Source organism: Rhea pennata, chromosome 1, assembly GCF_028389875.1.
Source record: "Rhea pennata isolate bPtePen1 chromosome 1, bPtePen1.pri, whole genome shotgun sequence".
NCBI lineage: Eukaryota > Metazoa > Chordata > Aves > Rheiformes > Rheidae > Rhea > Rhea pennata.
The window spans coordinates 77,524,635-77,668,813 of record NC_084663.1 but is presented as its reverse complement, the minus strand read 5'-3'; the positions used below and the strand labels follow the sequence as shown (position 1 = coordinate 77,668,813).

At 39.5% G+C, this 144,179-nt stretch overlaps 2 protein-coding genes across 3 annotated transcripts; one reads left to right on the top strand and one right to left on the bottom strand.

Annotated features, from left to right (window-relative positions):
* The first annotated feature begins 33,088 nt into the window (after nt 1-33,088).
* Nucleotides 33,089-119,204, top strand: KIAA0930 (KIAA0930 ortholog). Of its 2 annotated transcripts, none has more exons than XM_062592474.1 (10): nt 33,089-33,437; nt 82,814-82,962; nt 99,227-99,331; nt 100,710-100,787; nt 103,102-103,203; nt 103,673-103,813; nt 105,675-105,869; nt 108,056-108,218; nt 110,703-110,858; nt 113,885-119,204. In XM_062592474.1, the coding sequence occupies exons 1-10, from the start codon at nt 33,293-33,295 to the stop codon at nt 113,923-113,925; spliced, it is 1,275 nt and encodes a 424-aa protein (XP_062448458.1). In that variant the 5' UTR covers nt 33,089-33,292; the 3' UTR covers nt 113,926-119,204. The 2 variants fall into 2 exon arrangements, with proteins under 2 accessions (XP_062448458.1, XP_062448449.1); XM_062592465.1 differs by having other exon boundaries at nt 99,224-99,331.
* Nucleotides 119,205-124,912: 5,708 nt separating this feature from the next.
* On the bottom strand, nt 124,913-142,739 carry NUP50 (nucleoporin 50). Its single transcript, XM_062592453.1, has 8 exons — nt 142,429-142,739; nt 139,326-139,404; nt 138,041-138,124; nt 135,785-135,980; nt 133,770-134,432; nt 132,612-132,690; nt 131,470-131,588; nt 124,913-129,051 (listed from the first exon to the last, which is right to left on the bottom strand). The coding sequence occupies exons 2-8, from the start codon at nt 139,392-139,394 to the stop codon at nt 128,849-128,851; spliced, it is 1,413 nt and encodes a 470-aa protein (XP_062448437.1). The 5' UTR covers nt 139,395-139,404; nt 142,429-142,739; the 3' UTR covers nt 124,913-128,848.
* Nucleotides 142,740-144,179: the final 1,440 nt, after the last annotated feature.

The following is a 144,179-nucleotide window of genomic DNA, read 5'->3' as shown; positions in this document are numbered from 1 at the left end:
CTAACCCTTAATTGTGACATTCATATACGCCTTCTCTCATTTGGTTCCCAAATTTTTTTTTTTTTTTTTGGGGGGGGGGGGGGGGAAATCTTCAGCTTCTTTGATGGCTCCACACGTCAAAAGGCACACAATCTAGGTCTGGACATCAATGGTCCTCGGTTATCGTCTTTCCCACCAAGCTAATTAATGAGACGGTTAGAGTATATCTGGTATCATTCAGGCTCTGACGCACATTGCTATCCAATATATACCTAGCTGGTATACCAGTGTCAAGTGTAACGGCTAAGTTCAGTCTGTAAGAAGGTTACACTCAATCCTGCTACCACTACACATCTTTTCCTAACTTGTGTTTTCCAGGACAGACTCATATTTCAGATTTTGTCCATAGCTATTTGCCAAAAAATTCTGAAAAGGCCTGAGGGAGGACAGCCATGAGCAGGTTGCTCTTTGGGGATATGCTCACATCAAGCAGTTAAGAAGCTGAGAAGTGGCTTAGTGCTTCTTGCAGCACATAAAGGTTCACTCTGGAAATCAAAGTTTCTGTTTCAATAGCTTTCATAAACTGCCCTCTCTTGAAGTTTTTCAGTGAAACTGCAGACTATCTGCTTCTACTACGTTTCTGCATTTTGTGTGTGAAATCAGCTTCTTTTATCGCAGGAAAAGGAGGGATGGGAGGGGATAGACATCCTTCTAACCTAAGCCTCATTGCCTCCTTTCTGCTTTCTTGAACAACGTGATTGTCAAGCTGAAGTAAGAACTCTTCCGAGGAGCAAGATTGCTGTGTTTTTCCTCTTAGCTGCCTTGTCCTTGTGTTCTGTGCTCTGAACAATGTAGGAGCAGACTCACATGAGAGCAGGAAGCAGATGAGCCAGCGGGTAGGAGGTAGAAGTCCTAACAAGAGTCAGTTGCCTACACAAAGGCTGCTGAAAATTTCCAGTCAAATTTGTTTTTGATGGAAAATTATTTGTTTGGTGTATTTTATTTTTAAGATAAATTGCACTTTCGTTGACAAGTGTCTGTTGTCAGCTGAAAGCTTTTTGGATTCTCTCTTTGCAGGGCTGATGGAAAGTCAGTTTTTTCCAAAAGACATCCTAAGTTATTTTTTGGAGCAGCTCTAGTTTTCATATTTGATATAGAGTTTGAGCTTGCTGTATCGATTAAATATATAAATTTTCTAGGAAGAAAATGTGGACATCACTGACTCTGAGAAAGGAGAGTGGAGCAAGGCTGGCGGTTAGCTAACCTACACAAATATGTCTAATACCACCAGTATATCTCAGCTGATCTGGGTCTGACTTGTCAAGCCTAACAAGTTTTTTCAAGTTTCCTAAAATTCTCTCTGTTAATTAAAAAAAAAAAAAAAAAAAAGAAAAAAAAGAATTTAGACTTTGCCCCATACATACAGTGCTAGAAAAGGTCTATAACCTTCTAATTTCGTTCTAGGAGGAGTCCTGCTGCTCAAGCCATAATATCCCTTCTTTGGAGAATGCACTGTCATGCTGAAAATGCTTATTGGCTTTTATGCTCGCAGGACTTTCACCTCGGAGAGTCATACAAACTGGATAATTTAAGATTAGGGACCAGAAAGGCACTGGCTGTCAAGGTCATAAGCTTAATCATAAACTAACAGACTATCCTAGTAGAAATAAATTAAGATGCAGGAAGACAGTAAGATACCCATTCCAGCAAATGGCCTGCTAAAATAATGGATTTTGTCTTGGCAGGCTTGGTAAGTCTGCAAAAGCTACTAGGTAGCTACAGTATTGAGATTTCTTTATTTTAAAGACAAAGGAAAGTGGGTGTGAGGCATATTAGAAAACTAAGTACAACAGCAAAAGGTATGAAGTGGTGAAAAATGTATAAATGTAGTTTCAAGACTGCTGGAGTAACGTAATGTCAGTGTTCAGGAGATGATGAAAGTTATTGGCAAGTGACAATAAAGTCGTAACTTTTAAGGGAAGCAAAATTCAGTAGGGCTAGCATTAGTTACACCTTCCAGAACAGAGAAGTATTTCTGATCTGGAAGGCAGTTAACAGCCTGTTAGACTCACATGAAGTATCAGCTGTGACATAGGCAAAGAGATTTGTAGGGTATCCAGCGTTCATGGGCAGCACAGCTGAGGTAGATGATCTGTTATACAGTTGCCTTCTGATTCTGACTGATGACACTGCTAAACAGATCGTCTCCTTAAGCTGCAGCTCCATAAACTAATCAGTGCTGGAACTTAAAGAGCTGTTCCCACCCTTACATGCTGTTTACTCCTGTTGCTGCATGACTGTCACCTCCTGTGACAGCGCAAACAATTGCACAGGTGAATAGTGAATTGGTTAAAATCAACCCAATGACAACAAAAAGCTCATTTTAACCCAGAACACTTCCCTGAAAAGGCTCGTTGCGTGAACTCTCCAAGAGTGTCTGAGCATATACAGGTGCTGACCTCATGGAAAGGAAAAAAAAGTTTATTGTGATAAGACTGAAGATAAAATTAAAAAAAAAAATCCTCAAAGCTCTCACATTCTACAGAAGGTATGAGGTTGGCATACAAGCATAACAACAGGAATATTGAATGGAACCAAAGAATGAGATACCAAGATGCTTAGACCAGTACAAGAAATCAGAATGGTACTTTGGCTGTGGCAATACTGAGGAAACCTTAATAACCACAGCTGTTTTCTAGTCAAACAGACTTGGAATTTGATAAGTGAAGATACATAAAGCCATGTGAAAGAACAGCTGCAAGTGGAAGCCAACATCCATGCCTCAGATAAGCCTATAGAAAAAGAAACCTTGTATAAACAAACAGAGTAATAAAAAGCAGCGCTAGGAGAAACAGGAGAAAATACGTGAATTAATATCATTGCAGATGTTAAAACAGCTTCTGAAAAACTGTAAAAGCACTTAGCTGATGAAAGCAGAGTTCTGTCTGGTAAGTTTATATCAACTGGAAGATGTGTCGCAAATAAACAGAGAAAAACTTGGAAAAAGAAAAAAATGCAAACCTACGGACAAATCACACTTAAGAGATGGAACACTGGCAAACACCACAAAAGCCACTGATTTTGACAAGAGGTTAAACAGCCAGAGCCAAATAGTGAATCCTATCACATCATAAACAAAGCTGTGAAAGAAGCTATATAAAATGGATAGCATTTCATTCAATATGCCAAAAATGACCTAAGTGTCTGCAACAGCTATGCAGGCTTCAGGGTTCTATCAGTCTTCTGCAGGCAAAGAAACAACTGCCATAGAGAGAAATAAAGAACAGAGGCAAAACTAAAGAAGGAGCAAGACAGATTTCTCTCCAGAACACCATGTGCCCAGGCTTTTACCCTAAGTATAGTCATTGAAAAGAGAATTGAATAGCAAAAGCCTCTCACAGACTTCATATATTTTAAGAAAGCTTTTGACAGCCTTCAGTATCAGTATAATTCTGGAAAATCCAAAAACATTATGGTATCCAATGAAAATAATAGTCATCAAAATTTTATATCAAGGCTTATGTATCTTCAGGGAATAGTTTAACATAGACTTCCGTGTCAAATGAAGATGTCTTCTCTTATTTCCTCTTTATGCAATTGTTTCCTTCACTATGAGAATGGGTAGCTTTGAGAAAGATTTTAACATTTGTTTAATATAGCGACAGATAGCTGAACAGCAGTAAACTTGAAGATTTAGAATTTGCCAATGATACTATAACAGCCCAAAAAACATGGTTATGAGAGCTTATCTAACATCCCCAAAAGATAGCCTTAATAATTAGCAATGAAAAAAAAATCTTGTGAGAACTCACCAACTCCCAGTGCAAATTTTGTGAAAGATGTCACCAATGGTGATAAAGATGATATCCAAAAGAGATTTAAGTGTAATTAGGCAAGAGAACAACAGCTCTCCTCAGCTTAAATACTTATAAATTGTTTGGACCTACAGGCTTATCAGAAATAGTGCTTATTTAGAGCTCTATCTGCTCAACAAGATCTATTAATCACTTAGTAGCACCTATGATGTCTACACGCCCAGTGGATAATGAATGATTTGCAGAGATTCTAAGCAGCACATGTGTGCATTTCTTATTCCTTGCAATGAGATAATATGTTTACAGGCTTGAGAAGCAGTCCTCTTGAAGAGCGCATTGACTTCCTAAGTAACTTAAGCTAAATGAAGCTGAAAAAGAGCAAGAGACCCGGGAGGCAAGACACTCTTTCATTTGAGTATTTTAGAAATGTCCCTTCATTTGACAAGCAAATAGTTAATTTCTTTGTTTCATAATTTATTATATACACATTGCTATAGCTAGGTCTACAATATACTTTAAAAACAACATGTCAACAAATGTTCTTTATTTAAGCAGCTATTTCCTTAGTATCTACATGAGCATATGAACAGAGCTCTGCAAAATGCAGAGCTAATGAGCTTCAGAGCATTTGTCGGTATACTGCTAGCAGGTGCTGATCCTGCCAATATTTAGGCATGTATTTAACTTAGCGTTAACACCATAGAACACTTGTGTATTTCAGATAACAGTCTGAATAATTGATCTGCAATAAGCAAAAAAGAAAAGAAAAGAAAAGAAAAAAGAAAAGAAAAGAAAAGAAAAGAAAAAAAAAGATTTATCTTAAGGTTTTTTTGGAAGCCTTTTCTAGAGGAAAACTGTGACCAACTATGGAAATGAAAACAGTGCAGCATAAATATTGTAAAAGTGCAGGACTGCTTGCAGCCTGATGTTGTCTTGTCCTAAGTACTAAATACAGGGAGTTAAATGTGGATTTATGACCCACGCTCTTTTCAAACTTGTTATTGATTGTTAGCCCAGCTTATGTTAAACACCCACACTGTGCTTTACCTAGGAGGAGCTGACCTGAGGAGCCTGGTCCGACCAGATGACATGAACGAGGGGTTAGACCTCTGATAGATGCCAAACATGCTTGGATGCCTCTGCTGCAGCAAGCTCTGGTACTCAGCCCGGGTGGGCACTTAGGAGAGTAGGAGAGAGAGTGGAGCTGCAGAGGTTTGTTAAAGAATGTGCCGCCTTAGTAGGGGACTGGCCATGATGGTGCAGGAAACTGCTTCCCGCCTTGTGCTCCTGTCCTTATTGCCTATGACAGGAGAGAAATGACAACATTGCAGCATTATGCCCATCACCTTCGCTGGACTTTGCAGGGGGTTAATGTCAGAGCTGGCATTTAACATATTGCAAGGGAAAGGCATGGGACTACAGCAGAGACTTGATAACCTGTTTTTTACGTGTTACTTCTCTGTGAAGCAAAGATGGCTATTCTTGCCCACTGAACTTAAAGCTGATTAGGATGTGTTGGCTTCATAATTTACTCAGGGCAGAGTAATGCTAAGAAGAGCAATACAGTATGGTTGTACTACATAAGGGACATGTCCAGGAGGGAGAAAAGAGGCACTAGGGAAAGCACTTGTGCAAGTAGAGCAGTCCAGGGCAAACTCCAAGGCAGACATTTCAAAGTTCCCTATCAAACAGGTATTTTCCAGGCATTGCACAGGCTGACTACAGCTCTTTAAAATCTGACTCACATTTATGTACATAATAAAGTACAAGTTTGTATAAGAGGAATATATTATGGGAATTCTTTTGTATTTCAGAACACTGTTTTCAGGATTGCGTTTGTGTACAGGAAGTACAGCTTCACTGGAAATCAAATCTCTCTGGTTCTTTGATGCTTAACTGCAAGCCTAGGGTACTCATTGCACTTCTCACTGCCTCTGAATTTAACAAGAGAGTAAGTTAGCCTTAAATGGGAAGTGATAATAAACTAATGTTTCTTCTAGGTCAATGTCACTATCAGTATAGATTTCCCTTGCTTTGCAGTGGTACTAATAAGCAAAAGACTGACTTCATCTTTCAAGGAATGGTTGCCCCCTAGTTTCTCAAAAGTAAACTCAGAATAGCATCCTATAATTCTGCTGGCTACCCAGGGTGAGCTCAACCAGCCTGTGAACAAGAAGTCAGTGCTGGGGGATTCACAGGATTAATTGCTGCTGGAGAGTAGGCTTGAAATGTGAAAGTGGTGTATTAAAACTTTCCCCAGTGTTAACACAGGGATGTTAGACTTATTGCTATACTAAATGTACTCTTATCAATCAAATCTCTCAGGACAGTCCTCTTTTTGGAACTCAAAATGAAGCTAGGCAAATATTATTTTTAAAAAGAATTATTTTTGATCACCTTTTATCAGAACTAGTTGGTTAAGAGCTAATTCTCAGAAATGTGGGGTATAGGGATTTCCAATTTATGTAAGTGAGAGCTCACGACTACTTATAATGAGGCTTCTCATGGATCTGAGCAATTCTTCCTCTTTAAAACTCACATGTATTTTATGCTGTGTTTCATGTTGTCTGTTCAACTGGCAATAGATCAGACTCATTCTATACTCATATTATTACAGTATGACACACAATTAGTAAAAATCATTATTCAGGTAATGTGACATAATGTATTCTAGCGATTCTGCAATTAGAGAAATCTGCTACCACTAAAACGTCACTTGAATAGCTCTGTGTTAGTCTCTCTCACTTTAGTTCATTGATTCTTGGGCTGTGTACTTCCAGCAGTCCCATCTGGGAATTCTAACTCACATGGTAAGAATGAGTTTCAAAAATCTATCAGTAATGTCATTCTTCTTGGTGATAAAGGAGAAAGAGCTGAAAAAAAAGAGGAAGGGGGAAAAAAGCTTTTTTTCCTTTTGTTCATGGTAAATAGATACTACTGATAATGAGACAGCTAAAGGTGACTCAGATCTGCGTAACATAACACCAACACAATACTGAGATGAACTCTAACTGCGGACTGCATTAAATAATCTGTGATTTTATGAAGCTTTTGGCTGTCTTTCTCCTAGTTGCAAGGGATAACTTCTTCCTTTCTAGCCCTTGACACTATCTGCCTCACATTGGCATTTCAGCTTTGGGGAAGATACACCCCAGTTCCTAGAATGCCCAAATGATTTGTCTGCAGCACTGTTCCATTTGGGTATGGTACCTCCAGAGAAACAGCAAGTACCCCCAATTTGTCAGAATCACTGGAGCTCATCCTCAGTGGCAAAGAATCTCAAAATGAAAACAGCAAGGTTTATTCAAACTAGACAAAGAGTTAAATTTGCATTTAAAATTTGAAAAGAAAAGCATAAAAACAATAAATGCAGACTTCTGATTGCTCTTGGCTGTCAATGATACTTCAAAGTCCTTCACAGAAATCGCCTGTTTTTGGAGGACCTCTCCGAGGAGCAGCTGTAGGTTAGCTGTTCAGCACTTAGGAGATTGTAAATAGAATGCCCTTAAGCTTATCTGAGGGCGGCTGCCTTTGAAAGGTAAAGGGTAAACTGATTTTTCTCCTCATGTTTACTTTTTCTTTTAGGAAGCCTTTTGAGTAATAGCTATAGACATTCTCTTAGTAAGTTTTTCAAATCACATCATACAAGTATTTTTTCATCACATAGCAATCATCTCTGGTTTACTAATATTTTAGGGGAACTACTTCTGCACAGTAAAACACAGTACCAGTTTTAAGGGGCATCATGTCTCAAGGTGTCTGCATCCAGACTTTTAGCAGTCCATAAATGGAAAGTGCTCTGGAGAGAGATTTTGGCTTTAGCACATAATAAAAAGAGAAGATCTGTTTGCAAATGAAGTCCCAGTTCTTTACAGATCCAAACATCTCTTGAGACAGCACTATTCAGAAAGTGGTATTTAAATAATATATTCTAATTTGGACAGTTTTCTGCAAATTCAACTTCTGAATTGTTATTCCTTTCGGGTTTTTTTTTTAACTTATTTTTATGTCCTTTTTCAGACTTGAACCAATTTTCTGCTTGGATGTATATTACTTAGTGAAGTTTGCCCTAGCTACTCCCAAAGCAAACTTCCTAGAATGTGTGTGGGTGAAGAATCAATGCACTTTCAATTTGGATTTTGCTGTTTGTAGCAAAAGTCACATAAAAATCCAAATTTCCAGACTTCAAACCCCAAAGGATGGGTTTATTCTCCATGAACATACTTCTTTGTGATAAATGAAAAAATCTGTTGCATTTTAATAAAGCATCTGTTCTCTTCTGATGATAGCAGTGTTGGCAGAAAGGGCTCTGTAGCATCCCTTTACTCAGAATCTGAAAGGATTTATTTTTTTAGTGTTAGCAATGTCCCAGTTAGGATGTAACGCAGAATAAGAATCCTACTTACTATCAGCAGTCATTAAAAACTTTTCATAGAACTGTAACTGCTGGAGTTCTGGCCAACTTTCAGCTGAGATCTTTCCATATTTTACTTGTATTAATTCACCCCTTCTTTTCAGGTGCATAAATCTTATGCCTCCTTTTAATTGTATTTTTATGGTAAGTTACTACATCATAGCTATTTGGTTGCACCCTGAGAGCAGCTGCACTTTACCGGTAAAACAAGTACTGACAATATAGCTTTCATCTTCCTCTAAGAGGTGTTTGAGACTTCATTAATGTTAGAAAAGGTTTTTTGAAATGTCTTGATGAAAAACAGTATACAAATGCAAAGTATTTTTATTTGTAATCGTTATTATTTGCGTCCCTTTTAGTTGCTCTGTGTTTTTCACTAATATGTTGAATTCAGTCATTTACAGAGTGCTTGGCAAGCTTCTGTACTGTGTTTGTGACAGCACTGAGGAATCTGTAATGAGAAAATTAAGGGAAAATGGGCTTTGTGTAAGAACAACCCACAGCTTCTCTCCTTCTTTCCCCTCCAAACACAGTCTATGGGCATCATAAAATCAGCTCCGCTACTACTCACAATATTAAATGATTTCTTTTAAAATCACTTTTCCCTATAGTGCTTCTGTGTGAGCTGTCTCTTCTGTCGCAGCAGATGATTAACAATGATATTCCTGCTAAGTGCTGCACATGGCAATGAGATCTGAGCCTGGGCTTGAAGGCAATAGAAAATGAATTCTAATACAGAGCAACCTCTCCGTGCATGATGCTGGCTGAGGGAAATTGAAATGACTAAACTGTATTGATTAGAAATAGTCTGGATGCTTCATATTTCTCAGGAAAAAAAAGGAGAGGGAAAATAGAAAAACATTTTGAGATGTTAGAATCCTTCGTTCCTGTTAATACACTTATTGTATTCAGGTACATTTTTGGCCCATTTTAAAAGTACTAAATGAAGTTATTATGGAGTTTCTTGAAGAACCAGTGCAATAGAAGAAGTTGAAGTGTAAATGCTGGGCTGAACTGCATTTGGAGGTGTGTGCTGTCAGCTGCAGCCTGGAACAAAGTAGTGATAAAGTAGAGAGATGCGAACAATTAGCTGGGAAATGCAGTGAGTACAGTACCATCGACAATTTCTGCATTAACGTCCATCTGCTCTTGTGGTGCATCTTCATGGGAAGCTATTGTAGAATATGCAAGGGTCTGCACATAGGATGCAGTACGTACTTTGCACAAATTTTTCATCGTGATATGGTTATATGGAAATCTAGAGTATCTTTCTTCCGTGAACCTACTGGTACTCGTAGAGTCCATCTGGGGGATATACGTGGTGTCCTGTCCCAGTCCTTCTTTCCAGAGTTCCTCACACCACAGACTCTCTGCACCTAGGCATTGCCACAGGACATGGCCACTGGAGCTCCAAGCGGGAAGCTGTCCACAATGGAGTAATACAGAGTCCCTGCAGCCCCCTGCACAGGCCTTGCACCAACCTCGATTCGCAGCTGCTTTACGTGACTGTCCCTCCCACCAGAATAGAGGCACATACAGGCTGCAAGTGGGGAAGGGGTTAAAGCTAATAGCTTTCTGTTGTTCAGGTCAGTCCTCTTACAGTTATGCCAGACTTCCGGCTTCATAAATTCAAATTCCCCTTCAAACTGGGCAAGAGGAAAAGATAGGGTGATACATCTTTAAGTCCTGAGGATGAGATCATCTTCTTTTTATGGAAACTGAAATCATCCAAAAGCTGCACAGCAGCAGACTGAGTGTGTTTCTTAAACTGCATGGAAGGAGCACTATCGGGAATTTCTTTCTGAATGAAAAGGGAGCACATACATACCTATTCAGATCTTATTGTGAAATGTGACTCCTAGCCACTGCTTTTATTTCTTAGATGCAACTGAGGGTTTGGTCATTTTTATGTTATTACTTCTACAGTCATTTAATTCCATTTGTACAGACAAGAAAATGACAATCAAGCCTTTCTTTCTCCACTGGGTATGATGGAGAAATCATTATAACACTTTGAACCTCAATCTCAGAAAGGAAAAAAAAATCTATTGCCGTTATGGAGCTATTACTAGTCACCAAGATAAAGCAGTAAAGCTCGCATAGGAAAGTGCCCTGCCCTAATACCGTTCCTTATCAGAGGGGCATGTAAAGTCAAAGCAAGCTCTCTTTAATTTTTTATGAAATGTTGGGGGGAGGGAAGAGCGAGTGCTGTTCATAAAAGTTATCTTCCCCCATGCAAGCACATGCATAAACTCACATGCAGCCACAAACACAGCCATACTCATATAGTCTGAGTCATTAGCATGACTAGTGTCATCGGGAGGAGGCCAGAGCTGGGGTTCTTGCAATAGCGATGGTTACAAAACAGGCCAGGTTTTCAGGCATGGCTTGTTCCATATAAAAACTCTAAGACTGTTTTCTTAGAGTAGCACAGGTGTATCCGTAAATCAACATAATACCTATATTTAGCCACCCATATTTTGAAAGCTGAGCAATGACACTTCTTTCAGGCTGTTCTGTACCTTGCATTGCCTAGCATAGATGACACTAGCATCAGCTTTTTTTTGTGCATCCTAATTTTAGCAAAGGTCTAGCACTGTGTTTCACACAAGAATTGAACATGCTGTGTATCTTTCACTGTTGTATGCATTGTGGATTTGCCTAGCAGAGGAGGAACAGTCCCCAAAGCTTAGTGAAAACTCATGAGGTGAAGTTATTTGACCACCAACAAACATTGCATCAGCATCAGTCAGGGGCCAGGCCAAGCTCCCCAGATTATTGAGTCTGGTGTCTCATTCCTCAGGCCCTGTTACTTTTCGTGGCCCGTTCACAGGGCAGGCAGGGTTCAAGCAGGCTTTTAGCACTTGATGTAAATGGGACCGTAGGGGAGAGAAATGTGTTGAAGGTCTGTGAAGTGTGTTCCTTTCAACGAGGGGGCAATGAGGTGAAATGCTGCTCTGGTGCTTAGTGACTTTGGTCTGGATCCCACCTTTCTCACATCAGAGGTTACCTGAAGCACCAAGGAAATAAGGTGGCCACGTAGGGCAACAACTGTAAAGGAGTATTTGTCTCGATCATTAGTGAGCTTGGGCTGGGACAATAGAAAAACACAATACCAGTATATAGGCTAAACTGGATCCTGACACAGGGTGGAAGATAAGGCAGCTGCTTAGCCCCATGCATTTCAAGGGATCTCAGACTGCTTTACACAATAAAAGCCCAGTTCTGCCATGACCTATGGGAACTGGTAACCAGTGGGCAAATTGTGCCAGGAAACATGACTGTCATTAGCTCTCCAGCAGTGCTGCAGTGCAGCCAGTTGTCAGCCAGCAAGGAGGGGGGGTGCTTCCTGCACTGACTGCAACAGTGTGTGGGAAGGAGGAGATACTCAAATGATGTTGTTAATTAGAAAGCATATTGAAAACCGAGTCCTGCATCATCTTTCCTGGGAAGTGTAAAGCAAGGGCAAGGCTGAGAGAAATGAGCTCACCTGCTCTTCAAAACCTGTGTGTTTGCAGGTGTGTGTGTGTTGGGGTGTGTGTGTGCAAACACACTCCTGGATAGAGGCTACTTTGATTTAAGAGTATGTTCACTGGTGTTTTACTGTGGTACAGGCAGACCAATGCAGTATAGTATTACTGTGTAGCTAGTCCTATTAGAAATGACATAGATCAGAAAACCACAGAAATAAAAAGGCAATTACAGTGGAATGTGAGCTTCATTTCTGAAATGTGAGCTTTCATTTATAGCTATCCTTTCAGTCCTGACTTTCATATGCCTCTTGGAAAATCAGCTGTGAAATTTCACTCCACTTTGATTAACAACCAAAACCCAAGTACACTGTATGCTATAAAAAGCAGATAGTCTATCCAAGATAGTTATATTAAAGATTTATGATATTTACTAACACATGGCCATATCCTTAGTGCCTGTAGACTGGCACAGCTCCATTGGTACTTAGCCAATGCATCCCAGCTGAGATGCTGACCTTCAAAATCTTGTCCTAAGGACAGTCATAAGACAGTCACTATCTTTTTAAATAAGGTTTTGTTTTGTCATTCTGTCAGTTTTATGTATAATTTTTATCCATCAGAAAGCCCTAATTTTAAGTGTTTTTGTATGAATTGGCATTTACACTAATTTATTATAGAAACACTCTGAAAGCTTACATATAGCAGGATTGATTTGCAGAAAAATAAAGAAAATGTTCAGATTGCAAAGTCAAAGAGTTTCATTATGTATCACATGTTCATTTTACCCTGGGTCCTAAGTTCATTCATAGAACAAAATGGATCATGACCAGGAAAAGGCATGATTAATGATATCTTGTTATATCTTCAAGAATCATTGCCTGACCTTGCATCTTACTATGGTGAATTCAAACTCATTCTAACATGGACTAATCAATATTCTTGTATTATTTTTTTTTACAGTCTTCATCATAATTGTATCTGATGGTTTCAAAAACACTAATGACTGCATTTTCATACCTTATTATTTGAGAGGGTAATAAATATCCATTTTACCATTGGAAGTCTGAGGCACAGAAAGAATCAGGTTTAAAAAAAATACACTAATCTGGGAAACTCAGTGTGAGAAAGCAAGAACTAGATACTTTTTCACCTCTAGCATTAGGTGTCATTTCGTATGGTGCAGGCGCAGACAGCATGGACTTCAGTTTCAGATGAGTCCTGGAAACTTCTGCAAACTAAATATGAGGTCTACAAATTAAACATTACATCTCAAATCATGCATCTATAACCTCTGTGAAATATATAGCCCAATGGCTTCTGTAGGCTTCAGTAGAAACATAGCAAGTCCAAGGCACAGGCAACTATGAAATTAGCTCTTCAGAACAGCATACGACAGCCTCAATTGGGAGTTTCTTTCCTTGCCTTATAGCTTCCCTGCTTCATTTACTAGATGCATTCCTAGTTTCTGCAACATGTGAAGCAGAGATACTATAGATAACAAGCTAGCTCTCTACACAATTCCAGCTCAACCCAACAGCAGTTCCAGTAGGGGTTCAAATGCTAAAAATAGGTGCATAAAGTGAAGAGGGCTGCTTTCAGGTTGCACAAATCATTTTAATGCTGGCATCACATAACTTCAAAGCACTTGACTGTGCTACCTTTTTTTTAATCACACTTTTTATAATTCCAAACATTTAAAAAAGGGAACAAATGACCCAAACCCATCAACATGCCTATGCAGTATTTATACTCATGTGAGTCATCATCAGGTTTAAAACAGCTAGACATGCTGTAAAGATCTCTGCCACCTTTGCTGAAAGGAGGAACACTGTTGTAGTCAGTGGACACCCTTTATACAGAACTGCAGTTGCCAAGATAATACTGGTATTTTGCAGAAGGTTCAGCAGTATTTTGGGGCAACCAGTGGCATAAAAGGGCTGAAAGAAGGAGCAGGACCAATTTCAGGGTCTGGAGGACAGTATTTCACCGTGATCATGACCGCCCTTCCACTCTTGTTCATCCAGCAACCTGACATTTCTCATTTTGTTCCTTCAGCCTGTATTTGTCACCCAGCTCCAGCAGGGAAATACTCTTTATAATTTGCTAACTTGCTGAGCTAATGATAATTACTACATGTACGTGATTTCTATACCCTGCAGTCCATTTCCGTAGCTGCCCTAGTCAGCCTAAAAAAAAATTGGCGTAGCCTTTGAAAAATAAAAGCATCATTCTGCCTTTGGGGTAATTGCCCCAACTGAGCAGCTACAGTGTTGGAGAATCATTCATTACCGGCAAAAAGTATATATAGCTAGGGAAAACAAGCAGAAGTAGGAGAAAATCCTAAGGTCAGATAAAAGCAAAGAGAATGATGAGTAAGTATGTATGTGTGTAAGTTCTGTTTAAAAGAGATCTCTGTATCTTTTTGTAGACTTTTACTAAAAATCAGTCATTCTGTACAGTACATTGTATCTTTAAAATAATCATTTCAAAGGTATTGTAGTATTGCATAAAATAATTCATCTTTTTTTCTGTTGTATAACTAAAATATTGACTGTTCTAAAATTAAAATCAGTATCAATAAAGAGATGGTGCAGGAAAAGATATGGCATCTTGCCATTAAACAGTTTTATTGCCTCTTAAATGAAAAGTTCTGGCTTTTTTGTCAAGGTTCATTGTGTTGCACAGGCAGAAATAAAAAAAGAAAAAGAAAAAGAAAAAAAAACCAAGCATGACTAATTCTCTGCCTTAATTATGATGGGCTAGTAATAGCTGAACTGGTGTAGAACGATGTACTGTAACTCTTTTAAAGCCACATTTCGCATGAATGCAGTGTGCATGTCCTTAGGTAACTATATACTGCTTTGGGCTGTTTATCATACCAGTAACATCAGAGCAGGAAGAAAGCACTTCCTGTGCTGCCCACCAGCCAAGCTTACAATATCCTGTTAAGATGTGAGACAAATGCTAGAATATCACTGGAAGGAGGCCACAGCTTGAAGCTGGCTACAGATGGCAGTGGAAGAGTTAAAGTTCTTGCCTCACTCACATGCCAGGCAAGCACATTAACGTCTGTTTTCTTTGACTGACTCAGTGTGGAAAAAGATGGGAATTATCCCTCAAAAATGTACTTACCTAGGGAATATGTTTGGTCAAGACCTGTTCTCATTGCTCAGTGATCTTGAAAGTTCTGATTTTATAAGCAGCTAATATCATGGGAAAACATACAGAGGCATCACCCTTCACAGCAAATTAAATGCTATCTGAATTTGAACTGCTCTCAGTGGGTTGTACAGCTTTGGCTACATTATTCAGTGAAATATGTGGTGGAACAATTTCCAACCTAGTATAAATTTTAGGTAAACTTGCCCAGGCAGAGTTTCCTACTAGTTCAGTCAAGACTGAACTAGCTTATGTAAAGCTACTTCTGATATTTCTACATACCATTATACACTGTAGACTTACCATGAAATTTGTGGTGCTAGAATTATAAACCAGAGTCACTGTTGTCCTTGCATAGTAATTTAACCAATACCGAATAAATCTATAACAGCTCTTTTGATTTGTTGCTGTTTTCTGTCTATTTTGAGTAATAAAAAAATGCACACAGATATGATAAGTGATGTCTTGGTTTGTTTCAGTTGTTTGTAAACCACAAATCACCTCACATTTGCTTCTCAGCATGTAGGAAATTACCATTTCCCAAAGAGACAAAATTCAGATTTCCAGGTTTATTTCCATTTGAATCAAATATTGATGACGTAAGTAATACATCTATTTTGAGGATTTTTTTTTAATTCACAAAAATTCATCTAAAAGTCTGTGAAAAGAAAAAACAGCTAACCATTTCTTTGGTCAGAAAGAACCTTAGACGTGCTTATCCCTGTTTTCTTGTGAATTTATCTGTACACTCAGCTTCTCTGATTTCATATTCAATGAGCTCTCCTATTCTTAGCCTCTTTGTGTTCCTTGGACTTTCAGGATATAACCTCATTTAACACACTGTAGTATGTCATTAAAAACACTGCAGTATCACTGTTAAAAGATCTATGCTTAGTGTCATTCGATGTAGGCCCCATTGATTATAGCTATGTGCATTTGATAAAGTAAGGGCAGAGGACCAATTCTGCTAACTACAGGACTTCAAAAAGCGAAAACCTGCTCAGGCTCCATAAGAAATTCTTAATTGTTTTTCCAATCTGTAATTTTACCTTTAAAATGTAGTTCTATGACTGACTTAATTTCTTAAATATAGTGGACACTATGGGTTAAAGAGGCCATATCGTCACAGGCCTTTTCGGACAATCTAAGCCAGTACCACAGTGTTTCCTGAACACAGCTGTGCTAAAATTACCAATGCTCTCTTTGCTGTCAGATGGCAAGAGTTAGATAGTAGGCCAACATGGGAAATCTAAATAGCTGTGCATCATAGGGGGCCCCTGGATACCTGTCTATGACAGCTGAATTAAATTAGCATTGCAAATGCTGTGCTTATTTCTCCTGTTTCTAAACACTTCCTCATTACCTGAGCAGACACTAATGAATGGCAAATGACTCCAAGGACTTCTATAACCCCTTTTCTGTCAGCTGGTGTTTTTGGTGTTTTTCTACTGCTATTCATGGACTGAGAAGCTAGATAATTTTCCTGTCAGTAGATCTGTCCTTCCAGACCAAGTTAGAAACATACTGGTAGGACAAGTGTGTGAAAACCTGAAGTTCTCCCATATATATTGTTCAATGCTTAATTAGGGAGATTTCCACTTAAAATAGGGAGATTTCTACTTATTAGTATTACTATTGTGGCACTGCCTGAAGGATCTATCATGATAAAGGATCTGTTATGCTAGGCCCCTTACACGTATATGCTTCCTGAGGGAAAATCACTGCTTGTGGTCTGTTAGACCCAGAAGAGGTTGAACAGGGAACAGGCATAGTGGTATGGATTGACTCCTTCAGGACTGATCTGTTACAGTGGCCCAGCCAGGAATCGATTCCAGATTTTCTGCAATCCTAACTTGAGATAGCTTGTGATCTCTTGTTGTGTATGAAGAGTAGAGCCTCATTACTTTGCCATAACAACTCCTAACACCTAGTTAAACCTAGTTAAACACCTAAAACACCTAGTAGAGCAGTGAACGCTGCAAGGCTTCCAGTAATACCTTATGAGCACTAGAAAATTCTCTATTGCTGTAATAAGTGCCAGTATCGAGTATAGTTGTGTGGAAGGTGAAACTTCTGCAAATGTAATAAGGAACAGTCTGTGAATATATCAATCTGCCCAAATGTTTGTGTTTCAGCCTTTGTTAATTACCAGACTACCTGACGGCAACTCAGAAGACTGGTGTAGACAATTGTGGATGCACTGCTTGGATAAATGTTTTTGTTGTGTTCTGCTACTGTTCTGTGTTTTGTTGTGTTCTCTTTGTCTGTATTCGTTCATTTTCTCATGTTTTATGGCTAGATTGCACATTCCTCAAGGAAGAGGCTTTCTGTTCTGTTTTTCTTTCCTTCATCACCTCGCTTGTAGGAGAACTCAGGTTATTTCTCATCCAATTATTTCAAGAATTATCCCCAAGATGCGTGTTTTCAGAGTGTTCAATCTCTAGAGCATTTTAAGGATGTGTCAGATGCCATGTTACGGAGCTATCAGCATGACAGAAAATGTTGAAATTGTTCTCTGATAGAAAGTTGATTTGTTGATTCTCCCCAGTCAAGCAGGGAGGCAGGAGGGAAAGGAGAAATAAAGAAGTTTCTGTGAAAAATGTCAGCTGTCCAGAACAGTCCAGGGCAGCTGCATATTTTTAAGTAAAATTCGTGACAACAGAAAATGAATATATTTAATTTGAAAGCTAAATCTTTTGGGGAAGGGATGATAAATATTTCAATTAGCCTGCACTTATTGGTACTCCCTTGCTGTTGCACTTTGGTTATTTTGAGTCCTTGTTCTCTATTGCCTTCCTTCATATCTGTAGCCCAGCTAAGCTTTATCTCAAACGATGCAATTTCCCCATCAAACTCTCATCGTTCAAAAAGTTCTACTGACAAGAAATGAATCATGATGAAGATGAGACAGAAATGTAGCCTAATTAATCAAGGAACATAGGAGTATTTGACTAGCAGACTCAGCATTTGTTCCACAGTATTCCAAACCAAAGTATGCTACTTTGGGGCTGATTTGCGCATTGGCATTTTAGTGTCAAAAAATCAACATTTACTGTGGAAATCCTTGGTCATATTCCAACCAGCAATATTGGATTGTTACAAATCGCTACCACAATGCAATAATAGCTATTATAGTGCAAGATGATGATGATGACATCTGTTGCAACATCAGACCCTGTCGCCCCAGAGGGCCTTCAGGGAGCACTCCAGCATTGCATCAAAACTTCTTCATGCTAGTACATGATCCTGATGATTGTAAACCTCACAAGAGCCACATTCAGGCTAATGAAGGACCCCTCAAAAGTAATTATTATCAGGGCACTGTGAGGGCTGGTTGCTTTCTGGGGCTGTTAGAGCTCCTGGTGCCAGCAGGGCAGGGTCTCACCTGCCAAGGTCCATCCCACTGTCCTGTGAGGGAGCAGGGCAGCCAGGTGCAGTTAGGGCAGCCCCCAGCCTAGTTTGCCAGACAAGGTAGTGGTGATGAGGATGGCCCAGAGTCAAGCTGGGAAATGAAGACTGCAGGTCTGGGGCAGGTCAGGGTTCACAATAGCAGAGTACATGGCCCAGCACCAGCAGGGCTGTAACACAGCTGCAGTGTAGCTCTGTAACTGAAGGAAAGCTTCAACCTAAAAGCAGCTCCCAAGAGAAGCAGGGAGCCCTTAATTAGGCTTTGTACCAGAAAATTTGGAGGGGGGACCCTCTGCTAAGGCTCCTTCTATGTTTTTCCTTCTGGCCATCAGCTACATTATCTCTAAGGTGGCCTTGAGACCAGTCACCCAACCACTCAAGTCCTGAAAGCTCTCTCTGGAGGAGCTTTGCAGCATTTTTATGCCTTGTCAGCTCACTCTATTTTCAAGGCTCTGCTGAGTTGTATTTTGGTCCTTCATGTGATGTAAAGTCTGTCTACATTTTTTGATTACAGAACCCTGTTACATCTTTAATGTTTTCAGATATGTGGTGCACATTTCTTCGATTCAGCTGCAGTGAGTTCCCCAGCCTGAAGATGTGATCCTTTGATATTTTACTGATTGAGTCTGTCATTGCTCAATATCCTTCTGTGAAGTAGAGCCTTGGGAAATGTGTTTTAGTAGGTCTCATACTGCTCTCTATTTTAAACTTCCCCTACTGAAGTTGTTCCTTTTACTCATAATCCTTTCTGAACTCTTTCACAGCTTCAGAGAGGCTTGTAAATCAAATAGGCCAGAGACCATTCTCTGGCCCTCAGACAAACTGGCGTAACTGCATCCACACAAGTTACTCCCCAAAACAAAGTGTCGCCATCATTAGTTGCTGGCACATGTAATCTGCTAAAGCATGGTTGGGAATTATGGGGGAGACTAATAATTTCCTTGGGCCAAAACTGTATGGGGACTATGCTACCAGTATGGAACAGCTGAATGCCATGGTTTAGGACCAGGCCGCATGTGTGTTTAGGTTGCTAGTATGGATGTGGTGAAATTTTCCATGATTTAATAGACTGAATTGTAAATGGGTTGCAGGATTCAGCTAGATTTGATAAGAAGGTTGGAAAATGTGAGTGAAAACAAAATGAGAAATGGGAATGAAGCCTATGGCCAGCTGTATTGTGGTGGCTATTGGTGGATGAAATGTTGGGTCACATTCAAGTTATAATAAAGACCTGACTCTTTGGGATACTTTTGCTATGATAATTTATTTATCTTGATTGCTGTCAAGCCTAACAGTTATTTGAAAAACACTTTTGACATCTAATTCCTAAAGCTTTAAGCATAAGAAATATAACTAGTCAGTCTAATCTTTCAGGACAGGGACTATCTCTTCCCTTTGTGCATATATAAAAATTAGATATCGGACTCATTTAGAGCCTCTAGGTTTTGCATGTGAGACTGGAGTATTTACACCTGTATGCATGGCATTTTTGCTTTAGTTTAATTTGGGAAAAATGAACATTCACTTTTATGATTTCTTTATACTACCCACAAATACAATCTTCTGATGTGGAATTGTCTCTCCACCTATTGCAAACATTTAGAGACGAGTTTACACCTTTGAACACGTGGGTCTTACAGTGGAAGTCCTAAAATAAGCTTATCTGCAAAGGTGCAAGCAACCCACTGTAATAATAAAGTGTGACATCAAACCAGCTCATTAAGAGAAACTTAGGCAGTTATCAATTACACTGTTGAATGAAAGGACTTTTTTCAGAGCTAATATACATGAACCAGCATCCTTGGACAGACAATGAAGCACGACCTAATTACCTACCAAGTCTTTCCATCCACTTGACTGAGCTTGGCAAGAAGATGCAGCATGTGAATTCACCGTTCTGCAGGGACTTACAGCTTGCATTTAGAAACATTAGCTCTTCCTGACAGGAAATTGCTTTTCTCTTTTAATGTTTCCACAAAGAGATAGTAAGATGCAGGAAATATTTCTGTGGATGTGGCATCTGACATTCATAAAACTCTGGCAGAGTGGCTAGAACTAGACAAAAGAGTTGGCATACATAGCAAAATCTTCCGCTCAGAACAGCCATAGCAGTATCCCTTGGCACTCCTGACTTGCAACACTGCATGACTAGGTCAAAGATTTTCCAGGAGACAAGCTCACAGCCAGATTATTTGGGGGATGTATTGAAAAGACATCTGCAGGTGAGGAGGAGGAGACATTTGCAACACACTCTTGCTTCTCGCCTTAAGGGTCAATTCAACAGTCAAAAGCTTCCACCTGAATTCATGATATCAAGTAATCATGCATAAGGCTCTATGAATAATTGTGACTGTGAAATTCAAACTCATGTTCTTCAGCTTGTTTATGTTAAATGCGTTAAGAAAAGCCTTTTTTTTTCTCTGAAAAAAGGCATCTCACCTCCTGAAGCTACCTAACCGCCTGTTTTTCTGTTACACCACATTAGGAAAAGAAATCCCATAGCCCTTCTGCCCAAGACAAGCATATAATATATTCCTTAAATCTAACACGTCTCTGCCTTTTAAACTGATCTGGGGAGCACTTTTCTTTGTCTAAAATGTTTTGCTAAGGAAGGACAATACTGCATGAAGGAGTGCTGTGCTGGGAGAAAACCCAGAAACCACAAAAGGCCTTAGATATCGGATTCCTCTGAAAATCTATACCCTCTCTTGCTTTTCTGAATACCCAAGTCTGGCATCAGCCTGGCTTCTCAGTGCCAGCAGCAGGCGAAGGTAGACACAAGCTGTTGACACAACAGTCAAGAATACAGAGAAATAGGCCATCTAATTTCTGACTATTTAATCTGCAATTATTTTGCTTTTGCTGTTAATCCGGCCAAAAATCTTGACATGAAATTCATAGCATAGGATAATTCATTCAAGCCCAGCATTCCCTTGGGCAGTGTGGAAACATATGACTGGCTAGAGAACAACCTGCAACCACACACAAGGGGAGCCCTGGATACTTCATTTCTTCACTTTTTATGTCTTTACTCCTGCTGTGAGCCAGATCCCTTACAGCTGAGAGTAATCTTACCTATAAACAATAACAAAACTTTTTTTCTGTAAGCCACACAATCCCTCCAAAACGCCCTTTGGGGCATTCTTTATACATTGTAACAGTGGAATGAGGCCCAGTAAGGATTTCTTTGTGTATATAAATTGCCTTTACCAGGAGACCATTTTGAAACAGTGGAGGAAGAAACTGTGTAGACCCTTCAGAAGTGATACCATAATGTTCAGCCACAGAAAGAAGCTCTACTCTATTTAAAATAACCTTTTGGTTGTACAAGCTACTATTATGCCTACAGAAAAAAGAAAAACAAAACCAATTTCACTGCAGTTCATACTGGTGGACCCTTGGGTAAGAGGTTACACATTCAGATCTTACACTTATATCCACATGCTTTTTCTAAAATAAAGATCCTATTGAAATGGTACACTTCTTCCTCTGGTGTTATTAAGCTTAATGCAGGGTTTATTGCATGAAGCATTATGTCTTGTGATGTACAGACAATTAAATAAGATGAGCTATTGGCCTTTTTTTTGTCCTAAACCTCTGTGTATCTCTAAGTCTATGACTATAGAATTGGAAGGTGAACAAATAAAGGAAACTCTCTGCTTGATCAGCAAATGCCATTAATTATGTATCCTTCCAATTTTAGCCTTCACTGTTCCCCATCAAAGCTTCTTAGTTGTGAACCTGAAGTTTACCAATCAGCTGAGTATGCTGATTCACACCACAAGTAAATGAAATAACCCAGTATTATTCAGGATTTGTTTCTTCAGTCTGGTCATTGTTTAAATCTTCATGATCAAAATTAAGCAACTGTTTAAGTGTATGCAAAACTGAGGCCTAAGGGCAAAGGGACATGAGAAAGTTGACTTCAAGAAGAGAGAGTGAGAAGAGAACAAGTGGCAGAGAATCATAGAATCAGTAAGCTTGGAAGGGACCTCTGGAGATCATCTAGTTGAACCCCCCTGCTCAGCAGGGTCACCTAGAGCATGTTAGACAGGGTTGCATCCAGGTGGGCCTTGAATATCTCCAGAGAAGGAGACAAGAAGACTCCACAACCTCCCTGGGCAACCTGTTCCAGGGTTCTGTCACTCTCACAGTGAAGAAATTCCCCCTCACTTTCAGGTGGAACTTCCTGTGGTTCAATTTGTGCCTGTTGTCTCTTGTCCTGTCACACGGGACAACAGAAAAGAGTTTGTTCCCGTCCCCTTGACACCCTCCCTTCAGGTACTTATAGACATTGATAAGATCCCCCCTCAGTCTTCTCTTCTCCAGGCTAAACAGGCCCAGCTCTTGCAGCCGTTCCTCATAGGGCAGATGCTCCAGTCCTCTGACCATCTTCGAAGCCCTATACTGGACTCTCTCCAGTAGTTCCATGTCTCTCTCGTACTGGGGAGCCCAGAACTGGATGCAGTACTCGAGATGAGGCCTCACCAGGGATGAGTAGAGTGGCAGAATCAGCTCCCTTGACCTGCTGGCAACAGTCTTCCTGCATGGAGAGCAAAAAAATGATGCACTCTGGAGGATGTGATTTTTGAGGAGTTGGAAGCATGTGGCTTTTAGAAGAGAGAGCAATATTTCCATAGAGTAAAAGGAAATGGCAGGGCAAAAGGAGTAAAATTGAGATCATAAGAAAGATTGATTGCAATGAGGGCTTGATAGAAGAACAGGGAGTGAGAGAAGGAAGAAACAAGACCGAAGATGTTTTCTTGATATTTAAAGGCACTTTCCTATAGGTTTCCCCTTTGAATGTCAAAGACAAAGAAAGGTGACAAAGATATAAGCTAGTCATGAATTTCATCACTCCATAATTTTCATGATTTAGGATGGCATTTTTATAACAGCGTAGACATTTATTGAATGTGAAAATCCTGAAAATCACATGTTCTAATAGAGCCTGAAAGCATTAGTTCCACTCTTCTATTTACTTCACTGAGAAGTTTGACTGTGTATGTAGCATACCTAAAGAAGACCTGTTTCAGAAAATTTGAGCTTAGTAGTGTCCCAGCATTATATATTAGAATGATGGGAAATACTTAAGAACTTGGCTTAGATCCGTTCACATCAATAGGCTGTGAAAAGAGCAAAGTTAACAGATAGATGAAAACAGATCACGTATATCTAGTTCAAGTGACTTCCTGATTATGCTTCTGCCAAGTTCAGAAACATTTGTTTTAATCTCTCTCTTCTCTTGATAGCCCACTTTTGCTGGGCATTTTAAAACACCAGCAACTACTAATGAAGTATTCAATTCATTGAATACTTCTCTGGCTCGTGCATGGATGAGGATTTCAAAGTGCCCTTAAAAGAGGTAGCTAACACTGAACACCCTTTTCACTATGATGAGCAGACACATGGCAGAATCTAGGAGTCCTTATGCTTTGTTTGCTACCCAGTCTGCTCTGTTCTAGCTCTTTCACGAAACTCGTGTCCTTCATTGTCACTGATTTCATTATAAATTACAGGTATAAATAACTAAAATCTGAGCTTAAGTATGTGTGCTATTCTTCAGATTCCTAGCACTATGCAGGATTTCTTCATAAAGGTCAACTTTAGTTTAGGCTAGGTTTCTTCTCTAGTCATTACTTGAATTTCAAAATAATATAATTTTTACAACAAAATAAATTATCTTTCTGCCTCAGAGAACAAGGTAATCACAAACTGATGTGCAATTTTTGCCACTGAGAATCCAATATAAGACTGTCTGTACTTTCATCTGAAGGATTTGGTGCTGACCACTATGGCAAGGTATTAGACTAAAGTAATCTAGACTAATTTAATAGCTTAAGTGCCATATCAATTTTTATGTTCTTGTAAAAAATGGAATTGTGTCATGTTTGATTAGGTAAGAATTTAAAGACTAAAGCACGGTATCAGTAAAGAGACACATTTTCAGAAAAGTATTGGTCTGAGAGGCTAGGTTCTGGCTTTCTAGAGAAGTGGGTTCTTGGATCTGGGCTTTCTCTGGCCTTGAAAGTCACTGTCCTTTCCTGTGCCTCTGTGTCCTGTGGTCCCAATGAGACCAGTTTGGGTCCTAAAAATAGAGCAGTTTTGTCCTTTTTTAACACACACCCTTTATAGTAAGGGCTGTTTTTCTCTATGTGTGTACTCTGCTTGAGATAATTAGGCCCCAGGCCTACCTGAAGCTTCCAGGCACTACCAAGATTTAAGTCTTAATTATTTATCTGTTTTCTTATGTTTAATCTCTTCAGGCTGAATTTGCTTTAGTGTATTAAAATACACATTCAGTTTAATGGAAGTACAGATGAACAAATTAAATAATACAAAGCATAATTTTCAGCCATTACTGCACATAAAATACACTACCATATTATACACTAAAAGCACAATATGTGACTTTCATATTATAGAAAAAATATATAGTCTAAAACTTAGGAGATAATTGTTTATAATTAAACTGGATGAATAAAAATAAGGATGATTTAAAACAATCATAAATTTTATGTTATTGTGAACAGACTAGATGAATGCCCGTTTAAGAAATACAGGTATGATTTCTAATACTGGTAAGTTTCTACAGGGATAACAAATCCCATGATTTATAAAAACATTTATTAGAAGAGGTCTCAGAAGTGATAATCACTCTAGGTGCTAACAGTAAATGCTGTACAGGCCAGCATGAATAACAACATGGGAGTATCTTCACAGCCTAAGTCTATAGCTATGCTAGCTAATTTCATCGTCACAATTCACCACTGGCAGATCAGTAGCACTGGCGGGAAAGGAAGATCTCATGTAGACAACTGAATGGTCTTAATATCTTAGTATCTAAACTTAAGTGCTAATTTGAACAAAACTCACCATGTTATCTTGAATAAAATATTGAAAACACCCCAACTGCCATGACAGTTGTCCTATTTTCAAAAGAAAATTCCTAATGACTCTTTCCACAGATTTTCTCCTCCCCTCTTTCTTGCCAAAATAAAGAGCACTGGTTTTTGAGAGAAAAAGCACCATTTCATAAGCATTTCCCTGAGGCATAAATAATACCATCAGCCTTCATATTTTGCTTCATTTATAAACTTGAACACAAACTCTCCACCACAAAACTATCAGAGATTTTGAGCTCATTAAATACACAAATGACCTAATGCCTTTGTAAAAGACATGCTTACTATCCATGTTCTTCAGAGAGATACAGAAATTAAAATATTAAATGACTTTAAAATAAGAAGGTGAAGTCCTGGCTTCACTGACACCTGTTGGCATTTTCCTTCTTCAAACTTGACTCAGTAAGGCCAAATTTCACCCAACATCTTCTGGATCACATGCAGTCTCCTAGGTAATAAGTCATTCCTTCTTCTTTACGCAGGAGAGAATTTCTCTAGCTTGAAACTTGATTGCCCCAGTACATGTATTATTTATGTATCTTTGAGTATGAGAATGTTTTGCAAAGGTAAGAAAATGTCCTGATTAGATGTTAATGAAAGAAGAGAGTTTGAGCAGAATTCAGCCAAGGGATCCGGAGAGAAAAACTTTGCCCTGAAGGTAGGATGTAGAATATTACCTGAATGATCTTGAATATAATTGAATGATTCTGAATGTTCACTTAAGTATGAACCCAAGGAGGATCCACTGTACTAAACGCATTCTTTCTCTAGAGCCGCTACTTAGGACACTTATAAAAGCAGCCCAGGTTATAAAAGCAGATCTCCTTTTGTAGAGCATGATTGCTTTTTCTCTCCATTTGCAGGTTGTCTGTTATTTAAATTAAAATACTAGAAATAAATTTTCTTTAAATTAATACTGAGCTATTAACATTATATAAAATACAGTATAAGCAAAATAAAAATAGTAGAATTAAAATACTGTTTTATTACATAATACTAAGCTTTTAAAAATCCCTGCTAGGGATGTCCAAAAATAAAATTAAAGATTCAGTCATTTTACTAGTTGCATGTATTACTCATTATTCTTTGTTACTCATTCTCAACTTAATTTTGTTCCAACTTTTCCAAAAATGTACACAAATAAATTCCCAGATTTTAAAAATATTTTTTCAAAATTTTGATATCCTAACTTAGATGTTTGCTTGATCATCTTAATTTGGATGATAGATAATTTAGATAATGTACATTCTTTATAAATCTGTGCATAATTTCATCACTTTTCTAAACATGGCATTTCTTTTATATCCTCTGCTAATGACTGTTAGGATTTAACTTAACTTTCTCCTTGAGGGAGACTGAATAACAGATAGTTGGGGTTGGAAGATATCTCTGGAGGTCATCTAGTCCAACTCCCCTTCTCAAGCAGAATCACCTAGAGCACGTTGCCCAGGACCATGTCCAAGTGGCTTCTGACTGTCTCCAAGGATGCAGACTACACAGCCTCTCAGTGCAACCTGTTCCAGTGTTCAACCTCACTCACAGTAAAAATGTTTTTCCTTATATTCAGTGGAATGGCCTATGTTCCAGTTTGTGCCCATTGCCTCTCGTTCTGCCACTGGGCACCACCGAGAAAGGTCTGGCTACGTCATCTTTACACTCTCTCATCAGGTGTTTATACACATTGATAAGATCACCTCTGAGCTTTCTCCCCTCCTGGCTAATTAGTTCCAGCTCACTGGACTCAATCCAGTATGTCCATGTCATTCTTATACTGACGAGCTCAGTAGAAATGGACACAGCACTCCAGATGCGGCCTCATCAGGGCTGAGTAGAGTGGCAGGATCACTCCCTCAAGCTGCTGGCAACGCTCTTCCTAATGCACACCAGGATACCACTGGCCTTCTTGGCCACAAGAGCACATCGATGGTTTATGTTCAACTTGTCCACTGGGACCCCCAGGTCCTTCTCTGTAAAGCTGCTTTCCAGCAGGTCAGCCGCCAGCCTGTACTGGTGCATGGGTCTATTCCTTCCCAGGTGCAGGACTTTGTACTTCCTTTAGCTGAACTTCATGAGGTTCCTCTCTGCTCATTTCTCCAGCCTGTTGAGGTCTCTCTGAACAGCAGAGCAATCCTCTGGTGTATCAGTCATTCCTCAAGTTTTGTATTGTCTGTAAGCTTACTGAGAGTGCATTCCCTCACCTGTTCTCTATGGTTACAAATACAGATCTTGCATAGGCCTTCAACGTCCTTAGATGTGGATAGCTAGACTGTAAGGCCCAGCATCCATAGCTGGATAAGCATTGCTTGGTACTACACAAGATCATTTCACAGCTCTGGCTCATCTTGCTGAATTGTTACAGACCATCAATTCTCTTTAACCAGACTTAGTGTCCCCAAGAGGCAGACAGCATTGCTTCTGTCTCTATTACTGCCTATGCACTCTAAACCTGCAGAAAATAAGCATATAGGCTAAGAAAAAAGACAGCACAGATTCATAGAGACAAGACAGAAATATCAGAAGGTAATAATTTCAAGGCGCTTGGCAATACACTAACATCAAGTAACACTCAGGTAAAAAGCAATGCTGAATTTGTCACAGCTTTGGACAGACTGTTCAGTACATCCTAGGCCTATGCAAGCTCCATGTTGCCCTAGCTAGACTTCCTCTGCTGCTCAAGCCCAGCTAGGTCAGCTTTCTCAGCAAAATCCTGGAGTCTGAATGCAAAACTATCTCCAGACTGGCAGAAGCTCTCTTCCCTTATTTAGCTTTTACTGAGAGATTGCCCTATTTCCTCTTAGGCAAGAGCTCAGACATATAAACCAAAAATTAGTCTGGTGAATTAGTCCGGTGTTGAACACTCTGGAAAATTTTAGCAAATAACTTTTAATTATCTTTCAAGCTGACCAGCTTAACATATTCTATAATGGAAGGCCAAAAATTGCTGTATTTCCTAAATCAAAATGCCAAGAGGTAATCAAGAAAGGAGGCAGTCATGTTAAAACTGTAGAGTTAATCTTTGAATAAAAGCTCACCTGGCAACGACGTGCTCACCTGGCACCATGAATATGCTTTCAGTACGGAACAGCAAACTATTGAAGATTAAGATATTTTGAATTATGATTAATATATGTAAATTATACTGCTTAAACTCTCATGAAAGAAACTGCATTTAATTCCCTCTATCTGTAAAATAGATATAGCATTCATTTGCTTCATGTGGCTGTTGTAAATTTGAATTCTTTATTATTGGTAAAGAAAGACATTACAAGCATGCATAGTACCGTTAGTGTTTTTTAATGTTTTGAAAAGGACTTCCAAAACTTTAGAATTAGAAAGGAAAGTTCTATTCCTGCAAGGTATGTACATGAATAACTTGAAACACATAAGTAATTCAGGTCTCTGACAGGCTATAGATAGGTGCACAAGCCTTTATAGGTTCAGCGCTGTAAGACATGCTTACTACTGGGCTGATCCACTGGAAATACACTAATATGCATTGAGTAAGTTTATATCTGCTAGCTTGCAAATCTGTTTTAACTGTTAGGTAGTCGCATGCCATGTGACCTTATTAACACTCATTGCAGAGTTGCTCTATTGGCTGTTACCGAAATAAATGTAGTAAGAAAAATACAGCACTGCACAAAACTGGAACAAGTTATTTATAGAAATGTATCAGAACTTGACCATTACTAACTAATTCCACATACTGCACAATAACTCAGCAAGTTATTTAAAGAGAACTTGAGCTTTTTGTCACCACTTTGCTTTAGATTTCTGCTGTACAAAACATACAGCCTAAGTCGAAGTGACACATCCAGCCTATCTGTTGACCCATAGTTTTGGACCTGTCCATTTTGATGATCAATACCCATCTCTTCTCGCACCAGGACACAAAGTGCTTCCTACAGAAGAGTGCAGGGATGCGCTGTCAGGATGCCCTATGGGCCAGCTACTCCCTAAGGGCATAGAGCCAGTAGCAGCAGGGGCTCCCTGAGCTGGCAGGGCCTTGCCAGCCAGTGTCTGTCCTACTGCCTTGAAAGTGAGCAGGGCATCTGGGGGCAGCCCCGAGTCCAGATCATCAGGCAAATCTGTGGTGACAAGGCAGGTCCAAGGTAAAACTGTGAAGTCAATCTGCAGGTCAGGGTTAGACACAGCCCCACAATTGCCACGCAGGTCTGTAGTGCTGAGGCAGGGCTGGGAGGAAGCCAAGAAGCTGGCCTGCAGGTTGGAGTCTGGATAAATAGGGCCCACAGCCAGGCAGAGCTGTCACTGAACTGGAAACCAGCCCCTTTACAGCATGGCTCAGACAGAGACTGAAGGCCCTGGACTGAGCTTAAAGTCAGCTCCAGAGCCCAGGCATGGTGAAGGTGTGGGAGAGGCCTCAAGGTGGGGCTTGTCAGTGACATTAAGACCTCTTAGTGCCCTCAGGCCCTGACATCCATCCCCCTTTGCACATTGAAGAATTTACTATTTTGTGTATGACTGAGTTCAGTGAGAGTGTGCCTGCTAGGACAGGACTCCTGATGCCCATTATAATGATAACATGGTGCTAAGCAGCAGTGAAGAAGAAAGGCCTTTAGGAGCAATATGTAAAGACAGAATATAATTCCTCTCTTCCCCAGCAAGAGTTTGGCTAGACAGATGGCTTCCTTGTTTTAAAATGTACCATGGGATCTTTAATGACCAAAATCCAATTAGCATTTCAGATTTCCAGCTGATCCTAAGGATACTTAGTCAACAGCCTCTTTAAGAAAACAGACTTCATCCTTGCACGTTGTGATCAAAATACAGCATGATGATTGATGGACACAGGAAATAACAAGGTGGCTAGACTGCTGATAGTTATGAAGGAGATAATTACCTGTGATCTACTAGGAGGTACTGTTGACTAGGGAGATGAAAAATAACATAAGTGTTTGTCTGTGGGCCTGCTTTGGTAGAAGCAAGAGGAAGTTAAGGATAGGAACTGAATAGGGATAGGAATATCATTTCATTGTACAGAAGGCATGGATTGGGCAGCAGAAGGATTTGCTTAATTGCCTTCTTTTAAGTTGGATTGTTGGAACTGTAGGGCAAATTGTTAAGGGGTCACAAGAGGGGCTTAAATGCTGGAGGGTCAGGAGAAAGGACTGGAGGCTTGTCCATTGAACAGTGCCAGGTGGGGAGGCTTTCTGCTGAGGAGAGTAAGGCAGGAGAGCAAGGGATGTGTGTGTAGATGGGAAGGTGATGTGAGAAAAATGTCTGAGGAGAATTAGAAATGTCGGTGGCAGGGATATCTGTACCCATATGTTGGATTTCTAAGTCTGAAGTATAGGAGATGACAATAGATGTTAGGTATTTTCATGTACCTCCAACATAATAGCGAAATAATGATCAAGTAGTAATCTGCTGTGGAAAATGTCTGATCCTTAGCTAGTACAGCATGGCTTGAGGTAAATGAGACCACTAACTCCTCTGGCGGCAGAGATTCCTTCCTCCTGTCTGAAGCGTCCTATCTTGGCAATGCCAGGAACAACCTGAAGGCAGTATAGGACAGTCATCTGCTGTTCTTCCCTTCTGTAAACCCATGAGATTCCAAAATAAAATAACTCTAAAGCATGCATTTAGAGTGCCAGCTTGTGACTACAAGCCTTTATTTTTGCAAATCCAAGAAACAGACTTAACAATGTAAGAGGTACTTAAGTCCCTTGATTTTACATCCATACTTTCTATTGCTTTGTAAAACCTGTTATTTTGCCAGTAAAATGTTGCATTGACATCAGGTTTCCATCATACTTCAAATTCAGCATATGGGTCTTCCATATAGAGTATTCTTGTCTATACTCCATAATGGGAAATCAACATACAGCTGTAAGTAGTATTCAGCAAGTGTCTCATTGTTAACTTATTTGTGTCAGAAATTTGACCTAAAACTGCGCTTGGAAACATGGAGTACGTGTATGCTATTTTGGAGAACAATCAATCAGCATTTGGAAGCTTTTCTTTCTTATTAAGCCCTTTGCTTAGTGTGAAGTTAATCTTTTGTAAGGGACTAGCAAAAAGTCTAAGTCTCAACTAATGCCCAGCTCAGGTCTTAAGGCCTTTGTCCCCTTTTCTCTTCTCTTTCCATCCCCACCTTCAAGGCTTGCCAAGTTGCGAACAGAACTTCACTGAGAAAAAACAGGCTGCAAAAGCCTTGTGATATGTCTAAGAACTGAGAAGGTAATAAAATAAGATTATAAACAAAAAATGTTGGGCAAATTGTTTGGAAAAGGTGATTTGGTCTTCAGAAAAAGTGGGCACATAGTTATATTGTTCTTGACCTGTGGTTTAGCAAATACTTAAATTATGAGCTGTCTGAAGAAGGAATGGCTACTGTACGCATCCAGAAGCAAGGCGGCTTGGGGTCCAGTTTCTGCATCAAAAGCTGCCTTATCACCACCAACCAGATCACCAGTTCCCCATTCACCTCACTAGAAGGACCTGCTAATACTAAAAGAGAGGTGACCGTATTGGGGGTTTCATCAGGTCAGGCTGCTAGTGCTGCCCCTGCATGGTTACAGCCAGCCAAGAAGAGCCAAGGAGGAAGGCAGTGGCAGCCGAGTTAAAGGATTTGGCATGAGGGTGCAGCACCAGCCAGTGAGGCACAGGGGAGAGCTCCAACCAGGCTGGCATGAGCTCAGGGCAAGCCTGTGTGTCATGGAGCAAGCTGGGGAAGGGAAAGGAAGGGGAAGGGAAGGGGAAGGGGAAGGGGAAGGGGAAGGGGAAGGGGAAAGAAAAAAGTGGCCATCAAGCGTTGCTGGAAACAAAAGGTCATAGGGCAAAGGCTGCCAGGACTCTGTGGGCTGCTGTGAATTACAGTCAAACAATTGGCTATGTTTTCCTTGCAGAACCACTTGCAGCTGGATTTTCTGACCTTTCGGTCATGGGGTTAACATCATTAACATCATTAACAACATTAACATCATGGGGTTACAGACCAGATAGCTTTGTCTAGTTCTTATGAGGGCCTAACCTGGACGAACCCCTGCTAAGAGCCAGAGGCTGTGGGCTTTATCCACCTGCAACGCGTTTTTTGCATTTTCCGCTTTGACCTGTTTGGTTCTCTCCACAGGAAAAGAATATTTCTGGCCAATTCAAGCAGTATTTGTGGGTGGGAGTGTGGGGGAACAAGTAAGGCTTTTTATTCTGGATGAGTGCTGTGCACTCCTGCTGATGTGCTTGGCAGAGTAGCCTGTTGATGTGGCAACTCTGTTTTTCCTTTCTCCGTTTATAGCTTCTAGAGTCTGTAAGTCTGTCCCATATGTCTGACAGTTTGCTTGTGGAGCAAAGAGTGAGGCCTCAAGCATGTTCAAATCACAAAGGCCCAGTGCCAAGTATTCTTGATTTACATCCAGCTATCGCCAAGAAAACCCCATGAAGCAGTGAATGCTACAGACTGACCAGCGGCACTTTGGACTCAGTGAAGAGAAGGTGGCCTGGCAATAGGTGCTGGTGCCATCAGGTGTGCCTCCCCCAGCAGCTGCACCTGGCACAGGCTTAAGTAAGAGTCTGTAGTCTTGTGGTTTAACACATACTGTCAAACATGTGGGTGTAAATTGGCAAATAGACTAAACACTACATTGTCTGTGCTACTGGCAGATGTTCAGCTGCTGTGCAGTTTTGCTGCCCAGACCTTGCAGTGCAGGTGAAGACATTATCCCTTGCCCACACTTGCACAGCACCTAGCACCACACAATTGCGATTTGTAAACGGGGCTCCGAGGCGCTATATACTCGTTATAAACAACAACTACCAAGCCCAGCGTGGTAAGGCGTAACTAAAAAGCCAAGCCGAATCGATGAAGAGGGCCCAACGCGGGGGCGGGGAGCCAGGAGCCGGGGCCGCCCCCGCGGCTGCCGCTGCAGGAAGCGGCGGGCGCGGCGCGCTCGGGGGCGGGCGCGGGGCCGGCCCGGCCCAGCGCGGCGTCGGTGGTGGCCCTGCTCCGCAGCGCAACTTCACGGGGCGGAATTAAGCGGCGCCCCTCGGCACGGCACGGCGCGCCCTGTCTCGCCTCGCCTCGCCTCGGCAGGGCCGCACTGGCGGCGGAGCGGCAGCGCCGGGTGCCGCGGCCGCCTCCCTGGGGCGGGCTGACATGAGATCATTGTCGGCGGCGCCAGCATGGCCTCTGTCAAGAGTTGCGGCCGGGCTGGGCCGAGGGACGAGGAGGCGAACGGCGACCTGGACCGCTCGCTGCAGCAGATGCTGCGGGCGATAGCGGAGGAGCGGAGCCGCGCCGGGCTCCGCCAGGAGATCAGCGGCCTGGGTGAGGAGGCGGCGGCGGCGGCGGCGGCGGGGGGGCGGGAGGAGGCTGGAAGCGGCGCCGCAGAGCCGGGGGCGGCGGCGGCTGCGGGCAGCAGCCGCGCCGCGGGGAGCGCCCGGGGGCAGCGCTCCGGCAGCGTCGGAACCCGGGACCGCCCGACGCACCCAGGTGGGAGGAAAGGGGGCCTGAGGCTGCATCAGGGGCTCCTGGCTTGCCGCGTGCTGCTGCCGCCAGCCGTCATCGCCCTGGAAACCTGTTGTGCGCTCCGGGTCTGCGGTGTTATTGCGAGGGAAGGCCTCGCCTGGCTCGCCCCGGGTCGGGGGACGGGCGCGATCGGCTGTCCCCTCCATTGTCTGAAATGCCCTTGGAGGAAAACGGGCGGGAGGCACCGTGCGCGTCGGCTGGCTTCTAACGAAAAGGTACGCGTCGTGTGCTTTGCAGTACAAACGAAATCCTTCTTCTGTTTTTCCTTTTTTCTCTCTTTTTTTAAAAAACTTTTCCCACCCCGTGGGATCTGTACAGCTCTCAAACGATCTTTGTGTGTAGCTTCTCCCCCCCCCCCCCTCCCCCAAGTGAGTCAGACACCTCCCTTCTCTGAGTAAAATGACTTCATGCTGCTTGCCATGGTCTAGTAGGTGCATAGTGCTGTGGTTCTTGGTGGTCAGTTATTTTCTTAACCGTGGGGAGTTGCTTTGTGCTTTTCAGCTATCTTTAACTTGATTGCTCGCATCTTGATGCAAATTTTGCATGACATGTCTTTATTTACTTCTTGGCAAAGCATACACGTTGCAGAATTGAAGTTTGAAGTTGAAATTAATTGATGTTAGGCAACAGAGTGCTACAGTAACTTCCTTAACTGCCTTCCCATCAAGAAATCCTTCTACTCTATGATTCTATGATTCTAACTAGGCTAATGAATAGGGATGGCTCAATATTATAAGCAACAATAGAGATCATTTGGCAGAAGTTCTAGATATGAAAAATTGTTTTACCTTACTCAAATTGGTGTATATCCTGGACTGAATCTTGTACTATTCAACAAGCAGATGAATGCCCAGAAGCCCTTGTAGGGTAAGGGCTTTACATTATGTATGCTTAAATGAAATACTTCTATTACTTCTTCCATATGGCCTTTATTAATGGCTTTACCTTCCTCAGCTCATTTGTAAGGCCTAACTTTCTTCATTTTTGAGTTTTTCTTAGAAACTCAGAATGGGATTTTTATTGGAGTTTTAATGTCTCTTGCAAATACTGACCAGGAAAATCCCACTGGTTCTCCTTCCAACCTTTGTGTGCCTGCCTGTCTGCCAATGATTATTGTGGCCTCTACAGCAAATGAGCTCTCCCCCTTCTTTTTTTGCCTTGTGTGTAATGAAAGTTCATACAAACAGAATGTGATTGAGTCTTTCCTGCTTATTTGTGTCCTAATGGAATTGGATCTCTGGATTTTACTGTAATATAAATGTTACTGGACCAAATAAAGTGTTATGGCAAACAAACTGCAGAAAGAAAACTCAAGGAAAGGGGGAGGAGAGAAATCCAAATGCCTGTGAGACTCATTAAATGGCTGTTGTCAGCTCATGTTTTGCTATGTAGTATTTGAATGAAAGTAAAGGCTTATAGGAATAGAAATGTTGCCATTGATGATGTGCGCGCACAAACACACACGCACACGTATGTATAAAATATACAAATATACATACACATGAAATTAGAGTAGGGGAAAACTGTGCTGGCTGATGAGATCGTAGAAATACTTCTTTCCCACTTCTGTTGAGCATGTATCTGTGATAACTAAACTTGAGAAGGGTCCTACAGTGTAACTTTGGGCTAATCATGCAAGTAATGGGACAAGATTTCACCCTTATTTTACCAGATAAGAATTAGTAAGAAAAATCTCAGTGAGAATTGCTTAGTTGGTTGCACTGAGAAACTGATACCGGTTGTGCAGATTCTGCTGTGAATGTCTAAATTGGTGTGAAAGTAAAGAACATAATTATATGTCACTACACGAGTGTCTTGGGTGCTGAGTTTTATATTGAGGGAACGGGATTGAGCTTCTCACTGAAAAACTGCTATTTGACAAGGTCTAGCTGTTATGTCTTGTCCAGGAGTGTGGTGTCCTGCAAGCAGAAAAACACAAAACATCCTCCTGCCCTGACAGATAGGATGGTAGCTGATAGAATGGACCTCCTTGTGCAGTGGTGATGAGACAGTGCAGTAATCTTAATGCACACATGAGGGGAGTGTGCATTAAAATCACTGCATAGTCTGCGGTGGCTATTTTTGAGCACAACTACTGAATATCCGTTCCCAGTTGGCATTTTCCTTGCTCATCCATGAGTATTGCAGGCTCACAAAATGGGACTCCTCTCAGGATTGACGGTGGTTGACTCAGGTAGCCAGATGAATGTTTTAATTGTTGCAAAATCTGAACAGCTCTCTTATTTATACAAATTGCCACTTAAAGTTTGAGAGGAGCTTACTGGCAAGCCTTCTTCAGTTCTAGCAGACAGAGAAGCTCTCTGTACTATAAATCTCTTTGTATTGAAAAATTTTCCAGATCTCTATTTTGTGGTATGCACCATGTTACCTAAGGTATAACCTGCGAATTAGTGCTCTTTCTCCGTTCCATTATTTGTTACTGGCAAAGTAAATGCTTTTCTTGGGAGAAGTGCTAGGCTTTTGGAGTTGTGCTCCATTGAAATTGTAATTGGACATAAGGACTATCAGGTGTGATCTGTAACTTAAGTTTATGGTATGTCTGGACTGCAGTTGAAGGTGCTGTTGCAGGGCAGGCAGCATACTCAAATAGCCTTAGTCTAGCTACATGGAATAGTAGTAGCAGTGCAGGTGTAAGAGCACAGGTCTTCGCTGGAGTTCAGTGCTCACAAGAGCATTTGTGGTTCCATATGGGTTCATGTGACCTTCAGAGAAGCTTAGTCTGCTCTGCACATCTTAGTGGTGCTATTCAAAACGGTTGGAATTATCATAGTGTCTACAAGTCACACTCTTGGCTGTGGAGCAGATATACTCCTCTGCCTTGTTTTAGGTAATTTTTTTTCTCTCTCTTTCATAATGGCCAAATCCCGTTTGGCTGTGTCGGGAATCTTAGCGGGTTTAAGCTGTTGTGGATTTCTCTTGTTCTCTTGAAATCACCTGGCAAACACTTTCATCCTGTAAATACTTGAGTTTTCTTCAGGGTTTTCAACAATATATACTCAAATGGGACTCAGCGGGTCATAATTTGGGGAGCCCCCTTCCTCTTGTGTGTTTCCTTTAAATGATACTCTACTCCTCTCTTTTAAGAACGAAATTGCTATTTTTGCTGACAAGGGGTTTTGGTGGGAGGAGTTGTTTCATTTCAGGTGTGCTAAATGCGTGTTTGTGTAAGTATTGTTTTAAAATGTAAATCCCGGTGTAGGTCCCGTGGGATCTTCCTTATTTTCCTGTTTAAGTAATGTAGAAAGTACAACCAATCTTTTGGCATCACACTTCAAAATAATAACTCATGTGACTCCTCATCATGCTACTTAGAAGGAAGGATGATGTTACTTTGAGAGGTCAGCATATTAGTGGCATCTGCTTGTGCAGAGTGTTACAGTAGTATTGCTCTCTATTTGCTCTGAAATACAGTTTGCTAGAGCATTCCTCTAGCAAAATAGTTCTTGTCCTTGGGGAATGACAGACTGCTATAGCTTTTCTGTTTTCTTTTCTTTTTGGTTGGGTTTTTTTTTTGGGGGGGTGCCCTTTTTTTTAGGCCAGTTCTGTAGTTTTTTTTGTGTAGATGTTCATTGGATGGCCATGAATACTGTGCCCTTTCTTTTAGGATCTAGTTAATGTGAACCTAAGCAATGTGAACCACAGACTTTTTCAACTGCTGCTTTTTTGTTTGGATTCTCTTCCTTTGCTAAATTTACTCTCTTCAGCCAGGCTGCCTGTACCTCTCTGAAGGCCAAAGCCCTGCCCTGGGAAGGTGGAGTTTTTTGCTTATTTGGGGTCTTTTTCAGCAGTGTCTGAAACTACTATGTACTGTTTTAAGATGCTTAATTTCTCTGTGTCCTTCTGGCCTCCAGCAATGAGCTGCCCTGTCTTTAGTCTAGCAAAGTGCACTTGGATGGAGGTGTGACATGTGGGAATTTATAATTAACAAAGAAAAACAAATACGTAGATCTGAATAAATAGCTTAAAACTGCTGTCACCAAGCGCTAAATATCTTTAGTTGTAGTGATTACAAGAGCTTGGTGGAGAGGCCATATCCTAGAAAAGGCCTGCTAGTCTTATTAGTGATGAAGTTTTCTTTCTTTCTGGTTTCCTGTTGGTAGAGGAGATCATCTAGTATTTCTCTGAAGGACTTGTGGGAGTTGGACAGAAGAGGGCATGCTTGGCATCAGGGCAGGAGAAGGAGGAGCAAGTATCCTCAAAGTCTGAGGATTGCTTGGACTTGTTTGTTGCAGGCACCCGCTTCAGCACCTGTCATGTGAATAAAGACAGGGAGGTGATTCACATGCCAAAGTGTCTTGGTGAATAAAGCCTGAAAATAAATAGGTCTCTAGCCTTCTGGAGGGAAGGAAAGGTGAGGTGGCATATACTAAGTGCTCATGAATGTGGGTGTTGTGAAACATGGAAATGCAAAGGCCAGAGTGGGAAAACATGGGCATAGGTGTGAGGGGGAGAGGGAAAAATTTTTGGAAAGCTTAAGTCAAATAGGTTAAAATTGAGAATTAAGAACAAGTATGGATTATATGGATCTGAAAGTACTAAATGCAGGCCTTAATTTAATTAGAAGAGTTTATTAGATTATAATAGTCAAGAAGAATATATTAGCTTCTAGGACTTAAGCTGCTGAGTTGGTAAAAGTATCTTCTGAGAATGTGTTGAAGTGCAGAACTAGTTTGACAGGAATATATTCTTTGTTCCTATTTATTCCTGGAGCTAGTTCAGTGACTTGTTCAGTCAAAGATGAGAAACTATAAAAGCTGGAAAGTTTTGTTTTTCATTTGATCTGTGAATAAACAGGTATGAAAATTACATCTGTTCTTGCCGTAACTTGAGGGGCATATATAACCAAATTTGCTAAATACAGATAATATCTCCCTGTAATGAGTTAATTTAATATATAAATATGTTGATAAATTTACTTTCTTTTCATTGTACACATTTAAAAGGATTTTCTTTGAGTTTGTAAATACTGCTTTTATATAATATTTGTCCGAATTCTTTTGTCGTATTTATAAAACATTTTGCAGCTATTGAATGTGAAATGCTCATAAAAGAGGAATATTCAAAATGTGAAAATCAGATACTTAATTGTGAGTAATGATAAAGTAAAAATAAGTGCTTATAGAGTGACTTCCTAATGAGTCTTCCAGCCAGGAAGGATATGTGTTTCTTTTGGAAAAGTTCTAGAAAGTACAAGTGCAAAAGAAGTTTAAAATAGGTTATTTAAATTGGAGTTAAAGTAAGTACTTTAAAGTCAAAGTGACTGTAGCCAGGTCATCTGGCTATGGAACCTCACACTGCATTGTAGAAAGATGAGAAAACAGCATAGAAAATTCAGGAAGAAAATTGGAATAATGCAAACTTTAGTTTTAGCAGCAGAAAGGGAATGTAATTTTAAAGCTTCTTTTTTTTCCTCCCCAACTCTTGAACATGTATTGACGTTTGTCCTGTACCAGAGTATGTGAGTATTTGTGTATCCAGGTATGTGACCATGGTGATTTGGCTTGTGGTCGCCTGCCTGCCCTGTGCATGAGACCGAAGAGGTGACTGGTTCGCTTGCACGGCCATGCGAGTGCAGTGGCCGCACTGGCCTTCCTTGCTTTTTATCCCAGCACAGCATGAGTGCAAAGATCAGGGCTAGTGATGGTGGGGGAAAGAGGAGCCCAAAGTGCTAACTTGGGATGGACCTTGGTAAACACAACCCGCACAGTGAGTGCAAATTTGAGGGAGGGTAATTTGGACTTGTCAGGCCCAGAATGGGCAATCTTAAAACCAGGACTTGATGCCAGTTTTTAAGGTAGCATCTCTTGCTGTAATGCATCAGTGAGAGCAAAGTGGTTGAAGGCTTCTGCTGGGAGACCTCATTTCTGGCAGGGCTCTGCTAGGTGGCATGCTTTTTCTTGATGAAATTCCTTTCTGGTAGTGTCACAGAACAAAAGAGAGGCTGTGATTTTTTTTTTTTTTTTTTTTTTTTTTTTTTTTTTTTGCAGTGATGAATTTCCAGGACTGTGGCAATAGGGAGTAAGAGGGCAATAAGTGAAAGAATCTCACATTAGGAGCGTGAGACATTGATGTTTGGCTAGGATTGTGTAAGATTACAGACAGAAGAAAATAATAATCTTTAGGATTGTAGAAGAAAAGAAAATAACTGATTTTAGAAGTAATGCTGGTATCTTGTGCCCTAGGACTTGATTCTATTGCTTGTGAAGTCCAGCACAGGATATTTAGGAATATCAACAGAGAGTCTAGTCCTTGATGTTGGTTTCCTTCTTGCCTAATTTCCTAAATGAATTTGTGGGCTCTTTAGAAGCTGATCGTTTCTATTTGTGATTACTGGCTACTGCACTGTGAAGAACAACATTTTGGGGGTACAACTGCAGGGCTGTATTCCTCCAAGGTAAATAAATTTTATTGCAGTGGTTCATTTAAAATTCTCTGTTGGTTATTTATTAGAACCCTGTTCCCACTGTCATAGCTAATGGTGTGTCAGTCTTTCTATTACAAGCCAATGTTTGGGGGGGATTTGTAATTTGACTATAAAAGTTTGCTTCTGGCAGAAGCTTGATAGACTTCATTCCAGATCAATAATAAAATGTGGTCTCTCTTTAATACAGCTTTTACATATTTCTGAGCAGTTGGATTTTTAGTTTATTCTTGCTTTTAAATGGAGACATAGGCTTACAGGGTTTCCAAGTCCTGCTTAAGGATATACAAGTCCCAATTATAAGAGTCAGGTTGGAGATGCTGAAAAAAGGGGTGATTTTTTAAAAAAAAAACAACGACCATTCCCCCAGACTGTATGGTTCTGTGTGAAGATCCCCTTCTAGGTTGGTGTTGCCATTACAAAATGAGCAGTCTATCTTTTAAAGCAACAAGCTGTGCTGTTCTTCTTGGATACCAGCAGAAGCTGCTGGATGCACATTTTTTTGGAAAATGATCCCTTCACAGCTCAGTTATGAACCTGTAAGCCTGACAATGGATTATTTCTAGAATATACATCTCTTAAGAATGTAACAATGTAGTACTACTTCACACCATAATAATTTGGAATGGTTGTTCTGGCATTATGCTTAAATCTTTAATGGAGGTGCAGGTTGCAACTGAGTTGTATTTTTTAATTCAAGATGGATGGATCTTTTGTATGGATTAAAAACACAGTTTGTCATTATATGTTCTGGATGGATCTTCTAAGGATTTAATGATATACCTTGTTGGATTTTTTCCAAAGAAATAAAAAACTGAATTTCTCAAAGGATGAAGCATGAGTGTCTCCACTTTTTCATAAGCATAAGCAGGATCAGGATAGCAGCTCATTGATGTTGAAAGCAATACCATGATAAGGTGTAAGGAGAAAGTCTATACAAAATCAAGTCATGGTCTCAGGAGGCCATTGAACGGTGATGCTATAGTCAGTATTCACAAAGGCATAAAACAAGCTTCATTTGTGCTGTTTGCAGCTCCTTGGGCCAAACAGGCCAAGTATCAGAGCACGTGTGTGAGTTGCACGTGTGTGGTTTTTTTTTTCCTTCTAAAGAACAACTTGTTTTGCTCTATGCAGGAAGTTAAATACAGTCAAGATATAGAAACATCAGATACAAACTCCTCTAGAGAAGTTGTGGCAACTTGGGCACACTTGACAAAAAGTCCCGTTCTATGAAATTGATGGAATACAAGATAAAACAACAGTCCTAAGTAACCGCTGTTTTTCAGATTCTTAGCATTGAAGATGTGAATGTTCTACGTGAGGATTTGTAGGGCTTGCTGCAATCCCACTTTGGAAACAAAGCTTTAAAACTGAAATTCTTCTCAGCATGTTTTGCCTGGCCTCCCTGTGTGCTAGAGTTATGCAAAAGTTGAATCCTGAAAACTAGGATGTTAACCTCCCTTTCAAACCTGAAATGAAGATGAAATGAGGGTAATAGAATTGGAATTCCTCTAGGGGTTCCTTAAGGATGTTTCATTAGGGCTTTTGAAATTAAATCTCTTTAAGGTGAATGTGTTGCTTTGAGGACAGGTAGTATGTTCTGGCATTATGAGAAATTGTTTTGCGAGGAGGTATCCTTTCTGCTATGACAGGAGGAGGCAACAGTTACTGATGCTCTTATTTATGCTGTATCTGGTGTTTCAAGATACTCTCTGCATTCCTGTTTTCTTTTTTACAACTGGATCTGTCAATGTATAGCTCTTGGCAGGCGACAGATATTGTCCTTCATGCTAGGATCAATATAAAAGCATGACAGGATGTTTCCTGGTACAGCAGGGTGCTGTACGTTCAGAAGCGAGTTTGAGGCCACCTGATCTGTTGTACTGTGCCTGCTACCCTCAGTGCTAAGCTACGTTGTTGGACTCTCAGTCTTTCCCCCTTTTAACCAGGATGTGCTCAGTGACCCGGGCTGAGACTGCCTCAGGTTCTGGTGTTAGTGTTTGGGTGATGAAAATCTTTATGGCTCAATAGTGACCTAGCTTTCTGCAAGCTAGCCACACGGCCAAGAGGGGCCTTGTATTAGTAATTGCCAGAAGCCTCCTGCATGCCTGAATTTTCCATTTCAGGGCACTTGCATTAGGCATTGCTGAGGATTTCTCAATCCCTGTGGCTGTGGGGTGTACGGGCCTTCGTGTGACGGCAGGCATCACTTCATCTTTGACTACTTGGGTGGTGTCTCCTTTGCTTAAAAGGACGTGGAAGGTAATTATATTTGGGAGTAACATAATTTTTATCTCCAATCTCATTGTTAGCATGTCTGAATACCAAGCTTGGATAAAAAGAAGTGTATCTGGAATTTTTGGTCTTGTCTCGCAGGGCTACGTTTGATCACTGGGAACTTGTGAGAGTGGGATTAAAACGCTAGTGAAGCGTAAGCTGTCTTCACCCTGTATGATGTCCGATTTAACTGCCTGTAGGTGCTGAAACATCATCAAAGTGAGGGAAACGTTTTGAAATGGATTTACAGTATTCTGTGAAGAAACATGAACAGTTTCACCAAACCTTTATTACATTTTTGGTGTGCTTATTCAGTGAGCAAGTACAGGTGTTCTTGAATGTCTAACAATGTTGTACATTCAGAGTACCTTTACTTCTCTACCTTAAAAGACTTTGAGGGGTGGGTTTTAGTTTCAGTGAAACTCAGAGCTTCGTACTACACAAGGAAGGCTGTTCAATGTGATTTAAGTAACCTGTCATAAGGAGATATGTTTGTTGTCTTACAAGGGTCATTCCTGCTTATTACTACTTGAATTAATCTTTTCAGAGCCAAGACAGAGTCCTACCAGACAGTAAGCTCATTGCAGTATGTCTTAAAGGTGAAGCTCTGTGCAAAAGTAGGTGACTCATGAAATAATTGTGGCCCAACTTTATACATTTTGTAGGAATGTAGGAATATATATATATATATACACACACACACACACACACACACACACACACACACACATATATATGTATACACATATATTTTGCTTGGTTTTAGTGAGAAGTTTAATTCTGCCTGAACAATGACAAACTGAATGAGTGGCCCACCTTTCATATAACCAGGGTGACCAAACTTCCTGTAGCCAAAGCCTCATGTGAATATGATAAGGCTGTTTTCTGTTTGTAATAGAGAACTAGTTTAATCAGCTATGATAGTCTAAGCATAGATTATGTTGTGTTCTTAGGGTTCATACTGGACTGTGCCTTTTTCACCAGCAGTTTTTTTTTCCCTTTTAATTAAATGTATCAAAGGTGCAGAGATGTGTTTGAGGTGCTCAGATGATACAAGACTGCTCTGGATGCTTTTGAAATGTTTCATAATTGGAATGATTACTATGAAATGTCTCATTTTCTGTTCAACAACTCATTTATTGGGATGTATGTATATCTCATCATGTGTATTTAATTCAAAATATTGATTCTATGAGAAAATAAAACTAATTCATTATGAAAGAATGATGCCCTCGGTACGTATTTCATGTTTGTTTGCTCCTAGTTGGTAAAATAAACTTATTTTATTGAGGAATCCTATCATCACTGTTCTAACTGACATGATCAGTGACACTAGCCTAGAGCCAATGGAAAAAAAGAACTGGTTGGAAGCCTAACATCAAAAATGAAAAAAAAAACCAAGAGTAAAGTCCAAAGTACATTCTTTGCTACTTTATAATTGTTGTTTTGCATTTATTTTAGAAATACCATCTCTAGATATCTTCAGCATAAAGAGATTGAGAAGTTTGGAATCGTTTGCCTTGGAATCTTGAGTCCTGCTCTAATATTTCACTTCATGTGGAGTGAGATGTGTGAGGCCTTTTGTTTTAGCTTTTGTAGATGGTACTACAATATAGATGTGACACTGAGCAGAGCTACTTCGCTTTCTGGAAGCTGTGCTTTCCTCTGTGTGTGAGGCAGTCTGCCTTACTTGGCAGCACAGCTAGGAGCAGTGGCTTCATCTAGTCATATTGTACTGGCAAGAATCTTCTTTGAGTATTGCCAGAGAAGAGAAGATCCATTGGCATCTATCTGATGCTTACTTGAGACTTTGTTTGCAGTCCTTAGTGAATTTGAGGTTTTATCATTAATCTTTGTTTTTATTGGATATTTTGAGCACTACAGAAGGAAGGGAAGGGATGACTCTGTCTTTAAAGTAGAACCCAGATAAGTCTGTAATTGACATGCAGGCACAGAGGAAGAATATACCAATGGTTAACATAGGACTTCAGAGATCTCGATTTAGTGTCCACTCTTCTATGGATTTCCTCTGTGATTTTGAGCTAGTTATTGGCACTATTTGGTCTTGTGTTCCCTGACTGTAATTGGGAAATATTAATTCATTTCCTCAGAGGAAAAATGCTCTGTACTGTTGACAACTTTGCAATTATGCTACAGGCAGAGGATGGATGGGAGTTGATGGCTATCCGTAAGCAGCATCCCAGAGGCATGGAATAGCATAGCAATGGCAGAGTAAAGCAGTGGATGTGTGTGCTCATCCCAGCCTGGATTGGCCTTTTAGCTTCTGAATTGGGTTGTTTTGCAGAAGGTTTGAGGAAATGAGAATAACAAGGAAAACAGAAGACTGACAGTTCACAGGAGCAGTGCTTAGTCATTCAAGGGCTTTGTTCTCCATTTGAACAAAACCAATGGCTGTAAATAATGTTTTGCTTTATTAACAAAACCCATAAGCACAAATTTGTCCTTTTTTGTTTGTTTGTTTCTTTGGAGACTTTTTTGGATCAAAAGTTGAATTCTGAGTTCTGTTCAACTTCAGTTATCCTATGACTTCTGCACTGGTCTGAGAGGTGAAGAAAACTCTGGGTTGAAATTTTTCATCAGGGCAAAAGGAAGAATCATACATAGGCTTCTCCTTCCTCTTTATACTTTCATGGCAAAAACCATCAAAATGAATTACAAATGTTTATCTTCAGTAAAATGCTGTGAAAAATGAAAATGTTCTGTCTAGATGCATCGCAGAAGGGGCTTGCACATTGGCTTAATGCTCACCAGGTACTTGGTTGCCACTGTCTCTAAGCAGGCTGAGGGTATTTTCTGAAATTCATGGATCAAAAATTGGCTGAGGCAAGTCTGAGTTTCATTGACTATCTAAAGCCTTTATCTCTTTGAATGTAGGATCTGTATTGCAGTGCTGTGTCAGTTGATCGCTGACTGAAGTGGAAGAATGTTAAGACTTACCTTCTTTACTACAAAACTCAGGTGGTAACATCCAAAGGTAGTAAATAGGCCATCAAAATTGGGAAGGGGAGGTCATTGTGTAACCACTGGGCAGTGATGCAGGGGAAAAAAAACAAGACTGACGTTGCCTTTTTGTGCTTTTGCTGAGGAATTTTCTAAATAAGACCTTTCTTTCTCAACTCACATGTTCCTATTTGAGACCTCCTAACTGTCATGAGATGGATCATGATTTCTCAACAGCTGAGAGCTGCAACTGTTTCTGGTTTTTATCAGCCATATTTCTTAACCAGTTTGTAGCCCACAGAGTGTGTCTGGTTGGACAGCCAGAGCTGGATGTGTGGAGGGTGGGAGAGAGACCTGGGGAGGAAGAGAGGGCAGCTGAAATGTCTAACTGTGTCACATTATAGCCAGAGCCAAAGCTAGGGAGTCCTAAATGTTTAGGCCAGTATTGTATCCTCTGGACCACTTTGCTTTTGTATACCTGTGTGCAGGCCTTTGAGCTCCATTGGAATTTCTAGTTGTGTAAAAAAAATCTCTTTGAGACTGGGGCACTGTCCAGGGGGGTGTTTGCTCTCGTTATCTGTGATACCGCAAGCTACTTGCAGAGTCTACAGGCCAACCAGAGGCTATTTCCTTATCCATTTGATTGTTTCCCAGTGAGGTGATAAGCTGTTGGAGGAAACATTTTTCTTCTTTGTATGCATGAGACCTGTTCAAAGAGAGGGCCTTGCTACAGTACTTCTGCAGTAAGAGGAAATTTCTTAGGATGTATGTAGGTGAGTGGACTTTTTGCTTTTACTTAGCATAACATTATTTTTGTTATCTTAGCCTTTGTTAATAAAAGTAGAAATGCTAAGGGTAGCTTTACCTAATTAACTTAAATATTTAGGCACTGGCAAAGACATTCAATTTGTTAGACAAACAGTAAATACCTCTTTACTATTGCCTGACAACTTTAGAAAGCAACCCAAAGTGGGATTTTTACAGGGGCTTCCCCCTTACAACCCAAATTAATCTCCTCCTTCTGTAAGTTAGGTTTTATATGTATGTCAAGTTGGACACCTAATTGAGAGACCCATTGTCAAACTAGTTTTGAAAATCTTGGCCCAAAGAAGGATAAAATAGTTGGTCATCAGCTTCTGAATATGAATGGGCTTGTGGTCGAAGGAGGCAAGCGAGAACTGTGGCTTGCAGTGTGAAATTGCTAACGGCTCACTCAGAAAGCTACTGCCAATGTTTCTATTAAAACAAAAAAAACCCCTGAACTTGGATAATTCCAGCACGTGATTCTAGACGCTGAGCCAATTGATTGACCTCTGTTTACCTATGAACTGCTGTTGTAATCGTTACCTTATCCTTCTGCCTTGATAGGATGATGTAAATGAGCAGCATGCAGCAAAGAGAAGGGTGCTAGAGGAGCTATGTTCATGAAAACACAAGTAACCTTACCATGCTCTAGAAAGTTGAATTTAAGTTTGGAAAGTTTGGCTGTTGCTGAAAGTAGCAGTAAGAAGTATGCAGCTGCTTGTCCCTTTCACCTAGGATTGCTCTGTCTTGATAAATACTTTTGGATTATTTACTGTTCAGTCTGAATTCTATTTTTTCAAAGTGGATATTTGCAAATTTGGCACAGTAGTTTAAACCTTTTAAGTCAGCTTTTAAATCAAAGGGGTTTTAATGCAATATTAAGTGTTAACTAAAACTTCTACAGTGTGCGTAGTAATAGAAAAGAGAAGACTGACAGGGAAAAGGGTGAACATGAAGACTGCATTCTACAATTCTGCAGTTCTTTTCTAGAGTTTATATTTCTTTTCTCTGCCAACTGGAGAAAAATGGTAAATGGAAAGAGGAAATTGAGAAACAAATGTAGGGTAGGAGAAAGTAAGGGCTTCCCCCACCATTATCTTTGGAGTAATATATAAACTGTTTTGAGGAAAATAAAGGAGAAAAAGACAGTGCCAAGGATCTGAGCATTGAGACTACTGTCTTTTAACACTTGTGTGAGTGAACAGTTGTCTTATTCTGATATTCTGCGTATCTTCAGGAAATGAAGTAATGAGCGAGCAGAATTTTTTTGCAGGCTGGGAGGGAGCAAAAGAGGATCCAGAATATAAGGAAGCTCTAAAAGCCCAACCACACTTGGTAGCTAGTGTTTAAACTGATATGTGTTTAGTTTAAGGGATAATTTTCTGTAGCCTAGTGAGTTTCAGCAGTCTTTCAAAATACTGTGCAAAGATTGGTGTATCCATTGCATTTTTGTAGCCCACATCAAATTTATTCCAATAGATTCTTTTTTTTTTGTAATGTCAGATGTGGCTGTGTCAGGTAAAAATAGGTTCTTGCCTCCAAACGTTCATGTTATTTAACAAGTAGCCAGTATGCACGTGCTTAGAATACACTTCAGCGTGAGTTGTAGGACCAGCTGAGTTATGTAGTCTTCACAAATCTTCCACAAAACTTGACGTGAGAAGTTGGATCAAGGGTCATTCTGTGCTCCTGTAGGAAGGAGTGAATGAGGTGCAAATAAATGTGATAAGGAAGATCAAAGGCACAGGTCAAAGTCTCCAAAGTTCAGAAAGCAGAAATTGAAGTGTTTCAGAAATAGTGGGTTTTTTTGTTGTTGTTTGTTTTTTTTTTTTTTTTTCTCCCTAAGGTGAACAGGAGTACTTCATATGGAGGCAAGGATGTGAAGATGAGTATCGATATATAGAATGATGAGGTCAGAACTGGACAAAAAAATCTTAATTTGGGAAGAAAATGTGATTCTAAAAAAAAAAATACAAGAGGACCTAGTATTTGAACTATGGTGTCCTTACACCAGGTAACAGCTCTTTGTGGGAGCTATTCTACTGTTTTTTTTGTGTGTTTTTCTTGTTTTTTGTTTTTTACTGTTTGTAGGAGGTACTAGAAAAAGCAATTCAGTCTGTGGATATTATTCTTCTTCCATTGTAGCTTTAGGAACATCTGTAACACATACTCAGATAACTTCTGTGAATCACTTCTCTCTTGTGTAAAATTTAGTACAGTATAAAATAGGAAAAAATTGTCTGAATTCAAAAGGAAGTGTACAAGATCGTAAGAGTAAGGAGGCAACTGAAAAACATGTAGTGTTTGATTGCTCTTCAACACCAAGTGTGGTGTTATATAGTAGTCAAGCGGATGAAATTTTCAGTTACTGATATAGTGGGCTCTTATGAATTTAACCTTAGAAAATGAAAACATATCAATTATTGGTTTTGCTTTTTGTTAGGCCTCTTTTTTTCTGTGTAACATATTATTGATAAGACCTTTTCAAATGGAAGAGTCCTGGGCTGAATTTTATGAATACGAAACCATACAGTTTCAGTATAGTTTTGTACTCTGGCTGTATTTTACATGTACTCTGAGGGCTGTATTACACCATCTTCTGAGCCTGTTAATGTTTCTTCTTTGCAAGAGCAAAAGATCACTGTTTCTGGCTGAGTGGAATTTGCATGTAGGCAGTCTTTCTTCTAGGTGTGCTAAACCTCTGCAACAGGAAGATTTGAGGAGCAGGGAGGAGGAGATCTGGTCTCATAGTTTTGTGGAAGGGCATATGGATGTCCAAAACTAGTTCATATTGAATTTAGCTGGTTACAAGCACTGTGTTCACAGAGCAAATCAGCGTTAACCAATTTTGGAGCTATAATAGTTTCATGAAAACCTTCCTTCAATACAGACGAAAGAGCAAGCCAGATAGTAGGAATTATGAGGGAAGGAATAGAAATCAGTGTTTTGCCACAGAATGACTCCATAGCACATGCTCATCTTCAGTGCTATAGATGAAAAAGGTTCAAAGAAGGGCAGCAGGGATGGTCAAAGGTATGGGAATGGCTTCCATACAAAGGATAATTAACTGGTAGGCAGGGACTTTTCAGCTTGGAAAAGGGTTGTTTGAGATCTTGTGTAAGTTGTAAAATGAAGGCCTATAGACATATAGGCCTATAGTCATGAAGAAGGCCTGTAGACAGCAATTGCTCACTGGCTCTTCCTGTGCGAGGTGCAGGGGCCATTGCGTAAAGCTACAAGTTGGTAGGTTCAAAAAACCAGAACACAATGTATTCTGTATGAACTTCACAATGTAAATCAGTGCAGTTCCTGATGCGTGAAGCTGTAGCTTGTAAACATTTACATGAGTTCAAGGATGGCCTGAACAGATTGGTGGAACAGAAATCCAGTGGGAGCTGCCAAATAGGACTCTGTCTGGCACAGGAGGTACCTGAGCCACAAATTAATGGGGATTGTAAGTGCACTGAGAAATGTGGTACACACCAGCCTTGCTTTTCTACTCTTCCCTGTGCCATCCACATTGGCTACTGTTTGAAGCATGATATTTGGATAAGCAACCTTCAGTATTGATTTAGTGTTCCTTTGTTTTGATGTTGTATTCATTGAAACAGAAAGGAAAATGCTGTCCCGTGGGGCTCCCTCACCAGAAGTGCCCTGTAACAGCATTTTACTAACTAATGGCTCACTGCAAAAAGAATTGGAAAACTTTCATGTAATTTCTTACTCTGTAGTTCTCAGTTACCTGAACTTCACTTGTCTGTGCTATTTCTAAACTCTGCTGCTCCAGCAATAAAGACACTGTAGAGTTCTTGGGTATGTAACTTTGGATCATTAAATGCTATGTAAGAAATTGTGCTACCAAAAAAAAAGAGGTATTAGTTCCAAGCAGCTGATTGAGAGATGGAAAAAGAAGCATTTATTTGTCACCATTTTATTAACCAAGTTAGATGCAGCCAGTGGCATGACTCTGGTTTGGGAAGAGAGTAAGCTAAGATTTTATATGGTAAAGTATACCCACAGTGGTAATTCTAGACAGTTTATGACAATTGTGTTAATAAGTGATGTTTAAATGGATCTCCAGTATGTTCCCTGTGTAACCATTGATGCTTCTTAGGCTCATCTGTACTTATGTTATTATGGAGTTATAATCTCCTGCAAATTTGAGCATTTTTGACTAAGAATAGTTTTTCCTGAGCTACATATTAAACATTTGGAGGACTTTTTGTATGAACTGATCTGTCTTAGTGACAGGATGACAGTATTGCCTCATTGTGACAGCTGGAGTAGAGTGAAGCGGGACTGGTAAGTGACTCCAGACAACTCTTCTGGTAATTTTGGACTTTAGCTTTTTTCCTCACTGTTACCTTTTTCAGTAATATTCTGATTCATATCAGGGGCAGCATACTGCAGTTAATCTGTTACATGTTTGTGAGGTTTGTTTGAAGTGAATGCTAAAGCTTGTGATGCAGTCTCCTTGGATTGGTTTTTAAGAGGTTACTTGCACTTTTGCCCAGACATTAATGCGCCAGAGTTAATGGAACTGTTGGGACAGTAAAGACAGCAGCATGGGCAATGCAGAAAAATGGATGGTGTGAGGCTAAGAGATGATCTAATAGTAGCCTGCAAATATTTGAAAGACAAGACGTTTGAATATTTGAAGTTACTAACACAACAGAGCCAAGCTACTTCATAGAGATATGATGCTGGAAGGGGCGATGATAGCATGCAGCAGCACTGGGAGGGCGGTGCCACACTGGAGCAGGTTACCTGAGAGAGAGGTGGGGGAAACTCTATCCTCTGAGGCTCTCAAGACTTGGTGAGCCAAAACCATAGTGGCCTGATCTAATGTTGGAATAGGACTCCAGAGGTGGTTATGATTCGGTGAAATTAATGGTGGCTTGTGGCCAGTGAGCTGTGGTTGTTGGTGAGCCCAAGGCCTGTTCTACTACCTCTGTTGGAGCTTTGATTGAAGTTTTTGCCTGCAGGAAGTGATACAGTAATTGCCTGCAGTCTGTCCAAAATTCTGGTGCTCAGAGATGTGAACAGGCAATTCTCCTGTCCTACCAGAAAGTTGAGCTAACAGTTTGGGAGACACTAGTGCTTTCTTCCAGTTTCTGGTATCAGTTAGTTGGATTATTTTTGTCCAACTCGCTTTCTTTGCAAAAGATAGATCTTCAGAACAATTATGCAGCCAACACGATTTTATGCCTTCTATACAAAATGATATCACTTGGGGCCTCTTCTTTGAACTTGATATCTGCATATACGAAAGAGTTCCTCCAAGATAGCCAGATGCATTGGTTGTAGTTATCTTTTTCTAATCCCCATTCTTTAATCTCCTTCTTTTGTTTGAAGAGTTGAAGATTTTCCTTCATGATTCAAATGTGTAGTAGCATTGTGCCTTTTTCTTCCCTTTTGCTTTGTGGGATGTACTTAGCTAACTTTTGGGCCCTAAAATGTTGAAAGAGACCCTTCAGTCCTTAAGAGTCATTAAACCTTGCTCTCTACTGTGTCTGTACTCTCTGTTCTGTCCCCACAGAAGTTTTTGCAGCCAGCACCTCTTTCAGTTACTCTCTGTTATTCACAGCAGTCCTTCTCAGGTGAGCTTGAGCCTATATTCACTTTCTGCCCCAAATACTGTAGTTTTTGTTGTTGAAAACTTGCTGAGACTTTCCCTTTACCAAACTGACTGCTGCAAATGGGAGAATTTGTACTTGTGTCTGGGGATTTTTTCTTTTCCTTATTCCTTTCCCTTCCAGGTCTGTGAGCATAGGAATAAGAGTGGGGCTGAGTGAAGCCTTTAAATGTGTTAGGAGACTTGCAATAACTGTTTGCATCTTTGACTAAAATTGCTATCACCATGTTCTTTTGTGTGCAGTATTAATGTGTGGTTCCCAGAAAGGCTGCTCACCTGGGAAGGACTATGGAGAATAAAAGAGTAACTGAAAGAGATGCTGGCTGCGAAAACTTCTGTGGCTTAATGCCTCGATGCGCTAAAGGGAACTGATTGCTGTTAGGAGGAAGAGAAGAGGTTAAAGCAGTGAAGTGCTACTAGGAGAAGGTGGGTGAACAGATTATTATTTTTAAAAATGGTTGTAGGATAGCAAGACCAACTTCTTTAACTTCAGCAAAAACAATGCTTAAAAATAAAAAAAGCACAGTAATCTGAAAGGTGTATACTGCCTAAGGCCTGAGATTAATGTAGTCATTTATTTTCTAACAGTAAGGTTTTAAAGGGACAACTAAGACAACCTTTAGAAAGACCTGCTCTGGTAAGTTGGGCTTACGCTACTGGTAGGCATAACTGGGTGCCTTGATTTATGTTTGTGTACTTTCAGGCAAGATCAGCAGACGCTGGGCGGTGGGGAGGGAATGGAGTGGGGTGTGCTAACGTCCTCTGTTGTTTGCGCAAAGCGTATTTCTTTTGCTAAAATTTGCAATCGGGAAGAGATTAGTACGTCATGTTTGGTGGAACACTAACGATACTGTAATACATCAAAAGTAACTGACAGATCAGCAGCCTGAAGTTCTCCTTTCTGCTAGAGTCTGATAAAAGCAATTCCACAGAGGAGCCATACTCTGATCTCTAGGCATTAATTCTGTGTCCGTCACTCTTCATGTTTGCCAGTGGATAATTAAGAGGAGGAGAGGGAGATGCAAAATGCATTACAGAAAGTACTCTAATTACATGTATTGGGAATTCTGTGTATATATTGTTACATTAGCACAAGTTATCCTTGTCTTTAATTATTAGATTCTGGTAGTTCAGTTCTGCAGCAAAACTTCTTGGTAATCAAGTCAGATTTACACAAAAAAACTCACATAATGATTGAATTCTCAGAGAATAATATATTGCTGGTTCTGCTGCAGAACTTGCACAAACATTTGTTGTACTTTGGTAGCCAACTAGTTCTAATAATCACCTAGTAACTTCGGAGGGGGGGGGGTTTCCAAAGGCTTAGTGTTTTTTTTGTTTTTTTTTTTAAGTCTATAAAATTCAATAAGGTGATAAAGGATCATAGTGCAGGGACACTATAGTAATAGGTGCTCATCTAATGAGAGAGCAGAGCAGAAGTGGCTAGTATCAAGTGACAAGATCACTTGGGAGAAGTGATCTAAGTTTTTTATTTACAGATGGGTTAAGTATTTTATTCTGCTTTAAAAACAACTAATATTTGCAAATACTTAAATCACTGTGAACCGTAAATGAATTCTGAAGAGTTCAGCCAGTTTATAAGCTGAGGATTCTGAACTTTGGTTTTTATTTGCTAGGTTTATTGCCTTTAAGGACTGTTTATTTTTTCTTTCAATTGCACTTTCTACATTGGAAAATACTATCACGTTTGAGTATATTAATGAAGAGTCAAATGCCTTCCACAAGAAATGGAAGAAGTAGTAAAACATGCCTTTGTATGTGAATATGCGAATATGCCATGGTGGACTGATCTGCTGTGTTGTATTGGTATTAACTAGCACATCTCTTAAAAATATGTCGAAGCCAAAACCCTCTCTATCACCAGCATTTCCAAAATGCAGTGTTTAATATTGCAACTGCAGAACTAAAACTGCAGCAGCCAATTGCTTGAATCTTGCACTCCACAGTTTGAGCATTTTAGCTTTGTGTGTGACTTCTAAGTCACATGTTGTGGTGATCATAAAGTAATATTGCCACTGAGGTTTAGTTAGATACTGACAGTTGGATTTGCCATTCGATTACGTTTGAAGAAAGGTATTTTTGCATCAAAATCAAAAATTAAGTATTTGGGGGATCTATGAACTAGCTGCTTTTGACAAAATCAAAACTGGACAGGTTTTGGCTCAATTGGAAATCTAGAATGAATCAGGTAGTTAAATGGGTGCATGGTGGATCTGTACTATTTTCCTACTTCAGATAAAACAGCTCTTTGCATTTATGTAGAGAATTACTATTTTTTCATCTACCCATTAACATAATTTTAAATGAAAAGCCAAGTAAAGTTGGGGGAAAAAAAAGACTTTACTTATGGCCTGATCTCTTTTAGAAGAAGAAGAGGAGTGTCTGTTTAGTTTGGTCTTGGTTTTCTTTTTTTCTTTCCTTTTTTTTTTTAATACTGATATAACTTATTTCCATATGGAAGAGAATACCTGGAAATGTGTTCTGAAATGGGTTTAGTAGTATGAACACTAGAAAATTTTATGCAGCTTTGTTTCTGTTGCTCCTAACTTTTTACATGTTCACAAGCTGCAATCTGTACTTCTAAATGCCAAATACTTCCAAGGAAAGAAAAATTTTATTCTTTAAAAAGATTATACTGAGGTTTTGACTTATTTCCCAGAGATATTGTCCTTTGCAGCCTCTTCAATATATGCTGAATAAGTAAAATGTCATATTTTAGAATCACAGAATGGTTGAAGTTGGAAGGGACCTCTGGGAGATCATCTAGTCCAACCCCCCCTGCTCAGGCAGGGTCACCTATAGCATGTTAGACAGGGTCATGTCCAGACGGATTTTGACTATCTCCAGAGAAGGAGACTCCACAATCTCTCGGGGCAACCTGTTCCAGTGCTCTGTCACTCTCACAGTGAAGAAATTCCCCCTCATGTTCAGGTGTAACTTTCTGTGGCTCAGTTTTTGCCATTGCCTCTTGTCCTGTCGCATGGGACTGCAGAAAAGAGTTTGGCCCCATTCTCTTGACTCCCTGCCTCCCCTTAAAGTATTTCTAGACATTGATGAGATCCCCCCTCAGTCTTCTCCAGGCTGAACAGGCCCAGCTCTCGCAGCCGTTCCTCATAGGGCAGGTGATCCAGCTCTCTGATCATCCTCGTAGCCCTGTGCTGGACTCTCTCCAGTAGCTCCATATCTGTCTTGTACTGGACAGTCCAGAACTGGATGCAGTACTCCAGATTTTAGTATGATTGAGCTTCTGCCCAGGGAGGTTGTGGAGTCTCCTTCTCTGGAGATCTTCAAGGCCCGCCTGGATGCAACCCTGTCTAACATGCTTTAGGTGATCCTGCTGAGCAGGGGGGTTGGACTAGATGATCTGCAGAGGTCCCTTCCAACCTTACTGATTCTATGATTCTTGTGAAGAGGCCTTGAGCTCTTAATTTAAGACCTTGTCTAAGAATTTGAGCTGCTTTGCATAACTGTAGAGGCAATAGATGAGAAACAATCCATTCTGATATGGTATTTTTATGGCGAAGTAATGTTGTTTGCAGTAGGTTGTATCTATTTTTATCAGTAAAAATAACATGTCTAGCTAACAGCTATGCTACAATGTATTCTGTATCTAAATCTTACCAAAGCCTTGAAGAAAGCAAAAGCCTGGCGGAAACAGGCTTTGGGGAGACCTGTGGGTGCTGAAACAGAGCCTAAAGTACCTGACTCCTAGGCTTGTGGACTGACTGCAAATACTTATTTTTCTTTGTACGTCCAAAACTTGCATGTGTTCAGACTCTGATAAAATATTATGTGAATTTTAAAGGGGATATGAATGATTGGGCACAATAACATCAAAACTGTGTGAATCCATTGTCTCCCATTTATTTCTTGCTCTTTAAGATAAATGTCTCCATCTTAGTATGCACTGACAATTGGACAATTTGCATTAGTGATTGAAAGGATGAGTTTCATACAAAATTGTCTACAGTAATTAATGAGGTTTGACTGTGACTCTCATGAGCTACCAAGCTGAAAAAGGTGTGAAGAGGTCTTTAATTACCCTAATCTGAAAATACACAGTGAAGTATCCTAGAAAGATGCCATAAACCATACTGAGTGGGGAAAAAGACTATTGAATTTTCTGGTACAGATTCTTAGAGGAATTAAAAAAGCATCTGAGAAGTTTGGGAGAGAAATTGCTAAGCTGTCACAGAGCCATTAATGGGTTGATTAGAAGATGTGTCTGGATGAGTCTCTGAAGTGATTTGACACAAATATAAACAATCTTTTTTTTCAGTGTTCCAGGAAAGAGAGTAGGCTTGAAGATCTATCTTGTAAATGCAGAAAACCTGTAGAGTTATACATGTTTAGTAGCAGAATAGTAGAAATGAACAAAATACTGAATCCATATAATGTTTAGCATAGGTCTGATGTCTTGCACATCCAATCTGTCACTGAAAGGCAGTCCTGTAAGCCCAGATATGCGCAGATGGTTTGGACATCGTCACTTTTTTTCTGTCACTGCTGTCACTTTCCTCAGACTCTAACTCTGGCCTCTCTTTTGATGGAAGTGGGAGGGTGATCACATGCCTTGAGGCCGGAAGGCTCGTCTGTTTCTCCACGTAGCTGTCCTTGAAGGCTATAAAAGACTGCAAGATAGGCTTCTTTTTAGGACAGTAGGAAGTGGTTTGCTTCAGCAGCTATCCCTGGAAGTCTGATCGCTTGTGGCCGAGAGATGCTCAAATGCACTTTATAGGGTCTCTCTCTTGTCCCCAGCTTAGACTTGGTGCTGCTTCTGCTGGCTGCTGTGTGTGTTGGAGACCTGAACTATGTAGGTCCTTAATGTATTCTGGTTTCCTTTTTCATCATTAAAGGATACTGAAGCTCTTCAAGGATTCTTGGTGCAGGAAAATAGGATTGCTTGGATGCAGACTGAATCAGAAGCAGAAGAGAATGCTGAGCACCCCCTGAGGACACTAGAAATAAGGCCCACACAGAGAGGGTGCAGGCACCTGGAAACTTCTATAGGAATGAACTGATCGGGAAAAGTAGCTTCCTCTGGCAACCGAATCACTGGTTTGCAGCCATGGCCTCGTTGTGAAGACGCAGAGCCTTGTGAGAGTTTGATCTCTGAACCAGTCAGCTGTGTTGTGCTCAACTGAGACTGCCGCTGTATGTGACCCACCTGCTTAGTACAAGTTGCCCGCATACATGTGTTTTACAATACAGCTAAACCTTTATAACCATAAGCTATTTCTGAAAGGAAGATCTTTCTCCCATTTATGCCTCCAGCTTTGTGACTCAGCTGCTGCTTTTCTGTCAGCACTGGCGCTCATCTGACCCACAGAGAACAGATTTAGCTCACTAAGCTAGCAGAAAGCTGGTTTATTCAACAGCAGTAATTAAGCAGATAATTGCCTCCCTGTGATGGCAAAGTAAGCTGATCAGCAAAGTGATCCATCAGAAGACATTTTGTTAGTTCAGCTGGAGTAATTTTCAGCCTTGCTAGTTTGCCAGTCTAGCTTACTGAGATGGGAGGAGTGACAGGAGAGTTGGGACATAGAGTTGGGATATCTCTTTGGTGTCAGCTAACATGGTCAGGGACCACAGAACATATTTTTATCCTTGTGTACTGTGCTGATTCAATTTAATGAGGTTTCCTGCATGGCTTGGGCAGGAATCTCCAGTGGTGTAAGCCCAAGTCAGTGAGGCTGGAGCTGTATCGGTTTACGTGAAGTTTTGATTACTTGTGAATGGTATCCTGAAGTAACATATTCTGCGTTGTAAATGAGTCGGCTCGTGTTGCAATGTAGCGCTGACAGTCATGTGCTAGTTCTCTCCTTGGAAAAAACACGGTAGAGATGCAACCACTTGCACTGTTAGGCAACAAAAGGGTGAAGAAATTCAGCTTCAACACAGAAAGAACATTGTCTCTTAAGATAAGCTGAAGTGCGCGTGCTGCTGTGGTGTGTACTGGACACTGTTACGGATTCATTGAATGTTTGATCTGTGATCAGTGGTTAAGTAAGCAGGGTGCTTGAGAGAGAGGCTATGCCAGGGAATCCAACCTGCTAGCTGTATTTTGGGAAGTACATCCATAACCAAACTACTACTTCCCACCTCTCCTTTGACATAATGCCACAATTCATGCTGAGTGGAGCTGTGAGCAAAGAGATGATAGCAAAGAGGATCATGAAAAGCTTTGGTCATTGGAGATTGAGGTTTGTGTGTTAAGAAAGGAAAAAGGAGTACTGGATACCTTTAAATGGATAAGCTGAGGGAGTGGCAGGAGCAGTGCACACTGGCTGCGTTGTTCAGGTTCGCCAATCTCCCTTCGCAATGAATGTAAAACTGCTAATTTCTGCTTTCTATGTTCAGGTGTGAATTAAACTTGGCATGCAGTCCTTGGCAGTGAGGGAGAAGCAAGGTCTTGTCTGCTCTGTAATTGCTTGAGACTGTACTCATCCTCATCCATTTGATGCAAGCTGTCCGGCATATCTGCAACCTCTGCTTACGGCTTCCCTTTTAATGGGAGAAAGACAGTAAGATGTGCCTGTCTTCACGTGAGTTTATAACGGTGACTTCTGGGGTGCTGTGTGCCTTAAAAACTTGCCACCCTCCTCCCAAATTCCCTGGTGATATGTTTTATAGCATGTGCACCTTCAGCTCTGCAAATACCAAGTTTAGACTCTGCTGACAGTTTTAGCAGAGTCAGTTGTGGTCATTCAGCAAGGGAATTTATGGAAATATTGTATATGAATGGAAATGAAAGACTAAAAATGTCAGTCAGAAAGTATCTGTGAATGGAATGTAATTAAAGAGATGGTTTGGGCCAATTCTTTTTCGCCTTACGAATTTTAAAATACAGTCTTTTTTTTATGAGCTGATTTGTGAATAATGCATTAAAATAGCTGTTGATCTTTGCAAGTTTTCCTTACTGTAATGTTTGTTTATTTATTGTCTATCTTAAGTATTTAACTAGCTCCACTACTACTGTATTAAAACTTTTGACCGTCTTCAGCAGTTTATCCTTAAAGTGTAAATGACAATTTTGCTTTTCTTGGCCAGAAAATTGACACAGAGAATATGAGGTTTATCTAGGGTCTGCAGTGGAGCAAGCAATGGAGCCCAGTAGTCCCAGCTTCTAAATTAGGATCTTGACCTCTACAGCATGATGTGTTCTTAATAAAAATCTTCCCTTTATTTACGGTGGAGAGCCTTGTCCTATCAGCTCTGCATTTGCAAAGTGAATCTTCCCGCTCCCCTTTTCATTTTGTTTTAATTTTTAGTGTCTACATTGTGGATCTTAGTGGGGGTCCTTGTCAGGTCCTGTAGGCACTGGGACAATACAGTAACAGCCAAGCCTTATGCTACTGACACACTCTTCTCTCTTGGGTTAAGTGAACTTTTTATTTGCAGTTGCCTCATGTAGCAAAGGGAACCAATATCAGTAATGATAAGCAATTCCCCCATGTCTTCAGCCTTATTTCTGTCTCTCTTTTTGCTTCTCGTTTGACTTTCCTGTTGGATGAGCTGCCCATGGGAATTCCAGCGGCCTTCTTGGCGTGGACACATATTCTGCTGTTTTTTTTTTTTTCCCCTGCTATTCAACTCCTCCTTTGCAGAACACAATCTAAAGAAAATGGGAGATTGATGGGAAGAAAGTGGGAGATGGCTATTTTCCCTCCGTAATTCCTCATTGCACTCTCTACATCATTTATATTTCCGGGCCTAGCAACTCCCATGGTACCCTCGGGCATAAAAAAGTTAAATAGTCTTGCTTGCAGTGATGGGCACTACACAGTTCAGCAAGCCCAGCCAAACACAGATGGAGAGACGATGCAGTTAGGCAAGTAGGCTTTTTGGTGGGACTACTGAATGGTAGAAATAAAGATAACTTTGCTTAGGATACTGCCATGTGGGTAATTCTCTCTGAATTTTGCTGAGTGCAGAAGCTTACCATTTTGTGTGTTACCTCTGTTTGTACCTGATTGGTGCTGAAATTGTTAAATGAATATGAAAGAGGAGCTCTCTCTTCCCTTTAAAATTTCTATGTATTCCAAGCTGCTTAAAATCCTTAGTATGATTTTTGTTCTTAATTTTTTGATTTGGCTGAGGACAGTGAAGGATTTCAACGTGTTGACACCATCTTATGCCTTAATAATGTAGGACAATAAAAAGAGCTGCTCTGATCAACAGAAAAGGCCTGTAAGATTTATAAGTGCTAATCCTTTGTATGCTTTGTTTCCTATAATCCCTAAATTACTAATATGCTTTGTCTTGATGTGGTGAGTCTAGCTGCTCTGGATTTGTTTTCTAGAAAAGACAGAATAGGAACAGGTTCTCAGCCTCTCCCTTCCCAGTCAAAAATGTTGATTTAGCATTACACTTGTCACTCAGGTTCTTTTAAGCATTATGTGCTGTTCAGTGAGTATCATGTGCTGTGTAGCAGATAAGGGTCAGCTTGGGCAACAGGGAGTGAGAGAAATAAGATGAGTTTAAAGGATTGAGTATAGGGAAGGTTGTGATATTGGTAAGAGAAATGAATTTGGTCACAATATGATGGTAAAATACGAGTTGCTCTTTAACTATGTTGAATATGCCACTTAAAAATGACTTTAGTAGAACTCTGCTAATCTGAATAATTAAACTAGATGCAAAAGTGATTTCTCTTGCTTCTTTTGCCTCCTCAGTAAATGTTAATAACGCTCTGTAAAGCTGCTGCTTCTGTTGTATTGTCATAAGTCAATATACTCACTTTTTTTTAGGAAGAACTTGACATTGTGTTTGAAAGATACATATTTGCTTTAAACATCACCACATTTCAGTAGTGCAGACCTTGGCTAATCCAGATAGGCTTACGTTTACAGAGTGTTCAGATTTTTATAGAAAAATAATGAAGCCTCACAGCCTTCAGATATACTCCTCCTTTTCAAAAGTCATTTGAGATTTAAAAGTTAGTATTTCTTATGTTAGAAGCAATTGAGTTTTTCCTGGCTCCTTTGCTGAATGGTGGCTTACGTTTTTCTTGGGAATGCAAATAAGGGGCAAGGAAATTAAACAACATTTGCACCCCATGCACAGACTCACAGAATGGTTGAGGTTGGAAGGGACCTCTGGAGATCATCTAGTCCAACCCCCCCTGCTCAGGCAGGGTCACCTATAGCATGTTAGGCAGGGTTGCATCCAGGCAAGATTTGAAGATCTCCAGAGAAGGAGACTCCACGATCCCTCTGGGCAACCTGTTCCAGGGCTCCGTCACTCTCGCAGTGAAGAAATTCCCCCTCACGTTCAGGTGTAACTTCCTGCAGTTCAGTTTTTGCCCATTTCCTCTCGTCCTGTCACATGGGATGACTGAAAAGAGTTTGGGGCAATCCCCTTGACATCCATCCTTCAGATACTTGCAGACATTGATAAGATCCCCCCCTCAGTCTCCTCTTCCCCAGGCTAAAGAGGCCCAGCTCTCGCAGCCTTTCCTCATAGGGCAGATGCTCCAGCCCTCTGATCATATTCGTAGCCCTACGCTGGACTCTCTCCAGTAGCTCCATGTCTCTCTTGTACTGGGGAGCCCAGAACTGAGTGCAGTACTCGAGAAGAGGCCTCACTGGGGCTGAGTAGAGTGGCAGGATCACCTCCCTCGACATGCTGACAGCACTCTTCCTAATGCACCCCAGGATACCGTTGGCCTTCCTGGCCACAAAGGCACATTGCGGGCTTGTGATCAACTTGTCATCTGCCAACACTCCCAGCTCCTTCTCTGCAGAACTGCTCTCCAGAGGGTTGGCCCCCAGCCTGTACTGGTGCATGGAGTTATTCCTACCGAGGTGCAGGACCCTGAATTTGCCCCTGCTGAACTTCATGCGGTTCTTCTCCGCCTAGCTCTCCAGCCTGTCCAGCTCTCTCTGAATGGCAGCACAGCCCTCTGGGACATCTGCTCCCAGCTTGATATCATTGGCAAACTTGCTGAGGAGGCACTCTGTCCCCTCATCCAGGTCACTGATGAAAAAGTTGAACAAGACTGGAGCCAGTACTGAGCCCTAGGGGACTCCACTAGCCACAGGCCTCCAATTAGACTCTGTGCCTCTGACCACAACCCTCAGAGCTCTGCCATTCAGCCAGTTCTCAATCCACCTCACTGTCCACTCGTCTAATCCTCACTTCCTGAGCTTTCCTAGGAGGATGTTATGGGAGACAGTGTCAGAAGCCTTGCTGAAGTCAAGGTATACAACGTCCCCTGCTCTCTCCTCATCTACCCAGCCAGTCATTCCATCATGGAAGGCTATCAGATTAGTTCAGCATGATTTCCCCTTGGTGAATCCATGCTGGCTACTCCTGATCACCTTCTGTTCCTCCGTATGCTTGGAGATGACATCTAGAATGAGTTGTTCCATCACCTTTCCAGGGATGGAGGTGAGACTGACCAGCCCATAGTTGCCTGGTTCCTCCTTCTTGCCCTTTTTAAAGACTGGAGTGACATTGGCTTTCTTCTGGTCCTCAGGCACCTCTCCAGTTCTTCATGAAGAATGGACAGTCTAACGTCCTTGAAATGATGGATCTCAAAAAAAAAAAAAAAAAAAAAAAATCTTTACAGTGTTACTGGGTCCTGTTGCATGAGTTGAAATCTTCTGTGGATTGTAAAAGTAATTACATACTTTTTTTTTCCCCCTCCCCTTCCTTTCCCTACCTAATCTTTAAATATTGGATATTCTTCTTTAATGGTGGTATTTCATGTTAAATTAGTGCTGGAAATACTACAGGATGAGTTGGTAATCTTGATGTTTGAAGCGTAATACATTAATGACAATGTTGTTGTGTATGCAAAGATGAGACTCAACAAGAAAGACAAGGTTTGTGCATAGTAAGTGGTATTAAGCACCTGACCAATTTTAAGCGCGAGTAGTCACTCACACTAGCACAATTACTTGTGTGTTTAAATTATACCTGTGCTTGAATGCTTTCTTGAATTGTGATCTTTTACTTTCCATCTGCCTTCAAGAGCATGTAGGATATCTGCTTGTGTTGGGTTCTCTTTTATTCCTCTCTTGTAAATTAATAGGCCTATTGTGAATGCTCCTTTTCCTTTAATCTCACTATTTTACATCTTAAAGCAAATGGGAAGAAAGGATGGATGTAACTGCATCCATTCTTGGAAAGATGAGTTTTAGATTTCAAGATTTGATCTTCAGAGACTTATTCTGCAGCTTTAACATGGCAAACGAGAGCTGCTTTGCCTTCAGTAAGTGTTGGTGTAATGATGATTCTTTTTGATAATGGTATCAAGGAGGAGCTGGGAAGCTGTGCTGTAATAACAAAGTGGTGAAAATAAATGTTTTTCAAGGGATAAGTTATATAAAAGTCACACTTCAATAGAGTGTTATTTATCATAAATATGTTACTGTCATATTAAAAGCAAGAATTTTAAAACTCAATTTAAAAAAATAATTTGCAGGTTCACCTCTTGCACATTACTTCATTTTTTTTGGTAATAAAACTAGATTATTGCCGCTTTTATTCACTTCAGGTTCTTATGGATTAGTATAATAGTGCAATCTTTAGAGCATGCCTATTGGCTCACACTGTTTCTGCTATCAAAATGCAAATTATGCTTTTTAAGTGCTAGCATCTTCTATAAATATGAAGATATTTATCCTTTGTATGGGATAAAATGTGTATGGTTGGGTTTTCTTAATGCCTAGGAGAAATTGCACTAACAGCTCCCCCAAAATCTAACTGTGATGACTTGAAAATGTGGTTTGAATAGAGAAGAAAGAGGAATTCTACTTGCTTCAGAATAATAGGAGAATTTGTGTCTTTACTTTTTCAACAGTGTGCAATAAATATCTCCAGCTTAGTGTTATTAAGCTGAGTAGGGGAATGAATGGATACTAATGTACACTATACATCTATATGTGTGTGTGTATATATATGTAGTATACATATATGTATTTATAGTATACGTATAATGTGTACTGTATACAAACTTGCCTGTGTATATAACAATGATACATAGATTTGACTTAGTTAAAACTGTAAAAGCTGTGAGTCTCTAGATTAAGTCTTAAGGAGATTACATGCAAATACAGTACCATATTTCCAATGGATATAGTCCTTCAGTTCTATAGCTGCCATGTCATCTGCTATCTGCTCTGACATGGTACTGCCACCTCCCTCTGTCTCAAAAAGTTTATCTTTTGATAGTCTCTTCCTTGTTTCTCCTCTTCTGTGTTTCCCATTCTCAAAGCAGAAACTGGATTTTTTATATTGTCTGAGAATGTTCAAGGACTTTGAACCTAAGGAGTGTGACTTATGTTTGGAGTTGGTTCAGTTTCATTACAGATTTTTTTTTCTAGTACCTGGAAATAAAATTAAATAAATGACTTTCAGAGACAAGGATAAGTTATTTGACGAAAAACAACTGAGACATCCCCCCACCCCATGTTTTGGTGTTGATGGAATCATTTCAGGAGGCATTTCAAAGCAAAATAAACTTGTAAATGGATGACAGCATGGTATGACACTGGAGCTGATATTCTTGAGGTGGCTTTTGCTTCCCTACAGAAGGCTGAAGGTGTATGCTTCAAATTTGTATGAGATAGCCAGAGGTAGGAAGTGATTCTGCTTATGAAGTAACACATATAGCAAGAAGTCACTTGCAGTATTATTCTCTGCCAATTTTGTGGTTTGTAAGCTTTAAAGTTCAAAGTTGGATCAGAAGAGAACTTTTCTAGAGTTTTTGACCAGACTCAAGATTTAATGGTCTCTGTAAAGTATTTCTACCCAATATGTTTTGGCTATATACAGGACAAATTGGATTGTTTTTAAAAGTGTGTTTTAGTGTGTTTATTATTGTCTCCCAATTTTGCTGAAGTAGCACAATCAGGTTTCTGTGAATTGTGCAAGATGTGTAAAAAGATATTTAACGGTCTGTGTGCTCCAGTTTAAAGTCTATGGCAGGGCACAAGGTACAATGAAAGGCAGAGCACCGTGAAGTTCTTTAATTGTCATTGCAGTCTGTAACCAGGTGCTCACTATTGAAGAAAAAATCTAATTTCATCAGACTACTTAAAAAGATGAAGATTACTTTGACCAGTTTATACCAAAGGTAATAATAGTTTTCAGTTCTACCTTAGTGGAACTGAGAAATATTATGGGAAAAGAAACATTTTTAGGGTTGCTTAACATCAACCAAATTAGGAAGCAGTAGGATGATACATAGGGAACTTCTTCTATTGCAGTGGTCCTCTGCAAACATTCAGAAATCCTCAGAATTCGACATATTCTTGGGGATCTTTGCTTGGCAACGGCTTTATGGTATTGTGCAAGTTCATATCAGATCAAAAATTGCCTGCAGAATGCAAGATTCTCTATCACTTATCTTGGCTGAACATATTTAACTGGTGGTTACAGTAGAGATACACTGTCATTTGCTGTCTGTATTGCACCAGATGTACCAAAATTGTTTTACAGAAAGGTAGGAAATCTTCCCTGTACTTTCCAGGCTAGAGCAGTTCAGCGTTTGCTTAAAATAAAATCCTTTGCACATCTCTAACCAGATGCAGTGCTTCCCTGTGTTTCATCACTATCTTGCAGCTTCAAATTAAGTCGTGGATAGCTTTGCTGGACTTGTTTCTTGTTAATCTCTTTCTTCTGTTCACCTCTCTGTGGTATTTAAAGAATAAATCAACAGCAGAAAGTTGAAGCAGATCAACTCCTGAGCTGGAGCCTTTAGCAAAGTGTAAATATTCAGCAGCAAAGCCTTCCTGCTGTTGGGCCCCCACTGTTTCTGGACTTGCGTCTCTCTGTCTGTCTGAAGAAAGATGTGTCACAGATGCCTTGCAGTTACAGACTTTAAGGATTTTTGCAGTCCCCTGTGCCAGTTATAGGATTACTTGGCCAGAAACACAGGAAAGCTTTTGGAAGAAAACTAGGTACAAAGGCTCAGGGAGAAGTGACATCTCGAAGCAAATACGTACTAAAGGGTGAGTGAGGGTAGGGGGGTGCTTGGATGCAGATTCTTAATCTTTTCAAGCAAGCTAGGAACTTTATTTTCTACAATATGTCCTGAAATTGTTTTTCATTGCTTCTTCATGATCTAAAATTCTGATTTATTTTGTTTATTTTTGAAGTCTTAGGTCCATTTAAGGCATTTTTATTGGACTTATCCATTGTCTGATACTTGTACTCTAAGCAAAAATTGAAGCACAGACCAGTAAGAAAATCTAAAGTGGTAAATATGGATCTTCTGGGAAATATGTTGAGGAATTGGCACATTTTCTTCAGATTTTTAAGGTGCATAAAGCTTAGTTTGCATGACACTGCATTAGTAACCCTGTTTCTACTTGCTGCTCTGTTTTACTGAGCCTGGCAGACCTTGGAGTTGATGTTGTCATACAGAACCACTGTGGTGTGTTCTTGGAGGAAATGATGGTGATTCAATTATACTTCTAATAGTAATCATTTTTATTACCTTGCCCCTTTGTTGACCTTTGCACTTATTTAATACTACGTGGGTTTCTTTGCCTTCTCCAGGTTATAAAGAGTGTCTGTCTATAAAAAGTTCTGTTGAATCCTTACACATGTACCTTTACCACTACCCATCGCAAACACATTAAGGCAGCCTCAATGAGATAACATTGTTCAGCTTGAAAAGCTAAATTCGTATTCCTGGGGAAAAGGAGATTGAATTAGGAATTTTCCAGATAATGTTTTTATTTACATTAAACTTTTACCTAGAGTTTTTTTTTCTCTCTAATTTAACTGTCAGTAGCATTTTATAATTAGTAGGTAAAATTATACCATTCTGAATCTTTGGGGCACTGGTATGGTTTGGATTTCTGCCTAGTGCTAAGTCACATTTACCATCACTAAATGTATGGAATCCATTCATGTGGTAGCTAGCCAAGAAAATGTCTCCAGTAAAGTAGAACCTTAATTCACTAATACTGACTTTGTCTGCGTCTCATAAATTTTAATCCTTGTTCTTAAACTACATGGGGAAAACAAAATTCAATTAATTTTGAGCTAAGATAGTTGCTTACTTTTCCAAGTGGTTAATCCTAGTGTAATTAGTATGGAAAGGATGGAACTGGGAAGGACTTTCTAAGCGTAACTCCTTAACTTAATCCTGTCTCCATCTCTATTTCCTTACCTTAACCCCTTGTGTTTCTAACTGTGACTTGATGTTCTGTGATGTGCTTTTCATTCAGCAAGTTCTTTTCAACTATGCAGTTATGACTTACTTCTGGAGTTAATGTAATTTGTAAACTGATTTATTGGGACAAAGATTACATGTCACTGAGGAGCAATGGATGCTTTGGGAGACTAATAAGATTTTAAAGTATTGGTTCAAATACAACTCAGACTGATAGGGAATAAATTTTTGGCAGTCCCTGATGCTTTCTTTTTTTTAATTTTTTTTTTGCTCACGAGATACTGCATTGGTTTGTTTCTGTCTTAAAAACCAACTCTTGCTAGTATCTAGTGGTGTTAAGTGTTGTCCCTTTGGCTTAACTATGAACAATTTTGTTTCCTTCTCTCTGTTATCTAAGATGATTCAGTCATTGTTTTTCTCCTGCTCCCTGAGGCAACTGCTTACTATTTCTATGGGACAGGCTGATATTGTCCTTGGGAGCAGGCTTACTAGGGGATTAGTCTGAATTATTCAATCTTTTGGAAATAATCCTTCTAGATATAACTGAAGTGTTTCTGCAGCATAACAAGCTTGTGTTACTACTAATGCTTGTTCTCTGCAATTTGCTTTCTTGACTAGTGCATGGATACTTTACTTGAGGCGAAAAACATGACTAAATTATCTTCTTGGCATGAACTAATGTTTTAATGTATCCTTTCTACAAAAGTTTTTGTAAAGCAAAATTCAATTAACATTTGCAAAATTGAATTATAAACCTCACTATTATTAACTGGAACACTTTAGGCAAAGGATCAGTTTAAATGATGGCTCTGAGTTAAGACATACTGTAACAGAAGTAGAGAAATGGCTATTTCATGATTAGATAAAACAATTAAGGATTATTTGCTTATACTGTGCAAAAGAGAAAGGTCCTAGGAAATAGTGATCAGTGCAGTTTAGATATGCTGGAGTGCTTGGGCATAGTCTGTGCTGTAGTCGCAGAAAGCAGGAGGAGAGTACTCCCTTACTGAGGCCCACTGGTGACGAGAGGAGGTATTCACACTGACAGGGGTGAGCAGCTCTGGGGCGATCTTCTTACTAATCTGGACTAGGATCTCTGCATGTAACTTCTGTGCCTCAGGCACTCAGGAAGGCAGGGACCTCTTCTTTTCTCCAGTTGGCATTCAGATTCATCGGTGGGTCTGTTACAGCATCTTTGGAAGAGCTTTTCCATACCTGACCTGTCATGGTTTGTGCTTACGTTGGTGGCCTCTGGTCTAGGCATCATATGGGTCATGCAGCTGGATAAAGCCTTGTTCGTCTTGTGATGATTAGCCATCATCAGCCTTCAGCAAGCCATGCTTTGCTGATAGTTTTGACCAATTACCTTACAGGTCAACAGTTAACTTCCTTTTTTCTTGTGCCCATCATTTTAAAGCTACAGCTACATTTATGTCTGGCTGACTTCATGCATCAAAAGAAGGCCATGTGGATGCCATGAATTAAAATTGTTATTTTTATTTTTAAAAATGTCTTCGTTCTTGATGGATACATTACAATAAGTTTACAAAATGCTCTTCAGCGTAAGGAAAAATGACCCAGCAACACTGCAGCCAGAAAGAGCGAGTCTATAGAGATTACCGCCACAGGGAAAGTTCTTACTGGTGCAGAAAATGGCCTCTCAGGTTAATCTGTCAAGTAAGCAGCATCCTGAGTGGTCACACACAGCTCAGTGCATTTCATATGGTTTGTTTTATATTAAGCCCATCATGCACTTAAAAGTATCCCTAGGTATGTGAATGTTCCAGACATTGGAATAAATCTGAATAGTTGTTGAGACAGTGTCTAATGAGCCTAGAAATGAGATTTTCTTTGCTGAGATGGGGTGAAAGGCAGGGATAAACTGTGCTGCCAAGGTGATGAGGGGCGCTAGGGACCTGTCCTAGTTCCTCATGAGTCCAGACCTCAGGGTCAGACTCCTAGAGTCAGCATGTTTCAAGCTCTACCAGATTCTTTCCTGTTTTGCTTTCCTAGCTCAACTTTTATTTGAGGATGAATTTACCATTGAGAATTGGATGGCAAAGGGGAGCTGATACATTTTCTAAACCTTTGTTCAATACAGGTGGTGATGGTGAATTCACCGTAAGCTCTTTTACAGACCTCTGCTCGTTGCTGTGTCCTGTTTGCTACAGTAATTTCATTCAGTTGTTTCTGAGGCCTTTAATGCAACTTACTTCACATTTTGAATGAATCTGACTTCTACTGAGAATCTAAATGCCTGTGATGCCTCAAACACAGGAACAGAGAGGATGGGCAGCCTGATCTGGAAGAGATGTGTTTGAGATCATATGATACTGTATTATTCCTGTCTGGTGGGACAGAGCATGGGAAATCTTTGGTGACAAATGAATGAGAGGACCGTATGTCCTCAAACATGCCTGTCAGTGGAGTTTCCGGAGGTTGGAGAGAACTGGCAGGGCATTTGATGCTGTCTAAGGGATGAGTAATAAGAGAAATTGATCTTACAGAGAAGGAGACAGGAGGATGTGTTGAAAATCACATGAAGAAATGACAATTGATGTATTTTTTTCTTTGATTAGGCAAATTTTGCTCTTGCATGCATTTAGTCTTCCCACCATTGAGTGGAACAGCTGAAGAAAACTCTGTTAGTACTTTATCATCTTCATCTCTTTAATTTCTCTTCCTGTGATTTTTTTTTTTTTTGCTGTGTTTACTGCCGTGAGGTTCTTTAGATTTTGAGGTTAATGACCGGGAGGGAGAGAAGCTGATCTTCCCAGACTCAAGAGGAAAAGGGACTGGTTGCTTTTTCACTTTTAATAGGAGAGAGAGAACAACTTCTTCCCATTCTTACTCACTCCAGATTGATTGAACTGAAGCCACAAACGTGGTAAGAGATCACCGGCACTGTAGGATGGCTTTCTGAATTTGTAACTCAACAGCTTTATAGCATCCTGCTTAAGCATGAATTTCCTTGAAATCAGCCCTTGCTTGGCAGCAGTTGTGGCACACACCCTTTTATAGCAGTCTTGGCTCATCTCAAGCTGTTCTCTGGATGAGCATTAAACTAAAGATCTCAAGTTTGCTTGCTGGGTTTAAAAAAGATTGAGTGTAATTTTTTTAGTTTTGTATCTTTAATTTGCTTTCTTTGAGCTCTAGAATGCCTCTCTCTCCTGTAAGCCTTGTGTATCTGAGAGATTACTGTTTGGGGATTTGAGAGAAAAAATATGTGGAATTAATGTGAAAAGACATGCAGTAGATGATCAGCAGATCCATGCTGAGAGGCTTTGAGAGACTGCCATCCCCAACTGTGTCCATCCTACTGGCTGCTGGAGATGATGGTCTCCATAGCAAAGGTTGCAGAATGGTCACTGGGTCTGTTTCTCAGATTTTCACAGCCAGAAAATAAATCAATGGCAGTTCATACAAATACTCTGACTTACAGCTTTTGGGGTGCAAACTCACCACCTGCTCTGCTGTCTCTAACTACAAGAACAGTAATTTATGATGGAAGAAGGAACTGTCAGTCACGGTCGATAACCTTTGGGTTTTTTTTTTGTTTTATTGTTTGTTCCAACGAACTGAACTTGTTCCAACAGAAAATTTCCAGATAAATTTAGGGTCACCCTGTGCACATCCATGGTAAAAAGGTGATTTCTTTTTGCACGTTTCCTCCAATCCCCAGGCTTCCTGTGCTACTAGTCAAGGTTTGAACTTTAGTGTCATCCCAGGTTAAAATTTTTGATTCAAATACCGCATTAGACTGTTTTCAGTTAATACTATAGACAGAGGAAGTCTGTGTCCCCCCCCCCCCTGAAGTTTTCTTCACTGCCTATTTTAATCAAGAGATTAATCTAGCTGTAAAGTAGTCACATACAGAAATCTCTTCTTCGTGGCAATTTGTCATCCTAATGCATCAAGTTTAGGAATAAATTTTTATATTCTAAATTACAATTACCCATGCTAATGTTTAGAGGAGAGAGACTTTCTTATCTAGCCCTTGATTTATCTTTCTTTCTCCAGCAATGAATTTTCTCTCACAGTGATTTCTGGTATTTTCTTTTCTATCTTCTAATGTGACAAATTTCTAACAATTTTTTTCAGTGCTTAAACAGGACAATAACAGTGGCAGTGATGTGAATGCCAGTCTTGGCAGTTTGACAGCTGATACACTGTGAAGAAAGCTCAGCTTTTTCCCAAAGAAAGAAATGTATTTGTCAAAGGTATCAAAACATCAGCTTCCCTCCTCAAAACAAAGCTGGATGGAGGAGCAGATCTGAACTGAGGTCCTGAATTTGTGAAATACAAGTACTAGGTCTTGGTGGTAACTCTCCCCCCCCCCCCCCCCCCCCCGCCCCGCTTCCCCTTTAGCAAATTAGAACCTGTTTATCCCTACTTTGGTGTTTCTTCCAACTGCCCTACATGCACAAAACACCAGCCAATTAGTTTTATTTGCTTAGGTGCTTCTCTAATAGAATGAAGCAATACTGAAGTTCCAGTTTCACCAGAGCCAAGAAAGGGTAGATTCCTTATTCTGGTTAGTAAGAACAAAGTATTTAATTTCTTATGTCCTTTCAGTTCATGATTTTCAGTGGGATGTCTGGTATTTCTAAGCTACGTCAAAAGATTGTAGAATAATTTTTGGAGTGTGTGTGCATATACATTGATTTTTTTTTTAAAAAAAGAATTTTACATAAAATATATATAAAAGAGAGTGTGTGTATGTGTGTATATATATATATATACATATACACAGACACGCATACATGTGTTATATTGTGTTATATTGAGTATATTATATAATAATTATTTAATATTCTCCTGCCTTATTTTTCATACTCTAATCTTTCAAATGTTTTGAATCTTAGTGTTAACTAAGAACAGTTATCTCAAGAAATGTTTGTTCCATGTATTCAGAAGTATTTGTGTCAAAATAGTCAGTCACATCAAAACATCCAGGGAACATCAGTGGCTCCATCTGTGGTCTCAGGAGATGCATATGTCTGAAGAAGTTGGAGGTTAGTATGCATTGTGGATAAATGGGTGCAGTTTTCGCTTTTAGGTAGTGTCGATAAATCTTGTGTTTATAACATGAAAACAGCAACAAATAAGGTTAGAAAATGTAAGATAAATAATGTTCCCCTTTGTTTATATTATTTATCTGTTGGACACCTGCCTTTTTTCATGCAGTTAACACTCGCTGTAGTACAACTCATCAGCAAAATTGATTTTACTGTGAACTGCACAATCTGTAGTTCAGCTACTTGGCAAACGGGCTTGTGTTAAAGGCTCTTGCCTGTGCCTGCATGCTTTTGGTGGTGATATCTCCACAGTTTGGGTTTTATCACGCTCTGCTTTGTCTTTGCTTAGCTGCGGTGTGCCCAGGTAACGTTCAAGCAGCGTTCGGTAAAATCTCTGCGGGGCTCGGTTGTCGGAGTGGTTACACTTACTGAGGTGGTGAAGGAAATTTGGCTGCGGCTGGGTCTCACAGCTGTATGAAGGAGGGGAGCAGAAAAAGAAACCTCGAAAGTATATTGTATGCTTTGCAGCCTGAGCACAGGGACTTTTAGACATTCAGACTGTGAAAACCTAGCGTGTAGTTCTTGTATCACTGTTTTGCCGTGAGTGGGAAGCTGTCCCGGGAGTCTCCCAGCAGCCAGTGGCACAGCGCGGAGGCGTTTCTCCCCAACGATACGCGGTCCCTGCATTGGCACGTTACGCGGTTATTGACATCTCTGCAAGCTTCCCGTGGGCTGAAAGGGCTGAACAGAGCCTTAAAATAGTATCTTAGCACTCGCAGAATGGGATTTGAATTAGGAAGGCATGCATTTCGTTTCTTCTTGGGTTATTTCAGCCAGCACAGCTTTCATTGCATGTGCTATTTATACCCATGGAGACTACAGAGACTGTTAGAGAAGTGTAAAGCCTTGAAAATGAGAACAAAGTCAAAAATGGACTGGATGTATTTTTGCAATGTAAATAAGCAAGGCAGATCTCCAAGAGAAATTAATCTGTACCCTGTTTCCCTGAGAGAGAAGTGGGGCACAGAGTCACTGGGCAGCTCCCCGGGGATCGCCCAAATAGCCAGGGACAGAGCCTGAGCCAGAGGCGAAGCAGCCGTGAGCCCGTGTCAGTGGGCCCCCTTTGTGCCCCACACAACCTTCAAGTGCTCTTGTGTCCATCCTTCCGCATGGAAGGGTTTGAACGGGATTGGGCTGAGTTGAACGGGAGAATAAGATGTCAATGTTAGCGTCCGAAAGCAGGGCAGCGCGGTCTTTCGTTAGAATTGGAGAGCAAAAGTGTAACTGCTGTCTTCAGTTAACGTAACCTTTTTTTGTTCCCTTGAAGCAGGTAAAGTAAGGATGTGTAAGACGTAATCCTTTTCTGCCAAAGTGTTTATATCTGTTTTCTCACTGCTTGCTACTTCCAAGTGGCTTTTTAAAATATTTATTTAATTTAAGAAATATTCCCCTTTACTGAAAGAGCTATTTCATGCATTTCATTTGCATTATGTCTTATAAAATATTCAAGAGTGCTGAGCGCTAGTTTGACCTTGTGGAGTAGATATTTACTGTTCAGAGTCATCACTTCTAGTCTCCACCTGCACTCCAACATGACACAGTCCGTTTGAGATGCCTGTGTTGTAGCCAGGAAAAATGGTGTATTAAATGTAATATGTTGGTTTTTTGCACATGAATAGGAATTGCTCGCTGCTACTTTCTGTTCCTAAGCGTCATATATTATAAACATGTAAATACTAGAATAGAGCTTGAATTCAGAGCAATTCTGGTGATGGCATCTTGCAAAATCTGATTCTGTTTGTGATAGGATTTGTCTTGGCTCAGTAGATCTGTTAGCATTTTCAGTAACCTTTCCAGTATCTTGATTTAGTCCTCCATTTTCATCCTGGATGCTTTTGTTGTCACTTAAAAAAAAATCTGTTCATTTCTTTTTATGGAAAAACCTTAAAATAAATTGTATTTAGTGGAGAAATTTAGGGCTCTGAAAGGGGAGAAGGTATTAATGTATTCAAGAATGGAATTCTGAAAACTCATTTTTTAGAAAATTCTATACGAAGAACTCTATTCTGTCTCTGTCCGTTAGTTGACTGTTTTGATATCCTGATTTTTCCCTTGGGGGAAAGGAGCAGCACAATGGGAATTCTGAAATAAAGGGATGGAGCAGAGAGAGAAATAAGACGTGTCTAATAATGATGACTTCTGAATTCCATTTTTAATGGTTTTCAGTGAAACTTGTACTTAAAATGCTGGCAGTTGCTTGGAAATGGGATCTAGACAGAATCTAAGTTAGGTGCTTTTAAAATTTTACAATTCCCGTGATTATAATGCATTTTGTTGTCTTTGAGAAGTCGAGTGTATGCTTTGATTGGGTGTGTGTATTTTACTGTGCAAGTGGCTATCCTCAGAAAACTGGAGATTTTTTTTTTTTTTTTTTAACTCTGCTCTAAAGTTGGTTGTGTTTATCTGCAACCATACTCCTGGAAATTATAAATTTACCACCTATTACCAATATCCAGGGCCTAGTGTGCTAATCCTTTCCTGTGACAATATACTGGTTTCCTGTGAATTGTAAGGGAAATTTTATCTTCCTTTAGGAGCATATTCTTGCTCTAACTAGCTGTTTTGCAATGTGTTTTTTCCAGAACTGACAAGGTTAGAGTTTTGAAATGAACAATATTGTCTTTTCTAGTATTTCTTCACCAAAAATAGCTATGCATACTGGGAACTATAAAACTGCACAGCTCTTCTGTGTCAAAAATCTTTAACTGAGGCTATGAACCTACCAAGTACCAAATTTCAGGGGGAGGTTTTTAAGAGATTTTTCCAGGGTTATTGAGGGAAATTAAGGAATCTCCAGTGTTCTGGAAAGGACAACAGTCTTTTGGTTTTGGGATGCAGTGTAAGCTCCAGCTCCGAAGCAGTAGGATGAAGTTTTTGTGTGCAGTGGGCTGTCCCAAACCTGTGTATTGGGAGATTGATGTCTTCTCTGCTGAGTCATCTCATTCTGCTCTCTGCTGGAAACAGCACGTGGTGGTCAGTTGCATGTGGTGGTCAGCGGGCCACAGTGGTGGCTGGAAGGACCTCTTGGTCCTTAACGATGAAATAATCAGACTCTTTGACATGTAACCTCTGTATCCCAGCTTCAAAATCATCTTCACAGTGCTGCTAAGTTCAGTGCAACATTTGATAGGAAAAGCTCAGAAAATACCACTTTGAACCCAAAGTTCGGTATTCTGCTTTCTTGCCAAAAAGTGTTGAATATCTGCTGATTGCTAGTACGTATGACGTTAATTGTTGCTTACTACAGTTATTAGTACTATTAGAGCGCAAAGAGCTGATCCTACTCCATCCAGAATTTCCTCATTATCACATCAAGATATGTAATAGCCAAGGCAACAGATGACCCGGTAGTTCAAAGTGCACTCTTACGGGCATTGGGAGCTTTTGGGCTGACTTCAGTAAATTCAGGGTAAGCTTTCAATTTATAACTATTGAAAAGCAGGTTTCTCTAGGTCCGTTCTAGAAACAGTTACTGTTGGTAGAATTACTCTCATCTGTTTGTTTTTTTAATAAAAAAAAAAGAAAACAAAAGAAAACAAAGAAAAAAATAGAAAAGAAGAAAAGGGAAGGAGTAAAGGAGCGGAGAGTCACCTCACCAAATATTTGTTTTTATTATATTGGCGGGGTTGCTGTAAATTTTAGGCTGAAATCTGTGTCACTTGTGATGCAGATTTTCTTTGGAAATTGTTATCCCTGTGTTTTGTTACTGTTGGAATATAAGCAAACAGTCCTATATTCAAAACATCTTCTATATAACATACCTTTTAGTTTTTTTTGCAGACCCTTCATAAGGAAGAAACACTTTACTAAATGCTAGATGTAAATTTTGTTCTCTGACTTTTGTCTGGATCTATTTCACTAGCTATTTTGATAAGGAACTTTCTGTGACATCGAAGTGATTCATGGATGATTCTTAGCTGGGAAGAATCTATACTCCTAAAAACCTTGTGAAGTACTGGAAAAGTTTAATTTCCGTGGATTATTTCCTTTTCTAGACAGAAATGAAGAGCTTGTTCATGATACCGAAAATGATGCTGTAGTATAAATGAGCTATTTCATGTTTTCCAGGGAGACAGAAAGCTAGTTGTTGCTGACGTGTGTAATGTTGAAAAAAATTCTAAATCACTGCAATGAAGATAAACTATTTTTGAAGTTCTTGCTCTTCAGACACTTAGAAGTAATGCTATGTTGAAATCAAAGTTGTTAATCTTTGCATTTGAGATGCAACTATACCCCATGCAATGAAGCAGTAGCTGGGTAGTGGTCTCAGTGTGGTCTCATGGTGCAGGGAAGCCATACCTCCTAAAAACCCTGTTTGCAGCAGACCTTCCTTGGGCTAGTGAGGCATTACCCTGATTGCATCGTTTCTGTGGATAAAAGATAAGACACTAGTATTTAGGCTAAGTCTGGGTGTAATTATATGAATAAAAATGCGTTTTATGAGAGTTAGGGCAGAGACTAAGTGGTTCAGAGGAGCACTGGGCAGTAAAGGGCCATCTCTAGTCAATGTCAAATATACTTTAAGATTATACTTGTGTCCTTGGAATCAAAGTTTCGTGTTACTGAGTTTTTCCCCTTCTTCCTAGAGTGACTGCAGTTCTGTCACTTTGCAAGTGGTAAATAGGCATGTGAGGTGATAGGTGTTTTACAAATACAGATCATGAAACTGCATTGCTACATGGCTGGACTTCGTAGGGGTTCAAAATTAAGTTCTGTGGCAGGTAAGGTAACGTGTGATTGTTTGTTTTTTGTTTGGCTGGGTTTTTTTAGAATAAAAATTCATGTGTCTGTTAGCATTTATTTTGGCATAAGAATTAAATTTAACATATATTTAATCAGCTGAGTCACTTCCATGTTTTAAAAAAGTGAGGTTATCAACTGAAAAGCTGGATTTCTTTGAACATCAAGTGTTTTGGAACATGGATTTATTCAGAGCTTAATGGAAGACCTCATAGTCTACTCCTGAACATATTGATACGCACGTATATCTTTCCCTTGCCTCACAAAGGAGCACATTTGTGTTTGATTTGAGTGGCAACTTCTGGCTCGTATTATTTCAAGCCTTTGAGGCAATTATCTGTTGAGGGAAGGCTTTAAATTTAAGTGTGTGCTGAAACTGTATTGATTTTTGGGGATGATGGCAACAGCTACCATTTAGTTTTGCTTAGAAAAGGTGACAAATATGAGAAATACAGTATTATCTATTGGCGAATGTGTATGTATGGCGCAGCAGCTGTAATCTGTCTAATTGGCCTGATCTTTTTTTTTCTCAACTTTTTATGATTAGTGACCGTATGCTTGAAGTTTAAATTTTTTGTCAACTCTCTTGCAGATATGCTATGGAGCCAAGATTTAAAGTGTTATATGTTGCTGTAAGAAGCCTGTGATATGTGTTCACGAGTTTGGCAGGGTGATACAGAATATATTTTTAAAAGGTACTTGGAAGGAAAGGAAAGATACTTTGATTTAGACTGTTTTTCTTCATTCAGCTTTGAACTAGCTTCTATATATCCCTTGCCCCTCCTCATGAGATATTGTGACCCCTTGATAAGGAAGCATGTGATATATTTGTCATAAGATGGTTCTCTCATCTTTAATGATATTCTGTTTTTCCTCTTCATATTATCTTAGTGGATTTGTGCATGCAGCAACTGATTGGGTAGGGGAACTGTTATCTCTGTTTTAGAGTCAGGAATAGTGGAAGGTTATGTCTGTGGCTGATATTAAGCATTTGTTGTGTTTTCTTTACAGAATGCTTTGCTAAACTTGATACAAAAATTAATTGCAATTTGAAAATTTGCTTGCTTTCCATTTTGGGCTCATAAAGATCTTGGTAATCCTTTAACACCTGAATATTTAAGTAGGATGGAATGCTTATTTTACAGATGATAGTACTGTGGCAGAATTGGATGGAATGAGTTTTTACAATGTCTCGCAGCTGAGAGTAGTTCATGGCAGACTAGGGGAATAAAGCATTGAAAACTGTCTAGCTGAAATTATTGTTCCTCTGAGCTCAGAGCTGTAAATGCTGAAAAAATTATCCACCAAATGGGAAATCTTTTATTCTATTCTTTTGAAGCAAAATAATATGCTGACACTTCTTTTCATTGAGGAATTCTTTGGAAAGCATTAATAATTAAAAAAAAAATCCTTTTGTGGATCTTTCTGTGTAGAGTCAATTTCTGAAGCAAACGCTCGATTTAAAATCTAGTAAGTAAAAAGACAAATTTATTTCATAGCAGCTGGCATAAATCTTGCTTCTAATGAGGATAAAATCCATGTAAATGAATCATTGCAGTAAATCATTGTAATTAGGATTTATTCATTACAAAGCACTCATAATTATATAATTGACTTCTAGTATATTAAGATTTATAGTCTGAATTCTAAATTCCATTTTCTTCATTTAGAAGCAAAATTTGTTAGGGGAGGAGTGTTTGCAGGAAGCTGTCATGCTGCATATCTTGGACGGTAGATTAGTTTAGTTTTTCTGCAGTATGATGCCACTCTAGCCTTGCAGAAGGCTCAAGTTCTCCTCTATCAAAAATAATGTCCTCAACATTTTCGAAGTGCTCCCTCAAATACTGAAGTTGAAACCTTCAGTACTCTTAAGTGCCAGATGTTTTTATTAGATGTCTTTCAGCTTAACAGTTACATACATGTATGTGTGCATGCACATCATCTTCTGAGAGCTGTGCAGACCAGTGATGGACCAACATGGTAGAAAGTTACTACCAACTCATGATTTTCTGGACTTAAAGAGAAAAATGGTCTGTATTTTTTTTGATCTCAGCGCTTGCTAGTGGGCAGAAGGACTACCAAGAAAAACAGCAGAGCGTTAAGGCCAATAGTCCAGCTGGGATCTGGCCCTGTCCACGTCTTGGGTTGCTGTCATGTAATGCTGACTGAGCTACTCTGCGCCCTGCTGTCTCCACTGCAGCTGAGGCTCCACAACAGAGTATCATAACAGAGTCTAAAAAAATCAAGGCTACTCTGTTACTCTGTATATTGAAAAGAATAATTTTGTCCACCAGGCTGTTAGCTTGGACCCTTTCAAAACCATTACTTAAAACAATAGTTTGAAAAGCAATTTCTAAGAAATAGGTTTTGGCTTGGCAAAGCTGGAAGGCATCCAGTGATAAGTGATGAACTACCAAAATAACTGTAAAGATTTGCCTTGTTTTGAGGGGACCTAATAGTTGAAGGCAAGCTTGAATGGGTCTATTGGATCTGGCAGTTTCTGGCTTACAGTGAAATTGAAATTACTTAAAGAGAAAAATCAATCTGGATTAGAATTACAAATTTTCTTGCCTCCTTTCCAAACTAATGCCATTTAATAATAGATTTTAAAGGCTGTGTGCTGTTTCCTTTCCTTCCTCCCATCTACCAAAATTTATTAAAAGCAGCTGGATTGCTGTGATTTGACTCTTGCTTTCAAGAAAAGTCCTTTAGCCGTTGCACTTGAAACAACCTCAAGCTGTTTTTAATTACACCACTGACTGACAGTGTCTCTGAAGTTGGGAATACCATTTTACATTTGTTTTGTGTGGCAAGTAGGGTTTTGAATTGCCTGCTCTTCAGTGTTGCTGTAAGAGTTTGAGGTTGGTTTTTCCCCTGAAGTGTTCTGTAATGGTGCAGTGTTTAAATAGCTTTGTTGCAGCAGCATTTCTGCCTTGGTTTTCTGTTTGGACTAATGTCATATACTTCGAATCAGTTTGTCCTTTGCTCCGCAGCGATTGTAGGAGTATGTATAAACTCCTGGTATCTTACTCTGTTCTTCGTTTCTTTACAAGTATTAATGCTCTAACCACCCATAAATCATTCTGAGAGTATTAAGTCCTTTACATTATTATGTAAAACATCTGATGATATAAACAGCTTATATGGTAACTTCTCTGAATTTTGCAGGTATAAGATTGCTCTCCCATCTAAAAATAATTTAATCTTCATTTACAATGTTAGATTTAGATAACTTCTTGGTTTTTCTTTCATGAGGCAAAAGTAAGCTGACTGATAGAAAAAGATTTTCATATAAATTTTAGAATGACTTAGCTAGGCTTGTTTTATGCACTTATGCATGAAGCGAAGCTAAGTTTGAAGGCAGTGCTGCATTTTTTGAACGTGATTTTTTTCTGAGATGATTCTTAAAGTCTATGGATTTTTTTTCTTTTCTTTGATTTTTCTTAAAACTCTAGAGAAATTCAGGGCAAATCTATTATACCCTTTCCCTCCCTCTCTTCCCCTTCATTCCTCCACCCATTTAATTCTATATTAAGGCCATGAATTCAGATAATCAAAATACAGCAGATTTAATAAGTTTCTCTGAGACCATTAATAAATCACAATGAATGCATGCCCTGTTTTCTAGTCTTTGCTAAATATAGAGGCAGGACTGGGTCATACTGTCTGCTGTCACTGGTACCACATCAGCCTTCCTAAACAAGCTGAGCTCTATCTTAAAAGCTGTTGGGATTTTTTTGCCTTCACTATTCCGTCTTGGAAGGCTCTTCCTGAACCAACCTTGAAAGCTTTGGAAGCTGCTTTTAATTTCCAACCTAAATATATGTTGGGGGTAGCTTAGAGCTGTTTGTCCTTGTGTCAGCAGTATATCTTAAGCCTGAATAGCTCTTCTGTCATCTTAATGTTTATCTGTGAATGTACTGACAGATGATAATCCCGTCCTTTCCCAGTCTGGCCTTGAGAGTCTGAACACACTTGGATCTCTCTTTGCGTGCTAGGTTCCCCAATATATGTGTTTGCTATACAATCCTGTGTACAAGGGAGGCATTTAGATGGAGCAGATATACAGTAATCTAGATCTCATCTCTCCAGTGCGTGCTTGTTTCCCTGGTAAAACTAGTTACTTTTGAAAGTTGTTGCTGATTCTTATTTACAATTGCACATTATGTTCCATGTTGGCTCAGGTGGTCACAGTGAATTCACTACAGCTATTCGAATAAAGCAGTTGCAGCTTGCCCCCAAATTAACCTGCACTAGAAACCTTAACCATTTTTTAACCCTTTCCTGTTTTCTCTCAGCCTTTTCATTAATGCTTGCTTTCTACCCCCCTGCCCCCAAATATAATCAACTGCGGACATGTTTTCAAATACTGTCCTTAATTTTGATTAGTGTGTTCTGTGCATGGTCCTACAGTAGAATTTCATTTTGTTTTCAATATAGCTTTTGTATTTAGTTGAAAATACATAAGATTTTTATTTCAATCATCCATTTGTCCACTAAAAGATTTGAAAGTCTAATCTCCTGCACACCACAGTGATGAAAGATTGGAAGAAAGATTTGGCTTGCAAATATTGCACACATAATGAGGTAGGAAAATGTGCTAAATTATACTTGTAGATTAAAAGACCGATTGCTTTCTGAAGCCCTGAAGTTAGCCACCAGCACGCAAGGAAAATCACTGTCATTGTTGCCGGATGTATAACTTTCTTTGCAATTGGCTAGAAAATCTTCTAAAAGTTAATTCAGATATCTCTGTAAATAGTTGTTGCTCCTGTTGTATGCAAGACTCTTCTCACTCCGCAGAAATACTTCGTATGTGCAGTGTACTGCAGGGAGGGAGATGCACCAGCAACAGGGGAGTGATGTGCATGTACAAATCTGGCATCCAGTATACAACTTTTAGGGAAGTATGCTACTGGAAAAGATAACAGTTGTGGAGGCTGTGTAGTCAGCTGCATGCACTCGTGCACACATCCCTGTCTGATATGTAAAACTACCAAGATGATCTGTCATCCACTTCATTTTTTTTTCCATTTCTCAGTAATGAATTCTTCATAGTACCTCTCTCCTCTGAGGTTTCAAAGCTCACTGTAGGGCTTCAGAGTGAGAGGATGCAACTACTCCATCTCTGAGAGCATCCAGGAGGGCAGAGGGGCACTGAGGAAACTCATCACCCTTGTTACCAGTCACAGCACTGGCTTCTCTTTCTGCATAGCTAGAGGCTGATCTTTACCAGTGGGCAGGCATTATGTCACTGAAGAGATGCAGCATCTTTTTCTCTTACTGTAGCTAGTTGCACTGCAGAGTTTCAGTAGATGTGGTGTAACCTGTACCATGGCTCCTTTTCCAGATGAGAGGCTAACTGTCATGCTGTTGCTGCTGCCGTGTAAGTTGTTCTTCCTCTTTGAACAAAGCTTGATTGCCGCCACCTCTTTCTGTTTCCCTATTCTCTTCCTGTTTTTCCCTGTTTAATTTGGGATTTGTGATTTCAGAACTTCTCTTACCCTTGAGGAAGTGCTGGCCTTGACAAAGAGAGGGTGAATTACAGTAAGCCCTGCATGGGTATATTCTTGCTCCTAGATACTGATTTAAGGTGTGTCATGGCTGCACATTTCAGGAGGATTGGCTGCACTCCTGTGAGCATGTAACGAACTTGTTGACAACAGATGGATTTGTCATTGACTGGAGCATATACTGCATGCCTTTGGTATTACTTAGTATTACTCCTTAAGTGTTTTTCTGACATGGTGCAGCTCAATGTGCTGGTCATGTTCTTTTCAGTGGCACAGCCATAGCAGCACTTGCACAGGGCATAGTCTGTTTCCTAAGGTATATTCCTGATGTTTGTTTTGAAGGATGGGTTGGTTGGTAGAAGGCTGTGCTGGTTGACAGTGGCCAAGGACTGAAGGACACCTTTGTTGAGCTACTTTGAATGTCCTCCTTTGAGCTGTACAACAGCATTTCTCCTAGGATTGGACACCTGAAGATACCACATATAGGAGATGTTGTATTAAGCACAATCAAATGTAACGTGGTAGTGGTAGTTCCACAACTCTTACTTCTCCTTTCTTTTATGCCTCTTAGGGTGTTTCAAAGATGACCGCATTGTGTTCTGGACTTGGATGTTTTCAACGTATTTTATGGAGAAATGGGCCCCCCGGCAAGATGATATGCTTTTTTACGTCCGTCGAAAACTATCCTATGCCAGTGGTGATAGCACAGAGGGGAAAAAGGTGAGTGAGCAATGATGTCTTTTAACCTGGGAAGTTTAAGGTAACATGAGATTTGATGTCTGGAGTGCATGCCATGTCTGAAGAATTGCAAAGCAATTATGAGGAACCTCCAGCTCTCCCTGCTACATCTAGTTATGTGACGTTGATCTACAGGGAAATACTGTGGTTGACATTATAAACACCAACAGCAATGTAAACGAGCTTCACTCTCAAATTCGGGGAGATCGGTGAGGTTGCATGCTTTTTGGAGAGTTAGTTTGGTCAGCCTGCATTTAGGGGAAGGGAGGGGTATCCACACTGCTTTTTATTTTGCACTTATAATACTTTTTAAATTGCCAATTTAAATCTTTAGAAAAGAAGGAAAAAGGAGGATGGCTGAAGTAATTCTGAAAGGATTCATCCTAAGATGCTAGAGCATCTGGGATCTGTTGGGTACTTGGTAGCAGAATACACGCAGACTCCTGAACTTGAGAACAATGGTGACCAATAATGAAGCAACTGCTGTATTTTCAAACATACAACCTACATTTAAGACAATATACACTCCTTCAGAAGTATTTCTTAAAATAAGTTATGAGGTAGCTGAATGCTGCTGCACAGGTGTTTCTAGTTATAGTTGTCAAGGCTTCTCAGCCTTTAATGACAGATTTCCCCTTTGCTGGGTGAAACTTCCTCTGCTTACCTACAAAAGTAAATAACCTACAGTATGGTTGAATCACAGATACATACATGTATTCATTTTGTTTTTAAACCATGTACATCCAGGTTCTCCGGGCAAAAATGCAGCAGCGTTAAGAAACACAATTGCTGGGGTGTTGTTGTTGTTAGAGAGATCCTGAAATGTTTTCCTGAGTTTTTATTGGAGATGCAGGAAATAGGCTGAAGTATCTTCTTTTTTTCCCCCATTCACCCTCACCCCAGGTTCCATCATGGCAGCTACTAAGGGGAAGACAAGAAGTGAAATACTGCTTTTTCTCTGTTGGCTTAGTGGGCGAATAATCTCTGGTGAGGAATTCAGGGTAGCGTATTTAGAACTTTAGCAATTGCAGAGGAAACATTGATCCTACTCATCTTTTAAGTGACTGCAGCTTCAGTCCTGTTCATACCAAACAACTTGGCTTGGTTTAGCCTAATAAAAACCTGGCTCATTTAACCTCTTCTTCTGCCCTGGGAAGGAAGGTGAGTCTCTGAAGAAGCTTGGTCGCTTAAACAGACTTATTTACAGACCCCTGACCAATTTCTGATGCTTAAAGTGTTTGAACTTACTCATCATCCCCAAGGAGAGGAATAAATCCTGGCATTTCCTCTCACAGCTTTATTTAACCCTCATAAAAGGGTCATAAACATTTTTGATTTGTGAGAGTTTTTCAGGAGTAGAAGCTATTTAAAAAGTCAGCATTAGTGAATTTCTTCCTGTAACAAATGCGGGGGCTGTGAACTGTAGCACTTCCAGTATTTTGTAAATCCACCTTGACCATTTGCACTTTACCTAAGCTCTGAGAAATGGATCTTTCCTGTAACTGTTGAAATAACTTCAAGTGCTTTATAAAACTTTGTAATTTTGGAGTTCTTTTGGTGTATATGTGTAGCTCCCCTTCTGTCTGATACTGACTGATTTGTAGCTCCAGGTGCTTTTTGTATCTAATTTCTGAGCCTGTGCTGTGCAGTGAGACACTCAACAACCACCTCAATCTTTGAATTATGGTTCGACAAGTTTTGACTTTAGTTTGTAGTTTAGTCAGTACTTTAATGAAGAATGGGCATCAAAATAGCAAAGTCATACCATTGAAAGGGAAAAAGCTCGATATTGATTTTTAGAAGTTCAAAACAGCCTCAAGTATCCCTGCCAACCATCAAACTCTGTGCTCTTATTTAGTCTTAAAGAGGTAAACTGGGATGATGAGGGAAATGGGGAGAGGTAGCGAGCTTTGGGGAGTCGTGAAGGGTTAGAAGCAGGACTTTTGTGCTCGGGTTTCCATCTTGCATCTCTTCTCCACTACAGCAGTTTTTGAACTGATTTCTCCATAGCCTGTGCAAAGGGCTGACTCTAAAGTGTAGCAGTGGGTCTGTTTGTAGCTCAGGTGCGCAGTAATGTGAGGTCGTTGTAGTTCTGTACACTGTAAGACCCTATGTGTTTGTTAGTCTGTCTTCTGCATTTGCTGTTGTAGGTTGGGACTGCGAAACATTGGCAAGGAGATGTGTGAGGTGAATTGTTATCCTATGATAGATCTGAGTATTAGTTGATATTTGAAATAAAATCTGCGGAGCTTTGAGCGCAGTAATCTGCTGTAGGACTGATAACAGCAATGGCACAAACAGATTGGGAAGAGAGAGGCTGGCTGTCTGAATATGGACTATAGTGATGGTTGTTTTCTGGCATGAAGCCCTTGCATGGCATGTAACATTACATGCCATGGTGCAATGGTTCATGTAAACAAGAAATAAGTGGCAGTTTATCAGTGCTCAGATTTTGATGGCTATCTTATATGATTCAATGTCATTGGTACTTATGTTTTTTTTCCTGTGCCTACAAGAGCTGAAGAGACAGCAATAACTTTTTAAAATTGCATATATTTTGATTTTAAAATCAAAATATAATAGACTGAAGATGAGCAGAAAAATACCCTGCTCATCTAGGATCTTGATTAGTTAGTTTCTGTTTAAAGTTGAATGAGAGGGGGTTGGATTGAACTTTAGCAGTGACAACAGCTTGAAACAAGGGTTTCAATTTTGCATCAATATCAGTAGATATGATGATGAATTGAAATTTAAGATGGTCTGATTTTGGACCACCTAGTCTCCGGAACTTTCCATCTTTCATCTGTTCAGCTACACCAATACATGTGTATGTACACATGTAACAGCAGTTAAGCTCTTAAATATGGTCTGTGCCAGGGCAGAAGGACCAGATCTAATTCTGAGTTATGTCCATTACATAGACTCCTGGCTTCCAGAGAAGTGTATTCAGCACTGGTTCTCCTTGGCATTTCACAGTAATGCTCCTACAGGTTTCATTGCCAAGTTTTGAAGAGGCTTGTTCTCTTGGGCTCTTCGAGCAAAATCACAAAACCCATCTGTTGGGTTAAGTGAAGGCAGGGCTTTGTGGAACATACCTTTTTCCAAGTTAAGAGATTTAGTAGGGTGGGGTTTTTGTTGCTGTTTGGATTTTTAGTTTTTATTTTTAAGGTGGACTCACTCTGCCTTGTGGCTTTTTATGCATCATTATGTCAAGATTAGAAAAATCCTTTCACTGCTACCTCACACACCCGCTAATAACAACCTTCCAAAAGTAAGCCCTGATTCTCACTTCCAAAGAGTGTTATACATTGCCCAAAGCTGTAAAGAGGTTAAAGTGACTGGACATGGGATTCTGATTTGAAAATGGTAGTAGATAGAGATTTAATATTTTGCCTCTTTCCAATGCAATAGGCACTTATAAAGGATTACGCTTTGTTACAGTTGCAAGCTTTTGATCTCTTCTGTAGAAAAGAGCTTTACTTTCTCATGGGATTAAAGAAGATACTGGTATGGTGTGGAGGGAGACTGCTAAAGAGGGAAACTGAGATTAAACCTCAAAGAGTAACATACCAGCAGAGATATGCCGCATTAACCCCATCAGTCTTGCATTGTGCTTTGTCACCTGAAAGTGCCGCATTTATAGGGCAAAAGAATAACAAAGATAAACACAAGAAGTGAGAAAGGAAGTATCACTTTCAGTGTGCGTTCTGAGCTTGCAGTGTTTTGTTTCATGTCCTGCAAAAGTGGAAGAGGAGAGTTTCTGCCAAATGCATGTGAAGTAGTCATTCAGACTGTTAAATCTTCCAGAAGCTTAAGCTACCAGTGTTGTGGCTGCAGCTTCAGAAGCAGAACTGAACATGAGCCATGGTTTATACAGCTATGCACATCTGGACCTGTGGCATAACAAATATTATTTTTTTTTTTTTTTAATTTTACATTGTTGTCTCTGTTGTACCGTTCAGACCAGCACTTTTAGTTTTTATTTTATACGCTGTAAAGAAGCAGGATGTCTTCAGAAGAGCTTAGTTTGCTGTAACTTGTGGCATTACTATTGTATTCTATTTCGTTGTTGTGCATTGATAGTATATGGGAACGAACAATAATTACTCTACACACAGATCAGTATAGCAGGACAACTGTTCTGTCTCAACGCTTCTGTTTTGCAAAGTTCAAGGAGCTGTGTTGCAGTTCCACTGAGTAGGAACAGTGGCCTCAAAAGAAGAGGAGAGCAGAAACTTTTAGCACATGTTGCTCTCATTCTAGAACCTGACTGTGAAAAAAGAACAGACTATATTTAGTGTTATCAAATCTATTTTCTGGAAGGAACTCAGCATCTTAAGTTGAAAGATCTGGCTTTTACTCTGCAGTTAACCTTTTCATTAATATTTGTGTTTCTCATGCTATTCTACTTACGTTTACTTGGTTGTCTAAACAGATGAACACAGAAAAGCTGCTTTTTGATACCTTCTGCTCTTGTTCCATTTTTCTGAAGACTATCTTAATTTCCTGTGTGTGCTGACAGAATTCTTGGCAGAAAGGAAGAGAACAATACCTTGACAGGCTTATTGAGACCATATTTTCCCCATATAGAATTGGATCCAGGTAACTGTGACCTGGGAGTGTGCTTGCAATGCATCTAGCAGGCTAATGAACATTAGTTTTGGAGATGCTTTCATATTCTCTCCTATTGGCAGGGTAAATTCATATCTGAGGCAAAGCAAGTATGCAGCTGAAAAATCTTTCTGGTGCTATGGTCTGTAAACTACCATCTCTGAAAGGGAGTATGTGTTACAGGGGTATTCTTGGAGAACTCCTTTTCTTGCTTTTAATCATAGGCTTTGAGTATTTGCAGAAATTTCTTAAGAATTCAAACTCTGTGTCAATCAGAAGTGAATTTAATAGAAATTACACCAAAATCTGGCAGCCCTGAGTCCAGTGTCCAGAAAGCTCTTTCTCCTCTGTAGCAGAAGGAAATTTCAATTGGAAGAGTACAAACCCAAGCCTAATTCCCCAACTGATAAAATTGTAATGAATAATTCAATACCACAAACGCAGCATTTCTGAGTCACCATAGGCTTGAAGGTCAGAAGAGCACCACTAAGCTGAGCTTCACACACTGAAGAAGGTAGCAGTCTCTGCTTAGAGCTTCCCAAAAGCCTCATCAGGCTGCTCCTTCAGCAGTGCATTTAGTGTGTTTGGTCTGTGGGTTATCCAGGCAGTGTCAGCTTGCTTTCTGGAGATAACAAAATGTCTGTTTTCAGTGTTGAACCCTGCAATTGAATCGAAGCTCTAGACTGTTGTGATCAAGTCTCTGATGTTTCTTATTATTCTATTTACACATCCAACAGAGGGGATTTATAAAAAAGTAAAGTTTTAACATTCTAATCTTATTTCTGCCATGTAAATGCTGCTTTAGTTAATGATGTAACCTGCCTTCCCCTGTTTTATTGGTTGTGCTGTGCGGTAAGCCTGCTGCTTGCTGCTTCAGGCACTCGGGCTCCTCTGCGAAGGAATTCAGAAAACTGGGAAACTAATGCAGTAATGAAACAACAGTGAACAACGTATTGTGCCTGTTATTCTGTGGTCTGAGACCATATGTTAATAACACTTAAATAGCCACACGTGGATCTACCCTTTCAGAATATGAATATTGCTTCAGCAGATTTACAGAGGTTGAAATATCTATGTAGCATCTTGTTCAGAGAATGGAAGTTGATGCAATTCAGAATACAAGTGTCAGCAGCTAAGATTACTTTTTCAGTGTGTCAAGCACAGCAATTTTGTTGCCTCAAAGCAATAACCTTAAGGCAGTGAAGAGTCTTGAAAATTAGTGTGTATGCCCTCAAATGAGGGGAGCAAACATCTTTTTGTGTGTGTGTGTTTTTTTTTTTTTTTTGTTGTTGCTGTTTTTGCTGTAGAGTGGTGAGGTGGAGAGGTTACAGGAGAGTGTTTTCTGGCTTTGAAAAGGGAAGGAGGCTGATGTATCCAGGCTAATCTATCACATCAGTTGACAGCCAGAAACATTTTACTCTTGTCGCGTTAGAGATAAATGGGGTCTGATGTTAAAGTTTTCAGTTCAGAATTGATAATAGAACAAAGTCTGGGGTCTTGAGCAGAAATACTGGAAATCTCATTGTTTAGATTATTTAAAAAGAGGTAGAACACAGCACAGAAAAGCTTACAGGGATTAAGATAAGTGATCTACTGCATTTTCCTACTCTCCTTTTCGTTTATCAAGTGTCTAACAGCACTTTGCTACAGTCGAAGCACCTGTGTGGCATGGTTATGTGCAGAGCCCTGCATTGGTGCTGCTCATGGGTCTCTGAAGCTTTCTCCCTACAAATCTCTTGACTAGCACAAGGAAAAATTCCTAAGCCATCTATTTCATAGTGATAGTATCCTCTTAAGGATTTAAATCCTGTTTAATTGTTAGGAGGGAAAAAAAAACATTCTGCTTGTCTTGCTCTCTTTAAAATCCCAAATTAACTTTCAGGTCTTTTCCTGATGCAAGCTAAACCTAGGTGACTGAGAGCTGTGCTGAACTTTATCAGATATGTTGAAATCACTGCCTGTTTTAATCTCCTTAACTGATACCAGTCCTCAGGAATAAAAGATTACAGTGCTGTTAATCATACAAGTGATTCTCTTGTAAATGTCTTTCCCAAACATACCTGTCCAGTTTCATGATCGCTTGTGGAGCTTTTAAGTGACAACAGAATGTAAAATTAAATTTTTACAGTGCAGTTGTCTTCTGCCCTGTGGATTTTTCTATCAAATGGAAAGGTTTTATTCGATCAGATGGGGCTTTTTAGCTTTCCCAAGCACTCACCACTTTATTTGTAATTACCACTTTATAAAAAATATATATAAAGACCAGTAAACCTTTAGGGGGTCTGTGGCTTTTAGTGAAATGGGGTTATAAGCCTAGCAAATTTCTTTGGTCCAAAAGAAAAGGCCCTATGTAGAGAATCTTCATAGTTACGTGTGTAATTGTTGCCATATGTAATTGTAATATGTAATCCTTGCAATATGGTCGTAGTTATAGTGGTTTGCCATGTTTTTAAATGTTTTAATCTAAACCACTGCAGATACACCGATACGAATTTACCTTGAAGAATGTAAGTAGAAGTTGTAAATAGTTGGCAAATTTTGAGGTGAGATCGCAGATCCTCTGAAGTTCTGGAGGATTTTGCTACTGATTTCAGTGGGCAGGGATCTCACTCCTATGAAATATAAAAGCTGAAACTCACTGTTCAGTGAGTTGCGGAATAATAAAGCCAGGTCTTCTCTGTAGATATACCTCATCTCTTGTATTAAAAAAAAAAAAAAAATAAAAATCAAAAATCATTCTCCACTAATCTTGCTTCTCTTCTCTGCCCTGACACCATTCCTGCGGTATTCCAAGGTCCTTTCCAGTCTCCAAAGTACAGCTGATTTCCCTTCTCTGTCCCCAGTATCCCTGCTGCAATAGTCCATTTCTTACCTTGCAACTTCCTTTTCTGCTTGTTTTGGTTGCTGCTTGGGCAAAAGATAGCAGGTGTCATGATTGGGTAGCAGTAAATGTCTGCAGAGAAGTTAGGAAAAGACCGAGTTTCCCCGGCCTTTCTTCATCTGTAGTAATGAGTTGGACATCTCTCCTCTTATCAGCAGTTGTCACAAAAACATGATTTGCGAGACCTCTGTCAAATTTATATGAAGGTGGCCAGTATATTTGAAAGAAAGCTGGGCGGGTATAGGAGGGAACTCACAGTGGGTTGTGGAAGTCCCTTTCCCTTAAACCAAATGTTGGATTCTTTTCCCCCCATTAAACGTATCATTACATCAGTAACCCTACTCCTTTTCTAAGATCAGATCTATCCAGCAATCTCACATTCACCTGAAGTGACTGCTATTATATTGAAGTCCTAAATACATACATGAGAGGTGAGAAAGAGGACAGGAGTGGAGAAGACATTTGACAACAAATTTGACTGCTTATTTGAACAAGAACAGCATCTTCAAGACAGGAATATAGGGACTATTACTGTAACACAGCCTGAATGATTCTGACCTGAATTGTTTTCCAGATCCAGATTGATTTTTATGGATAAATGGGAAAAAGCAGAGCAAATTGTTTGCTTACTTTTCAATTTCAGAAGCATGCTTGCAGGTAGCCTTCTTAAACACAGCGCTCCTGATTGGTATGTGATGGAGGAGGAACTGTAGCCATTGCAGAAATTGTTTTCATGTGTCATCAACCATCCTGAAGCTTGCAAGATGAGAGAGGATAATCCATTGCCGTATGAAGGCTTCGATTCCACCTGCAAACACCCTTGCATGTCCTTGCCTACAAATTCATGTAGTGTTTGCAGTAAATCCACCAGGTTGAATATTCAAGCTAAATGTCAATGTGACATTTACAGAAGTAGGACATAAATGCTGCCTATTGGGATGATCTGCTCTGCAAAGTGTCTCACCTGTAGGTCATGGATGAGCAGCAGAAGTGTAATCGCCCAGCATTTCTCTTGTCAACAAGTGGAAGAGGGAGTCCAAAACTATGAACAGATTCTCCTGAGTAATAAATTATAGAAAAGATGAGCTACTTCATTTGGGCTTGCAAGTTATGCCATTTGGACCTCTGAAGGAACCTCCACAAGGTGCTGGTGACTGAAATATCTTTTTGCTGTTGCAATTTATCTGAAGACTCTGGAAAATAAAATCATTTTTTTAAGATACTTTATGGCTATTTCTGTTGATACAGCTTTTGCTTGTTCCCAGGTGATTGAGGGGGGGAATTCTAGGTAATTAATATTTAAACAAATAACAAAATAGGTGTTTTGATTGTAGCTGAACTTCACCTCTTGTGCAAACCAGTTCACAATTGCTTTATTGCAGTGGACTTTTTCAGCTTTACAGTTAAGGTGGGTGTCTAGTTACCATAGCTACTGGGAATTGTGCTGCCTTTTATGTGGGCTCCAGACTGTGTTCCAGTAGCACCAGGTGCAAATTCTAAATAATTAATAGTATCCAGGAAAAAAGAAGTTGTAATTTTATTTTGGAGGATTTTCTTGTCATTGTCCTCTAGAGCCATTGCCAATAAAAATCACAGTAACCAGTAATTCTGAGATGAAAACTCTGTAAGACGTGTGAATGACTTTTTCCTTTTAGTACATTATTAAATACACTTGTCTCCCTTTAAAATATTTATCCAAGATAATACTTAGGCAAGGCTGAGAGTGTGATCTGTTGTTAATGTCAGTGGCCTCTGTGCAGCTTCTCCATATGGCAGGGCTAGTGCTGCACCCTTCCCATGAAGCTTCTCTGCATACTGCAGAAAATGCCAATCTTCCCTGTTTTTCTTCCCATTTAATAGAGACAGGTCTGTCAATGCTGAGTGGATGAGCAAGCAGATGGATTTTTATGGGTGGCTTAGTGAGATCAGTTCATGTTGTCTCATTGAGTGTGTGTTGGACAATGATGCTTGGAAGCCTCAGTTACAGAACACAAAAACACAGCTTTATAGACATGCCTGCATGACTCCTCCCAGTTTGCCAAACGCATACGAAACCAAAGTCTTGGAGATTGGAGTTGTGACCTCCAGGCCACACTTGGGGATGTCTTGTTTTGCATTATGTATTGATTATGTATGAATCCAGTAGCAAAGCAGCTAAGTATCACAACTGCATGAGACAGCTCTTCTGATGAAGGCATGGTGGATGACGTGTCCTGGGGAGCAATTATTTCCATTTGAAGGGGGTGTGTGTGAGAGAGGGCATTGCTTGCAGACTGTGAAACAGCTCATTACTTTCCAAGTGGCTGCTGATTCATGCCACAGTCGATACTGCATGTGAAGCTGCTTAATGGAATCAGGATGCTTAAATGCTTGAGCTGCTAACCTATGCCAAGCTTGTGCTGTTGCACCTACAGAGATGCTGGTATCCACGCTATGAAATTATTTCAAGTTGTAGGTTTAGCCCCCGGGGCATGGAGACATCTCTCTTTCTCTCTCTCTCTCTCTCTCTCTCTCTCTCACACACACGCGCACACACACACACAAAGCACTTGTATGGTGAAATAGGTATCTGTCAAAGTATAAAATGTTAGATATCCAGGAGTGAAGTGGTGTGTCCAGGAAACAGGACACAGAAAATACACTGTCCTGCCGATGAGATCAACTTGCTATGTTACATCTGTGGGGAATGACAGCATCTGGCACGTACCATTTATTTAAAGGTACCTCATAGATGTAAAGAGATGGATAAAATGGGAAATAATAACAAGGAGAGCAAAACAAGTGGCTGGAAGATAACACACCAGAAAAGAGTGGAACAAACCAGAGCTGCTGGACAGGGGAGGATAACTGAAGCATGGGAGAAAAAGGCATTAGTTGCTTTATTGATTGAATTTAGAAAGACAGTTTAGTTCAGATAGGATTTAAGATGTAACATTTTGGAGTTATAGGGAAACATTTGGATAAATGTGAGAAAAATACTTCTAAAGTTGCAAGCCAGTAGGCTTCAGAATAGCTCGGAGGAGTATGTGATGGGGTCTTCTGAAAATGTGCTCTAGTGAATGCACACCTTACAGAATAATTCTGCACTAGTTTAAGATGGTTGTTGAAATAAACTTGTTCTTGCTAGTTTTCCTTGTTGTCTTTGAACCACAAACCTGGCAAAGTAAAAGGCTAAAAGTCAAATTTCAGTCTCAGTAATCCAGCTGACTCTGGAGAGAGTAGCTGTATTTCCTAGCTGAGCTTTTAAGTTACTTTGTGGAAAAAGTCTTGAATGCTCGCCCTCTCCCCCTCTCCCCCTCTCCCCCTCTCATCCCATCACCTCTTACGATTTCTTAGCAAATGTCGTCTAGGAGACTGAAAAGTAGTGCTATGGCTAGATAGACCTGTATGCTACTATACTTTTTTAAAAAAGAAAGGCAGAATCTGCTTTGTTGGATGGATTCTGAATGCCAACAAAATACCACTCCTTGTAAACAATGTCCTTCTTATCCCATTGTTTCCAATACTTCCCAGCTGACAGCCCATAACAGTTTTTGATTATAGATTTCTTTTTTGAGAGTTTTTTTTTAAAGACTTGTGAGCTAAGCTGTGCAAACAAGGTGATTTTCAATTCATACAGGTATTATCAAATAGCTCTAATGTATTGGGAACTCTATAGAATTAATGCTCTCCTGAGTAGGGTTATTGAGGAGGAGGTTGGCTTAGGAAGCTAAGTTCCCTAGAGCTCATGTTATCATTATGAATTTAAAAAAAAGAAAAAAAAATCTTATGCTGAAAGTTTTGGGGAGCAATTAGGCACACTGGAAAAAATACTGTTTCTCATAAAGATTTAAAACCTGGACGTCAGTCTCATATGCATTTTTCTAGGTTTTATGACAAAAAATTTTCATCTGTCTGTAAGTGCAAAACTAAAGGATACATTATATTGGTTTCCAGTACAGAAAATACCTGTGATTTCTTTTTCTTTTTCTTTTTTTTTTAACCATCGCTACTTTTTTGGTAAAGATAACAATCTCATAATGTGCACATCTCTGAAAAGGCATATATATTTCTGGGAATAAAATACATCAGTGTTTATCTGCAATAGGTGCTCTGTGTCTTGGCACTTAGGAGGGGTTCTGCAGAGATCGGTGACTGGCATTAAGAAATCACAGCTGCTTCAGCTTTGTGGATGACACAAATTGCTGGTCTGTAAGTTGCAATTAGGGCATGAGTGTCAGAGCAATCTGATCCTGGGGAGTTGGGGATCTGACAGAGCAATCTGATCATGGGGGAGTCTGAGTTTCTTCCCGTAGTGCAGTACATCAGTGCCAGGAACGCGTGCAGGCTCCAGGGGGGATAGAGAGCTCGCAGAGTGCATGCTATTTAGTGTAAGCTTCCGGTGCGGTGGTGTGCAGAAAAAGTGTAATCCCGAGGTGTGTGAACAGGGGAACAGCGAGAGCATGTACAGCAGTGTTGTGCCACTGCCGGAAAGTTATGTCGAGGTCTAGTGTTTCTTTTCTAAAACGACTGTGAAATACCAAGTGCAGAGAAGGCTGCTATGAGAGGCACAAACAGCTCTTAAAGAAATTTTGTTCTTGTCTCAGTTCTTATGAGAGAATATCAACATGACTAATTTATAGTATGTTAATTCCTTCATGTGAAAAAAAAAACAACAAAAAACACAACACACACTGAATATTAAAGAACTTCTTGATACAGTAGAAATAGGCATGCAAGAGGCCGAGTCTGGAAAAAGAGAAGCAGATGAATTAAATGAGGAAGGTGCATCCTTTCAGCCAAAGAGGGTGATTAGTCATTGGAACAAGTTCTGAAAACAGGATATTTTCCTGTGCAGTAAAATGTGATTAACTGGGCTTTGTACAAAAGTAACAGGGTAAGATGGCCCTGGTGCATAGGCCAACCCAGTTGATGCAACGCTCCTTTCCGACCTTAAACTCGGTAATCTGTGAAGGCTTTATAAAGGTCACGTAATCATTTTCAGCTTGCTGAAACTGTACAAAGGCAATCTGCTTGACTTGAGCAAGAAAATCCAGATTGGCTTTTGAATTTTTACTGGGAATAAATAATAAGCACTTATGCAGTTTTTTTATTAATAAGTTTTCAGCCAGGCAGGAAAGCACGTCTAATCTGAAGCCAAATAAACAAACTAGAGGTGAGATGTGGCAAAGAGAATCTGTAGTAGATCTGAAAAAAGACCCATTATGTCTCCTGTGTCCCAGACTGAAACAGATTCATTTGTTTGGGAGGGCTCAGCTATCTGAAAAAGGAGCATGTTCTGTCCATACCATGCTTAACTCTGGAAGTCTACGCATGACAATGTGCATTAGGCTCAGAAAATCACAACACTGTGTCCTGAAAGCATGTGTTCGTGTTTTTTTTTTTTTTTTTTTTTTTTAAGAAAACATTAAAAAAAAATAATTTAGGTTCCCCTTTACAACATGGTTTCTATCTAAATATCTGTAAGGTAGATGTTTCTCTGCAGTCAGGAAGGACTCTCCTCAGCTCTGGCAACACTGACTTACCTAAACTCACATGATGGTTTCTATTACATTGGGAATCTACGGAGATGTTGATAGCTTTGCTATTCGTTGATGCTCTAATGCTTGGAGGTCAGAACTGTGAATATGTTAGTCTCACATTTCCCATTCTGTGAGTCCCAAATGCCTTCTTGCAGTGCTAAGTTCACTTAAAATGATTCACTTAATTTAAATGCTGGCACTTACCCCTTCATTTTCGAATTTGATGTTAAATTAAGAAAATCCCATGATGCTAACTGAAAAGTAGCTGTGGTTTCTACAGTGTATACTTGATTTTGTTATTGCAGTTATTTTGCAGCATAAGTAACTTGAGAAAGAAATGAGGCTTTCATCTCCAGGTTTTGATTTTTCTATTTTTGGCTTATATACAATTTGTGTATAACACCAGGAAGATGAGCGTGCAGCTCTCGGGCAGGCACCCTATGGAGGGAGTTACTCTTGCATCCTTGCCCCATCCCACTTGGACTAAGCTTGTTAATCTGTTTGTCTGGTATCAAATATCCAACTTGGCCCTTCCAGCACCATGGCAGTCAAGGGAGCTGAGACTGATTTGTGAGCCGCAGCACTTGCGGGAACTTGACCCTCCTGGGAAGCTGCTTTTTGCTTAGGCCAGCTCTGATCTAGGGCTTTGCTTTATTGGGATGTGTCTTAGGGATTTTTTTTTCTTTTTTTTTCAAAAGCAGTTGTTTAGGAACAAATGAGAAATGGACTTTGCAGAACAAAGCCGTTTGAGGTAATGGGTGAGCAACTTACAATATACTCTGTGTAGCAACTTACACTATATTGTGCTTAGTGGAAAGCATCAGGAAGTCGGTTTTGTGTCTTTGCTGAGTTGAGTTAGTGGTACTCCTGTAGCTTCTGCCTGCTGATGACTCCTGTGTAACTGGGAAGAGATGGGCGGTCCCCTGGATGGCTTGCCCTGTCAGGCCGAGAGCCATGCTCCATGTGCTTTGTTGCCCAGCCAAAATTGATCTGACTTCCCTAAATACATTTCCTTTTGAATACAGCTGAGACTTCTGGGCTTATCGCATGGAGTAAACAACTATGGCAGTAATTCCCTGTAACGTATGATGCCCTTACTCATAAGTTATACTGTCCGCAGAATCTTACTGTAAATTAGTTCGTAGGAAAAAAATGTCACGGCTGATTAAAGAGAAGTCTTTTTCTGCCGTTGTTTATAATAGAGTGGGAGGAGTGTTACGTGAAAAATCTGGTGCAATAACTTCCTAATTGCTGAAGAGAAATAGTTCATGTGATTTAATTTCCCAAGCACCTTGTAACACTTGATCAGAAAACATTAGTCACTGAGGTCTGTGACGTGGGATTTGAATTTTATTGCTAAGAAATGATTAAACTCGGCCTAGGTTAAAATAAAGGCTTTGTGGATATGAAGACAGAATCACCAAAGATATCAGATATTTGCTATGAACAATGGTCATTTTAAGCCAGGAATTAGTTAGACCTGGAGTTTTACCCTGGAATTACTCAGTTAGGCGTGCCTTCGGCCAGTCCTCTTGGTATTGCCTTCCTTCAGTGACATGACAGCTTCTGTCTTGCAGGATATTTCTGGAATCCCGTGAACATGATATTTTTATGCATATAGGTACAAAAAGGGCAAATATCACCCTAGTTTATTCAGAGGCGAATTTAAGTTAGAATATGTCCTTCAACTGCTCACATCTCAGTCCTGTTTTTACAGTAACTTTCACGTTGTGGAATTGTATATTGCCAGTAGAAAAAATCATGGTTAGGAGCTTTAAAAGAAACAAAAACAACAGCAAAAAAACAAATGTTGATGTATGCATCTATAGACATTTTTGAAAGATATTTGTAAGTGGGGAAAAAATAATAATCAAAAAGAGTGCATTCAACTTCTGTGTTATCTGATGATGATGTCAGCTCTGAAATATACTGTTTCATTGTGCTTCATTATATTTCATATAGCTTTATTCTTCCCAAAGGAATTGAAATATATATACAGGTACTATACTCTTTCGATTGCATATTCTGGCTTTTCAATAATCTGTTTTCTGATGAACCCTTCTTTCTCTGCCCTAACCAAAACAAGAGTTCATGAACTGACTCTACAGCTAGGTCATCTGGTCATAATATTAGAGATATTTTAACAAATATTTAACAAATGTGTTTGTGTTAAATACTGAGTGTGCTACTAATCATCCTCTTTTATGTTACACACTGTTTTGTTAGGTTAAGCCCCCTGCTGCAGCTTGATAAAGCGGCATACCACTGTCTAGCTCTGTGCACTGCATCAAATCAAGTTTCGTATTTCTTATATCAGTCAGTTCAGCTTATTACTGTTTGTAGAGCTGTTTTGTTTTCTGGGGCTATATATATATATTTTTTTCTTGATTTTTCCCCCTTGCCCCACCCCCTTTTTTTTGTACATTTGAAAATCTCATATTTAGTATTTGGGTCTTATCAGTACTGTTGGAGGGAAATATTGAGAGCAGTGGTTACCAAGCTGTGGCATGTGAGGCATTAATTAGTGAACTTTAAGTCTTCACAAGTCTCCCATTGCACCTGGAATAAGTTCTGTTCCTTGCTCCTGCTTCTAAAACGATGAGCAGGCTGTCTGCACTCTTTCCTTTTATCCCAAAGCTAGCTGCATTTTGCTAGTGAGAAAGGGGATTCTTCACAAGCCTTCTCAGACTCTTGGAGATGAAGGTTCCTCTATTGCCCTAAGATACTTCTGAGTTCTCATTCGTGCCCCACTGTTTTTCTCCAAACAGCTACCAGATGCATGAGCTGAGCATCAATCTGGGGTCATATTTGATTTCGAGGGGTTAGATTGAGAGAGATGGATGTGTGGAGGCCAGCTTTTATTTCATTTTTGTTAAAGTGTACCTGTTAGAAGGATTAAATGGGGCTGCTATCCAGAACTGCGATTCTTCTGCACAGAGCTGTCTTTTCCACCCACCCTCCTTCACAACCCCTGACCTCCAGCTTCAGTTCTGAGCAAAGCCTTCCACAAGGGCTCACCTTGAGTGGTGAGCTAAAGGTCACCAAAACCGGATCCTGACCACCCCCACCCCCACCCCCCACCCCCCAAAAAAAAAAAAAAAAAAAAAACCCGAACACACCAAATATAGTGGGAAATACTGTAATATGGGTGCAACTTCTGGTGTTGATACCATATATGCATATAGGTGTTTGTAGACTGTTTAATCAGAGAGGTGTTGTATTTTCTCAGCAGGTTGAAGTTGAGGTTTACCGCAGAGATTCCAAGAAGCTTCCTGGCCTGGGAGACCCTGACATTGACTGGGAAGAGAGTGTCTACTTGAACCTCATTCTACAAAAGGTTACACTGAAGCTTACTTAATTTTCGTGGGCTAATGATGGTACAGAGGTTTTGGGCAGGCTTTAATCTATTTCCCTTCCTCCCCTACTCGGGAGGTTTGAATGATTCTGGAGGATAGAAACAAAACTTGTTTTTCACTTTGTCTTTCAGAGTCTAAATGAACATAAATGAACTGAGAAATTCATTATTTTTTGACAGAGTCCTAATGGCTTTTCTCAAAAAGAAAGAAAGAAAGAAAAAAGAAAATATAAGAAAATGTAACTTCAAATTTAACTAGTGGAGCTGTGCTGAATTTTTATGCTCAGTAACAAAAAGTTTTGCAAAATGGAGTTTCATCAAGTTTCATTGTTTTTGAGAATGAATGGGACTATTAGACATGCAACATTTTCATTAAAATTCACAATACTGGTGCAGCGAAGAGAAACTGCTGAGTGGGAATGCAATAAAAGTATTTTGTACTGCACTGGGAGCTTGCTGCTCCTGGCATAAGAACTTAATGAGTCTTTTTTTTGTTGGTGGAAACATGAAACTAGCACAAATTATTTTTTAATTAACTCATGGATTGTTCGGGTACTTCACATTACATTGGTGCTTCGGGAAGCTGATTATTACTGCAGTCATTTCAGATCTCTTATAAGTTTTGTTGATTATGATCTCAAAATATGGGACCATTGGCTTAATGCACACATCCTATAGAAGAAACCATTTTTTTCTTTACTCCCTCTCAAAACACTCATTGCAGAACTTCTCTGCAGAGAGCAATTTCCACCAGTATCTGATGCTGAATAAAAACAGAATGATTTTGCTGCAGTCAGAAATTGGAGATGCTGTTAAAGCTGGGCACTGCTGTCTAGAATGATTATATCTGCTCCATATGAGTTTTCCCTGGTTATTTCTTAGGCTGTTCTGATGGCTTCAGCTTGGTCTCATATAATGCTTGTGTTCATTAAATTTCCCTTTTCCAAGGCAGATGATGTTTTCCATTTATCCCTTTGAAAGTCTGTGTGTGTCATGCTTATTCCCCTAGCTGACCAATAAGATAGCATTAAACAATATTGACAGGAGTTTCTTTACTTTTCTTACCTATAGGGTGTGCACCCCAGCAAGCGACTTTTTGCAAAAGAATTCAGTATTGCTGCATTAATAAGCAAATACAGGCTTCTTGGCTATTAAGAAAACAGTAGGAGTTTCGGTATAGTCAGTAGAAGAAAGGAAATAGCAATACCAAAACATTTTACTTCTTATCCAGAGATCTGAAACAATTGAAGGCAGGATATGGTCTGCTTTGTGCACCTAAATGTTTTTTGTTTGTTTAGTTGGTTTTTTATTTGTTTTTTTGATCTAAACCTTCATTTCTCTGTCTGGTGTTCTGTTTCAGCTGGATTATGTGGTAACTTGTGCTGTCTGCACACGATCAGATGGAGGAGATATTCACATTCACAAAAAGAAATCTCAGGTGAGGTTACCTTGTTATTTCTGTGGACTGGAGGTTAGCATCCAGTATTACCTAATCCTAAAAACTGTATCAAAATCAGAGCAACAGTTTTTAGGCTGCTCTCTGTAACAGAAGCATCTTTGTGAAGCAGCTTAGGTTTTTGTCTGGTGCTGGTCATCTAACTGTGAGATCTAAATGTGCTTGATAGCCTCTTCAAGAAAATTGTAGGGGCTTTTCAGCATTCAAGGTGTATATCTTTCCTTACTGGATTTGGACAGAGGGTATTGAGTTGATATGCCTATCTGAAGGTGAACCTGAATTGTAGGGATGATTGTACCCACACACATTTTTTTAATGAGAAACTTTCAGGATATATCTGTAACGTGTACTTTTAGGGCTATTAAATGGTAGCCTAAGTATCGGTTTATCTCTTGGTGCTCAGTGACAGGACAAGAAGCAACAGGCACAAACTGAAACACAGGAAGTTCCATCTGAACATAAGGAGCCTGAGCTCTGGAACAGGTTGTTTAGAGGGTGTGGAGTCTCCGTACTTGGAGATACTGAAAACTCAGTTGGACGAGGTGCTGGGCAACCTGCTCCAGGTGACCCTGAGCAGGGGGATTGGACTGGGTGACCCCCGGAGGCCCCTTCTCACCTTAACAGTTGTGTGATTCTGCAATTGTTTGAGATTCTTACCCTTTCTATCTTAAAATTGCTCCATCACCATGCCAAAGGCTTTTATCACTTGCTCATGTGTGGCTTTCAGTTGACACACAGTTTAGCATGGTAGAGGAGACTGAAGAATGAGCATGGATGAGACAGGAATAGGAAGCCCTAGGTTTCTTCTATCAGTTGCCAATAGATCTTCCAACACCTTTTTCCAATTGGCAGAAATTCTGTTTTAAAAAGGCTTCTTTTGCACAAACTGTTTCTCCTAGACATTTCCATTCCTTTAGCTCATTCAACTGCTTGTGTGGCTTTACCTAAAATAAGCCACAGAGTTTTTTATCCTTTAATTTTGTTTCATTATTTTGAAATCAATTGTTGTTTTGCCTACAAGGAAAGCTAGCAACACTGATTATTGGTATTTGTAATTTGCATTAACTGGGTGAACAATTCCCTTCTTTTGTTGTTGCTAAGACACCACGTTTACACAACTGACATAAGCCTTTTATTTCTCATTGTTGTTTCATGTTTCCTCTGTGTACAAGAAATTCATATTTCACCCTGAGTTAATTCTTGCAAAATTCCTTTGATAAAGAGGAATCTGTAAATATTGTGTGCAGATGTGAAAAGTGGGAAGAAGAGACCTGCCCAAAGTGTATGGGCAACATTCAAAATACAGAGGGGTTTTGTTCCTAATTCCTAGCGACTCAAACTGTGAGACTGCTTTTAAATTTTTCTTTGCGTCTCCTTTTACAAGAGACACCTAGAACATATGAAATTCATCAGCATGTACCAATAATGTTTCAACATTATGAAGTTGGTTTATGGAGGGAGACAAAGCAATTCTGTATACTGTGGAAGGTGTATTTGTATTAGAACATTTTCACTGTAACGTGTACCCCTGAGGCTGTTCATTTTAACTGAACCAAAGCCAACTTTTTTCTTAAATCTATATTACAGCTTTTATTGTTCTTGTTTTAGAAAACATATATTATCCTGCCAGTGCGTAGCCACATACTGAATAGTAGAAACATTGTTCAGGACTCTGATGTGCTGTACTACTCCAGAACTATGACAGATTTACTGTGTTCATACTAGTAGTGGAAGATGGAAATGAAAAATTAAGTGCTGGTCTACATGTCCCATTAAGTAGCAAACAGTAACAATGGACTTCACTGTACAAACAAATAATATTAGGTTAGCTGTTCCACAGTAACTTTATTGCTGAGTGAGTTTTTACTCTGCAGCACACTGTAGTAACTTAGAAGCATCTCAGGATTGTTTTCGGTGTTAACAAGTAGGAGACCTTAGCTTTACCACCAGGTGGTAAGAGGTTGGGCACATACATGGATGTTTATTATGGAACAGCTGATGCTTGGTAGCTTACATGTCAAAACTCAATGATCTCAGCACTCTCTGCCTTTGATGTCTTTGTAGGCCATTGCTGGCACAAGTGAGAGGTTCTCTCATTATTGCAACACAGGCTGGAGTCAAAAACCATCTCAGCCTTGCCTGCAGGATGTCCAACATCTCTAGCATAAGGCAAAATAGTGCCTGATTGAGCAGTGTTGGACGATGGACTTTTGGTATTGCTTGTCTCATATTCAGTGTTCCTATTTCTGGCTACCTTTAACTGAGAAGATGTAACGTTTTTCAAAATCTTTCTCAGCAAGTGTTCGCATCTCCTAGCAAGCACCCAATGGACAGCAAAGGAGAAGAGTCAAAAATGAGCTACCCCAACATATTCTTCATGATTGACAGTTTTGAAGAGGTGAGTTTCTTGCTGCAGCAGAGCTTTGTCTTATTCTAGCCTTCTGTCCCAAGTGGTCGTTTCCTAGGTATCTTTCGGGCAAATGTTCTTGGCCAGTTGAGAGTTTGCTTCCATGAGTTTTTGTAGGGCCAAGTCTGTGAGGGTTTCTTTTTCTTTTGAGCTTTTTCTTACATAAATGGGTTTGAGATCTAAAATTAGAGCTGAATTTTGGCATTTGTGTGTCTTTATGATAGGCTGAAGCAGGACAGGCTAGCTGTGAGTACTGCTTAATCTAAGATGTGATCTGCAGTGAGGAGGGCCTGAAGGCCATGTGTTTTGGAAGGTCTAGAGTGGAGCCTACAGCTCCCTTGCTTTCTTTTCTTTACATTGAATCTACCCTGGACATAGGGAGAATTGTGAGAAACTAAATATGTTTGAACTTTAACAGCTGTGATATTCCTTCAAGTGTTTTGTCTTCTGTCCATGGCAGGTTTTCAGTGACATGACTGTGGGTGAAGGAGAAATGGTTTGTGTGGAGCTGGTGGCCAGTGACAAAAGCAACACCTTTCAAGGGGTGATTTTTCAGGGGTCCATCCGCTATGAAGCACTCAAGAAAGTCTATGACAATAGGGTAAGGCACTTCGAAAAAATAATCTCCTTTGCAATGACCGCATAACCGAACATGTTTCTTTTAGTGCTACTGAAGCTGTTAACTTTCTGTCCCATTAGATCATCTGCATCATAGCCTATCCTTTTGACTTTGAAAGTTACTTGAAAGCAAGTGCTTTTGGCTCAGACAGCTGAGGTTGCTCGGATCAGGGTATAATATGGTGTTTATCGGAAGGAATGAAGTTGATAAGAACCCAAGAGCGTGGCATAAGAATGGATCTGAATAAAATGAGTTCTGAGAGCCCGTTTGTTTTCTGAAAGATAATGGATATTTGTAATTGTCTTCAGAGGAGGAAGATGTTACAGGGAGATTTCAAACTCTAAGTTCTTTAGCGCATTCTACACTTCCAGTTATTTTCAAAACACCAGTATAGTTTCACTGACACAGGTGGAAACTTTCTTTGCTTACCTATAGAGATATGAAATGCCAACACTTGCAGTTTAGGGTTCTGTACTTATTGCTGAAGCTGAGAGTACAAGAAACAATGAACAGCCCAAACAGTTTGCTCTGAAAACAATCCTGAGGGATTTAAAACAAAACAAAAATTAATATCTTCTGTGACTGTGAACTCCCTCATCTCCATTTCTTCCTTCCCCTTTGAGAAGTCCTGAGTAATTTCCGCTTCTCCCTTTGTAAATGTAAATCATTCATACTCTTCTAAGAGTTTTTTCCAGAGAACCTGAAACTGAAATTGTTTCTCTACCCAACTATTACCTTATGGCAGCATGCAGTTGGCAGGCAGGTTATTAAGTATACAGGAATGCAGAATTGCTAAAGATGAAATAAGGAGAAAGCCTTGCAATGGATAAGCAAGGTTTGGTGTGTTAATGTCACCTCATAGCTGAGGAATGTCCTGTTTGACCACACTGCTATTTCATATTGTTTTTTTAGATGAAATAGAATTGTTAGATCTTTAAATACTGAATCACAGACAAAGGCATAACTTGAGCTGATCTACTTGCATTTTCATTCTTAATAGAACAAAGTTCTCTCTACTTTTGAAGGTTGCTTAATTTCAGAAGTCTTTATCAATTCCTACTACGGAAACATGGTATGAATTGTGTTATATTATGAACAAACTTGGCCCACTCAGATAATAAACTACTGAAAATTGTGGTAAACTGCTGAAATTTATGGATAAGTTCTACTCATTTCATTAAGCAAAACCTTGTTTATTTTCATATTGCTATGTTCCCGTTTCCAGTTTTCATCTGAATTTTCAGTTCAGTTATGTTAGTTGGAAATTGAGCCCTTTCATCTGTTGAGAGGGTTCAAAGATTTTTGGTGTTTTGTGGTGAGCAATATGATACAGTTAAAGAACCAGTGCTAACACAGTTCATGCTTGGTCATAACGGTATGGATGCAAAAATGTCTGAACTGACTTACCACAAAGTAGTGCCGGAATTGTGTGGTATGCCGTGCTAGTTTGGGGGAGATTCTGTGAGTGTCTGTTGATTTTTAGACTCAAACTGGTGTCCTTGCACAGACTGTGAGTTGTGCATGTGTGTGCCTGTGTCCCACCATGCCACACTGTGTGGAAGTCAGGACACCAGTGTTTTATCTCAGCTTGCCATTGGATAACACTGCTTTTTGGGTAGCTGAAGGAGTTGATTCTTCTGAGCCTCCTTTTTTTTTAATCTGTAGAATTGCCTCAGTCTTGGAAATCACTTCATGGATTATGGCTTAAAATGTGCTATATAAGAATCAATATATCGATCGTAAGCTGCTGTGTTCTTGACTTAGACTAGCACCTTCAGAGAATGTTACTTTTTGAAACATGGAACTATTACCTGTGTTTTTCTCCTATCTTGGTGCATTGTAGGTGAGTGTTGCAGCTAAGATGGCTCAAAGGATGTCATTTGGCTTTTATAAGTATAGCAACATGGAGTTTGTCCGAATGAAAGGACCACAAGGGAAAGGACATGCAGAGATGGCAGTGAGCAGAGTTTCTACTGGTGACACCTCGCCATATGGGACAGAGGAGGATTCAAATCCAGAATCCCCGGTGCATGAGAGAGTAAGTAGTAGACAGAAATACTGACTTAAAGTTAAGCATGAATATATCTTGCTTAAAAACCAGTGGATGGACTGTTGGGATTCAATCACATCAAGGTTCTAAAGTTAGTTTTGTATGTGTGTTTTGAATATATTCAGTATGTGTAGATGGATTTTTATTGCAATTTCCCTTGAGCAAATGCCGAATACAGAGATGACTGGATGATTCATATTTCCGGAGGAGTGTTTTATTGAAACAACAGTGATGTTGATGCCAGGGAAGACAATGATTCTGCCTATTTTCTATGAAAATGAATAGATTCCATTCCTATACAAGATAGGATTTACCAAAAAGTGTAGAATTAGTATATGATGTAGATTGTTCAGTAAACCTCACGGGAAATGTTACATACAAGAGATTTTGCCACCAGTGACTTCAATGTGAAGCCTGTATAATGTTAGAATAAAAATTGAGGATCTAGATGCAGTATTTAAGCATATGTTTAATTTTAAGCACAAGTATGATAAAATGCTAAAAATGCCGATTTGGCTCTTTTTCAGTTCTAAGTGTTGTTTCAATGAGTATGTTTTGCCTAGTTAATGAGGATTAAACAAATTGCTTTAAAATACCTGTACAGATGTGTCCTGACCCAGGCAGGGTAGTTACTGATGGATTTTAGTCTATTTTCCTGCATAATATAGGCAACCTATGTAATTCAAAGGAGGCCACCAGGACTGCTTCAAAAGGTGTCTGTGCAAGCTGCAAGTTTTTTGTTTCTTGCTTTCCAAAAGGCAAACTGAGCTGCGAGCACAGAGCCCACTAACTAGATGTAGGTGTTCTCTACCATATAGTTACAACCAGGGGAAGTCAGGGTTAGAGGAGCTTTCTGCTCCTCTGGCTCCAAGACTTCCAGTGCTTCTATTTGATAATGTATTATCATTGCTTTTCTGGCAATGGTTTTAATGGTGATTTATCTGTTATTGGTTTCTCCCTGCATGGATGATATGAAATTGCTACAAGATTAAAAATAAATTGAGGCAAGCACAAACTGAAGATCAGGTGCACTGAAGAGAAGATCATTTGACTGGCAAAATGCTTCTGAATTTTTTTCTGCAGCAGTGGCAGAAAGATGACATGGAGATATTCTTCAGTGCAGCACCAGCTTGACAGGCTTGGTTGTCATCCTCACTCACATGTCATTTCCCCCCTTAGTCATATGGACGGATATGAGCAGTATGAAACCTCAGACCAGGAAGAATTACAGAATTGTTAAATTAACTTTGTGAAGAAGGAGGAATAAGATAGGAATTGCTCATCTCCATTAGCAGAGTAGTTTTGCAGTGGTGTCATTTTTTCCCCTCATTTGAAGGGGAATTTTAAAAATATTACTAGCAAAAATGGCACATAACCACTTTATTTCAGGAAGAATTTCAAATGGATCTGGTCAGCTATAATTGTGATTTACCCAAGAGCAGTTGCCTTCCTGAAGGAAGGATCTGTCTGTAGCTTCGTGCCTAACTTATATTTCACCATGGACAATTATGTCGTATTTGTCATCACTTAGGCCACTGAGGATTTGGTTAGCCTATCACTTTGTTTTTCTCTAGCCTATAGAGAAATAGAATACAATTGTATGTTGACTTTACTTTTGCATCGACATTGTGGGTTAGGTAATTACCTTGTGACCCTGCTTCACAGAAACACCATGAGCTTCTACATGTAGCATCTCTTTAATCAGGGAAACAACTACTGTATGTTTACCAAAGGAATGAAGATGGACAATTTTAGTGTGTCTAGTACTCATATTAAATCAAATTTCTGAATTTTAACATTCAAAAATAAAATAAGATTGGCATTCTTGGTGCCTAATCAAGTAATTAATCTATATTTTTCCCTTGTGAATATGAACCCTTATGCACCATGATCACATGACAGCTCTGAAAAGAGAGGTATTCACAACACAGCTGAGGGTGGTGATTTATCAAAATATTTTCATCTTGATGAACCTCTTGAAGTTGAGATGACTGCTCAGCTGGCATTCTTTCATTGACTGCTCTGATAAAAACTTCTAGCTAGATGTTGGTCGTGATTCTGATTTTTGCACATGACTGCCTTGTGCCACATATTGGGATTGATTATTTGTTATAGGAAGCGTAAGATTTTTTTAAACAAAGCAGTCTTCAATATTTCTTCAATTTCCCTTTCAGGTCACTTCTTTCAGCACACCACCAACCCCAGAGCGAAACAATCGCCCATCCTTTTTCTCCCCATCTCTCAAGAGAAAAGTGCCCCGAAACCGAATTGCTGAAATGAAAAAATCCCACTCAGCAAATGACAGTGAGGAATTCTTCAGAGATGATGATGGTGGAGGTGAGAGAAACAACATCGGCTAAACTGGCCTCTCTGGAGAGAGGACAGGGCTACAGAAAGGGATTCCAATGCTGGATTCTCCCAAAGGTTTACGCTGTGAAAAATCCAGCTCTGCAGAAAGTCAAATGCCTCTGCCACTCTGAAAGTAGTTACTTGCAGATGTAACACCCTTTTCAAAGCTGGAGACCAGCAATTCCTACACATGTTTAAAAATAATCTCTTCCTTTTAAACAGGAGATGTATTTGAGAGAAACTTTAGAATGGTAAGTAGGAAAGAGCCCATTCTTCCAAGTGAGCTCTCCCAGAAATCACAAGGCATTGGTGTAAAGCACAGTTGTGGATAAGTCCTCTGAGTTCCCTGAGTGGATCCAGAGCTGATTAACATCAGTGAAGTCATCTATTTTTAGAAATCAGTCATACTGGACCAGCTTAACTAAAATGAAATTGCACATTAAAAAAAAAAAAAGTCTTAAATGAAAACATTTAATTTAAATTCTGTTGTAACTTAAATTGTTATTTCTTCAGGATTTTGTCAATGGAAACCATTCCTCACCTGTCCTTTAATTTGCCTGTTCAAAACACGTTATTTCAGATGAGATGTAATTTAGCTTGCTTAACTAGTCAAAGGGTAGAGCTTGGATCAATTACTAGGTAGTATGGGGAGAAGGGCGGCTCTCCCAGGTGGAGTCCTGTTGTCTTTGATATATTTCTCCTTGTTGTTGCATGATTAGAGGATGGAGTTTAAAACATTTATCCATTCTTACTATTTTTCTTCTAATACATTTACAAAAGTAAGCAACTAAAAATATAAAAATATTGAGAAATGTGGTTTCACCTACAGCTGTAAATGTTTTCACCTTATCTTTCCTGGTTCTAAAAAGATGCACATAATGATCCAATGTTACCATTGTTGTTACTGTACTATTACTACTGTTGAGTGGGAGGCTGGATGAGATGACCTCAAAAATTCCATTTAACCCAACTGGGACTATGATTATGAAAAATCGGTGGTTATTAAAATCCAAGCAATGGAGTCAAGAAGAATTACCAAAGCTGACTTTTTGATAGGAATAGAGGAATATTTTAACATCTTACATCAGAAAGTTAATCTGTTTAAGAATATAACATTTCTAGATGGAGAAGTAGCTAAATTGTATTTCTTTACCAATTCAGAAACCTGAGTTTGCTCAGGAAACTGTAGTGGTGAGATTTGTTATTCCAGGAGCGGAAAAGCTGAGTTCAGTCTCCAGCTGGTGACCGGCTTTCTATAGAAGCTGAGGTATGCTGGGGCATCTTGGCATCATGGGTGGAGAACAGCTTGCTTGTCTGAAGGCTAGAAGTGTCCTGGGCTGGCTAGTGCCGCTGCAGATCTGCCCCTGTTCCAGACAGATGTGCTGAGGGCAGGAACAGCTTTTTATGGTCTTGGCTCACTTTTGCTATGTACAGATGTGGCAGAGCAGGAAAATTGCTCTTGTTCCAGGTATAAAAGTCATGTCAGTCATTCTGACCTGATCACAGTAGGCCAAGAGCACGGTGATGATACGTGGGGAGAGGGCATAGAATAGTTGGCCTTTAACAGCCTTTAATACCTTCAGTGCACTAGCAAGGAAGTAGGAGAAATTAGACTTTCTTCTTGCATTGTTCTGTGCACTGCCAGAGTAGCTTCTGCCACATTTTTTTGTTTGGGCCTCTTTGGTATGATCAGACCCTGCTTTTGAACAAATGGATCCCAGAGCTTGGATCACTCTAGTCCAGAATTGTGTTATTTCAACATTAGCTTTTAGCACTGTGGGTCAGAGCTCAGTTTTCAAAAGTTATGTTTGTGGATCAGTAAAGTAATTATGGCAAGAATGGCGCTGTTGAGGGATCTTAGGTTTGGCTTGAGGAATGCTTGAAGATCTGCAGTAAACTGACTGATTAGTGTTGACTCTCCTCTTGCCTTGCAGATGTCAGTTTTCTCTGTAAGAGAAGCAAATAATTTTTCTTCTGTTACATTTATGCATTTCTGTATGAGTAACTATTATAGGGATATTCTATTTTGTATATGAAGGAAGGCTGGGAGAGGGTTCTGCTTGTGCAGTGTGGTAGCAAATGCTTTATTCTCTCTCTTGACTTGTCCACTGGAGGATGACTGTTTACCATTGCTGCCAGCTGCTGATATAACAATGTTAATGTAAATGGTAAATGCTGTGTTGAACAAGACTTGCCCAAAATAGTAGTAGTGACCAGCATAGAATCATAGAATTGGTAAGGTTGGAAGGGACCTCTGGGGATCATCTAGTCTTCAAACCTTCAAACAAGTGGCCCGTATGAGGATTGAACCCATGACCTTGGCATTATTAGCACCATGCTCTAACCAGCTGAGCTAAACCTAACCCTAGAAAATAAGACTCTCCTTTTATTGAATTTTGGAAACTTTCACTGTATGTTCCAATAAACATGGAAGTACAATCACTTTAAACTTGTTGTCTTCTGTCTTGACAGATCTGCACAATGCAACAAATCTGAGATCACGGTCCTTATCTGGAACAGGACGGTCTTTGGTTGGCTCATGGCTGAAATTGAACAGAACAGATGAAAATTTTCTACTCTATGCACACTTAACTTATGTCACTTTGCCATTGCATCGAATTTTAACAGGTGAATCTAACGTTTATTACCTATAAATAGAGAAAACCATTAGGCTCCCAGGTAGCCTTGGTGTTGGCAGATGAAGTTATTCTTTCTCAGGACTGCAAGATAACTGAATTAAGAACCATCTGCTGGCAGGAACAGGTGGGTCTGAGACCTTTGATTAAGGGAATTATGGAAGGGCAACTCAGGAATTTGGAGTGGTCTTCTTTGGTAATTTTGACTTTTAAAATTGAGCTGTGCGTTAAGAGTTGCTTGGATTGGTCAAAGTGCCCATACGATGCTTATAAATCTGTCAGGTACCCAGTGTCATTGATTAGACCTAACAATGTTTGTATTGTAACATGCATAATTGGAGTCACCTGTGCTGATGATCTAACTCAGGAGTCTGTGTTCACTCAGGAGCAGCACTACTATATGATACCAATGCCTATGCTAATGATGATCTGTTCTGGTAGGACAGTATGGTAAGCTGGCTTTTACAATCTGCAGGCAGTAGTGAAGTTTTGATTTTCATCTAGCTAACTTTAGTCTATCTGCAAATACAGGTGGCCAAGGGAAAACAACTGATCTGTGTGAACTTTATCAGTCAGCAGGCTTTGCTACCTTTGCAGGGATGCAGGTTGCAATATGTGGGTCCCTGTGGGACTCTGAGTTACTCCTGGAAACTGAGAAAACAACAGTGGTTAAGAATTCTCTCATTTGTTTAAAAGCAGTGGTCATTTATTTCAGATAGATATTACTAGTGTTAGTCCACTCTCTTAAGTGAAGCCCTGAAATCCCTTCACTCTGAAAATACTCACTGGCCATCTCAGGTGGAAAGAAAGTTGTTCTTCAGCAGCTCAGCAGTACCTTGGATAAAACCATTGCTGAACACCAAAATCTAGACTGGAATACCCTAGAATAAAGTTATGATCTCAGAACTACTTAAAGTCCTAGCTCTGACCTTGGAAGATCCTTATAACTGTTACTTTCTCTAAGAACTTAATCTCTTTCCTTCTGTTCCCATTCTGCAGGTAAGACGACTTCTAAATATGTTTGTCAGGGCAAAACTATGGACTGGGCTTTTGTTCAGTGCATTCTTTCTCTTGTCTGGATCTAAACAAGAATTCACCTGAAAAGGAAACCAATCTATTATAAAGTGGTTATTACCAGGCTGCTCCTGAAAGGTAGCAAAGAGGAAAAAGGTTCTTGGGAAATCTGTTGTTATTTAAAGAGGTTAATGTGCTACTGAAGGAGTTAGGAAGATAACGTGGATGTGCCTTTAATATTGTAGGTTGTACTATACTAGTGTAATAGTAACAGTTTGCAGTCTTGTCCTCATTTGCAGGCTGAGATCTCAAAGCCTGTTGCAAAAGTACCTTCTTTCCTACTCTGCAGAGAAAGAAACTGCAGCTGGTAAGGTAGAAGTGGAAACTACACATAGCAGAGACGTTCCTATATCATTTGCCCTTTCACTGTATGTGAGGTTGATTTCAAATTAGAAGAAATTACAAATTTCAGTAAAAGGTGATCCTCTGTAATTAAGGTTTGACTTTGAACAGTGTTTCAGCAAAATATATAATTATTCCTTAATACAGTTCTGTTGATACTCTTTCAGCTGTGGAGCTAGAGTTATCAAGTGCATGCTCTCTTTCTCTCTCCTCTCACCACAGGCATTTTGGAGGTCACAGAAGATGTATTGTTCCTGCTGGCATTTAATACTTGCTCAAGTGGGTGGCATGAATGCCTCCACGCTCAAATACTTGCTTTTTACTTGAATGCCTTTTCTGAGATTTAATTTGTTTAACACATGGTTGCAGGTGTCTGTGTGTATCAAGACAAACAAAAAAAGGACACAAAATGTCTGGGCTCTAAGGCAGATTTTTGTCTGCAGTTTTTCCACTCCCAGCATTTGCTTTAGCTTGGCAGATTGGGTGGAACCTATTTTCAAAGCCTTTTTGCAATTAATGCATCTGTGCCACTGACAGCTTTTTAGAAGGGTGAGCATTCTCTTAGGGCAGAGTGAGTGGCAAAGATGTTAATCTCTCTGAATAGTACTAAGAAATTAAAATCATAGGGCCAGTGGTTGCAGGATGTTTAAAAATGTCTGGAATATGTGTGTATTGATAAGATTTCCCAGGTGCTCCAACCCCTTAATAGTCTTTGTGGCCCTTTGCTTGGCTCCAGCATGTCTGTGTTTCGTTCTTTACAAATGTGGCTAGAGCTCTCCAGGACTGTGGATCAATTTTTATTCCTATCATCATCATCTTTGTGCAGGTATATGTGATTTGCCTCTTAAGGCATAAGTCATTAACTTTCCTCTATAGCATGTGCTTCCTTTCATGTTCCTTATTCTCCGTATAGCCTGTAAAAGAGCCTGGCAGCCCAAATTCCAGATATTTTTCATACTGCAATGTCAGCAAGCTGGTTTTACTATCCACATTTGAAAAAGATAGGTGTTTTACAAGTTCATCTTGTGTCATATTTAGACAATACAGAGCTGAGGGCTTACGGCAGCCAAAAGCAACAGAAAAATGTTTTAATGGCAACCTTTTGAACAAAGAATTGTAGGCTTCAGGCTAAAAAAAAGGCATGAAACAGTTGAATTGCTTGTGTCTAGATCTGCAGAGCCAAAATCTCTTTAAGGATCTTGGAGATTGGTGAATTTCTCTGCTCAAGAAGAGAAAAAACCCATGATGGCTGCTGCTGCCACTCATTTCTCTGAAAGATCTCTCCGCTGTCCACATCTGACATGTTGTTTGATCTCAGTATAAATAATACCTAGTAGGTCAGCCATCATCTCTACATCATGGCATATATTTGTGGTTTGCCATCTCAGCTAAGATGCAGCCTGGGAGGGATTGGAATGAGCTTTATTAATACGTCCAGTGCCATGCTAGTTATGTTTTAAATTCCTTTAGTAGTGTAATAAGGGGACACATAAGCTCACAGTGCAGAATTGCATCTCCGATTACTATCTTACTTTCTTATACTGTGGATACTTTCAGAGGTCCCCTGAATTTACTATTTTGTTTTTCCCCTCTCTCCCCTAGATATCCTGGAAGTGCGGCAGAAACCAATCCTGATGACATAGCAGAGAGCGGGGCACTGCCTTGGAGTCTTGTTGCCAAGTGCCTAACCACAGCGGTTTTCTGTGATAGCACTACCATCTAGTGTCAGGAACGCAAACCTCCACAGGAAAAAGGGAAGTCAAAGAATACCAGCCAAACAAAAGTGCCTCTTTCTTCCTTCCTCTGCTGTCGTACACCACCTGCACACTTGCAGTACATCACTTCAGTGTTTCTGACTGGAAGAGGACTTTCAGAAAAACAAAATGAGAAGGGGCTGTATTTAAAACAAATCGATGCTTTATGAACAGTTTGTTACTGTGTTTACTTTATAACTAAGAAACCAACAACATGTACAGAATGTGTTGAACTTTATATTCTTTAAGAGAAACAACTTGAGAATTTCATAATGATGTACTAATGAAAGGCATTCCACGGACTCCTGCCCATGCTCTCCTTGTTGGTTTGGCTTAATATGCGCGTAAACTCATGTGTTTGTTGGGATTCACGAGATGAGAGAATAGCTTACTACTGTGGAAGGTAAAGGAAGAAGATGCTATAACGATACATTGCCATTTTGGTATGTGCAATGGGTCAGTTTGGAGTTTAAAATATGCTTAAAATGTTCCCATTTGTTTGTGTGTCAATGTTAGTAGGACAGGTGAACTCTGCTGACAGATTTCTGTATCTACCAAAGAACAGCAACATTTTCATCCTCAAGAACTGTGTAAAAATGAGCCATTGGGAAAAAGGCTAAAATGTGCTGCTATAGTAAAGCCGAGGTTCGTATCCTGTACTACTGCTGCTTATCTCTGTTAGCTAAGTCGATCTGAGCTCAAGTCTAAAATGGAAAAGTAGGAGGTAGTTATAGGACTTCAGAACTGAAAACCTTACCAATTACCAACATCCTCCGGCATTCGCAAGACTTCAGAGTAAGAAAGATGTCCTTGCAGTAGTGTTTGGAGCTAAGGAGGGCACAAAAGCCGATTAACATCTAGGCAGCTTTCCCAGATTCTTCATTTCCTGGTGATGCTTCTTTGCACTGTAGCGTGCTGAAGCACAAAGGGTTTTCTTTAAAGACAAAAGATATAAATGTGATTCTGCTCTGAAAAGTGACTAAGAATAGCATAATGGGAGGTTGGAACTGTGTGTCAGGAGCTCTCAGGCAAAAAAGCCTTATGTTTACAGGTAAAATGCAGCTTTGTGTAAATGCAGCAGAGTGGGACTCTGCTATCCATGATGTCTGAAAGCTAAATACTGAATGAGTACAGAGACTACTGCAGTCCAATTAAGTGGGTCGAGATGGGAGCCAGTCGATACTTCAGTTTATTTACAACTGCTTAAGTGGCACAGCAAAGGGAGGGTAGCATGTCGCTTAGAGCGTGTGAGGCTCTAGTATACGCACAAAGGGAGACCTGTGGAGAGCGAAGATGCCGTTTTTGTCGCTTTTCAGATTCTCGGCACCTAAGCTCTACCCTTGGCAACACAGTTACCAAGATGGCATGTGCTCTGAGCCTGGATCTTTTTTGTCTCCCTCATACCCAATCATTCCTGAAGTGCTTTGTTATAATTCTCTCGATAGCATCTCATGGCTTAACCTCTCAAATAGGACTGTCTGCTTTTTACTTCTGGCCAGATTCCAGGAAATAGCTCCACTTCAGCATAAAGACAGATTAACTTTATCGTTCAGCCCAACATGATGAACCAAGCATGATAAGGAGGTCTTTTTTTTTGTTGAGGTTAGGCCTGGAAGCAGTCACCATCATGCAGAGGATGACATTTCTAACACTGGCAGCATGAGTGCGTGACAGGGACGGCAGACCAGTTTTTAGCTTGCTTCAGATATGTTGCAGCAGCATTAGAAAAGTGTTCACTTTGGCATTACCAGCACAGCAGCTGTTCATGTTGCAGACTTTGAACTTTGCTCCTTCAGGAGCAAAGTGTGTGTGCGTGTGTGTGTGTGTGCGCGCGCGTGTGTCAAAATGTCTAACTTGAGGCATGTAATCTGGGTGCCTACGCTTCCTACCAAATCCAGAGGGAGAGAAGTGGAACTGAGAGAGCTGAATTGCCCTCTCAAGAAACTGTATAGGCAATCTAGGGGCTTACCTGATATCCTAGGTAGTATGTTTAATGTCAGACAGTACAAATTTTCTCCCTATGTACTTCTCTCCCCACCCCCAATATCTATGCCAAGATATCTAAACCATGGTTCAGCTAGAAGACCCTTTTCCAATCCTACTTCTTAGCCTGTCACTTTCTGCACTTTGATACCATTGGACTGAGCAAAACATTGCAGTTTTCCTTCAAATATTCATTGGGGAGGGAAGGGAGAGAGGTTAATATTTTCACTACTACTGGCAATTGATACGTTTCAGTCAAAGAGCCAGAGGAATAAAAAACAGGAAATAAATTCAAATCAGAACCTGAGTCGTAGGAACCTGAATACTGCTAAGTCTACAGCAGTCGTTTTTAATACTTTCTTGATGTCCATGTAGTAAGACTCGGTAGCTTAATTTCCTTTCATCTGAAATCTTGAACAGGTTTTGCTGCAGAAGACTTCAGAATACGTGGCAAATGAAGAAAGATTCTAAAATAGTACGTTAGTGCAAAGGTAATGTTACAAAAAGTGCAGTGCAGATCCTACATCTGTTATGCAGTGTGCTTTGCTACATCTACAGGGATGAATTCTAGTGATGTCCAGTTTTTGAAGGGCTGCAATATAAAAGTCCTAAAGCGAGTTAGTTGATTTATTTTTATCCTGCTATGGGTACCTTGAAGCCTCACCTTATTTAGTAGAAATGGGCTATGCGTATGCCCAGGTGGGCGGGCATCCATCCATAGGAAATAGATCAAAAAGTCTACTGAATGTCAATAGAGCTTTTAAGAAGTAAGTAGGTATACCAGATATTCAAATACCTTCTCTCTAAGAAACTGAAATAGAGTTTTTAGGTATAGCCCCTGCTGATCACTTTCTGTTATCAAGTGTTAAAAGAAAAAAAAGTGTTTTGTTTTGCTTTTAAATAAACCCTTAATTACAATTGATTGTCCTCATACAGACAGATTCACAGGGAAGATGGTAGAAGTTTTGCCTGTTTGAAGATGGCACAGCTCGAGCCTTAGCATGCTGTTGCTGCACTATACCAAAAAAGAAAAGGGAATGTTAGAAACTTCTGACCTTTTTAATTTGGAGAGTTTTCTCATTCATAGTTCCTAAGCAGTAAACCAATAGATCTTAGCCTCTAAAAGCCACTTAAATATTTGCTGAGAAATAAACTAGTGTGTTCTACATACCATAAAGACTGCAACAAAGTGTAGCAGTTGATGTCTTGACTTTTGGAGTAGCAGCAAGTTTCTTTAGGTATGTTGAGGCTTGATAACAGTTTCTTGCAAGAAAGCACCACAGTTAAATCTGGGAAGCTTTACAGAGCTGTTTTATTTGTTTACAGAATCCCAGTGCATCTCACACACAGTTAATTTCTTCCATCCTTCTGCCCATTCACTTTTGCGGGAGATCTGTGGCTTATTGCTTGAACTAGCCACAGAAGGTGTGTATTGACAGGTGTGAAATGCAAGGTTGTAAATCTTTTCAACCTTAACAGATTTTCACTGCTGTCAATCTAACAAGTAAAAAGACTTTTTTGTTTTCTTGGAGGTTTTAAAGAAAACCTCTTAAATCAACTATTTTGTATTAGCAGATTATTGCTCTGCTTTAGAGACCACAGCGTATGTGAAGTTGCGTTCTCTCATTGGCAGCCAACACAGGATGGGTTCCAAGTCTCCTCTTAAAAGAAGCCATTTTTAGAAATGTAACAAATCTTTCAGCTGTCTTGGCTGATCCAGTTTGTGTGAGGTTGTGTTCCTTCTCTTTTTATTCCCTTGCTCTTCATTGTTTACAAGGTTTGAGCATGTTGGGATGTGGATCACTGTCGCATGCGGTTTTCCACTTCTGGGCACAGTGCGCTTTGCTGAGAAGAGAGTAGTTTTTAAGGGTGATGTTTCAGAGTCAAAGGGTTTTCCCAAAGTATATTCTTATACCAAGCTTTAATTTAAAAAAAAAAAAAAAGGTGAAGTCCTTGGCTCTGTAAATGGATTTCTGCTGGCAGACTCTTATGTATATTCTAGTCCCTGAAGTTCTGTATGGATGTAAAGGCCACTTAAAATACACTTTTAAACTATTAAACTGCTTCTTGCTGGTTACTAATTTTTCACTTTCCCAGATGATTGTTTGTAATTTTATAGCCTAAAATTCCCTCTTGTTAAAGATAGATAAAATTTTCAGAAGTGCCTAAGCAGTGTTGTTAACTAGCGGGGCTTAAGAACAAATTTTTGTTTAGGAAATAAGTACTCTTAAACTCTATCTGTATTGTGTGTAGCAGCATTGAGAAATGACAAATTCAGAATTCTTGGAAGAACTGGACTCACCCTTCACACTAGAAAGATTCTCATGGTCTCCGGAGGTCACTAAAAGCTCTGGAAAATGGGTTTCTTGTGATCACAGCGGTCAGATATCTGTGAATGCCTTATCTTGTATTGTGAGATATGACTGGAAAAAGTATGTGGCATTGGTATACAGAAGTTCTCTGTCAAAAATAGGAGCAGTAGAATCAAGGTAAAAGTATTGTTCAATAAGTAGCTTTTACACCAAACCTTAAGTGAAAAAGTGTTTCATACCAGAATGTAGCTGTATGGATGCTTGATCAAGATAATACAAGGCTGCAAGTAGGTTACAAGGTTTAATGTTCTCTGTGTAAATATATAAATATTTATGCACATGTTGCATGGTTTGTTTGGGGTTTTTTGGCCTCATTGATCATCAGTATTGATTTAAAAGATGATCAGTTGAAAAATCATATGGGCACTGTTCCTGAGCCCTCCGAACGAGCAAGGAGAATCTTTGTGCACCAAAAATGGAATTGACTTTACGTATGGCAGCAGCAAAGAAAGTGTGGGACTCTGCAGCCAATAAAGAGACCTCTTAAATGACCATGAGTTTTGTTAATAGTATATTATTATTATTACCATTTTACTAATAGTTTCTTTCCTTTTGTGCCTAGTGGTGTTTGAGTTTGAATGTATTCTCGGCTGGTGGCAAGCCTGAGCATTGAAATAACACTCTGTGGCACTTTGGACAAAGCCCAACTTTCTGATAATGCTTGTTGAATCTTTTAATGATCAGCCTCTAACAACTACACATTGTATAAGGGAGAAGAAGTTAAAGGTCAATGTACTCCTGAACTGATTTTAAAAGGCTTGTTTTGTTTTGTTTTTTCCATTAAATACTGGCATTAAAAAAAGTCTTTCTGAACTGATACGTGTTTTCTTTTAAACTCAGTTATGTAGCCATTAACAACCAGGTTCTTGTAGAGTACAATATAGAGGCTGATAGCTATAATAATTTCTTCCTGATAAATTTAGGAAAAACTTTGATACAGGTTTGTATAACACTGTTAAAATGAGATTACTACTTAGCTAACTGTTTATATTACATTAAATTTTATTTACTAACTTTGTATTAGTTTTAGTTTAAAGACTTGCAAGGCACTGCATCCCCTCTCTCCTTGATTTTTGTGACTATCAATTTAAAGTAGGATTGTTCAGGAGATTGTTTTAAGTAAAAAACAATCAAAATGTAGCCCTTGTTTAAGCATCACCGGTTGGGTATAAGGCGACTTGCTGCCTTGCTGTCAATTCCATTTCAAAAAACTGCAGATCAGGACTTTTTTTACAAACCACTGTGTGGTTGTCACATGTGCACTAAGCAGCATATAGCTTGGGGAACAGTGATGTGCTAGGCAAAATGGAAGATGGAATTAGCTCTTCCTATGGATGTTTGAGTGAATTGGTGGCCTTACTCTGTGCATGCATGTGCAAATGTATCTCAGCTGCTCAGAAAGTACTAAAATGCTGGTTAGAAACTAACAGTGATCTTACTTGAATGCTTTAAAATGAAAGGTTTTCAGGGCTGCTGGAGTGGAGAAAGCATAATTTGAAACAATACACAAAACAGAGGCTTGCAAATCATGGTAATAAAGCTCACTGGTTTATAGTCTTTCAACATAAGTGAAAGAGTGATTAAAAAAGGTGTAGAGCTTTTCTGTTTTGTTTTGTTTTGTTTTTTTATCCAAATGTGGGTGGGACAGGACTGCCACATACATCTTTGTGATGCTCTCACATCATTTTAATGAACCTTGGGAATATATTTAAATGATTGTTCTGACAATGTGGCAGTTATCTTGTTCACAAGAGCCCCTGCTTTGGAGAGGCAAGTTGACTTCAATGTTCTTGCATCCTAGAGTATGTGCATCTTGCCTGTCCTCTTCTGGAGAGATGCTCTCAAGAAATACTGCAATATTGCTTTGGAGGCAAGTTTTGTCTTGGTCTGATGTCATTTAATAGCTGAAGTTAAATATAAGATAAAATCACTTTGCAGATTGAAGGAAAAAAATGTATCAAAGAAAATACAGATTAATTCAAGTCTCATTTGCAGCTCAATTTCTCACGGTGGTGCATAGATCACCTCTAGCACTCCCACCTCAGGAAATAAGTCACATGTGATTAGTTAAACCAGAACACAACTCCCTGAGTCCAGCTAGTTGGCTTTCCCTACAAGGGTTGATGTTGGTTGAGAGATTGGCGCGAAAACCACGGTAGATCCGTTTTCTTGTTCTGACGAGACAGAAGTGTTTGTGTGCTCAATGTGGATTTACGCATGCAGATGAGTGAGGAGTTCTCCCCTCCTCCGCTGCAGCTCTACTGCAGAAGATCAAATTGGCCAGCTCCAGAGCTGAGCTTGCATGCTTTTGCAATATATCCTGTACAGTACCTAAGCAAAAAGAGCAATCATTTGGCAAAGCATCCTTCTCAGAGCACTGCAAGAACGAAGGCTGTGGGAGGGAAGGAGATGCCTTGTACAAACAAAGGTGGCAGCTTTCCATGGAGGAAGGATAGCACTGCAGAGGAATGCTGTTCATCTGGATGAACTTCGGGTGATAGCGTAGATTTGTGAGCAGTAAGTATCTGAGCAGTTAATTCATCTGGTGATGAGTTTCCTTCAAAGAAATGTCCTGGTTAAAGGAAGATGAGAATAAACCCTTTTAAAACCTCATTGAAATGAATGGAGCTGGCTGATAGTTTTCAAAAAGACAAAGTTACCCTGCACACATCAGTGCAGAGCTTCTGTATTTAAAAGCTTTGTCTTGAAGTGTTAATTCCAGTTGCTTTAATGTTTTCCCCATTATCTATTTAATCTAACATTTACTTAATTCTGGTGATTCATAATATAGTACTTCACAATATATAATTATACAATCCATGTTCTCCTCTTTTTCCTCAACATGAAGTGGCATTTATGTCCATGGCTCTGTTTTTATAGGGAAATCCAGTAAAAGCATTCAACTGAGCAGTCTGTAGCCTCTTCTTCAAAGTCTCATGCTGAAACTCTAATTCAGGTACAACTACTGTGTTCATCAAAACCTGATGTCACTTAGTGCAGGCCTAAGGCATTCTCTATTACTAAGGCATTACTAAGTCTAGAAGGCATCCCTTGCTCTTGAAGGACAAGAGGTTGGCAGAGCCCACTTCTCCATCCCTGTCCTGACCTTCAACTTTAACACTGGATTTTGTTTTGAAGATGGTTGGGTTAAAGATGAGGCATCAAGGAATAAGTAGGGTTAGTAGTATCATTATTTGAGTTTCCTTTTTGGCAAGAATAATTCTGAAGTACATGCTGCTTGGTAAGTACATCTATAGTTAACCTGCCTAACAAATAAAGGTGACCTGCCTAGATGATTGCTTGTAGCAGACATTTTTGACTTCATTTTAAAGGTATGAAATCTGTTCCAAACAATTTCTTTCAACAGTCCAAGCTATTAAAATTGGTGTGTGACTTAAGTTTTTCCTTTCAGTGCTGGGGAACTGCTTTTTAGAATGGAGAAACCATCTGCAAGTTTTCCTGGGAACTGCAGTCAATAGAGTTACCATTTACAGGTAAGAATGTCCTGGCTGCCCACCAGTTAAGCTGGGGCTCCAAAGTTGGTAGTGACCATAACTCAGACAAGGTTTTTTTCTATGATGTTGTGTTACCTATGATATAAAATAGTGTTCTGCTTTGTCTATTATAATTAATAAACCAAAGTCAAAATTTTATGCCCTGGTATTGCCTGAGGAGGCAAATGCTAATCATGTCTCTGAAGCCTATGTCTATCTGCATAGACTTCCAGCAGTTCTATCTACATCTCAGGAAAGGTTATTATGTTCCTAATATTAATACCCACTAAACTGATGCTTTTTTTTTTATAGTACTTACTAATATTCAGGATGTTATGATGCAAATAAATAATAACAAAAAAATTCCATGGTTATGAGACTTAAAAAAAAAAGAAAACAAAAATCTACTCTAACAGAAGCCAGCTAGAAACTTGAAAAAGGATGCCAATAATTACCTCGAGGGATATAATTTTCTTCTAGTTCTTTACCCTTTTTGTACTGTACATTCACCTTTTTAGTTGATAATTATGCGCTACTTCTGTATTTCATGCAGTAACAGTAAAGTCTGTTATGGATGTCCACATAATCCCATATTTTAAGTTCTGGAGTAATACAGGGGTCTCTAATCCAGCCAAAATCTACCAAGTATCCAAACAAGTTTATTGCTCTGCTCTGCTTAAACTTAGGTTTTCTTTTTTCTTCTCATGGCCATCGTAGGAAGCAAGTACTTTCACCGAACCTTGACTCTGAATGCACTCACAGCTTCAAATGTCATGTTGTCCGCAAAGCTGCTCAAGACTGTTTGGCTGGCTTTCTCTTGATCGGACTTTTTCTTTAGCAGTAGATGATTGATTACAGCAGGTAGTTTGTCAATGCATTGGTTGGATCATGATGAAGTGTACTTGTTCCCTTCACTAGTGTATAGCCTATGGCATGTACATAGCCTTTAGTTTATAGTTGAAGTGCTTCTTAGCTTAAGCTGTTCTGAGCTCTGTATGACTATTGCTGTGATTAGTCTGCTATGTTGATAATTTTTCTACTGGATTAGTAAAAAGACTGATTGTGATTAGTGCAGGCTGTTCTTGAAAAGTTGCATTTTCTCAGTCTGGATGTTCAGGGCTTAGCAGCTGCTGCATTGTTATTTTTGTCCTTTTCTGTTGTGCAAATGGTAAAAATCTTTGGTGAGTAGTGTTTCTGAAGCCACAGGTTCTCTGAAAGATGTGAGCATTCTGTCATCTCTCTCATCATTATATTTTGCACACTTGAGCATCTACATATAGTAATTACTATTACACTTACTTTTAATCTTTGTTTTCATATAGCTGGTTTCATCTGATGACATGCTTTCTACTAATATGTTGTCTATCCATTTAAATCTAATCGGTTCCCCTTCAGTAGTTATTATTGCCTTTGCTTTCTTGCCACCAAGTCACCTAGAAGTCTTTCTTCATTGTGGGTGGCATTTTGCAGTGTTTCTGATTATATTTGTTCTAATATATGATCTTGATTCAAGTTATTGGCAGGGCCCAGGGCTGGAATATGATTGAAGCTTTAGGAGGCTTTTTTTGTATTCTATGAATTTGTCCAAAAGTGACATTGGATAACTTGTATGAATGAGCATGAGGTTCTGTATTGGTTTAGGGAAAATATACCTCATTTAGGCCTAAAGATGCAACATTTAGACTTCATTATCTGCAATAGCATTCCTTAGTACTTGAACGTTGCTTTCCTTGAAGCAGTGTTTTCAAGCCTTTATATTGTGAACTGTGAACCAAAAGAGAAACCACTGTTCTCTACTTTAGGGATGGTTTAGTATATAACGTTTGAGGGCTGTAATGACGCCACAACCTTCTAAGAGGCCAGCTGTGACAGAAAAACAGCTTTTCTGTCCAGTGTTCCAGTGGAACTGGAATCCCACTATACTGAGAACTTACTTCTCAATAGCTGGAGTTTTTCCAGTTGCGTGTGTACAGTTTTATATTCTGCTATGAATGCATATGTTTGTCAGGCATTAGTGTTAATACATGTGCCCCTGCTGCTCATTGTGCTTTGCTCTTATGCTATTAAAAAAAAATAGATAGATAGCATGCCTGCTTTAGTAGGGAATACTTAGGTTTCCTCTTGCCTATGGAATTGCAGCTGTGCTGGGCTTGGAAGCAGAGATGAAGGGATCCTAGATTAGACTCGCTCATGGACTCAAAGCCAACGTTGCTTTGCAAAGATGATCTTGGCCATTACGTCTATCCTGGCTTTCTTGCTATTGACTAAATTGCCACAAATGAGGAAGAGGGAAGAATCACTTCCTGGCCCAGCTTCAGGATAGCGCTTTCATAATCCGACAGATTTTGAATGTTTAAAAGAGTTAAGAACAAAGGCAAGAATTTGTTTGCCTGGTGAGGTGCACAGAAAATTTAAGACCCAAAAGTGCTTGACCTACACTAGGGGCATTCAGACCGGCTCTTCCTCAGTGTCTGTGCTCTGAGTTTGGCTCCTGCTATGTGCACCAGTTCCAATTTCAAAGGAGAGGGAGGGAGGAGGCAGCCAACAAAGGGTGACCCCAACCTGGCCTCACCAGTAGCCCTCAGGCCAAGAGCATTCTAGGGCTGAACAAAAACCAGTAGTGTCCCTAGTCTTTAGCAGAACTTGTAATTCACCTTGTGATTTGGCCTCTGGGTGTAGGACCTGGCCTGTGACCTGCTCTCAAAATGGAGCATGCTTCAGTAACTCTAAACCAAGATATTAAATGTGTATCTCTACAGTAATTCTACTTCACATGTATGAACTAATTTTTCTCCACCTAGAAAAGATAGCCCTAGCTTTTCCTTTTTGCTGATTCAATTCACTCTTGCAACATGGAAGTATTTCACCAAATTGGCTCTTAAGAGATGTGACAAGTTTCAAAGCTGCCTTGAGGATTTTCTAGGCAAGAGCTCAAGCTGTGAGGACTGGACTTTACCTGCAAGTAACTGACCATAAAATTAATTCCATTTATTTTTTTAGTCAAAGGCAAAAGTAACACACACAAAGTCATCTCCCACTCATTTATTCACATTTTCCATGGATTTTTTGTACACTTCCTCAAAGTATTAAAACTAATGAAAACATTGTTACAAGTTATGTGCAACATAAGTATCTGCTGAAAAATTCAGAGCAGTTGAAATCTACTAACAATTAACAAATTGTCACATTCAACAGTTTCATTGAAATCATACTAGCTCATGCCACTTAAACTTGTTTAATATCAGTTTAATTCTTGCACACAGGCAGCAGCTACAAAATTTTAGCAAATGCAATTAAGTTATTTAAGGCATCAAAAAGAAACTCTTTCAGGACATTTAAAATGTTACAGTGCTGTAAAAGGAGCTCAACTGGAGTTCTTAAAATTAAAGCATACATCTTAATTGGTTTATGTACTACATGTTCACTTGAAAGATTCCTCATTGTAAATTTAACTTGAATTTATGTCAGTCAGCCAAAGGGAACTAAAGGAACATTAACTGTTGTGCTCCCAAATAGACTTGAAGTACATTTTAGGAAACTGCAAATAGCAATTTGATTTTTTGTCTAGAATAAAATTCAAACTAACTGTAATCTTCTTTATGGATGATTAGAAGAATGAAAAGCAGTAGAGCTCTTGATTTTTCTTTTGACGGGAGTGGGAAGGAAAAACTGTAAGAAGCAAAAACTTCAAAATTATAGCAAAAGCAAGAATGTGTATGACCCATAAGATGCTTCAACACCTATACATAGCTGTAGCAGTGAAGTCATTAACTCAAATTAGGGAGGAAACTTGCATCTTTAACATCAGGTGTCAGCTGTTAAATATTGTATATGTACCAAGTTACACGAATGCCTCATTGAAGCGGAATTCTGATCAAAATTCCTTGTGTAGCACATCACTTTGTCATGCAAAGCTTCAGTAATTGTTTTTTATGCTCTCCATTTAACTTTTGCTTTTAATTGATTTTAGGCCTTAATTTCTATTTAATAATCTGTGGCTTTTCGCAATCTTTAATTATATATTTTAATCTTTATAAAAGCATCTTAATTAGAAACTGAAGCATTATCAAAAATTTGTTTTGTAACAATATTGGAGAAGGGTTGTGCTTTAAAATTGAACACTAAGTGAAAAACATATGACTTATTTTTCCTGCTTTAAAATCCAGATTAATTGCACGGTCACTAAGAATGATGTTGATTAAAAATCTCTAGTTCTCCATGAAATTCTTTCCTCCTCTATTTTTAGCATTTATTTTCCATATCAAGACGAGGAATGTAAAGACACATAATATCAGCTGTTTATGCATATATTTTTCTCTAACAGCCTAATTGACATATTGTCCTTTTTAAACACAAGATTTCCGTTATATACCCTCCCCTGGCTTTACTGATAAATACATACATTGCTCTAAGAATTAACATGTCTCATCTCAATTATTTTCAACAGACAACAGAAAATATTACTTGCTACCATGGATACCGTAAGGTTCAATTTTTCTAGCACATCTTATTATTTAATAATTCTATTTTTTTCTTACGCTCTATGCCCACCCTTGAAGACATGACACAGATACATTAGCAATTGCTCAGTTTGCCAGTTTTAGAATTTGGCTAAATAGGTATGTGCAAAACCTCAACTGCCTCACTTCAGAAACAAATCATTAAGGATCTTTAAAAAGATCCGTTTTCTCTTAACAGCGTAAGAGAATTGGTCCACATTTCAATGGCTGAAGAAACGAACAGCTGTTATCTCTGTGAGCTTAAACAAAGACAAAACTGAGCCCCCTGAAACAAATCTATCCACAAGTGCTCTGAAGGTGAGATTCATAATAAATCTGCTTACTGTAACAGTGACCTGCAGTCTACAAAATTTGCTTCACCAAGACCTGTTTAAGACACTATAGTCAAAAGACAAATGCAAAATTAATTAAGCCCTTGGACATTCACCCTGAGCCAGTAATAAAACTTCCAGACAATATTCTGCTTGTCATTCATACACGCAATTAACATGCAAACCTTCAGATTTTGGCCTCCAATTTAGGTATCAGCAAGACTTTAAAACAAAATAAAAACAAAAACACCGTTTTGAGGAAACCAATACCACTTGAGTGGTTAAATACCAAAACAGATGCAAAAGAAGGCACCAGTTTATATTTCAAAGAGTATTTGAAAACAGTATCTGAGCTCCCCTTACACTTGAGTTTTAAAATGCAATTGCTGTGATCTCAGTGTAGCTGAAGTGTGAACAAAGGCAGTCAACTTTGGTCAAGAGGGCTGTAGATCCTACAAAGATTGTCCTCTTTTTGGTTAAGAGGAGAAAAAAAGGCCATAACCTGAATTGTGCAGCTAATTAGGACTGAATTAAGCCATTTGTCCTTCATACAGACCAGTGGGGAAAAGGTAAGATAGGCCACATCTAATCAAATGGTACCACTTCTTTTTTTTCCCCTTACTCATAGGATGTCACTATGCTAGAATTCATAGTGTCTTGGGAGAATTGCATTACGCTGCTTTTTCTGGAATGGGCATTTTCTCTGTGTTAATTAGACAGAGACAGGTTGGCATGTTTCTTCCATCTCTTAAGAGCTGGTTAGTGTGACAAATCAGAAAGCAGTTCAAGTTTAGCACTAGCATCCAGTTGTTTGTTTGTTTGTTTTTTTGACTGTTTCCAGAGCTGCAAGTGAAGGAGAAAATCATTGGGAGAAGAATTTCCAGCAAACTGGGACAAGATTTCAAAAAAATTAGAAAGGCTAGCCAAACAACTATTGTCTATTAGAGTTAGCAAGAACTGGGGGACAGAGTGATGTTCTGATCTGTTAATTACTGCCACATGGTTAATTTTAACACAGCTGGAAACCAAGTTTCACATTAACCCAGCATTAACTTACTTGCATACGAAAGCCTGTCTGAAAAACTGCAAGCCAGGTCCCAGTGCTTAATGTAACTGCACTGTAGTTTTAGCACACTGGAAAAATGGTTACTAAGAAACCCATTTATGCATGTACTCTTGGTAATGTCCAGAGACAATATAAAGACTTATAAAAAATCCTGAAACTTACGTTTGTGAAAAGAGAGAACTTCAGAAAAGTACTAGTAGCAAGACAAGTACAAGATTTACAACTCTGCCTCTGCTCTGTTTCAGTTTTAGCCTGAGGGACTAGGGAAGAATACCTCTGAGAGTGCCCATAATGGAAGCACAACCCTTTGCCCTTGACTTGACAGAAGTCAAATGCCAACTGCATTTGTGGTCCGGAGTAAACAGTCTTCCAGTTGTTTGCTTATACTATTGCACATCACTAGCTTGTTGCTACAGTGAGAACAGAACTGATAGTTCTTCGCTAAGAAACGCTACCGTCAACAAGACTATATAAGCAATTTTTCTTTTAGAGATCTGGAGATGCAGTCTCAGAGTCCCAAAAGCACACAAATCTGCAGGCATTAAAACACAGTATGCTATATAGTAGCTTTGTTGTTCCGGTACGTTATTGTCATTGACAGTTTGAAAAAGTTAGTCTCACTAGAATCTGACAGACCAGTTAATATTAAAAATCTGAAATCTATAAACAGTTTCAAGAGTTAAGTTTCAATGTCCTGCTTTTCAAAACATGAGGTTTGTTGCATTGCACCACAGTCTGAGGAATATCTGGTACCACATTTTGTACTCCGATTTCAGTCCATTCAGTCAAGATGACCAGTGTTTAAAAACATATGCTTTGATCTAAATCAATGTGCTTTAATCCAAAAGAGGTCCTGCATTTAGTTACTGAAAAATGAGGGGGCACAGTTCAACACTTGTGTTCTATTAAAACTTTTATTAGCTATTTTAGCCTTTCCTCTTGGAATTCCTGTAGCAGTTCTTAATATCAGAGTAGAGTTAAGTGTTCAAGTGAAGTTATGGAAGGGGGTGGGGGGGAAGCAGCAGTAGTTTGGCAATAATTCCTCAAATCACTGACTGCAACATCTTTAAGCCTCCTTTTTCTCCAGTAAGATTTTGTGCAACTCATCTGCATCCTCACTTGTTTTCACTCGTATTAACATAGTGACTGGAACAGTTGGATTCTTCTCATCAATCGGTGGGTTAGGAACACAAACTATAAGAACATTGTTTTTTCCGGTTCTTGTGCATGGCATCTTGGGTGGAATTAGAACATTCAACAGTATGTTTCCTGCATTTGAGGGGAAAAAAAAAAGGAAGTTTTCAGCTTTTACTGTAATAAAGGTAAGTATACTCACTAAATAGGGATTTAAATTTGTGTGCTAAAGGCAGGCAACTCACAAATGTCATACATATTTGTCTTATTCTTACTCCTCCCTAAGCATCAACTCATCTGCTCATTGTTCTCATGTAATTTCTTTCCTCCTTATTCCTAAATAAGGAATCTGTAAGAATGCTATGTTTTCCTTTTTTAAAAGTGGAGCCTAAGGAATATCAAATGATAGCAGGGACAAGCAAGAAAGAGGGAATGGGGCAAGGGAGAAGTAGCAAATGAGGAATCAACTCACAAAGCTTAGTTTATGCTTATATAGGTTACTCATTTTGAACATCAAGCACAGTCCATAGCAGAAGCAATAAAGTTAGCTTTAACACACATACAGATATGTTAATCTGAAATTGAATGAACTATGGTAGACTAAGTATCTTGTATCCTTAAATCATACAAACATATCCAATGTAGTCCATCACTGAGCTACTATTAACATTTCTATTTCAACTTGTTAAATTATCTACCAAGTTTGAGATATTCAGTATTAGTGGTCTATCAAAACAGTTGCAAACAAACTCAAATCTGCTTCAACAGAAGATGCACACATTTTGTAAACCTGGTAAATAGTTCAGAACACGGTAGTAGTATTTAGGAAAAAGTCAGTCTTCGCCTTCCTTCCCAGTTCAGTTTTTCAACACAGTGAGATTTAGGAAAGCATTACAGCACTGTGTGAAGATAGCAAAAAAGGAAAGTGCGCATCACTATGACAGTAGCAGCTTGTAGAAACCAATGCTTAGAAATACCAAGCTATAAGAAGTTGAAAATGCCTTAGAAAGCATAAGAGTTAAAAAAAAAAAAAAAAAAAGAAAAGAAAGATTTCCTAATACATCAGCTCAGATGAAGGCAGAGGGAATGTAAATCCATACAATGGAAAGCCGCATCAGCTGAGTGAAAATTCTGAGACTTCTGTTACAAGGTAGGTAATTTTGAGAAAGTAAGCATTCACCTGCTCTATTCAACACATTCAAACCCCTAAAGCAATGCTGAAAGCAATGTCAACACTGCTATATGTCAGCCTCCAGTTTACTTGCTTAACAAGAATTTCCCTTTATCTGGCAAACCTTGACTTAATTGAAAGAAGTTAACAATTTAAAAGTGACATAGGCATCCTAGTCTCACTAGACATTTGAAAACTTTCAATTAATGTGCATGTAATGGCTTTGAGTTTAGACTTGCCAGAGAGCTTTATAAACCAGAGATGATTTATAGATTACCTACAGCACAGCATGCCTGTAGCTGTCATCTTTAAGCCTAATATTTATTCTAATTTTGGAAGTTATGAAGTGCATACGAGCTACAAATGCACACTTGTAGAAAGGAGATATTGAATTTGTGGTGAAGTTTGTGAAGAATGAGTATCAAAACACTGATTTCCACAGTTTTAGAGTTATACACTGTTCTGACATTGAATCAGAATGATTCATCTCAAAAATCATTTTTGAATACACCAAGTCCCCATAATATTTAAAAAGCAGAGAACTAGTCTTTTTTGCTCCCCCTAATCAGCTAGGTGTTTTATGAAGTTCATCTCACAAAATATACTGAGGAACTATCACACTAGATGCTACTTTAACTCAGTAGAGTCAACTTACCATTTGTGACACAACTGAAAATTAGCTGAAAAGAGTTTGGCACTTGGATCTCTGTGTGCATGTTAAGAGCAATGCATTTATCAAAATCCTGCATGCCTGTTTTATATAACTCCCTCTTACCTTCCACCAAGTACAATGGATGTCTGCATACATAGTCAACTCTTTATATATTCAGAGCAAATTGCAAACAAGTGACAGTTGGCCTGCATCTTAACACAAAACTTGCTCCATCTTTTAAATAGCACACAGAAGACATTTATCCCCAATAAATTTTTTTTGAAGTCTTCTAGAAGTTTTTCATATATATATATATTTTAAATACTGAAACCTTACTTTGTATTGTACCAAACAGCAACTTCTTTATTCATCACACCTACATATATTTACTGTGGAGGTCTTAAGTCAAGCTTCAAAAGCCATTCAACAAGCTAGGGATGGAGAATAGCTGTGAAAAAATGTGTGTGTTGGGGGTGGGGGAAGGGGCATACACTCAAGGGAAAAAAAAAAAAAATCCCAAACATCATACACCATAACCTTTTAGGGTAATGGAAGCAGTGCAAGAAAGTATTTCAGAATACTTGTTAAAGCAATCCAATCTCAGTATTTGAAATTATTTAAAAAGAATTTTTCATTAATCTTGCCAGTTATGCCGTGCAAGAAAAGAAATCCTAGTGCTTAGCAGCAAATATTACACAAAGACTTCTTACTAGAAAAAAGATTTACTTACCTAAATTAGTATCTGCTCGGACTAGAAGTTGTGTTTTTTCATTTCCTGCTGGTTTTAAGTGTAATGTTCCTACACCTTTTTCTTTGAATTCGTTATCCTTCTTGTAGAACAGTTTGCACCTGTGCCAAAAAAAAAAGTGTCATTTGTGCAGATATGCAGATGTGAAAGATAAATTGCATCAATCTTTATTCTTCTTGACCTGGGCTGTGCATTATGTACATAGAGTATTACGTTTGTCATTACAGTACTGGAAGAAATGATCAACCTTTTCTTTCTCAACTGGTAAGTACTATCTGTTAGCAAATAAAAAGGCCACATGTGTTGGGGTCTGAAAAGAGTAATTAATAAATAATAGCTTTAATTATCATAAGCTTCTGTTTGAAAGCACCAATTTCACTGACTTCAAAACTGAAAGAACTTACCGCATCATTATGTAGTAGTAACAGGACTACTTAAAAAACTGAAATCATTGTTTTAAGTGATGTCCAACAGACCTAGCCTCATTCCTCAAAAATCAGTACATAAACTTCTCCCAGAAAAAAGTATTTTTTAGGGGGGGGGTTAGGGGTGGTAAAAAGACAATTTCTGTGCTCAGTGTCAAGCATACGTACAATTATTTGGACTACTAAACATGTTTTTAAAAAACTGCTTATAGTAACAGCCCACTCTGAATTAAAGAGGACAACCTGCACACTGCTTCATACAGAAATCTGCATTTTCCAAATGAAGAGTCTTATTTTAGACTATGCAAATAGCTGAGCCTCCGACTGAATTTCAGTCCAGTAATTTACTTCTGTAAATTGAAATTGTGAAGATTACACTACAAAACCTGATGAAGGTAAAAGTTTCTTCATTTGTGAAGCTGATCACAAGTAGGACACAAACTAGCTCTCAGTGCTGAGTCCAAGATGGACAAGAATTTTAGTAAGTAGTATAAAGTTCCATTACAGACAGAGATGTTTAACAAGTGGAAACTCAGATTCTACATAGCTTCTTAGGAAGTTTTAATAACAAGTTAGTCCAGAACTTACACTATATATAACTAATTTCAAGCTGCAGTAGTGAAGAACTGGCAATATGTAAATATAAATTTTATTCTTTAAATTATGATTCTATTCACTATGTCAAGTTAAGTTACTTACTTCTTTGAGTAGAAAGCATCATCTTCTTTTATTTCGTTAACAACAACTTTGGGTGGCTCTTCTTCCTCCTCTTCTCCTCCTTTAAATAAAATTTTAATACAGGCCATATATTAATGCTGTGAGCATATAATTTAGAAATTATTTTTGGTGTTGTATATGTTAAATACAGTATGCATAAACTACTGCTAATACATGCATAACCTCTCAAAGATCACAAAAATACATTTAAGTGAACTTGGATTCTGAAGGTGAAGTAGCTTCACCTATGGAAGAAGTCTTCTGTACTCTTTTCATCCATGCTCATCTTCAGTTTAAAGTGGATCAAAATATCAACCCCCAACAATTGCTCAAAAACAAATTAAAAATATAAAGCTTAAGAAATGAAACTTCAGCCAAAATTTTTTGTTAAGGAAAAACATCTGCAACATTTCAAAGAATAGCCTCCACAAATAGGTCTATGAAAAGCATAATAAATACCTCTAACAGATAAGTTTAATTTGATGGGAGGGAAATCACTTGCAAGAATGACAGCAAGAGATAGCATCAGAATTATCTTTCCAATCTCTCAGCCACTAGGACTTCTATAGGCTAACTGCCCATCTAGCTAAAGAGCAGACAAAAACTGTTGGGGAGTATGCAACTTTATTGCCTCTTATAGTCTTGTTAGTAAGATCTATGAAATTGTTCCTGTCTTACATATTTTATGGAGGGCTCTCCTGACAAACCTCCTGCAAAACGCAGCAGGAGTGAAACATCCTTCAGGCACAGTGCTTCAGGCACACCCTAAAGGGTGAGCACACCAGTTGCTCCACATCTAAGAGTGAAGCATGCAATCATCCAACATTAGCAGCTCTACCATAAATGGATTATCAACAGAGACTGAATTTTATCTAGAAATTTTCAAGTCTTGTATTCAACTAAAGAATTACATTCTATAAAAATTTTAATCCAACTGAAATGCAGAACTTCTGATAATCATATATTCTTAGCATTACATAAGCAGTATGCAAGACTAAGAATTCTGGATCAGTGGTGCAGTTTTGTACTTTCAAATTTAAGAGCAATTATGACCTAGTTCAAATCAAGAATAGGTGAAATAATACTAAATCCCAAACATTCCAAGCTTATCACTAAAATGATTTTTAGAGTAGAATTTACCTTTATCATCACTACTGCCACTTTCCGTCTGAGCTTCCAGTATATTGGTGGACACTACAGTGACAGGTTTAGCCTGGTTTGCATCTTTTCCAAACAAACCTGAGTTTCCAGGAGAAAATGAGAAACTACTCAGCGTTCCAGAACCAAGGGAACCCAAAACAGAACTGTCGACACTCTTCCCAAAATTAAATGAGACATTTGATGCAACTCCTACTGATGGGTCTCTTTTTTCTGAAGCACCTTCAGTTTTTTTGTCTGAAGTATCCTCACTTTTCTTGCTGTTAAACAAAAATGTTGATCCTTGCTGTGGTTTTGAATTCCCAAATGTAGAAACAGATTGAGTGCCAGGTGTCTTGTTGCCTTCATTTTCAGAGCCACTATCACTACTGCTTCCATGTTGTTGCTCAATATTTGCTAAATACTTCTCATAGTCTCTAAAGATCGGTGTCAGATCACATAGTGGGTTTGTGTTGACATGCTTAACTATCCAGTCACGCACAGAACAGTTTAAAGCTGCTAACTGTTTGTGATAAACACTAGAGCTACACATATTACTCTGAGAATAACCAGATGATGATTGTTGACTGCCACCATTAGCTTTGGGGCTTGCAGCCTTTTTCTCAGTGAATGCAGTAGCAGTAGGACCATTTGACATTGTGGATCCTATTAAAAGGAAAACATGGTTTAGAACATTTTATTCTAAAAGCACGTTATTCAAAAGAAACCCACACTTACTTCCTCAGTGTTTCTGTATCAAATTACTCAGCCTTGCTCAGTTATGACCCCTGTAACGTATCACAAACACTCTGTGCCCTGTAGAGCAGTACAAGTAAACAAAAAATGCTGTGAAATAGACTTTCGCTGTTTAGAGATTCAAATGCATATGGACACTGAGTACATCAAGAGGGGAAGAGGGCAAAAAAAAGAAAAAAAAAATCACCCTCAACTTCAAATAATACAAGAAAACTAAGTTTAAGGGTAGGTAAAGTAGATGGAATACATGGTTGTATAAAAATCCAAAGAAATCATATAGAATAATGTTAAAAATAAAGTTTCTTACTAAAAAACCCTAAAATGTTAATCAAACATGTTTTACTAAGTTGTACGAGTTATTAAAGCAAAGTATTCAGTTATCTTTTGCCATTTATATTAGAACTCTGAACATAATATTCAACATTTTTGCATGGTTGGATTAGTTTTCATACAAAAACACAATAAACAAGCACCTTGAGAAAGTCTTCATTAAGTACTTAAGTTTCCATCTTTCATTTAAACTTACTAAAAGCTAAGTTAGTAAGTTTCAAACTATCATTTCTACTCTATGGCATGCTGACTTTAAAACCCTGTAGCATGGTCAGTTTTCCAAATCTCCAACATAGAGAATAGTAGTAGTAGTATTCTTCAGGGACTATCAAAGCATGAGACTGTAACTAGATTTGCGAAAATATTAAAAGTGTCTTAAAAAACATAAACATAACTGTAACAGATGAAATTCTAAGAAGACTGGTTTTCAATATAAGAAGTACAATGAACAAAGGTTAAGATTTCAGTGATACATTAACATTTATCAAAAAATGAGGGAAAAGAACAAAACTGAAATAACTCTAAAAATACTAATACCAAACAGATATTTTCATTATTTTTTTTTAAGTTAAATTCAGAGAAATGGGGTGATTGTTGTATTTAACTGGAATGTGTTACCAGCTTTATATTATTCAAATTTAATATTATTCATAATTCCAACTTCCACTCACATGTGTTTGTCTTTTAGAAAGCCTCTATCTCCAGTGTTAGATGAAATACGAATATAACTTCCAGCCTTCGAACAGCACGTATACGATAGTATGCCCCTCCACCAGTACAAAAAACTTTTTAAAAGATATTATAAAGAGGAAAAAAATATCAAAACTCTAAAAAGAACTACACAATTATTTCAATTTGTTTCTTCACCACTCAATTAACCACACAGATTTTATGGCTAATTTTGTTCATCAATACATACATTTAAAACTTACCAAATGCTATTTGCGTGTCAGAGGTTGTCTTTAAACTGCTGAAAGAAGGAGTACTAGAGACACTACTGCTTCCATTAGACAGCCCTTCTAAAGGCTTTATTCCTGCACCATTACCAAATCCACTGAAGCCACCTCCTGCTTTTCCAGAAGGTAACATAAAGCCTTTAAACCCCTTAAAAGCTCCTCCGCTTTCAGACTGAGGGGAGAAAAAGAAAGGCAATCAGTTACTTATCTCCCCCACAAAATCCTCCCATCCCCCCTTTGATTTTCCATTTATTTTACCCTTGTTCAGTGTGTCACTTCATGCCTTATTTCATGCACTTTTTTTTTTTTTTTTTTTAAAAAAAACCAACTATGTAAACACAGTTACTAGTTTCCTCCTAAGCTTTCTTATGACACATATTGCTACTATTTTTAAAGGACTCAGATGTCTGGTATGTTAACAAACTAGATATAGGAAGTAGTTATGTAACTTCTTGAAGGTAATGGAAGTACTTGACTACCTATTTAGAGATTCATAGTATTTTGTTTTCGCCAAATAATTATGAAGCAATACATAATTGCAAATTTATTTTCAGAAACTTTTCGCATTTACAATGACAACTAGAGTCCAGCATTTCAAACTGCTCATCAAAACAGCATACTTAGTATGCTATATAAAGTTTGCTTTAGGCAACTTGCCAGAAAATCCCAATGTGATTTAGGAAAGCAGCAGAGAAAGTGTATTTTAAAATATAGTACCTATGGTTTCTGTAACCTCTTCATTATCTAGTTTTGATAGCTCTAACCTGACAACCCTATCACAGGATAGTTTGTTAGCTGTTTTAAAAGCTGATCATCTAGCATGATGAACACTCAAACAGGCACTGCATTTTTAGATACTACATACAATATCTTGCTAGGTAATGAGTACTGATTACTGAAGTGGGCTCTCAGTGTCACTGGAGAGTCAGAGGAAAAGGAGTTGCTTTTGAATTTCGTCTGTTTTCAGATGCTGAAGAAATCACAAAACTCAACAATTCTGGGTTCTATTCTGGCGTACGGAAGGGAAATGGCTGTGCAGATACAGGCTCCTCCTGTTTCTTTTCATGCTTTAGGTTTTCCATAGTCCTCCATTTTTCATTTCTAGCTGGGTATTCTAATGTGCTCTCCCTAGCTCTTCTTCCAGCTTTGATCTCATATAGCTACCTCCCTGCCTTCTGACTTCATTTCTTCTCACATCAGCTAGTCTTTTCTCTGCCACGTCCATTTTTCCCATTCCATCCACCCCTGAATCCCTTCCATTCACTTTATGTTTTTTTGCATGACCAAGTCAGTTTCATCAGAATCTTCTTTCTAACACAGTCTTTTCATGAACTGCATCATCTACCACATCTGTGGCTACAACTATTATAGGCAAAAATTCTTTCTATAGTTTGGACAGCAACAGGAAAATCCAGAGCACAGAAAAAAAGCTATCCTGCCCTGAACTGTGCTTAGCTCCATCCTATCCAAAAGCAATGGGGATGACAGGTAAAGTTTTCTGTCCTGTTTCTAACACAGGGCATGCATGCACGCTCTGCAGGCATGTTTCATATAAAGATAGCTATGACAAAGCAGCTGTCAGGGATTTTTCAAAGGACTACAATTTGATTAATTCAATTAATGCTTTCACATGGGCACCAAACAGTAAACCTCTAAAAAAGGCCATCTTCCTCTCAATTTTCATTTTGTTATTGCAAAGAATAAGTGACTAAACTTCAGTGGGGGTGGGGGAAAAGTAGTAGAAGTCTTAAAAAAGACAACACCTTTTTCATTCTCAGAGTAACTTAGTATTGTGGCTTTTGTTTATTTCTTTTAGCATCTGCTTGTGACATCCCTCCAGTCCCCATTCCTTCAGTATGGATAAGTTAATTAACTTTTGATTTCCAGGCTTCAGCCTCCACAAAGACCGAGGCTAGAGCAACTCAAATGCTACTTTCCCCCCAATATGTAGAAGAGATTATGTCTAAACATTCCACATTTATACTTTAAAGAACACAGATCTCCTTTGACCCAGAAGTGCTAGTACTATCCATTTCTTACTCAAGCCTTATTCTTGCTATAGCAACAATAACTGAAAGTTAATTTGCTATATTTAAGAGCTGGCTAACGGCATATACCTTATAAATGATAGATCTATACAGTATTAAGTTATAAGCACAAATAAGTAAAAACTTGAAAAAGGTCATATTTTACAACTAAGTCAGGCTACAACATTGCTTAGTGATTAATTACCTCTGATCCAACATTTCGGCGCTTTGCTTTTTTAATAGCTCTGTTCTTCAAGACTTCTTCACTAGCTACTGAGAAAGTTCCCACCTTTTAAAACAAGTTATAGAATCATTAGTGAGACTCTCAGAATACATAAAGTCAGCATAGTCTGAGAGATGGCAGAGATCAGCTTTTGAACACAACAGTAACACTTCTCCATAACAAAGAAGGAAAAAGGTCAAAAAATGCAGCTATACTGTATTCTAGTAGAGTGATTAGCTGGTCAGGTACTTGTATGATTAGTTGAAACTTTACAATTTCACAGCTGTCTTCCCTGTTTTGCATTAAATTTGTCTTCAAACGGACTGCCATCTCAATTTTATCATGACAAATTAATTAAGAAATTCTTCTTTTTTCAAAGCTGTGAAAAATCTTTACTGAAGGTAATCTGCTGATATTGTACTGTTACCTCAAGCTTCAGTTTGGAGAAGATACATTGAAATGTATGGTCAAAATCCACCTCCCCTGGGCTGCTGCAGTTTAATAGTAGCAAAGGCAGCTAAAGATCAATTACTACCCCACAATAAATGGGGAAATTAAGTTTCCTTAAATTCACATTTCTAGAAGAGTATGGACAGTTTTGTTTCTCGCCTTCTATAGGCCTAAACATACAACATTTTTACTAGCACAGAAGCTAGTAGAGTTTATTTAGAGATGAAACACAAGTCACAAATACATATGAGATGCTAAACACGAAAATCTGTTTTTACAACCAGAAGAACCATATCATTTCGCTGCTTGCTTAATTCCTCTGGCAGTGTGAGTTCATTCAACTAAGAACTCCAAATTAACATATTTTTTAAATTAACTATTACTGACCTATTAGAAAAATAGCTAGACTATATGCCAGAGAACCTTAGAGTCAACTACCTCAAGGAATCAAAACCACTTCCCTTCTGAACTCAAATATTATTTTAAAAGAATTTGAAATCACACATTTGAAGAGTTCAAAAGCATTGTGCATTCTAACGAGTCTGGGTTTCCTTTTAAAATGTAAACTTCCTCTCCTCTAAGCTGTTGATGTAATTTTAAATAATTAAGAGCTGCTTTGCCATATGCTTTGCATATACTGAAAGCTTTTCTTAAAAAAACGCACTGATTTATGTAAAATCATCTTTAATTGATACACTTGTATCATCAGTTTTACTATAGATTTCATCCACAAGATAAAGAGCACATAAATAACTACCCTACTACCTTGTTCGGGGTGGGGGGGAAATGGAGGGGGGAGCATCTAAGTATATTTTACCTCCTCAGCCTCATCTTCCTGATCCCAATTTCTGTCAGTCAGTTCTTTTTCTGCAATTCTCTTTGCCATTTTTCCACACCTGTGTGGAAAAATAATCAAAAGAGCACAGAATCAAATGTACAGCTATCAAATTCAAAGCTACAGTGATCTTTAACTTGCATTATCCAGAATAAATAATGGAAATCAGAGTTCATACAGAAATAAATCAAAATTGGAACGAGAGCTGTAAACCAATGTTTTTAACAACATTAACAATATGTGTTGCAACAACAATTAACAGCACATGAAATTGGGGAAGCTGTGCTGTTTAAGCCATATTTGATACTGAATTTAAGCAACGATTGAAGCATGCAGTTCAATTACAGGATAAGTCTTCTTCAGCAGCAAAGCTGGCTAGAAAAATTCCTTTCAGTCCCACTGCCCACACCTTATCACCACTTACTAGGAAAGGCTGCAAGAAAAATCAAATAAGATGATCTGGTTAAAGATTCCATACCCCACCTCATCTTGCTTCAGGATACCTATGTAAGCAGTAATAGTCTTGCAGGAGAAACAATTTGCTTTATAGCATCAGAAATAACAATGATGGTGACCCACTGAAGCAACTGGACAGAAAACTTACTTTGAGTAAGAATGAAAACAGTGCTGTTAATTCAAAAAACAAGATTGCTAGAATATTACTAATTAAAAAGTTGAAAGATTCTACTACAAATAAACGACTTCCCCCCCCCCAAGAGACACTCAAAGTTTATCATGGATTTTAGGGCAATTAATTAAAGCAACTAATCACTATTTTTCTGGTTATCTCTGCAATGTAGAGAAAAAAAAACCAAACAAAAAAACAGTACTTTTAACTTCTGACTTCCAATTTAGTAAAGTATAGCCCATCAACTGTATACAAAAACAAACTTTGAACCCAGCTAGATTATTTTGCATCTGAAAAATCTGGCAAATAATCTCTGCTCTCCAATTCTATGTGGAAAGAAGCACCTGGCTAACGATTACTACATCATCTGACATAACCATGAAAACTTTTCTGAGAAAAGTTGTAGTTTCTGTAGCAATTTAAATCTTAAGTTACAAAAGTACATGAATTAAAATTTCTAAAAAACAAACAAAATTTCACACATTTATGATTCAGACCAGGTCAGAAAAAACATTCCACAAATATTAATTCACAGTCAGAGCTGAAAAAGATAATAATACTTGATTTCAAACTCATCCTGTTTAGCAGATGAAATATTTTTGAATAGAACACTAAATAGAACTGCACAATACTCTCATAAGATCACAAGTCAAATACAGGAATTTTGGTCTGATACATTTAAAGGCAAATTATAAGATCTCTTAGAAGTACAGTCTATTATTTGACAAAAGACTGTTCTGTGCAAACACTTTAAAATGGCCATGCCACCCTGAAAGCAGAGGAAAGCACAAAGCATGCCTCTGCACAATTCTCTGCAGATTGAGGACTAATTAAACCTAACCCCGAGGAAAAGTAAAAATATTTTCAAGTCAGGTTGATTCCTCAGTGCAGCCTTCCACATGGCTATACACAAGCACTTGGAACTAAAGACAAGATTGCTTCTATTTGCCAGTAACCACAGCTCAAAGGTGTTTGAGACTGTAACCTAGAACGACTCCATCAGATTCCAAGGAAGATCAAATTACCACTCTAAGGACAGCCACTGAAGCATTACAAGCACTGCATTAACAAGAAAGCCTGCTCTCCACTTGTAGAAAAAAAGGGGTAAACCAATTGGCCTGGGCTCCAGGCTCTTCGCTTGTGTTTACATGCTTTTTGCAATAGGACCTGACAACAGAATCTAACATATGTGAACACAGTAGTAAGAGAGTTCTAGACAGGTTTCTAACCTGTGAAACAAAAAGTAACACAAACGTCTCTATCTGATTTTTTTAGACACAGCACAACCCTCACGACATTTTCCTAGAAATAGTATGAATGGGTTGAGATGGGAGTATTTTAACAAACAAATCTTTTTATTTAACAAACAAAATATAGATGAACTACCACGATCCACCTAGTAAATACAGGCTTATTTTAATGTAATTTTATAAGAAAATGATTTATTTCTAATATTTGCATGTCACAACATAATTTTCCCACCATAAAGTTAAAAAGCTTGCACTATTAGAATGTAATGCTCTGAAACTAAGCAATGGAAGTCAGTAATCTCTCATTACTTCAAGATTTAAGACACGCAGAGAGAAGATACATATTTAATACTGCCTAGACTCTTTTTCACCCTTATTTTTGCTATAAAGCAGGAGGTGTTACCTATTTTACTTCATGACGCATAAAAGCACCGGAAGTCATACTGGTGCATGGTAGCAAACCCACGTGTCTCATTTCCTGAGAAACTGTCCTATTTCAATGTAGGTTCTTTCTGGTTTCATATACAAAGTCCCCCTGCTTCCTTTTCAAAGGCTTAATAGCAGTTTAATATAACAATTTAAGTTCCTCCCTTGCCCTCCACACATGGCACATATGAACAGCAAAATATATTCCGTGGCTCCCAGCACAGCTTGGGAGCTTAAAAATCGCGAACCAGGCCCTACGCAACCGCGAGAAATAAAAGGCAAACGAACAACACGGCACTACTGCCGTTTGCGATCCAAATGTTGTTTCCATTCTGTCGGCCACCTTTCCGAACAGGTCATCCCTTTTCCCCCGTTTGGAATCCACACGTTAAGGGAAAAGCCCAGGGCGCCTACCCAGGCGGTCAGGGGCGGAGCGGCCTGGAAACCCCCCCCCCCCCCCCCCCCGCCTCCCGGCAGCCGGGAGAGGAGGGCGAGGAGACACGGGAAAACCCTGGGGCCCGGTACATGCCGCCTCGTGCCGCTCCTCGCCAATATCCCGCAAGCGCGGGCCTCACTCTCTCGCCTCCTCAAATCGCAACAGACACCAGTCAGGAAGAGCGACTCCCCTCTCTTTCTCGCATATATAAAACGCAACGGGGGGAGGGGAAGGAAAGCAAACGGCCGCCGCGGCAAAAGCCGGGATCGCAGGCGGGGAGGAGGCCGGCGCAGCAGAGAGAGCAAGCGAGGAGGAGGAGAGGCAGGGCGGCAAGGAGGCGCGTACCTCTGCGGAGCAGCCCCTCGCTCCCCTGGCGCGCAGACGACGACAGCGGCGGGCAGGCCTGGCGGGCGGCGATCCCTGCGGCTCGGCGGGGCCGGGGCGGCTGCTGCGGCGGGAGGCGGGGTCTCGTCGCAGGTTGCGCTGGGCCGGGCTCGCTCACCATTCCCCCGGCCAGGCCTCCCGGCGACTCACCCAAGGGCTCGCGTCGCCTCACTCTGAGTCAGGCCGCGACAAAGACCATCTTGCTCCTCCTCAAAAAAAGACGGGGAAGAAATTTTTCAAAAAGAAAGACAGAAACCGTCAGTAACCGTCGCTCCGGCCGGCCCCAGCGCGCATGCGCCCCGCCCCTCCCCGCGGCCGGCGCGCGGGGCTGGCCGGAGGAATACAAAAGGGGAGGGAGAGGCGGGGTACAGGCCCACCGTCGGCCGTTGAAGCGAACGCGTCACGTGGCTGCAGCAGCCCAATGCGCGGGCTTGCTCCCGCTCGGCCGGCCAACGGCCGGCGCGGCCGCGCATGCTCCCTGCGGACGGACCTGCGTCTCGCGCCGGCTGTTCGAATGGGGATCACGTGGCCAGAGCCCCTCCCTACCCTGTACGGCGGTGCCCGTGTGGGGCCGCCCGGCAAGGCGGGGCGTGGGGGGGAACGGGAAGGGAAAGGAGGGGATGGGATCGGATTCAGTGGAATGGAATGGAATGGAATGGAATGGAATGGGGACATGTGCTCTGAGAAGACGTTGTTCGCGACTGAAAAAAAGCCTTGCATATAACGGTATCATGTTGGAGCGATATCCTCATGGCTGAGTGCAGGGCGCCTCCTTCATGGCAAGCCGAGTACGGCTGCAGCTGACTCACGGGGCAGGGCCGCGGAAGTGGTTGTGCTTGATGGGCCTGCACGGCCTTGTCTGTCCTGCCTTGCCTCGCTTGTCTCCCCGTGGCATAATAGTATGTGGGGTTAACGCTGGTGTGAAGCGGCTTGAGAGGAACTCCTCTGCTGTGGTTACACGTTGAAAATAGCCCTCCCAGACGTTTCTGCATCGTCTGTGGCCAAGATAATATTCTAAAGTAGTGACAGTCAAAATGAAAGCAACCCAAATTAATCTAAAAGCTGCAGCTCTTGAGCTCTGGCTGCAAGACTGGTGGTGTGAAGTTTGCAGCCAGAAACACCTTGACCTAGCATTAAAAAATGAAATAAAAGGAGCCTTTTTGCTTTTCTGAAGCAAATAAATTCATTAAATGGAGGTGGGAAATGTAAAAAGTCCAGTAGCAGAAATAGAGGTAACTGATTGTTACCATATTTGGGACCCTGAAATTCCTGAAGCAGAGACTTACTTGCCAGTTGTGTATCCACCTTTAGCATTCAGGTGATCTATTTTCTCCATATGTTAATGCTTTTCTTCTTTACAAAACCTAAAAATATTGAACAGTTTTCAGGGAAGACTGTAAAACTCATCCTTTTACTTTCCTGTTTTTCAGCTACACCACGAAAATGTGACTCATTGCATGATGTTGATATAAACTGGTGTTAATACCTTGAATTTAAAAATTAAATGTTTCCTGAAGTATATCTCACTGTCAAAAAGGGATGGTCACAGACCTATTAAAATTTTCTTTAACGGGATACTCCACTAATTGCTGTTCAGATCCCATCAGCGGCTCCATATGTTTTTGCTATCCCCTTAAATCTAGGAATACTCAAAACATTAGCCTTTGATCGCATTCTCTCTGGAAGTCCTTTCCAAAATTCCCGCCTTCAAT

Excerpts from the sequence above, each read along its gene's own strand:
- KIAA0930 (XM_062592465.1), top strand. The coding sequence starts at position 33,293 with ATGGCCTCTGTCAAGAGTTGCGGCCGGGCTGGGCCGAGGGACGAGGAG. Across the intron at positions 103,204-103,672 it reads TGATTGACAGTTTTGAAGAG|GTTTTCAGTGACATGACTGT; the intron begins GTGAGTTTCTTG and ends TGTCCATGGCAG. Across the intron at positions 105,870-108,055 it reads AATCCCCGGTGCATGAGAGA|GTCACTTCTTTCAGCACACC; the intron begins GTAAGTAGTAGA and ends TTTCCCTTTCAG.
- NUP50 (XM_062592453.1), bottom strand. The coding sequence starts at position 139,394 with ATGGCAAAGAGAATTGCAGAAAAAGAACTGACTGACAGAAATTGGGAT. Across the intron at positions 132,691-133,769 it reads TGGCAGTAGTGATGATAAAG|GAGGAGAAGAGGAGGAAGAA; the intron begins GTAAATTCTACT and ends TTTTATTTAAAG. Across the intron at positions 131,589-132,611 it reads GATGCTTTCTACTCAAAGAA|GTGCAAACTGTTCTACAAGA; the intron begins GTAAGTAACTTA and ends TTTTTGGCACAG.